Source organism: Salvelinus fontinalis, chromosome 39 (assembly GCF_029448725.1).
Source record: "Salvelinus fontinalis isolate EN_2023a chromosome 39, ASM2944872v1, whole genome shotgun sequence".
NCBI lineage: Eukaryota > Metazoa > Chordata > Actinopteri > Salmoniformes > Salmonidae > Salvelinus > Salvelinus fontinalis.
In genome coordinates this window covers 7,607,632-7,723,058 of record NC_074703.1, presented here as the reverse complement: position 1 = coordinate 7,723,058, position 115,427 = coordinate 7,607,632, and the positions used below count along the sequence as shown (strand labels likewise).

Below are 115,427 nucleotides of genomic sequence, written 5' to 3'. Positions count from 1 at the left end.
GTAGCGATGCTTCGTGGGCAACCGTTGTTGATGTGTGCAGAAGGTCCCTGGTTCGCGCCCGTGTCGGGGCGAGGGGACGATGTAAAGTTATACTGTTACATTGATGCTGTTGACCCGGATCACTGGTTGCTGCGGAAAAGGAGGAGGTTGAAAGGGGGGTGAGTGTAACGGATGTGAAATGGCTAGCTAGTTAGCGGGTGCGCGCTAGTAGCATTTCAATCAGTTACTTCACTTGCTCTGAGACATTAAGTAGGGTTTCCCCTTGCTCTGCAAGGGCCGCGGCTTTTGTGGAGCGATGGGTAACGACGCTTCATGGGTGACTGTTGATGTGTGCAGAGGGTCCCTGGTTCGCGCCCGTGTCGGGGCGAGGGGACGACGTAAAGTTACTACTGTTACATTACAATCGGACGAAGAATGTAACTAGAAGAAACATTCCTTGCTGTTAGATTACAGAAGAACTAGTGACCTGACAAATCAGCTGCCTGTCTAGTCCTGTAACCTCTCTGCTACAGTGGCTGGGTGCACGGAGGAGAGGTGGCTTCAAAACCATCTTGCACCCCTGTTTAATGCATACTTTAAAAATTATATGAGAGCTAAATATATAAAAGATTTCTTTAAAGTGTTTTATTTTTTTTAAGTTGAAATGTTACAGTCCCCACTACAACAACAAAAAATCATGTAGAATTCCATTCATTCCTATCCTATGGAGGACTGCTCCTTCTGGGGAGGGCCAATATGACTGACCTGTGGCTTCAACGCCTCTCAGTGGCCAATTCACATAATTTGCAGTCCAGGGTTTAAATACATCACTGGTGAGTACTTGCGTTTCTAAGCAACGCCTTTCTCCTGAAACAGGCTATGAGGAAATAATGGTAGCTACAGATACAGCAAGTTATGTTTCTTATCTATTAATATGAATTAACAATTATTTAGGTATTGTAAGAAATTGTAATAGAGACTGGACACTAGTAATAACTACATTTCAACATAAGCCATATTTTATACAAAATACACATACTCCTCATTTCTCTTGGACATATGCTGGACTTATTAAGACACCAACTACAGACACACATAATTCCCCTCCCCCATGATAACCACAGACACACAACTCAAGGTTGGAGCTCAAGACAAAGAACTACCTCAGGAACCAATGGAACGTTGACACCAGGCCTGTTCAGGACTACCCAAGACCCAGATCGACCAATCGGAAGGCCAGACTTCCAGATCTACCTACTTTGCTTGTTGTCTATATAAAACTGTACCACTGCTTAAACTAGCTCTCTTTTCCGGACGGTTCCATAAGAATCAGAAAGAAAGAGCCTTGCTGCAAGATTTTACTAAGATATCTTTACATGTGATTAAACGGCCTTATTATAAAATTATCCACCTCGTCCTATTGTCTCCTCTTGTTCTCCTGTCAACAGTAAAGGAGAACAAAAGGAGACAATAGGACGAGGTGGATAATTTTATAATAGTTTAGTTAGTTAGTTTAGTTTAGTTAATAGAGACTAGTTTCCAGTCTCTATTACAATTTCTTACAGTATTCTCCAAATTATGACAAATTCAAGTAGTATTTTCGTTTAATTTTATATCGTTTTTAGAGCTCACTTGTCAAAGTTCCAACTTCCATTGCTTGCTGGCTAGCTAATGTTAGCTAGTTAGTTTGTACAGAGCCTTGCTGTAAAGATTGTGCAAATACCGTTCAAGGTGGAAGCTACCCACTGGGTAAAAACTGGTTGAATAAACGTTTCCACATATTTTTATTTAATTTTTATGTGATGCCGTTGAATTAACCTAAATCCAATGACTTGGTTACATGTTTTGTTGATTTCACGTTCCATTCACGTTAGTTGACAACTCAACCAAATGTAAATCAAAACCAGACGTTGAACTGACGTCTGTGCCCATGTGGGTAGCTAGATATTTAGTTCACAAAGTTACCATGAATAAAAAATGACAGCCTGTGAATGTGAATCATAACAGGCAGCGGGTACAGAAATTCATGTAGCTACAGTATGTGTATGACCCAAGAGAGGTCTGAACCTCTGTCACCCAGGTGACCATGCATGCCCAAAAGTGCCATGTCATATCCTGATACTAGAGTTGCTCGTTCAAGCTCTGTAGACCAGTGTATACCAAGGCTTCTTTGCTGTCTATGTCAAACAGTGAGGGGATGAGCGGTGGCAAAATGAAAGTGGTGGGCCGCCTCTCCCGAGCGGCGGAGGCCAAACGACGGGTGACAGAGGGCCAGGACATGCTGACCTCCATGACCCAGATGGTGGCCTGCACCCAGGACATCCAGCAGAGATGGATACTGAATCGGGGTAGTTTGACAAAGTGTTTTTTCTGGAAATGCTTTGTTTGTTTTTAGCCTTTGAGTCTGAGGAGATTTTCCTAGAGACACGATATCTTAAAGGGGTACATAAATAGGGAATATTAGAAGTTTTAAATTCTGAGTTTTAATTAAAAACATGGGAATCCTATAGAAAAAGGGAATGTTTTGGAAACCTGGGATAAAACATGTAGAAAAGGTGATGGTTTTTCTTTAATTTGTCTAATAGAGTAAGAAACACTTCTTTGAAGGGGTAGAATGATTTATGACCTCTATCGTAGCTTTCATTTGTGGTCTGATCAGCCTCATGGGAAAGCTATTTGGATGGAGAATTTAAGGTCATTTGCAATACTGATTTCAAGGTAACTTGTGAAATGGATAAGGAAAGTTATGTGTTAAAAATGGGGGAGGATATGGTCCTTTGCGGGTCAGACAGGACATATTTTAAGCAAATAGGGCAGGAAAATAGATTGAGATGGAAAAATAGTGATTTTATAAGCAATCACTATTTTTAAGTGATTATAAGCACACAAAAAAAATGTATTATGAAAATAAATATGTTGCCGTTTTTAGGGATGGTAAATTACTGTAGATAATGGATCCCACACTATGCAACATATATAAAATTATTAATGAGACTGATTTAAGATTAGTATTGTTAGATAAAATTCAGTGGAGTCCCGAAGGAGAGATTTCATTAGTACAGAATACATATGCTATGTTTAGCATTCGTTTTGGCTTTTTTCAATCATTAGAACATTTCTATTTAAATAAGTAGAAAGTTGACAGAGATATATGGCATCTATGTTGATCCAGAATCATTGAGGGTACTTGGCATGATTAACTATTGTCGAGCATGGGTACCATACTTTTCCTTGCATACAGAACAACTTAGTGAGTTGATTTATGGTAAAGCTATGGCAGCAAAAGATAAGATCAAGTGGACAGAGGAAGCTGAGAAACAGTTTGTAGACATAAAAAAGTTATTGACATCTAGCTCTGTTCTAGGGTTTCCCCCGATATGATGGTCCCTTCACCCAGACAGGAGACTGTAGGGAGGGGTTCAGGGGGGGGGGGGGGGGGGGGCTCAAATGCCACTGGTTATGCAATAGTGACTCTTACTGAGGCGTTGGAAGCTGGAGCATTACCAAAAAATTTCTCTGCTCAACAAGCTGAAATTGTTGCCCTTACCAGGGCTTGTGAATTGGGGAAGGGTAAATGCATTACGATACATACTGATAGTGCTTATGCTTTTAACACCGTCCATATATTTGCAGCTCGGTGGAGAAACAGGGGTATGATCACTACGGCAGGTAAACCCATTACACATGCGCAGCTAATTTTGAATTTGCTAGAAACAGTCTTATTCCCTGAGGAGAATAGACGGGAAGCAGCCCCGTTGGGAAGGCCCATACCAGGTTCTGTTAAACCACCGCCTTTGCCATTAGAATAGCTGAGAGAGTCACTTGGGTCCACGTTACCCACTGCAAGAAGGTATGTACGCATATAAGCACTGCTGATCACACATAGAGTTAGGAGAAGAACCGAGAACCAACAGGGTCCGGGGGTTACCTCCTTAAACAAAGATTTCCTATCCCGACCGTTCATCACTGTGTGTGCTCCTAGAAGTGTGAGTATGGGGTGGTACCAAGCAGACCGACTAAGGGCAGGAGAGGGTTGGCGGTTTTTGGGAAGAGTAGGGACTCTGAGCTGCATCCTAGTATTTGAAACCTTTCTGATACATCCAGATCCACCACCTGCTGGTACTAATTATATGACGCCATTGTCATGGATAAGAAGTAAAAGATAAACTATATAATTCACTGATGAGTAACTAACAAAATAAGGAGCCAAAGAAGATCAAGATGTAGGATTTAGGGTAAACATGAAACAATTCCCTAGGAAAGCAAATAACTGTACAGGGATTGGGTTGGCCAGATTGAAGTACTCGGCCAACCCACCTCGGTTCACTTTAACTCCTGATGAGTGCCAGTGTTAGAGATACAAGAATGGCACCGAGAACTTAGATGATTTGAATGGCTGAAAGGTAATCTTTAATGTGACGGACTTAGGTTTAGAAGTACAGGAGACAATTCTTAACCTCACAGCACCTATAACTGATGTAGGGTGGGCTCGTACCAGCAAAGGACGCATACGACAGAAACTACCAAAAAGGGTGGTCCGGAAATTGCTCCCTGGGGTTATTGGTCGAACCAGTTCGAGTTAGTCATCAGAGGCCAGTTATAGGAGGCTAAATTAGGCACAGGAGGAGTTTTGACCAGGATGGGAGTCTAGATGGATGCTATTGGCATCCTCAGGGAAGTTACAGATTAATACAAAGCTATGAATCAAATAGGTGAAGATTTAACCACTACATTATATTGGTGGTTGACAATAAATAAGAATGTGAATTGGATTAATGACATCTATTATAAGCAACAGCGATTCGTGAATGAGACTGGGGATGCAGTAAAAGGGGTTCTCTGATCAATTATCCACCACCTCCCTCATGGCCTGGTAAAATAGACTGACTCTCGATATGTACATTTGCGGAAAAGGGCGGGGTATGTAGAATGATTGGGGTTCATTGCTGCACGTTTATTTTTTAAATAACACAGCTCTAGATGGATCAGTGACCAAGGCCCTGGCAGAGAACTCTGGGGTGGATAATTCTCTTACAAATTGGTTTGCCAGTATGTTTGGGAAATGGAAAATTGTCATAATCACTGTGTTGTGGGCCACTTTCACCTGCATGAGTGTTTTGGTTCCGTGTGAATGATGTTTGATTCCGGGTGTGAAAGGTCTCATTTCCAGGACTCTGGAGAAATCGATGACCCAACAGATGATGAGATACGGACCGATTCCGAGATCTGACCAGTGGAATGATGAATACATGCACCCAGACCTAGTAGATGGACACGGCTCCTGCACATACAAAGAGCCTATGTTGGATGAAACCATTTTTAATGTTTAGGTTCCTTCTTGTTTTATGTTTCGACTGTTTTTGATGAAGAATGCAGACTTCCAGGCCTAGGGGAAGACTCTGTGTCTTTTAATTACGAGGAACCAATGTTAGATGAGACTGTTTTCAATGTTTAGTTAAAGGCTGTTCATTTTATGAAGATTTTGATGAAAATCCTAAAATGGAAGAGTTATAATTGGATTTAGTCAGAGAACAGTCATTGATGAGGAATCGAATGTAAATACATGTATTGTTTTGGAATATTCTTGTATAATATTCATGTTTACATATAGTGTTTGATATGTCAGGATTTAGTCATTAAGAGTGGATTGTTAAAATATTTTATCAAGGTTTAAGATAAATGATTAAATAATTCTACCCAGAAACTTAACCATTAGGATAAGAGGTTATGTAGCATGGACACAGGGTAATTAAAAATGATAACCATTGGGGAAGAAAGGAATGTATGTGTGTGCCGAAAGAAAGCAAAGAAACTCCTTAACCTATGTTTGAACCGATCCAGCTATAACTCTGTGGATCATTAACCTATGTTTGAACCGATCCAGCTATAACTCTGTGGATCATTAACCTATGTTTGAACCGATCCAGCTATAACTCTGTGGAGATAAAATAAGACAGGGAGAGCCCCTCCAGGTTTTCCGTATCTGGGGGGGACTGGAACTGTCAGCTGAGTGGTAATAAACTGTGGTGAGACTTCAGGGGATAATCCAAATAAAGTGTTTATGTATGTGCGTAGTTTAAGAGAAGGTATAAAAGGAACGTTTTTGTATATGTACGTCAGAGCTCTCACCAATAAAATTGTATCTGACTATTGTGAGATGGGAATTATGTCTGTTTCATTTAAACCAGAGCTTTACAATCTCTGGGGTTCAGACCTAAAAAGATAATTGCAATTTATGAACATTAATTACTACATTAATTAACAATTAGTACTAAACCTGTTTCATAGCCTATTGTTTATAGACTCATAGGTAACCTATTGTCTGTTGGGTTTTTTACAGAGGAGGAAGAGAGCCCAGATGAAGAAATAACTAGCCCTAAACAGGTGTGTGTGTGTATGCATGTCTTAGTGCAGTACTATAAATGTAGTGTAAATGGATACTATAAATGTACAGTACAGATTGCAAAATAGTTGGGAAGAGATTTTTTTATGTACCGATTCAATGGTACAGGGTGTATGAGTTGATATATAAAACGACGCCAGATTCAAGACTTTATGCTTTTCAGCTTTAATTATTATATAGAATTCTTGCAACCAACAAAATTTTGTATATTTGGGGCATAAAATCATCGAAGCTCTGCAGATTTTGTTGTGAGGATACAGAATGAATAGACCATTTATTTTGGTATTGCCCTCAGGTAGCCTGTTTCTGGTTTCAGGTTCAGGAATGGCTGAAAATGCATAATATTGATCTAAAATTGACACTAGAAATTGTATTGTTAGGAGATCTGGAGAGACCAGGTCAGTCAATTACTAATATACTAATACTCTTAGCAAAAGTATTTATCTTCAACTTGCAATCTGTGGATTCTATTCGATTAGATAGATTGAAATTGTACATTAAGCATCACAGCATAGCTGAAAGATACATGTTGGGTAGAAATCCAAAGAGGGTGGCCAACAGAGATAGGTGGGTTGGGCTGAGGGAAGCTGAGGGTTGGGATGTGGAGTTGGAGACAAGTGGGAGTGGAGTTGCTGGGCAGAAGATAGAATGATGTATAAAAAATAAAGTCAAAATAAAACATAATAAAAGTACATTTGAATGACACTGAGGGGCAGTGTTTTTACAACTAATGCCGGTTTGCCTGGGGCTGACGCCGTGCAGGTGTTTGTACACATGCATATACACACACTCTCATTCAAATACACACATACACGGACACACACATATGTAAAATAGTGCCAGACAAGCACTCAAACATATACAGTTGGCCTTGCTGTTATGATTTTATTTGTCCTTTGTTTTTTTTGCATTTTTTTCTTCTCATAAGTTAATTTTCTTGGTTGTTGGTGCATTGGGGGGGTTCTTGGGGGTGGGGAATGGAATTCATTTTCTTTTTTATTATTTTCTTTTCTATTTTTTTGGGGGGGGGTGACTGTGGGAGGGGTCTCGAATGGTTGAGGGACAGCTATGGGGAACTGTGGAGGGACCTTGGAGGGTTCGCATCCCCGTTTTTTGGGGGGGCCTTGTGGGAGATCTGTCGACGTGCCCTTGAGCAGGGCGTTGACCCTGGATGCTTCTGTGTGTCGCTCTGAATGGGAGTCTGTTGGATGACTGGTATGATGTAGTTTTTGAGCGGCTTCACTGCAAGTATATTGTATGTTTTGGATATTCAATAATAAAAAATAAAATAATGTACTGTAAATGGATACTATACAGAAATGTACCATAAATGGATATACAGCCATTGTAATACAGTCAGGTTTGTGTGTCATATAGACTGGGAGCCTTCGATCTGGGTAGTTCCCATCAACTTTCCTTCCTTGTCCCATTCCATAATCTCTCCTTCCTTGTCCCATTCCATCATCTCTCCTTGTCCCATTCCATCATCTCTCCTTCATTGTCCCATTCCATCATCTCTCCCTCCTTGTCCCATTCCATCATCTCTCCTTCCTTGTCCCATTCCATCATCTCTCCTCCCTTGTCCCATTCCATCATCTCTCATTGTCCCATTCCATCATCTCTCCTTCATTGTCCCATTCCATCATCTCTCATTGTCACATTCCATCATCTCTCCTTCATTGTCCCATTCCATCATCTCTCCTCCCTTGTCCCATTCCATCATCTCTCCCCCCTTGTCCCATTCCATCATCTCTCCTACCTTGTCCCATTCCATCATCTCTACTTCCTTGTCCCATTCCATCATCTCTCATTGTCCCATTCCATCATCTCTCCTTCATTGTCCCATTCCATCATCTCTCCTTGTCCAATTCCATCATCTCTCCTTCCTTGTCCCATTCCATCATCTCTCCTTGTCCCATTCCATCATCTCTCATTGTCCCATTCCATCATCTCTCCTTCATTGTCCCATTCCATCATCTCTCCTTGTCCAATTCCATCATCTCTCCTTCCTTGTCCCATTCCATCATCTCTCCTTGTCCCATTCCATCATCTCTCATTGTCACATTCCATCATCTCTCCTCCCTTGTCCCATTCCATCATCTCTCCTATCTTGTCCCATTCCATCATCTCTACTCCCTTGTCCCATTCCATCATCTCTCCTCCCTTGTCCCATTCCATCATCTCTCCTACCTTGTCCCAATCCATCAGCTCTCCTTCCTTGTCCCATTCCATCATCTCTCCTTCCTTGTCCCATTCCATCATCTCTCCTTCCTTGTCCCATTCCATCATCTCTCCTTCATTGTCCCATTCCATCATCTCTCCTACCTTGTCCCATTCCATCATCTCGCCTCCCTTGTCCCATTCCATCATCTCTCCTCCCTTGTTCCATTCCATCATCTCTCCTCCCTTGTCCCATTCCATCATCTCTCCTACCTTGTCCCAATCCATCAGCTCTCCTTCCTTGTCCCATTCCATCATCTCTCCTTCCTTGTCCCATTCCATCATCTCTCCTTCCTTGTCCCATTCCATCATCTCTCCTACCTTGTCCCATTCCATCATCTCTCCTCCCTTGTTCCATTCCATCATCTCTCCTCCCTTGTCCCATTCCATCATATCTCCTACCTTGTCCCAATCCATCAGCTCTCCTTCCTTGTCCCATTCCATCATCTCTCCTTCCTTGTCCCATTCCATCATCTCTCCTTCATTGTCCCATTCCATCATCTCTCCTACCTTGTCCCATTCCATCAGCTCTCCTTCCTTGTCCCATTCCATCATCTCTCCTCCCTTGTCCCATTCCATCAGCTCTCCTTCCTTGTCCCATTCCATCATCTCTCCTCCTTGTCCCATTCCATCATCTCTCCTTCCTTGTCCCATTCCATCATCTCTCATTGTCACATTCCATCATCTCTCCTTCCTTGTCCCATTCCATCATCTCTCCTCCCTTGTCCCATTCCATCAGCTCTCCTTCCTTGTCCCATTCCATCATCTCTCCTTCCTTGTCCCATTCCATCATCTCTCCTTCCTTGTCCCATTCCATCATCTCTCATTGTCACATTCCATCATCTCTCCTTCATTGTCCCATTCCATCATCTCTCCTTCCTTGTCCCATTCCATCATCTCTCATTGTCACATTCCATCATCTCTCCTTCATTGTCCCATTCCATAATCTCCCCCCCTCCTTGTCCCATTCCATCATCTCTCATTGTCACATTCCATCATCTCTCCTTCATTGTCCCATTCCATCATCTCTCCTTCCTTGTCCCATTCCATCATCTCTCCTTCATTGTCCCATTCCATCATCTTGTAATGGAAGATTACAAGGTTTCCCTTGTAAAGGAGGTAGTCTGACCTCAATGGGACTTCATGGATAAATAAAGATTAAATCAAGAATTCAAAAACAACGTTTAAAATAGTGGTCAATTCACCAATTCATACATGGTAAATTGCTTCAATTGAAATTAGTTGAATTGACCCAACCTTAGTACTCCATGTCTGTAAGAAGGCCCAATTCCAAATTAAACCCTATCCCCTACCCTTACAGTTTTGGAATGGGAAGGAAAGGTATTACTTAGCAACATGGTAACCTCTCCACATAGTGGAAATATTTCCCATATTTCTAATACCCCCATTCCTTCAGATCTGCGCAGAGGCTCGTAACAGTTTGGGGCTGATTGGGCCCTGTTCCAAATCAAACTCTAGCTCCTACCCCTAGGGAATTTATGTAGACTTGAATTTAATAGGCCTTAGCAATATGCATACAATTTCCCCCAAAACTGTTTTGTCTACTTACTGTCCTCTCTCCCTGTCAGAAGGCCTATAAGAGGACAGTGAGTGTGGGGAGCAAAGAGGCCAGTCGAGGGGGGGTGATGGGAGAGGGGGACCAGGTCCAGAGCAGGCTGGAGAGGATCTGGACACTCCTCTGCCTGCCCGACACCTACAGACTGGACATGGCCATCAAGTACAGCTCCCACGCACACAGGGATCAGCTGGAGGAGGTGTGCACAGTACACAGACACACACGCATACGATAAAAAATATATACAAGTTAATGCACACTTACTGTACGAGTATCATGCCACCATCTATAGCAGGGCTGTCTCATTCTGGTCCTGGAGGGCCTAAACACTTCTGGTTTTTGTTTCTACCTCATAGTTAATTGCACTCACCTGGTGTCCCAGGTCTGAATTAGTCCCTGATTAGAAGGAGAGAATGAAAACTTCTCCTTCTCCTTTCCCCCTTCTGATGACCAGGTGGCGAATCGCATCTCTGCATGTCTGGCAGACATATCAGTGTGGATGACGGATCACCACCTCAAGCTGAACCTCGGCAAGACGGAGCTGCTCTTCCTCCCGGGGAAGGACTGTCCGTTCCATGATCTCGCCATCACGGTTGACAACTCCATTGTGTCCTCCTCCCAGAGCGCTAAGAACCTTGGCGTGATCCTGGACAACACCCTGTCGTTCTCCACCAACATCAAGGCGGTGGCCCGTTCCTGTAGGTTCATGCTCTACAACATCCGCAGAGTACGACCCTGCCTCACACAGGAAGCGGCGCAGGTCCTAATCCAGGCACTTGTCATCTCCCGTCTGGATTACTGCAACTCGCTGTTGGCTGGGCTCCCTGCCTGTGCCATTAAACCCCTACAACTCATCCAGAACGCCGCAGCCCGGCTGGTGTTCAACCTTCCCAAGTTCTCTCACGTCACCCCGCTCCTCCGCTCTCTCCACTGGCTTCCAGTTGAAGCTCGCATCCGCTACAAGACCATGGTGCTTGCCTACGGAGCTGTGAGGGGAACGGCACCTCAGTACCTTCAGGCTCTGATCAGGCCCTACACCCAAACAAGGGCACTGCGTTCATCCACCTCTGGCCTGCTCGCCTCCCTACCACTGAGGAAGTACAGTTCCCGCTCAGCCCAGTCAAAACTGTTCGCTGCTCTGGCACCCCAATGGTGGAACAAACTCCCTCACGACGCCAGGACAGCGGAGTCAATCACCACCTTCCGGAGACACCTGAAACCCCACCTCTTCAAGGAATACCTAGGATAAAGCAATCCTTCTGCCCCCCCCCCCCCCCCCCCCCCCCCCCCTTAAAAGATCTAGATGCACTATTGTAAAGTGGCTGTTCCACTGGATGTCATAAGGTGAATGCACCAATTTGTAAGTCGCTCTGGATAAGAGCGTCTGCTAAATGACTTAAATGTAATGTTAAATGTAAAACCAGATGTTTTTGGGCCCTCCAGGACCGACATTGGACAGCCCCGATAGAGGTTAGTAGAGAAGGTAGCATGATACTTGATGCTGTGCTCCTATTTTCTCACCATATCACCATAGACACAGAGCTCACCATAACACCATAGACACAGAGCTCACCATAACACCATAGACACAGAGCTCACCATAACACCATAGACACAGAGCTCACCATATCACCATAGACACAGAGCTCACCATAACACCATAGACACAGAGCTCACCATAACACCATAGACACAGAGCTCACCATAACACCATAGACACAGAGCTCACCATAACACCATAGACACAGAGCTCACCATAACACCATAGACACAGAGCTCACCATAACACCATAGACACAGAGCTCACCATAACACCATAGACACAGAGCTCACCATAACACCATAGACACAGAGCTCACCATAACACCATAGACACAGAGCTCACCATATCACCATAGACACCGAGCTCACCATAACACCATAGACACAGAGCTCACCATAACACCATAGACACAGAGCTCACCATAACACCATAGACACAGAGCTCACCATATCACCATAGACACAGAGCTCACCATATCACCATAGAGATATAGCTCACCATATCACCATAGAGACAGAGCTCACCATATCACCATAGACACAGAGCTCACCATATCACCATAGACACAGAGCTCACCATAACACCATAGACACAGAGCTCACCATATCACCATAGACATATAGCTCACCATATCACCATAGACATATAGCTCACCATATCACCATAGACACAGAGCTCACCATATCACCATAGAGACAGAGCTCACCATATCACCATAGAGATATAGCTCACCATAACACCATAGACACAGAGCTCACCATATCACCATAGAGACAGAGCTCACCATAACACCATAGACACAGAGCTCACCATAACACCATAGACACAGAGCTCACCATATCACCATAGACATATAGCTCACCATATCACCATAGACATATAGCTCACCATATCACCATAGACACAGAGCTCACCATATCACTATAGAGACAGAGCTCACCATATCACCATAGAGATATAGCTCACCATAACACCATAGACACAGAGCTCACCATATCACCATAGAGACAGAGCTCACCATAACACCATAGACACAGAGCTCACCATAACACCATAGACACAGAGCTCACCATATCACCATAGACACAGAGGTCACCATAACACCATAGACACAGAGCCCACCATATCACCATAGAGACAGAGCTCACCATATCACCATAGACATATAGCTCACCATATCACCATAGAGACAGAGCTCACCATGTCACCATAGAGACAGAGCTCACCATATCACCAGAGACACAGAGATCACCATATCACCATAGATACAGAGCTCACCATATCACCATAGAGACAGAGCTCACCATATCAACATATACACAGAGCTCACCATATCACCAGAGACACAGAGGTCACCATATCACCATAGATACAGAGCTCACCATATCACCATAGAGACAGAGCTCACCATATCAACATATACACAGAGCTCACCATATACTACCAAAATGTCTTCCATACCTTGAACAGAATTGTGTGTGTGTGTGTGTGTGTGTGTGTGTGTGTGTGTGTGTGTGTGTGTGTGTGTGTGTGTGTGTGTGTGTGTGTGTGTGTGTGTGTGTGTGTGTGTGTGTGTGTGTGTGTGTGTGTGTGTATTCGTTTCCTCCCAGGCCACAGCAGCATGGGAGCGTGCTACCCGTCTCATCCAGCAGAGGGAGTCTCTGCTGGCTCGTCTGAAGCTGTTTGAGAGGGACGCTTCTGACCCCAACCGCTTCTTCCTGCAAGGTACTGCATAATATATATCTGCTCTGGGGTTAAGTTTCCCCTCGGTGCAAATATTTTCCCACGAGCCCGTCCTCCCCAATTAAGGTGACACCAACCTCCTGTGCTCCTTACAATATTATAACATATTGCTTTAACAGCATATTGTATTGGATGATATATTGTAAGTTGCTAAATATATCATATTATTATTGTTATAAATAAAAGGCAGTTGATTAAATATCTAATGCCAGAGTACACCCTACTGGACAAAAAAATGTAAGCACCTGGTATTCTCAGGCAGTCTCCCAGCCAAGTACCAACTAGGCCCAACCCTGCATAGCTTCCGAGAGACTAGTATGGTCGTAAGTGAAGGAACATATCTTCATACACTTTACAAAGTGAATGTCTTTCGCTCTATATTTGTCTCTTTCTTTCATTCTATCTTTCTATTCCTTCCTTCCTCTTTCTTTCTTTTCTTTCTATTTATTCTTCCTGCCCCTCTCTCTCTTTCTCACTCTCTCTCACTCATTTTTGTCTTTCTCAGGCTACCAGGGCACCTCTCTAGCCAGGTTGGATGAGTCCAAGCACCGGAGCAAACTCAACTCCCAGATCTGTTCTCTGGAGAAGGTGTTGTCTAAGATTCTCCACCACATTACAGACAGCTTCCACCACTGTCACCTACAAGGTGAGTCAGGCCAATGGTCCATACATCAGGGGTCTATTAATTAGTGTACAGCGTAGCAAAATGTTTTGCAACGGAAAATGAAAACCTGTGTTTCTTATTAGACAAATTGAGCAAAGTCCCTCCTCGTTTTTGCTTGTTTGCTTCCGTTGACTTCATAGTGAAAGTGACCCACTGGTGTCACTGTGCTCTCTGACATACAGCACATGCAGTATGCTATGGGGGATAGAGAGAGACAGAGAGAAAGCAGAGTTTTTAGATTGGTGATTTACCCCCATTGAAAGAGCCTTGCCGTTCCCTCACCTTCTCTATTTCTCTCTCCCTCACTTGCTCTGTTTCTTCCTCTTGCCGTGTCCAAAATCGGTCCTGTCTTGCCTACTACTTACTAAAGCTGTATAATGTGTAATAGTCGTATATTCTATCTAGAACATACCAGTTAGAAAAAATGTATGCAATAAGCTACAAATATTGACATACTAGGCTCATACATACTGAGAAAACGCTATGGAGAGCTCTGCGCCATCCCCCTTATCTGATTATCCCCAATAACCAGAACTTGTCAACTCATCATCAAGTCCTTCATTGGTTTAATCAGGTGTTTTAGTATTGGGCTAGAACAAAAGCCCCAAAACTCTGGTGCAGCCAGACATATCTAAGCAGTTTCCTCACAGCTGTGTTTTCAACTGTCACTCTCTCCAGGGGAGGCCGTACAGGGAGAAGATGCGCTGGGACCGCATCGAGATGCTCTGGCTGCAGCAGGAGCGCCAGGTCCAGGCTCTGGAGAGGGTGGTGGAGGGGAGGGGCTCTCTTCTCACCAGACTGCCCCCCCTCAACCCCAACCTTCGGCTGTACCCAGGCACCCACCCCACCCCCAAGGACACACCCCGACCCTCAGCCAGAGACCCCACCCTCACACACACAGCCGCTCCAACCCAACCCAGCCGAGCTCAGTGTATCCAGTATAAGTTTGAACGTTGTAAGCAAATTAATAAATGCTTGGAAAATTGTTTGAATGCACTGCTTGGAAGGAAATATTATATTTGATCATTTGTATGTATTCATATTATGTATAATCCATTATCACTTGTCAAGTAAATGTATGAACGTGATTGGATAATATATATGCACTACTAGTAGGTTCATCTGACATTGACGACATTTGATATGGTGAATATTTTGTCATTAATCATTTACATTATGAGTGTGGCAGAAACATGCAACTCTAAGTGCCATGGCAAAAGGAACGCTGTTTGCACCTTGAGTCTATTTAGGGCCACTGGTAAGTGTGTTATCAGTTTTACCAAGTGCAATACCAAAGATACTGAGCTAGCACTGCAGGCCTACAAGTTTACAATGAACAACAAGCTGTCACGTATCACCAGGCAGCATGCTCCCATCTGCCTCGTTACAGTCAAGCATGCATTATCTCACCCTCACGTGTGAGCGAAACGCCACCGCATTGGTCATTTCAGATCGGGTGAAGTTGTTTTTGTTATAATTCAGGAAGAACCCTACTCATTTCAAAAATAGGTTGGGATTTTTGTCAGAATTACATTATTTTCAAAGGAAATTATTATAATCCTGAGCACTATCGAGTGTGGATAGCGAGCTCCTGTGTCGAGTAAATAGATACATGTGAGTAGTTGTATTTCATTTGTTTAATTTCCTTACAACTTGGGTAAGTCTTATTACGAGTGAAGTATGTGCCACCTTCAGTTAAAAAGTGTTGTTCCTATCTGTTGTTTTTATAAACATTATAAAATGTTTGTCTGCTTGTGGAAATAATAAACGTATAAATATCGTTTGTTATGCATACTATATAGCCTACTACAGACAGCTGCTGTGTAGTTTTGGGAATGTCGGCTAGCTACACTGTGCTGTGTCCCACAGCTGTCAAATTAGACAGTAACGTTATAGTTAACTACCAAGTGCACAGTTAGCTAGGTATACGCCAGTCTGCTACATATATAACTTGTAACCTGACTGACTGACAAAAGCCTACAATCAATGTTCACTCTAAAGAGGAAATTTGGTAACTTCCCGACGTCATCGCAATAGCTGGCAAGTCTTTCGCTCACAGTCGACTGCATTTACTGCACTTTTACAGCAATTTCAAAACTGCAATCTTTTTTTGTAAGGGCAGCATTTTCAAGTATTTTATGGCACTGTAGTATTACAAGGATCTTCATCATACTGTGTATCTACCTATCAGAGCTCTTATCAGTTTCCAGTCTTATTTTAGGTGGGGCACAGGAGTCACACTAAGAGGCAGCAGTGCTAGTAGTAGTACTGTCCTAGCTCTGGTCCAGGGTGTTACATGCAGCTTGAGCCTCCTTCAACGTATTATTGTTCAAGAAGGCTCAAGGCACACATAGCACCCTGGACCAGAGCTATTGCTGCCCATACTACATCTATCCATGCAACTTCCTTTCCCTGCAGTTCCCATCACCTGCCAATCAATCATCATTCCAGTCCAGCCACCCCAACTGTGTGGTCGGACCAGGTCTGGCCCGTTGGCATGGCGATGATGGAGGAAGGGGCACGGAGCTGCCTGCTTCAGTCACGCTCTAGTCTGGAGCAGGACATCAGGGCTTCCTACCTGATGGATCACATGATCAGTGACGGCGTGCTGACGGGGGACGAGGAGGACAGGATCAGGAGCAAGGTGGGGTGAGGAGGTTGGGGGAGTACAGTAGCACCCTTTTCATACACTTTCCTATGTCCATAGTGGTAAGTGTGTAGTGATGATTAAGTGTATAAAAGTGTTGGTTGTGGGCCAGATTCCAAACAAACTTTCACACTACTGAGCCAACCGAGGGCACTGCGCTGGGAAAACTTATAAGTGGTTGGGTGCCTGATTCCAAATAAACACCCTCATAAGCGACAGGGAGGAAGAAAGAGAGGAAGGGGGAGAGAGAGGTAAAGTCAAGAGAGATTGCAGGGCTTTTTAAACACTTAACACTACGGACATCTGAAAGAACTGCATCGGTGTAAGAAAAGCAATAAAGTGGTTTCAAAATTCACATTGTCTCCATTGATTAGCCCACCAGGAGAGAGCAGGCGGCGGCCCTGCTGGAGCTGCTCCTGAGGAAGGATAACCAGGCCTACATCTCCTTCTACAACGCCCTGGTCCGCGAGAGCTACGGGGACCTGGCCAGCCTGCTCCACAACAGCCTGCCCCTGGTCTCCCCTGAGGCTGAGAAGAGCTTCTCAGACGGGGGCACCCGCTATGGTGAGCTGCCCCCCAGGCTGGAGGATGGAGAATACCAGGAGACTAGGGCAGTCTGAGATGTGCCCTCCTTTTCTGATACAGGGAAATAATATGCAGGGGAGCTCTATGTACAGTTTAAGTCTGAAGTTTACATACACCTTAGCCAAATACATTTAAACTCAGTTTTTCACAACTCCTGACATTTAATCCTAGTACAAATACCCTGTCTTAAGTCAGTTAGGATCACCACTTTATTTTAAGAATGTGAAATGTCAGAATAATAGTAGAGAATTATTTTATTTCAGCTTTTATTTCTTTCATCACATTCCCAGTGGGTCAGAAGTTTACATACACTCAATTAGTATTTGGTAGTATTGCCTTTAAATAGTTTAACTTTGGTCAAACATTTTGGGTAGCCTTCCACAAGCTTCCCACAATAAGTTGGGTGAATTTTGGCCCATTCCTCCTGACAGAGCTGGTGTAACTGAATCAGGTTTGTAGGCCTCCTTGCTCGCACATGCTTTTTCAGTTCTGCCCACACATTTTCTATAGGACTGAGGTCAGGGCTTTGCGATGGCCACTCCAATAGCTTGACTTTGTTGTCCTTAAGCCATTTTGCTACAACTTTGGAAGTATGCTTGGGGTCATTGTCCATTTGGAAGACCCATTTGTGACCAAGCTTCAACTTCCTGACTGATGTCTTGAAATGTTGCTTCAATATATCCGCATAATTTTCCATCCTTATGATGCCATCTATTTTGTGAAGTGCACCAGTCCCTCCTGCAGCAAAGCACCCCCACCCCCGTGCTTCACGGTTGGGATGGTGTTCTTCGGCTTGCAAGCATCCCCATTTTCCCTCCAAACATAACGATGGTCATTATGGCCAAACAGTTCTATTTTTGTTTCATCAGACCAGAGGACATTTCTCCAAAAAGTACAATCTTTGTCCCCATTTGCAGTTGCAAACCGTAGTCTGGCTTTTTTATGGCTGTTTTGGAGCAGTGGCTTCTTCCTTGCTGAGTGGCCTTTCAGATTATGTCGATATAGGACTCGTTTTACTGTGGGTATAGATACTTTTGTACCTGTTTCCTCCTGCATCTTCACAAGGTCCTTTGCTGTTGTTTTGGGATTGATTTGCACTTTTCGCACCAAAGTACGTTCATCTCTACGAGACAGCACGCGTCTCCTTCCTGAGCGGTATGACGGCTGCATGGTCCCATGTTGTTTATACCTGCGTACTATTGTTTGTACAGAGGAACGTGGTACCTTCAGGCGTTTGGAAATTGCTCCCAAGGATGAACCAGACTTGTGGAGGTCTACAAAAAATTGTTTTTGAGGTCTTGGCTGATTTCTTTTGATTTTCCCATGATGTCAAGCAAAGAGGCACTGAGTTTGAAGGTAGGCCTTGAAATACATCCACAGGTGCACCTCCAATTGACTCAAATTATGTCAATTAGCCTATCAGAAGCTTCTAAAGCCATGACATAATTTTCTGGAATTTTCCAAGCTTTTTAAAGGCACAGTCAACTTAGTGTATGTAAAATTCTGACCCACTGGAATTGTGAATTATAAGTGAAATAATCTGTAAACAATTGTTGGAAAAATTACTTGTGTCATGCACAAAGTAGATGTCCTAACCGACTTGCCAAAACTATAGTTTGTTAATAAGAAATGTGTGGAGTGGTTGAATAACGAGTTTTAATGACTCCAACCTAAGTGTATGTAAACTTCCGACTTCAACTGTATGTGTGTGTGTGTGTGTGTGTGTGTGTGTGTGTGTGTGTGTGTGTGTGTGTGTTAGCTCACCTCTCTGTCTCTCTGCTATGTTTGACCCCTCTGTTTATTCCATTGGCAACATACTGCATTTATATTCAGATTACCTAGGATAGGATAAAGCAATCCTTCTGCCCCCCCCCCCCTCCCCCCCCTTAAAAGATTTAGATGCACTATTGTAAAGTGGCTGTTCCACTGGATATCATAAGGTGAATGCACCAATTTGTAAGTCGCTCTGGATAAGAGCGTCTGCTAAATGACTTAAATGTAAATGTATATATAATGCCGTCTTTGCTGTTTTTACCCTGTTCCAGTCCAGGCGGTGCTGAGTGAGGGCGGCGTGCCCCAGAGACCCGTAGTGTTTGTGAGCCGGCCAGCCCTGGTGAACCGGGTCAGGGAGAAGCTCTACCACTTGCAGAAGGAGCCCGGCTGGGTCACTGTGTTCGGCATGGCCGGCTCCGGCAAGTCTGTCTTGGCTGCGGAGGCAGTCCGAGACCACGCACTCATCACAGGTAGGTGGCTCCGGGGTGAAGTTTTCCCTAGGTACAGATCTAGGATCAGCTTCCTCCCCCAATCCTAACCAAGCCCAATAATGGGTAAAATGTCAAACTGACCCAAGATGCATTTCAGGAGAGGGGTAACACATCTAGAGTAGGCTCTTTTTCTCTCTATCTGCATTCATTTTCTGTTTTCTGTCTGTTTGTTATCGCATTGGTCTAACTGTTCTGTGTCTTTGTCTGTCTGTCTGTGTCTCTCTCTGTCTGTCTCCATCTTTCTCTCTGTTTTCTCTGTTCGTTATCGCATTGGTCTCCTGACTGCACTCTCTCTCTCTCCATCTGTCTCTCTCTCTCCCTGTCTTTCTCTCTCTCTGACACACAAACACTCACTCACACTGGTCCTTCTGACACCCTCCCCCCCAGAGTGTTTTCCAGGAGGAGTCCACTGGCTGTCCATAGGCCAGCTGGACCGGTCTGACCTGCTGGTTAGGATCCAGTCACTGTGTTTCCGCCTGGAGCAGCAGAGCCAGGAGAAAGACCCCTCATCCTCCCTCCACCGGCCTCCTGGCTCTCTGGAGGAGGCCAAGGAGCGACTACGCTTCCTCATGCTCCGTCGTTACCCCAGGTCAGTCCCCCAGGGTTGAAGTGTATTGATGTGGACTGGTAGCCAACTTTTCAAGTTGGTCCATTCCTTCTAAATGGTGGCTGTTAATGATGAGTAGAACGTTCAGTTGGACCTCAGAAGTTTCAGCTCTGGAGTGATTTATTGTATGCTGTTAATTCCATTCCAATTCATGTCAATTGAATTAGATTTGTGTTTGTGTGTCCAGGTCGTTGCTGATACTGGATGACATCTGGGACAACTCGGTGCTCAAGGCCTTTGACATCCAGTGTCGAGTACTGCTCACCACCCGAGACAGAAGCCTAGCCGACTGTGTCAGCGGTGTGTATGAGTAATAGCACTGATATTAATATTAATATTACTACTGATAATGATGACTTCATTTATAGAACACTTCTCAAACATTACGCTCAATGCACCTGCTCAAACTGTGCGTGTGTGTGTGTGTGTGTGTGTGTGTGCACTCGTGTGTGTGTGTGCGTGTGTGTCCAGGTTCTAAGTCTGAGGTGGCAGTGGAGAGTGGTCTGGAGGAGGATCAGGCCTTGGAGATCCTCGCCCTGTATGTCAACGGGAAACCCCAGAGACTCCCAGAACAGGCCCGCAGCATTGTCAGAGAGTGCAAAGGTACGCACACACACACACACACACATGGAACTACAGTGTCAACAGAAATTGTATTGAACGAAATGAAAATTTCTTTTAGGTTTACAATAAAATGTCAATTTATTTCACATATTCAAGAGAAATACAGTATTACATTATCTTATGAAGGATTTGGGAAGCATTATGTAGTGACCAAAAACATTGATAGAAATAATGAACAGATTAAATAGAGAACAAGCTAATTAAACATCAAATTAAACAGCAACATGGCATTCTGTAATAGTATGGATAATATAGTAATTATACAACGGGTGGGTCTAATCCTGAATGCTGATTGGTTAAAACCACATTCCAGCTGGTGTCTATTCCACAAGTTACCACCGTTTAAAGTGACTATGCATAGATAATAAACAATGGGGGGGGGGACAATATAAATAGTCCGGGTGGCCATTTGATTAATTGTTCAGCAGTCTTACGGCTTGGGGGTAGAAGCTGTTAAGGAGGCTTTTGGTGCTAGGCTTGGCCCTCCAGTACGACTTGCCGTGCGGTAACAGAGATGATAGTCTATGACTTGGTTGACGAGTCTTTGACACATTTTTGGGCTTTCCTCTGACACTGCCTAGTATATAGGTCCTGGATGACAGGAAGCTTGGCCCCAGTGATGTACTGGGCCGTATGCACTACCCTCTGTAGCGCCTTACGATCAGATGCCGAGCAGTTGTCATACCAGGCGGTGACGCAACCGGTCAGGATGCTCTCGATGGTGCAGCTGTAAAACTCTTTCAGTATCTGGGGACCCATGCCAAATCTTTTCAGTCTCCTGAGGGGGAAAAGGTGTTGTCATGCCCTCTTCACAACTGTCTTGGTGTGTTCGGACTATGATAGTTCGTTGGTGATGTGGACACCAAGGAACTTGAAACTCGACCCGCTCCACTTCAGCCCGTTGATGTTAATGGGGGCCTGTTCGGCCTGCCTTTTCCTGTAGTCCACGATCAGCTTCTTTGTCTTGCTCACATTGAGGGAGAGGTTGTTGTCCAGGCACCACACTGCCAGGTCTCTGACTTCCTTCTTATATGCTGTCTCATTGTTGTCGGTAATCAGGCCTACCACTGTTGTCGTCAGCAAACTTAATGATGGTGTTGGAGTCGTGTTTGGCCACGCAGTCGTGGGTGAACAGGGAGTACAGGAGGGGACTAAGCACGCACCCCTGAGGGGCCCCAGTATTGAGGATCAGCATGGCAGACATGTTGTTACCTACCCTCACCACCTGGGGGCGGCCCGTCAGGAGGTCCAGGATCCAGTTGCAGAGGGAGGTGTTTTGTCCCAGAGTCCTTAGCTTAGTGATGCGCTTTGTGGGTGCTGTGGTTTTGATCGCTGAGCTGTAGTCAATGAACAGCATTCTCACATAGGTGTTCCTTTTGTTCAGGTGGGAAAGGGCAGTGTGGAGTGCAATAGAGATGGCATCATCTGTGGATCTGTTGGGGCGGTATGCAAATTGGAGTGGGTCTAGGGTATCCAGGATGATGCTGTTGATGTGAGCCATAACCAGCCTTTCAAAGCACTTTATGGCTACAGACGTGAGTGCCTCGGGGCGGTAATCATTTGGGAAGGTTACCTTTGCTTCCTTGGGCACAGGGACTATGGTGGTCTGCTTGAAACATGTAGGTATTATAGACTCGGTCAGGGAGAGGTTGAAAATGACAGTGAAGACAATCAGCTGGCATCACTTTTATGGATATATACAAAGAAATGTAAATTGAAAAAAGGTCAAAGGAAACGGGGCTAGTTTGCAGTCTTTCCAACTTCAGTTTTTAGTGATTGTGTTAGTTGTGTTGTTGGCTCCTCTGTCCTGACAAGAGAGAGAATTTTCTAGGCCAGTAGAAATCGTGCATCATTAGCTCATTGTTATGGATGTATCCAAGTAAATGTCACTAGGAAACAGCTTAAACAAATGCAGCTACTGTTGTTATTCTGGCTACACTGTTTGACGTGACTGTAAGTTAGCCGTAGTTGGCTAGCTAGCAAGCAAGGGATAAGAACGTTGCCAGCCAGTATGGCTATGGAACATTCAGAATGAACGACTGGGTCGTTCGATAGAACCGATAGAACGAACAGACAACCAGCCGGCTTGGGTAGCAACCCTGGAAAGATGAAATAGTATGAATAAGGTAATCAAAATAAAGTTTTTAATGAAAATATGTAAATCGTTATTTGAATTTGTTGGTAACCCATTGTATAAAAGTGATAATGCCCTCGAAGCCAGTGTTTGGAGGATTTAATGGCACAGTTTGCTGGCTCTTGACATCGTCTCAGACCTAACAACACCCATGCCAACATATCCTCCAAACACCGGCTTCTCGGGCATTATCACTTAATTGTGATATTTAATAATGGTTCATGATAAATGAGTACAATGTGAGATGAGAAGGGAATCATTAATTATAGCTGGCACGGGGCAACCGATCCACACACTAACTCCATGTGCTTCTATTCAAAGCTCTTCCTTCTTTTTTCGGCCCCCTTTTTTCTCTCTTTCTGTCATGCTTTCTTCTCTTCCTTGTGGAAGACCTTTCCATCTGGCTGCTCTTTCCATCTCAGTTTGAAGTTTTCAATTATCCCATTGGCCTTCATTTTCTCCCTTATCTGAGGAACAGAACCAGGATTTATGCCCTGAACACCTAATCTTACGGAATATTTATGAATTAATACATTGTAGGATTAACCAATTTGCATTACACATTTAATTATGGCAGCTATATGCTTCCATATGTAGGTACCTGCACTCTTACGGTTTGAAGGGTTTATCATTACTTGGAGAACTCTCTTAACGTAAGGAGCAGTGGACTGTACTTGTTCACAGCGAGTTGGTCATTATGAATAAGAATTGATTCTTAACCCTTTACACTCATGGGAAATTGACCTTTATGGTTAGGGCTAAGTTGAAATGTTTCCAAAAGAAGAAATATGAATAGCATGGTAGAAATTGAAAGGGAACAATTAGGAGATTGTGGGAAAATTATTTGATCAAAGTTGAGGACAAAACAGTTCACCTGATACAAGACTGAATCCAAACATTGCACTGTTGATTTTATGTGCATTTTACATTTACTGTACTTTTCACTTCATTTGTTATTAGCGAAATCTGGAAATACTCTGGATCCATCCAGTAGAATGATAAGAATATTCCTGGGAAATGTGGGGTAGGTGCAACATAAGACAAAACAATTACAAGGGTTTGAGTGAGAGGACTAACTGGTGTCTCCAAGTGGCCACACACCTCTCCAAAGTGTGCACAGTTCTTAAGTCATTCCAATGCACTTTTATGACTCAAAGAAGAGTGTTCAAATATAAAGTGCTTTTTTTTTTAGCTCCTAGCGGTGCTGTTGAGGAACTAGAGCAAGCAAATGTGTAGTTGTTTTGTTTGGAACACAACCCTGCATCCCACCTTCACACAATTACTGTTGTTTACTGTTGTTTTACTGACGGCCCATTTTAAATCGCAATCTGGGTCAGGTGGGAATAAAATCTGCCTCTTTGAACCTGTAAATTATCCAAATGTTCTGCCCCTGAACAAGGCAGTTAACCCACTGTTCCTAGGCCGTCATTGAAAATAAGAATTTGTTCTTAACTGACTTGCCTAGTTAAATAAAATAAAAAAAGTGTAAAGGGTTAACTGGCATGCATGGTTAAATGAAGGTAAAAATCTATAAATGAAGAGGGTGAGACTCACCTGCTGTAAAATGGCCTCCCTCACCGTAGCATCATTCAGGTCCATGTTTGGGTCTGGGGTCATCCTCACTCTCACTACCTGTATCTTCTTGACTGTTGGGGGTCTTGGGTCTAACACATACACAGATATAACCCTTCTCAGCAGGGAATGAATTGGAAATTCAAACACCAATTGAAATAATTCATAATTCTATAATAGTGGGCAATTCTATAATGTAGCCTTTTTATGGTAATTTAGCTTTGGGGACCTGAATGTTGAAAGACACATTGTCAAGGTAGTCAAATTAAACTCCACAAAATGCAAAACCCATGACGCAGGGTGGCTGGTTATATACACAGTTAAGATGAACAGTCACCATTACATACAAGAATGTTACATATTTAAATCTGTGTGGACAGTTATTCCAAATCAATAGCCCATTTAACGAGATGAGTTCGATGGCACAATAAGAGATCTTAACTTACTACCGTAGCAAACAAAGGGACATTCCATATGACATTCTATGTCTATCCATTGGCCTGAGATACTGCGATTCCAAGCAGCGCAGGACTTGTTCAGTTCTCTGTCGACCCAGTATCTGAATGAGGAGTTACTCTGGTCCGACCATTCCCAGGTGTCTTTGAACAGGCCGATCCAAACGTTGCTACTCCCGGCCACGTTACAGATCTCTTTGTTCTCAGTCTGGTTCCTCACGCTAGCCAGGTCTGTGTGGTTCTTTCTGCAGTAGAGCTGAGCCTCCCTCCAGGTCATTAGCTGTTGAACCATTAGGAAACGACCAGCTGGAGATTTAGTCCCTATGGGGACAAATGCAACCAGCAGAGTTTGGATCAGAGTTTGGATCAGTGCCATTTGAACTGTTGTCAATTCATAAACCTTTGGAAATCATAAGCTTGGAATTGACAAATAATTTGAAAGACAAACGTTGCGACCTTGATAACCCCACAGTAATCTGTTACTTGGTGAAATTGTATGTGCTGCTGGTGTCCTCTGGTGTTACTAGGTTAGTGTGTTTTTATCTAGATTACATGTAGTATGTCACTCACCGTCGTAGCACACTGGAAAGTGTTGAGTAGTGCAAAAATAGTCGTGCCATTTTCCAGAATTCTCCATGACACCACAATCTTCATTCAAATTTCCTGGCTCGTGTTGGTCCCAAAATTCACTAAACTGAGTCTGTCCCTTACTATAGTAGTCTATGTCTGCCAGAGACCACTGCCACCTGAAATTCTGTCCCTTCTTCAGTCCTATCCACACTGCTCCATCATAATCGCTGTCTATAGTTAAGTGGTTCAGTCTGTTCATATCCTCCATGTTGCTTACGGTGGCCAGGTCCGTGTACTTCTCTCTGCAGTACCTCTGTGCTTCAGTCCAGTTTTTAGGGTCCGTTACATAGTGATACTGACAGGAGGATAGTGTGAAGAGCCCTGTGAAGAGGTTCATTGTCATCTCAAGTAACTGCCTCAAGGGCTGCAACATCAATAATATCTACCCTTCTACCCAGAGGCTGCAACATCAATAATATCTATCCTTCTACCCAGAGGCTGCAACATCAATAATATCTATCCTTCTACCCAGAGGCTGCAACATCAATAATATCTATCCTTCTACCCAGAGGCTGCAACATCAATAATATCTACCCTTCTACCCAGAGGCTGCAACATCAATAATATCTACCCTTCTACCCAGAGGCTGCAACATCAATAATATCTACCTTTCTACCCAGAGGCTGCAACATCAATAGTCAATTTGATCATCTAAAAGTTCAGAGCAGAAAAAATCATAGTATTACTATTTCTTAATACTAATGTTCACATTTTAACTCTATCTAAAAGTATTGCACTTTAGCAGATTCTTCTTCTCAAGAGCTTGATGGTTCATTGATTCTTTGTGATAGTGTTGGGTTGGAACACAAATGTGCTGGCTGCAGATATGCAATTGTAAATACATTGTAATAAAATATATATTTTAAATATCATAATAAAGACACTGACCTGAGAAAAACACAATCAGCACTTTCTTCTCCATGACAAAAGATTCATAAAAAAGAAACCACAGTTGTACTGTGGATCCTCTGCATTCAGCTGCACCTTTCTCTGTAGGGCAGGCGCTATTTCAGAACAATGTGTTTCACAATACACAGTACACCTATTCATGTCTTTTTATAGCTTGCTTTGTATAGTGGTTATGTTCAGTTATCTCTTACCCGCAGGACATCAGTCAAATGAGTATGAGACAGTTAGCCTGTTTTTGTTTGAGTCAAAAAACTGATAGTCAAATTAGTCTGAGCATAGACTTCGGAGAAAAGGAGCCCTTAATGCCTGCTGAAAGTTCTGTTAACCTTCAACGACTTGTAGAATTCCATACTATATCATGAAATTAAATTTCAATTAGTGAAATTTGAAATTCAATACATTAAATTATGACATGTAACAGAAATGGAATTTGTATTTATTAGTTTTGATACATCTCAACTATTAAAAAAATATATATAAAACTCTTGGCACAATCAACCAGCCTACCTAAACCTCTCCTCTACCCTCCTCTCTTCCCCAGGCTCCCCCTTGGTGGTGTCCCTAATCGGGGCCCTGCTGCGGGAGTTCCCGGACCGCTGGGCCTACTACCTGCACACGCTCCAGCAGAAGAAGTTCAAGCGTATCCGTAAGTCGTCTTCGTATGACTACGATGCCCTTGACCAGGCCATGGCTGCCAGCATCCAGGTCCTGTCTGAGGAACACAGGGAGCTGTACATTGACCTCACCGTGCTGGAGAAGGACGTCAAAGTACCTGCCAAGGTCAGACTGGCCGGGGGGGATTATGGTTAGGCTTGGGTAGGTAAGGTTAGATTTGGCTAGGTTTGGTTAGGTCAGGTTAGGCTAAACTAAGCTAGGCTACAGTAGGTTAGGGTAAGGCTATCCGCCACCTTCAGCCAAAAAGTATTCACAACCCATGGAGACATTGTGAGCTGTCCTTGTGGAAAGAAGGAGGGAATAAGATAATAAGAGATAAGAAAAGACAAGGAAGCAGGTCATTGTCTCTAAATCGAAGCCTGTTCTTCCATCAAAGGAGGCTGCTGAGGGGAGGACGGCTCATAATAATGTCTTGAATAGCGTTCCAGCCATTACTATGAGCCAGTCCTCCCCAATTAAGGTGCCACCACCAACCTGTGTCCTCCATGTTCCTCTGCCTGCAGGTTCTGTCGGTTCTGTGGGATCTAGAACCGGAGGAGGTGGAGGACGTTCTCCAGGACTTTGTGAACAAGTCCCTACTGTTCCGTGACTGTCACCACCGGCCCTACCTCTACTACCTCCACGACCTCCAGCTGGACTTCCTGGCTGAGATGAACCGCTCTGGTCTAGAGGTGGGTCTCATACACTCCAGCCAGTGGAGGCTGCTGAGAGGAGGACGACTCATAATAATGTCCGGTAGGGAGTGAATGGAATGGTATCAAACACTCCATTCGAGCCATTATTATGAGCAGTCCTCCCCTCAGCAGCCTCCACTGACTCCAACATACACCCCTCTATCTTCATTTACATAGGGTTGTTATGTATGCTGGTGGCCATTTTGAAATGTATCTAAAGTTTGATGTTTGTTAACTTTTGTCAAATGTGTTGGAATTAATTCATTTTCTGAAATCCAATATAAGGAAAACACTGTCTTCTAGAGACTCAATGTACATAGAACTTGGAAAACTAGACAGTCGCTTATAGAATGAATCAGTTAGACTCATGTCTTCTATGCCCTGCATTATTGGGACATCAATCTACTATAATTAAGCAATAAGGTCCGAGGGGTTTGTGGTGTATGGCCATTATACCACGGCTGAGGGCTGTGTTCAGGCACTCCGTGTTGCGTCGGGCTTAAGAACAGCCCTTCTCCGTGGTATATTGGCCATATCACAAACCCCTGAGGAGCCTTATTGCTATTATAAACTGGTTACCAATGTAATTAAGCAGTTAAAATAAATGTTTTGTCATATCTGTGCTATATGGTCTTGTTATACCACGGCTGTCAGCCAATCGAAATTCAGGGGGTTAAAACCACCCAGTTTATAATATGGTATGTTTTTGAATAAGTGTGTGTGTTCCAGAGCCTCCACACCAAGGTGGTGCGTCAGTACCAGCAGCGCTACAGCCAGGGTCCCCCCACCTCAGGAGATGAAGAGTGCCTCTACTGGTTCAGATTCCTCACCTACCACATGGCCAAGGCCAACCTCACACAGGTACGCACGCGCGCACATACAACCCACACATCTAAATCAAATCAACATTTTTGGGTCGCGTACGCAGTTTAGCAGATGTTATAGCGGGTGCAGGGAAATGCTTGTGTTACTAGCTCCTAAGAGGTACACAAATAATCTAAACTAAATCTAATTAACAACCCAAATAACACTTTCAGAGCTTGTTTGAGCTTGTGTGAGTTTGAGCTTGTGTGAGTTTGAGCTTCTTTGAGCTTGTGTGAGAGGGAGCTGGTGTGAGCTGGTGTGTGTTTTGTGAGCGAGTCTCTCTTTGCGTCTTGCTACAGGAGATGGTGTGATGGCTGTTCAACAGTCTGATGGAGATAAAAGCACCACTCCGTATGATGGAGGCCTTCGCCAGACAAGCACAAGTCGCTAACGTCTTTTTCTCTCTCTCTCTTTCTTCTATCTCCATCTCTTTCTCTCTCCCTGTATATTTCTCTCTTTTTCTGTTACCCTTACACCCCTTCCTTCTCTCCTCTCCTCCCCCTTTCTCCCTTTAGGAGTTGTGCTCTCTGATGTTCTCTCTGGACTGGGTCAGAACTAAAGCTCAGATTATGGGACCGGCTCATCTCATCAATGACTATGTGGAGTACGGCGCCATACTGGACAAAGAGGTCAGGATTTGATCAACACCAAGTTCACTGAGGAACTTAAAATGTACCCTGTTTTATCCTCATTTGATATGGTTTTCAGATCTTGCGGTTGGTATCAATTCCTCGTAAGTCAATGGTGGCCTAGTGGTTAAGAGCATTGGGCCTGTAACCAAAACGTCGCTGGTTTGAATTCCTGGGCCGACTAGGTGAAAAATGTGTCCTTGTGCCCTTGAGCAAGGCACTTAACCCTAATTTCTCCTGTAAGTCTCTCTGGATAAGAGCGTCTGCTAAACGACTACAATGTAGAAATGTCAATGCAAGAAACAGTTACTCATTTCATGCCTGTGAATACAATTGTTGTGTTCCAATCTCTCCTTTCTCCCGCAGTATGTACTTGTTCAATTCCCCTCATAGTATTGAAACACCCTGTTTGTCACATCCTCGCTGTGAGTCTCTCTTTATGGTCCCCCCAGAACAGCGAGGTGCGGAGCCACTTCCAGGAGTTCCTGTCTCTGAACGGCCACCAGTTGGAGCAGCGTCCGTTCCCTGACGTAGTGCAGCTGGCCCTGTCCCAGCCAGACTCATCTGAGGTGTACCGCCAGGCCCTGCTGCAGGCGCAGGAGAGGGCCACCAGAGGGGGACTCTTCCTTGACTGGGTGTCAGTAGTAGGCCCATACACACTGCTCATGTGCTTATAAGCGTACTCACTACTTAATCTGTGTACAGTATTGACCCCTACCTCTTACTCCCTAGCCCTTATGCATTCCATTCCCCTGTCAACCATACCCTAACCATAGAGTTGGTTTTGTGTCGCAAATACCACAAAGCCTGTTTTAGCGTAGTGTCAGTGGCACTGCCCATGCTAAAACAGAAGCCATTGTAAATGCAAAGACGTGCCCTCTATCCAACTCTATGGCCCTCTAAGTTCGTGTCTCATTCCCTGATGTTCAACTTCCTCTGACATCCCCTCATGCTCACATTCTCGAAGTCATTTATGGTTGTGGTTTGTTCCAGGAACAAAAGTAGCCTGAAGAGCCTGTCTCGTCTGGTGGTCCAGCCCCACCAGGGATCCATCTACTCTGCCTGCTTCTCCCATGACGGCACCAATATCGCCTCCTGTGGCTCCAGCAAGACACTGCGAGTAAGACACACACATTCTTTTGAAATAAATCTTCACCAACTGTATCTCCCACACATCCCTGTTTGTGTGAGTGGGTGTCCTCTATAAACTCTGCCCTGTGTGCTTCTCCAGGTGTTTAAGAGCACCTCTGGGGAGAAGCTGCTGGAGATCCAGGCCCACGACGATGAGGTGCTCTGCTGCGCCTTCTCCCCGGATGACCGTCTCCTAGCAACCTGCTCCAGTGATAGGAAGGTCAAGGTATGGTGTGGAACCCTCCCCTCTGCCATTCAAACTTTGGACAGACTTCAGACAGACTTGCCTGACAACCCGACTTCGACAGACGGAAGTCGTTTGTGTGTTGTGTAAAAGGTTTGGAAAGCAAATAAAAGAGAGTTGTATATCTGTGTAACTACAGTATCTGTGTTGTGTGCCAGGTTTGGAACGTGGAGCGTGGGACTCTGATGAGGGTGTTTGAGGACGAACACGAGGAGCAGGTCAACCGCTGCCAGTTCACCAACACACGCCGACGCCTCCTACTGGCCACCTGCTCCAACGACAAGTTCATGAACACCAAGGTGAGCCTGTGTTGTGTGTGCCTGTTTCTGTTGTGCGATTTTAAAACCATGAAGTAGGCCACATTTTTTGCACTCTGGCTATAAGATATATATATATATAGATATATATATATATATATATAGGGAGGGAGAGATATATCTATCTATATCTCCCACTCTCTCTCTCTCTAGCTGTGGAACATCAATAAACCCTCCTCCCAGAACACCATGTTTGGTCATTTGGAGCCTGTCAATCACTGCTGTTTCTCCCCTGATGACGCCTACCTCTCCACCTCTTCCAGCGACGGAACCCTGAAGGTGGGTGGGGCATAGTCACCGCCTATGGCTTTGTGTGTTTATATTAGCAAATATAGATAAAGGTTTTTCATTTAGGTGTAGACTACTAGTATGTATTTAACAACATTAATTGTACATACCTGTGTGTGTGTATGTGTTTCTGTGCACATATGTGTGCGTGCCTACCTGTGTGTGTGCTTGCGTGTGCGTTTCAGCTGTGGGAGGTGTCCTCGGCCAATGAGTGGAAGTCCATAGACGTGGCGGACATGTTCCCGGAGCAGAGCGAGCAGACTGAGGTCATAGTGAAGTGCAGCACCTGGTCAGCAGACGGCAGGACCATCATCTGTGCTGCCAGGAACGCAGTCTTTGTGAGTGTTGAAGAGCCAGCCCTCCCCTGCTGAGTGAGTAAGCCTCTGCTCTGCTCCGTCAGGCGGGCATGGGGCCGTGGCGTGGGCACAGGGACTGAGAGGTGGTCCCCTGGCGGAGCTCCATGACTCGGACCAGATTTGTTTAGCATGTTGCGATTCATCAGAGTAGGAGCTGGCAGAATGTTGAATGGACTTCGGTAACTGGGGGACATGAGCTAATGCTCATGCTATGGCTAATACTACACTGAATAAAAATAGAAACACAACATGCAACAATTTCAATGATTTTACTGAGTTAGTTACGGTTGATAAAAGGAAATTGTTCAATCGTTCCTAATCTATGGATGTCACATGACTGGGAATATGCAGATCTGTTGGTCACAGATACCTTTAAAAAAAGTAGGGCCGTAGATTAGAAAACCAGTCAGGGCCTCCCGGGTGGTGCAGTGGTCTAGGGCACTGGTTTAGGGAGGGTTATCCTTGTCTCATCGTGCTCCAGCGACTCCTGTGGCGGGCCCGGGCGCAGTGCGCGCTAACCAAGGGGGCCAGGTGCACGGTGTATCCTCCGACACATTGGTGCGGCTGGCTTCCGGGTTGGAGGAGCGCTGTGTTAAGAAGCAGTGCGGCTTGGTTGGGTTGTGCTTCGGAGGACGCATGGCTTTCGACCTTCGTCTCTACCGAGCCCGTACGGGAGTTGTAGCGATGAGACAAGATAGTAATTACTAGCGATTGCCCTCAGAACAGCGTCATTTCGTTGGGGCATCGACTCTACAAAGCGTTCCACAGGGATGCTGGCCCATGCTGACTCCAATGCTTCCCACAGTTGTGTCAAGTTGGCTAGATGTCCTTTGGGTGGTGGACCATTCTTGATAAAACTGTGATAAACCCAGCAGCGTTGTAGTTTTTGACACAAACCAGTGCGCCTGGCACCTACTACCATACCCCGATCAAAGGCACTTAAATCTTTTGTCTTACTCATTCACCCTCTGAATGGCACACACACACAATCCATTTTTCAATTGTCTCAAAGCTTAAAAATTCTTCTTTACCCTGTCTCCTCCCCTTCATCTACACTGATTGAAGTGGATTTAACAAGTGACATCTAAGGTTTTTACCTGGATTCACCTGGTCAGTCTGTCATGGAAAGAGCAGGTGTTCATAATGTTTTGTACACTGTGTCGACGCACTGCATAGCATATCTGTCAAATTCTGTCAATATATTTGTGTTCAGCGGTATGTTCTTGTCTAGCAACTGCTCCTAGAGCAATCTGTCCGTGAAGCAATGAGAATGGCCTGGACAACTTGTCTTTCATGTTTTGGTATTTGGGCCTGTCTGCCCGTCAGAGGGTAGACGCGTGTGTTCTGACTGAGAATGAAGCCGTCCCACTCCTGGGAAATGTAAAGGTCTCTGTGTGTCCGTGTCTGTTCTCTCCACTCCAGGAGTCGGAGTGGAGTTGAATGTCGGAGTGGAGTTGAATGTCGGAGTGGAGTTGAATGTCAGAGTGGAGTTGAATGTCAGAGTTGTCAGTTTGTAGGCTAGTATTGATAGAAGAATAGATAGCTTGATGAACTTTAAAAATAATTACGGCACGTAGTAACAGCAGTTGGAACTCTTTTGTTTTCCACCTCAATCTCTCTTTTCTCTCCGTCTCTTTCCCTTTCTTTTCTTCGGTCTGCTTTTCCCTTCACAATCCCACGTTTTGCCAAGTTGGAAGATATGGAAATCATCATCGATGTTTGAGATGCAGGTTGACATGTATTGTCATGAGTCTAGCCCTGGAGGCAGAACTGAGTGCTTTCTGCTAGATGGGACAGCTGCAAAGTCAGAAAAAATATTGAAAACAAAACCTGCAGTTGAGACTTCACTTAGCAGCTTATCAGGCTATTACATTTACATTTTAGTCATTTAGCAGACGCTCTTATCCAGAGCGACTTACAGTAGAGTGCATACATTTTTATTACATTTTACATACTGAGACAAGGATATCCCTACCGGCCAAACCCTCCCTAACCCGGACGACGCTATGCCAATTGTGCGTTGCCCCACGGACCTCCCGGTTGCGGCCGGCTGCGACAGAGCCTGGGCGCGAACCCAGCCCAGCCTGGGCGCGAACCCAGAGACTCTGGTGGCGCAGCTAGCACTGCGATGCAGTGCCCTAGACCACTGCGCCACCCGGGAGGCCAGTGGCGTGCCAGTGGCGCAGTATATAATATTACCATATTGCTTCCATCTAATCCCACCCCGTCATGTCCTTTACAGTTCACATTACATTTGAGTCATTTAGCAAACACTCCAGAGCAACTTACAATTAGATCTCTACATGGTCTGACCTAACAACCTATGAGCCCTCCAAGGGGCCACCAAGAAGTGTCTAGAAAGTTCTAACTAACTTATGCATGGAAGCCATTTTGTGCCCCACATATTGGCAGTTGCACTAGAGAGCGATCACCAGCTATAACTATGGTGTAGTGACAGATCCCTCCTGCTGTTCCCAGGTGTTTGATGTAGAGACGGCGGCCATGTTGTTGGAGATCCGGACCAGTCGTCTGAGCACGGTGCAGTACTGTCACGCCTGTCCCAGCAGCAACCTGGTGGCCATCGCACTGTCACACTATGCTGTGGAGGTACACACACACACACAGCCTGTTGACTGTTACACTGTGCCATGTAGGTACACACACACACACACACACACACACACACACACACACACACACACACACACACACACACACACACACACACACACACACAGAGACACACACAGCCTGTTGACTATTACACTGTGCCATGTCGGTACACACATGGTGGTTATAGCCCTATCAAACTACTTTACCATCATACGGCAGGATATGACATCATACGTCTCTTCCCTCCAGCTGTGGGACATTGAGACCAGTAAGAAGATGGCTGACTGTAGTGGTCATCTGAGCTGGGTCCATAGAGTCCAGTTCTCCCCTGACGGATCTCTACTGCTCTCCTGTTCTGATGACCAGACCGTCAGGGTAAGTGTGTGTGCGTCTGCCGTCTGTTTGTCAATAATTTGTCCAATCTGTCTTCATCAGTTAACCCTTTTCGTGACATATTGTACTTAACCATTTAACATTTTAATGGCATAAAAAATGTAATGCCGTGATGTGTGTGTGTCAGGTGTGGGAGACTAATAAAGTCCACACCTCCTCAGCTGTCTGTCTGAAGAGGGACTCTGACGTGCTCTTTAACAACGGTGACATTACCGTGGTCGCCGCCGACAACCGCAACAGACTGCAGGTGAGAGGACTAGGCTGGACTCGCGCGCGCACACAATGATGTCTTACAGATGTGACAGGTGTTAACCCAGCAGGCTGACGTGTGTGTGTGTGTGTGTGTGTCAGGTGAGGGATGGGAGGACCGGAGCGGTGATGTTCCAGTCAGAGGACCAGGAGTCTCGTATCCGCTGCACTGCTATCTGCTCACAGACCTCAGCCGTGGGGCTGGGACGAGAGGATGGGACGATACAGGTACGCTCACATATACACACACCTACACACACTTTTTTACCCTCACACACATACCAGAAAGCAAAAATCTTCAAGGACACAAAAGTAGGAAAATGCTTACGTATAATTTATGCTTAACTTGACAAAAGTGCAGGTGCTATGAGGGAAAAGTGCCAGGAATGTAAAAGGCTTTTTGGCTGGAGAAGACTGTATCACTGCCAAACTTGATAAAGACCAACTGAGCTGTAGGAAAGGCAGGTAGAGACATTTTTGCAGGTTTAAGCTGTACACAATGTTACACCAAAACTAAGTTTGACAGTTTTACCACTGGTGCTGTTCTAGTACCATTGTGACTACTGTGGTCTGCCTATGCTTGGAAGAGTTCGATGTGGTGTGTAAAAATCATGTTCACCTTGCTGGCGGAGGTGTTTCTCACGTCTCCAGCCAAAAAGACTCAGGGATGTCCATGGAAGTGGTGTCACACACCCTCTGTCCCCTGGCAGGTGTGTAGAACTCTGTACTCCAGTTGGGGCCGCTCCTCAGGAACCTCTAATTAATGAAGGGGGCCTGGGCTCTAACCAACACAGGGGTTAATGGATTATAATAACTCAGGCCTCTTCACACAGGCACACACACACCTGGGTGTCTGTCTACTCTTCTCAGTCAAGACAGTCAAGAGGGGGATGAGGACAGAGGGATGATAATGGTTGAATTGAGTGGATCTGAAAGACACTGCAGGGTTGTGTAATATCAGTTAGTTAATATGTGAAAAGTGGGCATACCATGGAAATGTTGGTTTCACTGTGAGTATACTTGTGTTGGTCTTCACACCTGTTCCATTACATCTAATTCCTCTCATTTACACCAGGGGGAGCTGCTGTTTGTTTCATTCCAGGACCGCTGCTGCAGTTGTCTGCCCCCCCCCCCCCCCCCGCTCTCTCTCGCACTCTTTCTCTCCCTCTTTCTCTCTCTCCCTCTAACTCTTGCTCTCTCTCTCTCTCTCCCTCTAACTCTTGCTCTCTCTCTCCCTCTAACTCTTGCTCTCTTTCTCTCTCGCTCTCTCTCTTGCTCTCTCTCTCTCGCTCTCTCTCTTGCTCTCTCTCTCTCGCCCTCTCTTGCTCTCTCTCTCTCTCTCTCGCCCTCTCTTGCTCTCTCTCTCTCTCGCCCTCTCTTGCTCTCTCTCTCTCCCTCCCTCTCTCTTGCTCTCTCTCTCTCTCCCTCCCTCTAACTCTTGCTCGCTCTCGCTCTCGCTCTCTCTCTCTCTAGCTCTTGCGCACTCTCTCGCAATCTCTCTCTCTCTCTCTCCCTCTAGCGCTCTCACTCCCTCTAGCGCGCTCTCTCTCCCTCTAGCTCTCGCACACTTTCTCTCTCGCTCTCTCGCGCCCTCTCTCTCTCGCGCCCTCTCTCTCTCGCGCCCTCTCTCTCTCGCGCCCTCTCTCTCTCGCGCCCTCTCTCTCTCGCGCCCTCTCTCTCTCGCGCCCTCTCTCTCTCGCGCCCTCTCTCTCTCGCGCCCTCTCTCTCTCGCGCCCTCTCTCTCTCGCGCCCTCTCTCTCTCGCGCCCTCTCTCTCTCGCGCCCTCTCTCTCTCGCGCCCTCTCTCTCTCGCGCCCTCTCTCTCTCGCGCCCTCTCTCTCGCCCTCTCTCTCGCCCTCTCTCTCGCCCTCTCTCTCGCCCTCTCTCTCGCCCTCTCTCTCGCACTCTCTCTCTCCCTCTAGCTCTCGCGCTCTCTCTCCCTCTAGCTCTCGCGCTCTCTCTCCCTCTAGCTCTCGCGCTCTCTCTCCCTCTAGCTCTCGCGCTCTCTCTCCCTCTAGCTCTCGCGCTCTCTCTCCCTCTAGCTCTCGCGCTCTCTCTCCCTCTAGCTCTCGCGCTCTCTCTCCCTCTAGCTCTCGCGCTCTCTCTCCCTCTAGCTCTCGCGCTCTCTCTCCCTCTAGCTCTCGCACTCTCGCGCTCTCTCTCGCACTCTCGCACTCTCGCGCACTCTCGCGCACTCTCGCGCACTCTCGCGCACTCTCGCGCTCTCTCTCGCGCTCTCTCTCGCGCTCTCTCTCGCGCTCTCTCTCGCGCTCTCTCTCGCGCTCTCTCTCGCGCTCTCTCTCGCGCTCTCTCTCGCGCTCTCTCTCGCGCTCTCTCTCGCGCTCTCTCTCGCGCTCTCTCTCGCGCTCTCTCTCGCGCTCTCTCTCGCGCTCTCTCTCGCGCTCTCTCTCGCGCTCTCTCTCGCACTCTCTCTCGCACTCTCGCTCGCACTCTCGCTCGCACTCTCGCTCGCACTCTTTCTCTCCCTCTTTCTCTCTCGCACTCTCGCTCGCACTCTTTCTCTCCCTCTTTCTCTCTCGCACTCTCTCTCGCACTCTCTCTCTCTCTCTCTCTCTCTCTCCCTCTAACTCTTGCTCTCTCTCTCTCTCCCTCTAACTCTTGCTCTCTTTCTCTCTCGCTCTCTCTCTTGCTCTCTCTCTCTCGCCCTCTCTTGCTCTCTCTCTCTCTCTCGCCCTCTCTTGCTCTCTCTCTCTCCCTCCCTCTCTCTTGCTCTCTCTCTCTCTCCCTCCCTCTAACTCTTGCTCGCTCTCGCTCTCGCTCTCTCTCTCTCTAGCTCTTGCGCACTCTCTCGCAATCTCTCTCCCTCTAGCGCTCTCTCTCCCTCTAGCTCTCGCACACTTTCTCTCTCGCTCTCTCGCTCTCGCTCTCTCGCTCTCGCTCTCTCGCGCCCTCTCTCTCTCGCGCCCTCTCTCTCTCGCGCCCTCTCTCTCTCGCGCCCTCTCTCTCTCGCGCCCTCTCTCTCTCGCGCCCTCTCTCTCTCGCGCCCTCTCTCTCTCGCGCCCTCTCTCTCTCGCGCCCTCTCTCTCTCGCGCCCTCTCTCTCTCGCGCCCTCTCTCTCTCTCGCCCTCTCTCTCGCCCTCTCTCTCGCCCTCTCTCTCGCCCTCTCTCTCGCCCTCTCTCTCGCCCTCTCTCTCGCCCTCTCTCTCGCCCTCTCTCTCGCCCTCTCTCTCTCGCCCGCTCTCTCTCCCTCTAGCTCTCGCGCTCTCTCTCCCTCTAGCTCTCGCGCTCTCTCTCCCTCTAGCTCTCGCGCTCTCTCTCCCTCTAGCTCTCGCGCTCTCTCTCCCTCTAGCTCTCGCGCTCTCTCTCCCTCTAGCTCTCGCGCTCTCTCTCCCTCTAGCTCTCGCGCTCTCTCTCCCTCTAGCTCTCGCGCTCTCTCTCCCTCTAGCTCTCGCGCTCTCTCTCCCTCTAGCTCTCGCGCTCTCTCTCCCTCTAGCTCTCGCGCTCTCTCTCCCTCTAGCTCTCGCGCTCTCTCTCCCTCTAGCTCTCGCGCTCTCTCTCGCACTCTCGCGCTCTCTCTCGCACTCTCGCGCTCTCTCTCGCACTCTCTCTCCCTCTCTCGCGCTCTCTCTCGCACTCTCTCTCCCTCTCTTTCCCTCTCTCGCACTCTCTCTCGCACTCTCTCGCGCTCTCTCGCGCTCTCTCGCGCTCTCTCGCGCTCTCTCGCGCTCTCTCGCGCTCTCTCGCGCTCTCTCGCGCTCTCTCGCGCTCTCTCGCGCTCTCTCGCGCTCTCTCGCGCTCTCTCGCGCTCTCTCGCGCTCTCTCGCGCTCTCTCGCGCTCTCTCGCGCTCTCTCGCGCTCTAGCTCTCGCGCGCTCTCTCGCGCGCTCTCTCTCGCCCTCTCTCTTCCCCTCTCGCCCTCTCTCTTCCCCTCTCGCCCTCTCGCTTCCCCTCTCGCCCTCTCGCTTCCCCTCTCGCCCTCTCGCTTCCCCTCTCGCCCTCTCGCTTCCCCTCTCGCCCTCTCGCTTCCCCTCTCGCCCTCTCGCTTCCCCTCTCGCCCTCTCTCTTCCCCTCTCGCCCTCTCTCTTCCCCTCTCGCCCTCTCTCTTCCCCTCTCGCCCTCTCTCTTCCCCTCTCGCCCTCTCTCTTCCCCTCTCGCCCTCTCTCTTCCCCTCTCGCCCTCTCTCTTCCCCTCTCGCCCTCTCTCTTCCCCTCTCGCCCTCTCTCTTCCCCTCTCGCCCTCTCTCTTCCCCTCTCGCCCTCTCTCTTCCCCTCTCGCCCTCTCTCTTCCCCTCTCGCCCTCTCTCTTCCCCTCTCGCCCTCTCTCTTCCCCTCTCGCCCTCTCTCTTCCCCTCTCGCCCTCTCTCTTCCCCTCTCGCCCTCTCTCTTCCCCTCTCGCCCTCTCTCTTCCCCTCTCGCCCTCTCTCTTCCCCTCTCGCCCTCTCTCTTCCCCTCTCGCCCTCTCTCTTCCCCTCTCGCCCTCTCTCTTCCCCTCTCGCCCTCTCTCTTCCCCTCTCGCCCTCTCTCTTGCCCTCTCTCTCGCCCTCTCTCTTGCCCTCTCTCTCGCCCTCTCTCTTGCCCTCTCTCTCGCCCTCTCTCTTGCCCTCTCTCTCGCCCTCTCTCTTGCCCTCTCTCTCGCCCTCTCTCGCCCTCTCTCGCCCTCTCTCGCCCTCTCTCGCCCTCTCTCGCCCTCTCTCGCCCTCTCTCGCCCTCTCTCTTCCTCTCTCGCCCTCTCTCTTCCCCTCTCGCCCTCTCTCTTCCCCTCTCGCCCTCTCTCTTCCCCTCTCGCCCTCTCTCTTCCCCTCTCGCCCTCTCTCTTCCCCTCTCGCCCTCTCTCTTCCCCTCTCGCCCTCTCTCTTCCCCTCTCGCCCTCTCTCTTCCCCTCTCGCCCTCTCTCTTCCCCTCTCGCCCTCTCTCTTCCCCTCTCGCCCTCTCTCTTCCCCTCTCGCCCTCTCTCTTCCCCTCTCGCCCTCTCTCTTCCCCTCTCGCCCTCTCTCTTCCCCTCTCGCCCTCTCTCTTCCCCTCTCGCCCTCTCTCTTCCCCTCTCGCCCTCTCTCTTCCCCTCTCGCCCTCTCTCTTGCCCTCTCGCCCTCTCTTGCCCTCTCTTGCCCTCTCTTGCCCTCTCTCGCCCTCTCTCGCCCTCTCTCGCCCCCTCTCGCCCTCTCTCTTCCCCTCTCGCCCTCTCTCTTCCCCTCTCGCCCTCTCTCTTCCCCTCTCTTCCCCTCTCGCCCTCTCTCTTCCCCTCTCGCCCTCTCTCTTCCCCTCTCGCCCTCTCTCTTCCCCTCTCGCCCTCTCTCTTCCCCTCTCGCCCTCTCTCTTCCCCTCTCGCCCTCTCTCTTCCCCTCTCGCCCTCTCTCTTCCCCTCTCGCCCTCTCTCTCGCCCTCTCTCTTCCCCTCTCGCCCTCTCTCTTCCCCTCTCGCCCTCTCTCTTCCCCTCTCGCCCTCTCTCTTCCCCTCTCGCCCTCTCTCTTCCCCTCTCGCCCTCTCTCTTCCCCTCTCGCCCTCTCTCTTCCCCTCTCGCCCTCTCTCTTCCCCTCTCGCCCTCTCTCTTCCCCTCTCGCCCTCTCTCTTCCCCTCTCGCCCTCTCTCTTCCCCTCTCGCCCTCTCTCTTCCCCTCTCGCCCTCTCTCTTCCCCTCTCGCCCTCTCTCTTCCCCTCTCGCCCTCTCTCTTCCCCTCTCGCCCTCTCTCTTCCCCTCTCGCCCTCTCTCTTGCCCTCTCTTGCCCTCTCTTGCCCTCTCTCGCCCTCTCTCGCCCTCTCTCGCCCCCTCTCGCCCTCTCTCTTCCCCTCTCGCCCTCTCTCGCCCTCTCTCTTCCCCTCTCTTCCCCTCTCGCCCTCTCTCTTGCCCTCTCTCTTCCCCTCTCGCCCTCTCTCTTCCCCTCTCGCCCTCTCTCTTCCCCTCTCGCCCTCTCTCTTCCCCTCTCGCCCTCTCTCTTCCCCTCTCGCCCTCTCTCTTCCCCTCTCGCCCTCTCTCTTCCCCTCTCGCCCTCTCTCTTCCCCTCTCGCCCTCTCTCTTCCCCTCTCGCCCTCTCTCTTCCCCTCTCGCCCTCTCTCTTCCCCTCTCGCCCTCTCTCTTCCCCTCTCGCCCTCTCTCTTCCCCTCTCGCCCTCTCTCTTCCCCTCTCGCCCTCTCTCTTCCCCTCTCGCCCTCTCTCTTCCCCTCTCGCCCTCTCTCTTCCCCTCTCGCCCTCTCTCTTGCCCTCTCTCGCCCTCTCTTGCCCTCTCTCGCCCTCTCTCTTCCCCTCTCGCCCTCTCTCTTCCCCTCTCGCCCTCTCTCTTCCCCTCTCTTCCCCTCTCTTCCCCTCTCTTCCCCTCTCTTCCCCTCTCGCCCTCTCTCGCCCTCTCTCGCCCTCTCTCGCCCTCTCTCGCCCTCTCTCGCCCTCTCTCGCCCTCTCTCGCCCTCTCTCGCCCTCTCTCGCCCTCTCTCGCCCTCTCTCGCCCTCTCTCGCCCTCTCTCTTCCCCTCTCGCCCTCTCTCTTCCCCTCTCGCCCTCTCTCTTCCCCTCTCGCCCTCTCTCTTCCCCTCTCGCCCTCTCTCTTCCCCTCTCTTGCCCTCTCTCTTCCCCTCTCTTCCCCTCTCGCCCTCTCTCTTCCCCTCTCGCCCTCTCTCTTCCCCTCTCGCCCTCTCTCTTCCCCTCTCGCCCTCTCTCTTCCCCTCTCGCCCTCTCTCTTCCCCTCTCGCCCTCTCTCTTGCCCTCTCGCCCTCTCTCTTGCCCTCTCTCGCCCTCTCTCGCCCTCTCTCGCCCTCTCTCGCCCTCTCTCGCCCTCTCTCGCCCTCTCTCTTCCCCTCTCGCCCTCTCTCTTCCCCTCTCGCCCTCTCTCTTCCCCTCTCGCCCTCTCTCTTCCCCTCTCGCCCTCTCTCTTCCCCTCTCGCCCTCTCTCTTCCCCTCTCGCCCTCTCTCTTCCCCTCTCGCCCTCTCTCTTCCCCTCTCGCCCTCTCTCTTCCCCTCTCGCCCTCTCTCTTCCCCTCTCGCCCTCTCTCTTCCCCTCTCGCCCTCTCTCTTCCCCTCTCGCCCTCTCTCTTCCCCTCTCGCCCTCTCTCTTCCCCTCTCGCCCTCTCTCTTCCCCTCTCGCCCTCTCTCTTCCCCTCTCGCCCTCTCTCTTCCCCTCTCGCCCTCTCTCTTCCCCTCTCGCCCTCTCTCTTCCCCTCTCGCCCTCTCTCGCCCTCTCTCGCCCTCTCTCTTGCCCTCTCTCGCCCTCTCTCGCCCTCTCTCGCCCTCTCTCGCCCTCTCTCGCCCTCTCTCGCCCTCTCTCGCCCTCTCTCGCACTCTCTCGCCCTCTCTCGCCCTCTCTCGCACTCTCTCGCACTCTCTCTCCCTCTAGCTCTCGCGCTCTCTCTCCCTCTAGCTCTCGCGCTCCCTCTAGCTCTTCCTCTCCCTCTCGCTCTGTCTCTGTCTCTCTGTGTCTCTCTGCCTGCTCTTTCTTTCTCTCCACATCAGAGCCACTGTGCTATTAGAGCAGAGAGGTAAAAATGGACCAGAACTCTAATGAACTCACAAAGCAATGCCCTCGTTGTCATTGACTCAGTTTGACGCATGCCTCACATTCTAGTCTTCTTTCTGGGCCGTAATTGCCACTTTGATTGGCTCGGTTCTCTCCTCTGTTGAAATGACATGCTGTTTTTCTATTAAGAAGGAAAAGAAGAGAGGGTGAGCTGGAGAAAGAGAGGGACAGGAGTGTTGAAGAGAGTGACTGTGTGTGTTCTACCCCAGGCAGGAGGGATGACAGTTAGGCAGGTACTGAGGACCATTGGATGGAGGACTCTACAGCGGCTGACCCCTCACAGGAGCTTGTTGCTAGGGCTAGAAACAGACAGTGTGCAGGTATAGTAGCGTGATATGGCATCTGTGACATCTAGGCAGACTAAAGCAAAGTATTTATAATATTATTTGAATCCAGGTCGAAGCACACAGTGGAGGCTGCTGAGGGGAGGACGGCTCATAATAATGGCTGGAATGGAGTGAATGGAATTGTATCGAACACGTGGTTTCTATGTGATTGATACCAGTCCAGCCATTACTATGAGCCATCCTCCGCTTCGGCCTGGATTCAAATAATATTATAAATACTTTGCTTAAGTCTGCCTAGATGGTCAGGGTGTGCACTGTTGGGACTATTCCATTTATCCATTTGCACCAGGCTCAATCAAGGCTCAATCAATCAAATACTTAAATAGTATTTTAAGGTGTGTGTGTGGTCCTTGACCTTTTTAAAGGGATTGTGATCAGTGTCAGGGTGAGGGATAGCTCCGGTACTGTGCAGTGATCTATTGTTCAAATGGAGTTTAAGGTGCACATCACAGCATATCTTTCTGTATGCAGTATGACACTAGGGAGGCAGTGGATGTAAACAGATCAGGGATCTGTACATGTTAACCCGCTCATCGTAAGGTGCTCCGATGATCACTGCTCTCAGATCAGATCTGTGCTGCTTTCGTTGATCTGTTTATTCCTAAGCGTCATAAGCCAAACTAGTATTCCTAACGCTAACATGTTTTACTCAACCTTTCCCCCATATCGCCTGGGCACCCTCCCTGCTGCCTCATTCCCAAACCTTGAGGTGAGCTGGCAACCTTTTGAAACCCGTTTCCCAGTAGCATCGCAGAGCGTCCTCTGGTTGGCATGCCCTTCGGCTAGCCTTCTCACTCGTTTGTTTGAAGTAGGGTTTTATATGAGAGGTTTAAATATTTTAGTACAAGGTGAATCCTAGATTGAGATTTCACCTTGTCTGTGAGTGTCTGTGTGTGCATGCTTGCGTGCATGTGTAGTCATTTTTCGTCTAAAGTTATGAGCTTGTGTGTTTCTTTGCCTTTTGGATTATTGGTTTACACTACAGATATCATACCAGGAGGGTTAATTGGGTTGAATTATTTTGTGATAATATTAATAGACTTCAAGTATGTTTAATAACTTAAGTTTGCAATAATTTCCAATAGTTCAATGTCAACAGAATTCAGCCTTAAAATTCTAGTCCAACTACTCAGTCAAGTTAGCAAAGATGGAGCAGGAAGTTTCTAAGACAGTTGGACTTCTAGGACCTCAATGTACTCTAGGTTGTCAGAGTTTCCGTTATCTCCCTTTTATAAGATTAAAGTAGTTTTGTAACTTGAAGGCAGTTCTTTGGGCATCAGAGCTGCTTTTTCTCCTGCTGTGACAGTGTTCTGTCGAACCCTCACACAAAGCAGTCAGGGCAGATCTATTCTCCGAATGGGCTGATCAATCGCACGCAGAGCCCGGTAATATTTTACAAAATTCCTTTTTTATGAGCTTATCACTGTCAACCCAAATGCATTACTTTGGTTTCCTTTTTTGTTCTATATATTTTTATTTTGCTCTTTTACTAGTTTTGGTCTAGGCTTACCCATAGACAGTCAGAAGGTTATCAATTTATCCTCCCAGCTTTCCCCTCTAATTATCTCTGTGTTCCCTCCTCTTTCTGTCTCCTGTTTTCCATCTCACTTGAGCAGTTGCTTGTTTCTACACATTTGGGAGCAAAATATAGTGTGTGACTATCTTATAAAAAAAAATCTAAGTTTACTATTCTGTTAGTCAACACCTCTCCAACTTCTTGGGATGTGTGTCAACTCATGATTTTAATAGATTTGTTTTTGCTCTTTTGACACAGTAATAAAGGATTGAAATGGAATCATCTGTCTCTCTCCCTTCTCCTTCCTCCCTCTCTCTCCCCAGGTGTTGGAGGTGCCGTCGGGGACCTCTCTAGCCACTCTTCAGGGTCACACCAGGACAGTTCTCCACTGCCAGTTCACCCCGGAGGGACACACACTCATCACCTCCTCTGAGGACACCACCATACGGGTGGGGCCCTTCTCTTTCTTCCTCATCCTTCTTTCTTTTCTTCTTCTTCTCTTCTTCTTCTCTTCTTTGATTTGTAATTTCCCTCCCTGTGCGTGTGCATCTGTGCACATGTGTGTGATGTTTTCGGACTGTTCTGCTCTGTCACCCCTAACAGCTCTCCTCTACTGTTCCACCTCACTGAACATATCCTCTCATCTCCTCTGTTTCTCTCATCTCCTCTCCTCTGTTTTTAGGACAGCCTGTCCACTACTAGACCTATCTGCCTATCAGAAGTACACACACTATCCAGAGCACCACCTTGCTGCAAATCAGAACAGCACAGCCTCACTTTGTATTCATCTTACTCTGTATTCTCCTGTTTAGTCCCTTACTGGCCATGGACCGTCTCCTGTTTAGTCCCTTACTGTCCATGGACCGTCTCCTGTTTAGTCCCTTACTGTCCATGGACCGTCTCCTGTTTAGTCCCTTACTGGCCATGGACCGTCTCCTGTTTAGTCCCTTACTGGCCATGGACCGTCTCCTGTTTAGTCCCTTACTGGCCATGGACCGTCTCCTGTTTAGTCCCTTACTGGCCATGGACCGTCTCCTGTTTAGTCCCTTACTGGCCATGGACCGTCTCCTGTTTAGTCCCTTACTGTCCATGGGCCGTCTCCTGTTTAGTCCCTTACTGTCCATGGACCGTCTCCTGTTTAGTCCCTTACTGTCCATGGACCGTCTCCTGTTTAGTCCCTTACTGTCCATGGACCGTCTCCTGTTTAGTCCCTTACTGGCCATGGACCGTCGTCTCCTGTTTAGTCCCTTACTGGCCATGGACCGTCGTCTCCTGTTTAGTCCCTTACTGGCCATGGACCGTCGTCTCCTGTTTAGTCCCTTACTGGCCATGGACCGTCGTCTCCTGTTTAGTCCCTTACTGGCCATGGACCGTCTCCTGTTTAGTCCCTTACTGTCCATGGGCCTGTCGTCTCCTGTTTAGTCCCTTACTGTCCATGGACCGTCTCCTGTTTAGTCCCTTACTGTCCATGGGCCGTCTCCTGTTTAGTCCCTTACTGTCCATGGGCCGTCTCCTGTTTAGTCCCTTACTGTCCATGGGCCGTCTCCTGTTTAGTCCCTTACTGTCCATGGACCGTCGTCTCCTGTTTAGTCCCTTACTGTCCATGGACCGTCGTCTCCTGTTTAGTCCCTTACTGTCCATGGACCGTCGTCTCCTGTTTAGTCCCTTACTGTCCATGGGCCGTCTCCTGTTTAGTCCCTTACTGTCCATGGGCCGTCTCCTGTTTAGTCCCTTACTGTCCATGGGCCGTCTCCTGTTTAGTCCCTTACTGTCCATGGGCCGTCTCCTGTTTAGTCCCTTACTGTCCATGGACCGTCGTCTCCTGTTTAGTCCCTTACTGTCCATGGGCCGTCTCCTGTTTAGTCCCTTACTGTCCATGGGCCGTCTCCTGTTTAGTCCCTTACTGTCCATGGGCCGTCTCCTGTTTAGTCCCTTACTGTCCATGGACCGTCGTCTCCTGTTTAGTCCCTTACTGTCCATGGACCGTCGTCTCCTGTTTAGTCCCTTACTGTCCATGGGCCGTCTCCTGTTTAGTCCCTTACTGTTCATGGGCCGTCTCCTGTTTAGTCCCTTACTGTCCATGGACCGTCTCCTGTTTAGTCCCTTACTGGCCATGGGCCGTCTCCTGTTTATATGAATAATGTTTGAGTAGCTTCGCTGAAAAGGGGGTATTTGTTGGATAGATTCACTTTGAGGAAATGTTGACCTACAGGGAATGTGAATAGATCTATACAGTAAACATAGCTGTTACTCTGACCACTGACTTCTGGAGTGGTGAGGGGGGTGAATGGTACATTCACAAACCCAACATTGGTAAGAGTTTGATGTCAATTATTGTCTGAGATATTTGCATAGAGGCCAATATTCTGCGCAGTGCCCATTCCCTCCTAGCAGCTGCATACTCCCACTCTGGGCACAGATCCAGGATCAGCTTACCCTCAATTACTCTGATTGTGCTAAATCCCTGGTTGAGGTGCAACTTTTACCCACTCCAGTACCAGAAGGTGATCGCTCTCTCTTGCGCTCTCTCGCTGTCTCTCTCTCTCTCCCCCCTGTAGGTGTGGAGGTGGAGGACAGGCGAGTGTGTGGTTCTGGAGGGCCACAAGGAGCAGGTCAGATGCTTCTCTCTGCTCACCACCTCACCCTCCTCAGAGACACATCTCCTCAGCTGGTCCTTTGACGGCACCATCAAGGTAATACAAGCACACACATGCAGTACCAGACAGACAGTAAGACTTAGAAACACACACACATGCAGTACCAGACAGACGGTAAGACTTAAACACACACGCATGCAGTACCAGACAGACAGTAAGACTTAGAAACACACACGCATGCAGTACCAGACAGTAAGACTTAGAAACACACACACATGCAGTACCAGACAGGCAGTAAGACTTAGAAACACACACGCATGCAGTACCAGACAGGCAGTAAGACTTAGAAACACACACGCATGCAGTACCAGACAGACAGTAAGACTTAGAAATACACACGCATGCAGTACCAGACAGACAGTAAGACTTAGAAACACACACGCATGCAGTACCAGACAGACAGTAAGACTTAGAAACACACACGCATGCAGTACCAGACAGCCAGTAAGACTTAGAAATACACACGCATGCAGTACCAGACAGTAAGACTTAAACACACATGCAGTACCAGACAGACAGTAAGACTTAGAAATACACACGCATGCAGTACCAGACAGACAGTAAGACTTAGAAACACACACGCATGCAGTACCAGACAGACAGTAAGACTTAGAAACACACACGCATGCAGTACCAGACAGACAGTAAGACTTAGAAACACACACGCATGCAGTACCAGACAGACAGTAAGACTTAGAAACACACACGCATGCAGTACCAGACAGGCAGTAAGACTTAGAAACACACACGCATGCAGTACCAGACAGACAGTAAGACTTAGAAACACACACGCATGCAGTACCAGACAGGCAGTAAGACTTAAACACACATGCAGTACCAGACAGGCAGTAAGACTTAAACACACACGCATGCAGTACCAGACAGACAGTAAGACTTAGAAACACACACGCATGCAGTACCAGACAGACAGTAAGACTTAGAAACACACACGCATGCAGTACCAGACAGGCAGTAAGACTTAAACACACATGCAGTACCAGACAGACAGTAAGACTTAGAAACACACACGCATGCAGTACCAGACAGACAGTAAGACTTAAACACACATGCAGTACCAGACAGACAGTAAGACTTAGAAACACACACGCATGCAGTACCAGACAGGCAGTAAGACTTAGAAACACACACGCATGCAGTACCAGACAGACAGTAAGACTTAAACACACATGCAGTACCAGACAGGCAGTAAGACTTAGAAACACACACGCATGCAGTACCAGACAGGCAGTAAGACTTAAACACACACGTATGCAGTACCAGACAGGCAGTAAGACTTAGAAACACACACGCATGCAGTACCAGACAGACAGTAAGACTTAAACACACACGCATGCAGTACCAGACAGGCAGTAAGACTTAGAAATACACACGCATGCAGTACCAGACAGACAGTAAGACTTAGAAACACACACGCATGCAGTACCAGACAGACAGTAAGACTTAAACACACACGCATGCAGTACCAGACAGACAGTAAGACTTAAACACACACGCATGCAGTACCAGACAGACAGTAAGACTAACGCTTCGAACACACCAGCTGCGTCATTGCATCACTGCTGCATAACATTTTGCGCAACTAGGCAACTATACTGATGCAGGTACCTTTTGCAAATGGTCGCATGCGGTTGGACACATGGAGGAGAGAATCATTTTCGCACTATCCTCAAAACCGTGTCTTTTTGACACAACTGCTGACAGCTACAGGGACATAAACACAAAAATGCTGCTTGGAGACAAGTGTCCACGATAGTAGGATTGCCAGGTCAGTTTAGTAGTGAGCTTGTGCTAGATGTGGCTAGTTAGCGTTAGCTAGCTAGCTAACCTAGCTTGCTAACCTAGCCAATGAGGTGTATGTGAAAGAAATAGTCAAATAAATTATGCTAGTTACTACCCCTAATAACTTTACCAAATGTTCATGTTTGAAAGAGTGTGAATGCTAGATAAATAGTAATGGAAATGGTAGATACTACTGTACCCCTGATAATTTGGTCAAATTACCGTGTGTCGAATAAATAATATACTTGGCAAATAAATAAATAAATGTAAAGAAATTATGCAATCAAACTGTTTTTATGTAATCCCAATTTTTTACTGAATGTGTGCAACAACAAAAAAATCTACATTCATATTTTGCTACTTTCTGTCAAGTCCACTCATACAATTTGATGCATACGTTCGATTTATCGAACGTATGCACCACACAGAACGCACTGCAACTGCCTCTGCAACGCAATGCTGCAAGGCAAATGCAGCGTTCCATTGGAAATGAATGTACTTCTGGTGTATCGAAACGCAATGACGCAGTCGGTGTGTTCAAAGCGTTAGAAACACACACGCATGCAGTACCAGACAGACAGTAAGACTTAGAAACACACACGCATGCAGTACCAGACAGACAGTAAGACTTAGAAATACACACGCATGCAGTACCAGACAGGCAGTAAGACTTAGAAACACACACACATGCAGTACCAGACAGACAGTAAGACTTAAACACACATGCATGCAGTACCAGACAGGCAGTAAGACTTAAATACACATGCATGCAGTACCAGACAGGCAGTAAGACTTAGAAATACACACGCATGCAGTACCAGACAGGCAGTAAGACTTAGAAACACACACACATGCAGTACCAGACAGACAGTAAGACTTAAACACACACACATGCAGTACCAGACAGGCAGTAAGACTTAGAAATACACACGCATGCAGTACCAGACAGGCAGTAAGACTTAGAAACACACACGCATGCAGTACCAGACAGGCAGTAAGACTTAAACACACACGCATGCAGTACCAGACAGGCAGTAAGACTTAGAAACACACACGCATGCAGTACCAGACAGGCAGTAAGACTTAAACACACACGCATGCAGTACCAGACAGGCAGTAAGACTTAGAAACACACACGCATGCAGTACCAGACAGACAGTAAGACTTAGAAACACACACGCATGCAGTACCAGACAGACAGTAAGACTTAGAAACACACACGCATGCAGTACCAGACAGACAGTAAGACTTAGAAATACACACGCATGCAGTACCAGACAGGCAGTAAGACTTAGAAACACACACACATGCAGTACCAGACAGGCAGTAAGACTTAAACACACATGCATGCAGTACCAGACAGGCAGTAAGACTTAAATACACATGCATGCAGTACCAGACAGGCAGTAAGACTTAGAAATACACACGCATGCAGTACCAGACAGGCAGTAAGACTTAGAAACACACACGCATGCAGTACCAGACAGGCAGTAAGACTTAAACACACACGCATGCAGTACCAGACAGGCAGTAAGACTTAGAAACACACACGCATGCAGTACCAGACAGGCAGTAAGACTTAGAAACACACACGCATGCAGTACCAGACAGGCAGTAAGACTTAGAAACACACACGCATGCAGTACCAGACAGTAAGACTTAAACACACACGCATGCAGTACCAGACAGACAGTAAGACTTAGAAACACACACGCATGCAGTACCAGACAGACAGTAAGACTTAGAAACACACACGCATGCAGTACCAGACAGGCAGTAAGACTTAAACACACACGCATGCAGTACCAGACAGTCAGTAAGACTTAAACACACACGCATGCAGTACCAGACAGGCAGTAAGACTTAGAAACACACACGCATGCAGTACCAGACAGGCAGTAAGACTTAGAAACACACACGCATGCAGTACCAGACAGACAGTAAGACTTAGAAACACACACGCATGCAGTACCAGACAGACAGTAAGACTTAGAAACACACACGCATGCAGTACCAGACAGGCAGTAAGACTTAAACACACATGCAGTACCAGACAGGCAGTAAGACTTAGAAACACACACGCATGCAGTACCAGACAGACAGTAAGACTTAGAAACACACACACATGCAGTACCAGACAGACAGTAAGACTTAGAAACACACACGCATGCAGTACCAGACAGACAGTAAGACTTAGAAACACACACGTATGCAGTACCAGACAGACAGTAAGACTTAAACACACACGCATGCAGTACCAGACAGGCAGTAAGACTTAGAAACACACACGCATGCAGTACCAGACAGACAGTAAGACTTAGAAACACACACGCATGCAGTACCAGACAGGCAGTAAGACTTAGAAACACACACGCATGCAGTACCAGACAGGCAGTAAGACTTAGAAACACACACGCATGCAGTACCAGACAGGCAGTAAGACTTAGAAACACACACGCATGCAGTACCAGACAGGCAGTAAGACTTAGAAACACACACGCATGCAGTACCAGACAGGCAGTAAGACTTAGAAACACACACGCATGCAGTACCAGACAGACAGTAAGACTTAGAAACACACACGCATGCAGTACCAGACAGTAAGACTTAGAAACACACACGCATGCAGTACCAGACAGACAGTAAGACTTAGAAATACACACGCATGCAGTACCAGACAGGCAGTAAGACTTAGAAACACACACACATGCAGTACCAGACAGGCAGTAAGACTTAAACACACATGCATGCAGTACCAGACAGGCAGTAAGACTTAAATACACATGCATGCAGTACCAGACAGGCAGTAAGACTTAGAAATACACACGCATGCAGTACCAGACAGGCAGTAAGACTTAGAAACACACACGCATGCAGTACCAGACAGGCAGTAAGACTTAAACACACACGCATGCAGTACCAGACAGGCAGTAAGACTTAGAAACACACACGCATGCAGTACCAGACAGGCAGTAAGACTTAGAAACACACACGCATGCAGTACCAGACAGGCAGTAAGACTTAGAAACACACACGCATGCAGTACCAGACAGTAAGACTTAAACACACACGCATGCAGTACCAGACAGACAGTAAGACTTAGAAACACACACGCATGCAGTACCAGACAGACAGTAAGACTTAGAAACACACACGCATGCAGTACCAGACAGGCAGTAAGACTTAAACACACACGCATGCAGTACCAGACAGTCAGTAAGACTTAAACACACACGCATGCAGTACCAGACAGGCAGTAAGACTTAGAAACACACACGCATGCAGTACCAGACAGGCAGTAAGACTTAGAAACACACACGCATGCAGTACCAGACAGACAGTAAGACTTAGAAACACACACGCATGCAGTACCAGACAGACAGTAAGACTTAGAAACACACACGCATGCAGTACCAGACAGGCAGTAAGACTTAAACACACATGCAGTACCAGACAGGCAGTAAGACTTAGAAACACACACGCATGCAGTACCAGACAGACAGTAAGACTTAGAAACACACACACATGCAGTACCAGACAGACAGTAAGACTTAGAAACACACACGCATGCAGTACCAGACAGACAGTAAGACTTAGAAACACACACGTATGCAGTACCAGACAGACAGTAAGACTTAAACACACACGCATGCAGTACCAGACAGGCAGTAAGACTTAGAAACACACACGCATGCAGTACCAGACAGACAGTAAGACTTAGAAACACACACGCATGCAGTACCAGACAGGCAGTAAGACTTAGAAACACACACGCATGCAGTACCAGACAGGCAGTAAGACTTAGAAACACACACGCATGCAGTACCAGACAGGCAGTAAGACTTAGAAACACACACGCATGCAGTACCAGACAGGCAGTAAGACTTAGAAACACACACGCATGCAGTACCAGACAGGCAGTAAGACTTAGAAACACACACGCATGCAGTACCAGACAGACAGTAAGACTTAGAAACACACACGCATGCAGTACCAGACAGTAAGACTTAGAAACACACACACATGCAGTACCAGACAGGCAGTAAGACTTAGAAACACACACGCATGCAGTACCAGACAGGCAGTAAGACTTAGAAACACACACGCATGCAGTACCAGACAGACAGTAAGACTTAGAAATACACACGCATGCAGTACCAGACAGACAGTAAGACTTAGAAACACACACGCATGCAGTACCAGACAGACAGTAAGACTTAGAAACACACACGCATGCAGTACCAGACAGGCAGTAAGACTTAGAAATACACACGCATGCAGTACCAGACAGTAAGACTTAAACACACATGCAGTACCAGACAGACAGTAAGACTTAGAAACACACACGCATGCAGTACCAGACAGACAGTAAGACTTAGAAACACACACGCATGCAGTACCAGACAGACAGTAAGACTTAGAAACACACACGCATGCAGTACCAGACAGGCAGTAAGACTTAGAAACACACACGCATGCAGTACCAGACAGACAGTAAGACTTAGAAACACACACGCATGCAGTACCAGACAGACAGTAAGACTTAGAAACACACACGCATGCAGTACCAGACAGACAGTAAGACTTAGAAACACACACGCATGCAGTACCAGACAGACAGTAAGACTTAGAAATACACACGCATGCAGTACCAGACAGGCAGTAAGACTTAGAAACACACACACATGCAGTACCAGACAGACAGTAAGACTTAAACACACATGCATGCAGTACCAGACAGGCAGTAAGACTTAAATACACATGCATGCAGTACCAGACAGGCAGTAAGACTTAGAAATACACACGCATGCAGTACCAGACAGGCAGTAAGACTTAGAAACACACACACGTGCAGTACCAGACAGACAGTAAGACTTAAACACACACACATGCAGTACCAGACAGGCAGTAAGACTTAGAAATACACACGCATGCAGTACCAGACAGGCAGTAAGACTTAGAAACACACACGCATGCAGTACCAGACAGGCAGTAAGACTTAAACACACACGCATGCAGTACCAGACAGGCAGTAAGACTTAGAAACACACACGCATGCAGTACCAGACAGGCAGTAAGACTTAAACACACACGCATGCAGTACCAGACAGGCAGTAAGACTTAGAAACACACACGCATGCAGTACCAGACAGGCAGTAAGACTTAGAAACACACACGCATGCAGTACCAGACAGTAAGACTTAAACACACACGCATGCAGTACCAGACAGACAGTAAGACTTAGAAACACACACGCATGCAGTACCAGACAGACAGTAAGACTTAGAAACACACACGCATGCAGTACCAGACAGTCAGTAAAACTTAAACACACACGCATGCAGTACCAGACAGGCAGTAAGACTTAGAAACACACACGCATGCAGTACCAGACAGGCAGTAAGACTTAGAAACACACACGCATGCAGTACCAGACAGACAGTAAGACTTAGAAACACACACGCATGCAGTACCAGACAGACAGTAAGACTTAGAAACACACACGCATGCAGTACCAGACAGGCAGTAAGACTTAAACACACATGCAGTACCAGACAGGCAGTAAGACTTAGAAACACACACGCATGCAGTACCAGACAGACAGTAAGACTTAGAAACACACACGCATGCAGTACCAGACAGACAGTAAGACTTAGAAACACACACACATGCAGTACCAGACAGACAGTAAGACTTAGAAACACACACGCATGCAGTACCAGACAGACAGTAAGACTTAGAAACACACACGTATGCAGTACCAGACAGACAGTAAGACTTAAACACACATGCAGTACCAGACAGACAGTAAGACTTAGAAATACACACGCATGCAGTACCAGACAGACAGTAAGACTTAGAAACACACACGCATGCAGTACCAGACAGACAGTAAGACTTAGAAACACACACGCATGCAGTACCAGACAGGCAGTAAGACTTAGAAATACACACGCATGCAGTACCAGACAGTAAGACTTAAACACACATGCAGTACCAGACAGACAGTAAGACTTAGAAACACACACGCATGCAGTACCAGACAGACAGTAAGACTTAGAAACACACACGCATGCAGTACCAGACAGACAGTAAGACTTAAACACACATGCAGTACCAGACAGACAGTAAGACTTAGAAACACACACGCATGCAGTACCAGACAGACAGTAAGACTTAGAAACACACACGCATGCAGTACCAGACAGACAGTAAGACTTAGAAACACACACGCATGCAGTACCAGACAGACAGTAAGACTTAGAAACACACACGCATGCAGTACCAGACAGGCAGTAAGACTTAGAAACACACACGCATGCAGTACCAGACAGACAGTAAGACTTAGAAACACACACGCATGCAGTACCAGACAGGCAGTAAGACTTAAACACACATGCAGTACCAGACAGGCAGTAAGACTTAGAAACACACACGCATGCAGTACCAGACAGACAGTAAGACTTAGAAACACACACGCATGCAGTACCAGACAGACAGTAAGACTTAGAAACACACACGCATGCAGTACCAGACAGACAGTAAGACTTAAACACACATGCAGTACCAGACAGACAGTAAGACTTAGAAACACACACGCATGCAGTACCAGACAGGCAGTAAGACTTAGAAACACACACGCATGCAGTACCAGACAGGCAGTAAGACTTAAACACACATGCAGTACCAGACAGGCAGTAAGACTTAGAAACACACACGCATGCAGTACCAGACAGGCAGTAAGACTTAAACACACACGTATGCAGTACCAGACAGGCAGTAAGACTTAGAAACACACACGCATGCAGTACCAGACAGACAGTAAGACTTAAACACACACGCATGCAGTACCAGACAGACAGTAAGACTTAAACACACACGCATGCAGTACCAGACAGACAGTAAGACTAACGCTTCGAACACACCAGCTGCGTCATTGCATCACTGCTGCATAACATTTTGCGCAACTAGGCAACTATACTGATGCAGGTACCTTTTGCAAATGGTCGCATGCGGTTGGACACATGGAGGAGAGAATCATTTTCGCACTATCCTCAAAACCGTGTCTTTTTGACACAACTGCTGACAGCTACAGGGACATAAACACAAAAATGCTGCTTGGAGACAAGTGTCCACGATAGTAGGATTGCCAGGTCAGTTTAGTAGTGAGCTTGTGCTAGATGTGGCTAGTTAGCGTTAGCTAGCTAGCTAACCTAGCTTGCTAACCTAGCCAATGAGGTGTATGTGAAAGAAATAGTCAAATAAATTATGCTAGTTACTACCCCTAATAACTTTACCAAATGTTCATGTTTGAAAGAGTGTGAATGCTAGATAAATAGTAATGGAAATGGTAGATACTACTGTACCCCTGATAATTTGGTCAAATTACCGTGTGTCGAATAAATAATATACTTGGCAAATAAATAAATAAATGTAAAGAAATTATGCAATCAAACTGTTTTTATGTAATCCCAATTTTTTACTGAATGTGTGCAACAACAAAAAAATCTACATTCATATTTTGCTACTTTCTGTCAAGTCCACTCATACAATTTGATGCATACGTTCGATTTATCGAACGTATGCACCACACAGAACGCACTGCAACTGCCTCTGCAACGCAATGCTGCAAGGCAAATGCAGCGTTCCATTGGAAATGAATGTACTTCTGGTGTATCGAAACGCAATGACGCAGTCGGTGTGTTCAAAGCGTTAGAAACACACACGCATGCAGTACCAGACAGACAGTAAGACTTAGAAACACACACGCATGCAGTACCAGACAGTAAGACTTAAACACACACGCATGCAGTACCAGACAGACAGTAAGACTTAGAAACACACACGCATGCAGTACCAGACAGACAGTAAGACTTAGAAACACACACGCATGCAGTACCAGACAGGCAGTAAGACTTAAACACACACGCATGCAGTACCAGACAGTCAGTAAGACTTAAACACACACGCATGCAGTACCAGACAGTCAGTAAGACTTAGAAACACACACGCATGCAGTACCAGACAGACAGTAAGACTTAGAAACACACACGCATGCAGTACCAGACAGACAGTAAGACTTAGAAACACACACGCATGCAGTACCAGACAGGCAGTAAGACTTAAACACACATGCAGTACCAGACAGGCAGTAAGACTTAGAAACACACACGCATGCAGTACCAGACAGACAGTAAGACTTAGAAACACACACACATGCAGTACCAGACAGACAGTAAGACTTAGAAACACACACGCATGCAGTACCAGACAGACAGTAAGACTTAGAAACACACACGTATGCAGTACCAGACAGACAGTAAGACTTAAACACACACGCATGCAGTACCAGACAGGCAGTAAGACTTAGAAACACACACGCATGCAGTACCAGACAGACAGTAAGACTTAGAAACACACACGCATGCAGTACCAGACAGGCAGTAAGACTTAGAAACACACACGCATGCAGTACCAGACAGGCAGTAAGACTTAGAAACACACACGCATGCAGTACCAGACAGGCAGTAAGACTTAGAAACACACACGCATGCAGTACCAGACAGGCAGTAAGACTTAGAAACACACACGCATGCAGTACCAGACAGACAGTAAGACTTAAACACACACGCATGCAGTACCAGACAGTAAGACTTAGAAACACACACACATGCAGTACCAGACAGGCAGTAAGACTTAGAAACACACACGCATGCAGTACCAGACAGGCAGTAAGACTTAGAAACACACACGCATGCAGTACCAGACAGACAGTAAGACTTAGAAATACACACGCATGCAGTACCAGACAGACAGTAAGACTTAGAAACACACACGCATGCAGTACCAGACAGACAGTAAGACTTAGAAACACACACGCATGCAGTACCAGACAGGCAGTAAGACTTAGAAATACACACGCATGCAGTACCAGACAGTAAGACTTAAACACACATGCAGTACCAGACAGACAGTAAGACTTAGAAACACACACGCATGCAGTACCAGACAGACAGTAAGACTTAGAAACACACACGCATGCAGTACCAGACAGACAGTAAGACTTAGAAACACACACGCATGCAGTACCAGACAGACAGTAAGACTTAAACACACATGCAGTACCAGACAGACAGTAAGACTTAGAAATACACACGCATGCAGTACCAGACAGGCAGTAAGACTTAGAAACACACACGCATGCAGTACCAGACAGACAGTAAGACTTAAACACACATGCATGCAGTACCAGACAGGCAGTAAGACTTAAATACACATGCATGCAGTACCAGACAGGCAGTAAGACTTAAACACACACGCATGCAGTACCAGACAGACAGTAAGACTTAGAAACACACACGCATGCAGTACCAGACAGACAGTAAGACTTAGAAACACACACGCATGCAGTACCAGACAGACAGTAAGACTTAGAAATACACACGCATGCAGTACCAGACAGGCAGTAAGACTTAGAAACACACACACATGCAGTACCAGACAGACAGTAAGACTTAAACACACATGCATGCAGTACCAGACAGGCAGTAAGACTTAAATACACATGCATGCAGTACCAGACAGGCAGTAAGACTTAGAAATACACACGCATGCAGTACCAGACAGGCAGTAAGACTTAGAAACACACACACATGCAGTACCAGACAGACAGTAAGACTTAAACACACACACATGCAGTACCAGACAGGCAGTAAGACTTAGAAATACACACGCATGCAGTACCAGACAGGCAGTAAGACTTAGAAACACACACGCATGCAGTACCAGACAGGCAGTAAGACTTAAACACACACGCATGCAGTACCAGACAGGCAGTAAGACTTAGAAACACACACGCATGCAGTACCAGACAGGCAGTAAGACTTAAACACACACGCATGCAGTACCAGACAGGCAGTAAGACTTAGAAACACACACGCATGCAGTACCAGACAGACAGTAAGACTTAGAAACACACACGCATGCAGTACCAGACAGACAGTAAGACTTAGAAATACACACGCATGCAGTACCAGACAGGCAGTAAGACTTAGAAACACACACACATGCAGTACCAGACAGGCAGTAAGACTTAAATACACATGCATGCAGTACCAGACAGGCAGTAAGACTTAGAAATACACACGCATGCAGTACCAGACAGGCAGTAAGACTTAGAAACACACACACATGCAGTACCAGACAGACAGTAAGACTTAAACACACACACATGCAGTACCAGACAGACAGTAAGACTTAGAAACACACACGCATGCAGTACCAGACAGACAGTAAGACTTAGAAACACACACGCATGCAGTACCAGACAGACAGTAAGACTTAGAAACACACACGCATGCAGTACCAGACAGACAGTAAGACTTAGAAACACACACGCATGCAGTACCAGACAGACAGTAAGACTTAGAAACACACACGCATGCAGTACCAGACAGACAGTAAGACTTAGAAACACACACGCATGCAGTACCAGACAGACAGTAAGACTTAAACACACATGCAGTACCAGACAGACAGTAAGACTTAGAAATACACACGCATGCAGTACCAGACAGGCAGTAAGACTTAGAAACACACACGCATGCAGTACCAGACAGACAGTAAGACTTAAACACACATGCATGCAGTACCAGACAGGCAGTAAGACTTAAATACACATGCATGCAGTACCAGACAGGCAGTAAGACTTAAACACACACGCATGCAGTACCAGACAGACAGTAAGACTTAGAAACACACACGCATGCAGTACCAGACAGACAGTAAGACTTAGAAACACACACGCATGCAGTACCAGACAGACAGTAAGACTTAGAAATACACACGCATGCAGTACCAGACAGGCAGTAAGACTTAGAAACACACACACATGCAGTACCAGACAGACAGTAAGACTTAAACACACATGCATGCAGTACCAGACAGGCAGTAAGACTTAAATACACATGCATGCAGTACCAGACAGGCAGTAAGACTTAAACACACACGCATGCAGTACCAGACAGACAGTAAGACTTAAACACACACGCATGCAGTACCAGACAGGCAGTAAGACTTAGAAACACACACGCATGCAGTACCAGACAGGCAGTAAGACTTAGAAACACACACGCATGCAGTACCAGACAGTAAGACTTAAACACACACGCATGCAGTACCAGACAGACAGTAAGACTTAGAAACACACACGCATGCAGTACCAGACAGACAGTAAGACTTAGAAACACACACGCATGCAGTACCAGACAGGCAGTAAGACTTAAACACACACGCATGCAGTACCAGACAGTCAGTAAGACTTAAACACACACGCATGCAGTACCAGACAGTCAGTAAGACTTAAACACACACGCATGCAGTACCAGACAGGCAGTAAGACTTAGAAACACACACGCATGCAGTACCAGACAGACAGTAAGACTTAGAAACACACACGCATGCAGTACCAGACAGACAGTAAGACTTAGAAACACACACGCATGCAGTACCAGACAGACAGTAAGACTTAGAAACACACACACATGCAGTACCAGACAGACAGTAAGACTTAAACACACATGCATGCAGTACCAGACAGGCAGTAAGACTTAAATACACATGCATGCAGTACCAGACAGGCAGTAAGACTTAGAAATACACACGCATGCAGTACCAGACAGGCAGTAAGACTTAGAAACACACACACATGCAGTACCAGACAGACAGTAAGACTTAAACACACACACATGCAGTACCAGACAGGCAGTAAGACTTAGAAATACACACGCATGCAGTACCAGACAGGCAGTAAGACTTAGAAACACATACGCATGCAGTACCAGACAGGCAGTAAGACTTAAACACACACGCATGCAGTACCAGACAGGCAGTAAGACTTAGAAACACACACGCATGCAGTACCAGACAGGCAGTAAGACTTAAACACACACGCATGCAGTACCAGACAGGCAGTAAGACTTAGAAACACACACGCATGCAGTACCAGACAGGCAGTAAGACTTAGAAACACACACGCATGCAGTACCAGACAGTAAGACTTAAACACACACGCATGCAGTACCAGACAGACAGTAAGACTTAGAAACACACACGCATGCAGTACCAGACAGACAGTAAGACTTAGAAACACACACGCATGCAGTACCAGACAGGCAGTAAGACTTAAACACACACGCATGCAGTACCAGACAGTCAGTAAGACTTAAACACACACGCATGCAGTACCAGACAGGCAGTAAGACTTAGAAACACACACGCATGCAGTACCAGACAGGCAGTAAGACTTAGAAACACACACGCATGCAGTACCAGACAGACAGTAAGACTTAGAAACACACACGCATGCAGTACCAGACAGACAGTAAGACTTAGAAACACACACGCATGCAGTACCAGACAGGCAGTAAGACTTAAACACACATGCAGTACCAGACAGGCAGTAAGACTTAGAAACACACACGCATGCAGTACCAGACAGACAGTAAGACTTAGAAACACACACGCATGCAGTACCAGACAGACAGTAAGACTTAGAAACACACACGCATGCAGTACCAGACAGACAGTAAGACTTAGAAACACACACGCATGCAGTACCAGACAGACAGTAAGACTTAGAAACACACACGTATGCAGTACCAGACAGACAGTAAGACTTAAACACACACGCATGCAGTACCAGACAGGCAGTAAGACTTAGAAACACACACGCATGCAGTACCAGACAGACAGTAAGACTTAGAAACACACACGCATGCAGTACCAGACAGGCAGTAAGACTTAGAAACACACACGCATGCAGTACCAGACAGGCAGTAAGACTTAGAAACACACACGCATGCAGTACCAGACAGGCAGTAAGACTTAGAAACACACACGCATGCAGTACCAGACAGGCAGTAAGAATTAGAAACACACACGCATGCAGTACCAGACAGACAGTAAGACTTAGAAACACACACGCATGCAGTACCAGACAGGCAGTAAGACTTAGAAATACACACGCATGCAGTACCAGACAGGCAGTAAGACTTAGAAATACACACGCATGCAGTACCAGACAGGCAGTAAGACTTAGAAATACACACGCATGCAGTACCAGACAGGCAGTAAGACTTAAACACACACGCATGCAGTACCAGACAGTCAGTAAGACTTAAATACACACGCATGCAGTACCAGACAGGCAGTAAGACTTAGAAACACACACGCATGCAGTACCAGACAGGCAGTAAGACTTAGAAACACACACGCATGCAGTACCAGACAGACAGTAAGACTTAGAAACACACACGCATGCAGTACCAGACAGACAGTAAGACTTAGAAACACACACGCATGCAGTACCAGACAGGCAGTAAGACTTAAACACGCATGCAGTACCAGACAGGCAGTAAGACTTAAACACACACGCATGCAGTACCAGACAGACAGTAAGACTTAGAAACACACACGCATGCAGTACCAGACAGGCAGTAAGACTTAGAAACACACACGCATGCAGTACCAGACAGGCAGTAAGACTTAGAAACACACACGTATGCAGTACCAGACAGGCAGTAAGACTTAAACACACACGCATGCAGTACCAGACAGGCAGTAAGACTTAAACACACACATGCAGTACCAGACAGGCAGTAAGACTTAAACACACACGCATGCAGTACCAGACAGACAGTAAGACTTAGAAACACACACGCATGCAGTACCAGACAGACAGTAAGACTTAGAAATACACACGCATGCAGTACCAGACAGGCAGTAAGACTTAAACACACATGCATGCAGTACCAGACAGGCAGTAAGACTTAAACACACACGCATGCAGTACCAGACAGACAGTAAGACTTAGAAATACACACGCATGCAGTACCAGACAGGCAGTAAGACTTAAACACACACGCATGCAGTACCAGACAGACAGTAAGACTTAAACACACATGCAGTACCAGACAGACAGTAAGACTTAGAAACACACACACATGCAGTACCAGACAGACAGTAAGACTTAGAAACACACACGCATGCAGTACCAGACAGACAGTAAGACTTAGAAATACACACGCATGCAGTACCAGACAGACAGTAAGACTTAGAAACACACACGCATGCAGTACCAGACAGGCAGTAAGACTTAGAAACACACACGCATGCAGTACCAGACAGACAGTAAGACTTAGAAACACACACGCATGCAGTACCAGACAGGCAGTAAGACTTAGAAACACACACGCATGCAGTACCAGACAGGCAGTAAGACTTAGAAATACACACGCATGCATACAAAACCTGTTAAAAGCAACAAGTTACGATCAGTGTGCACGTGAACTGAAGGATATTTACTAGAGGGAGGTGATACAGAAAGCGTCTCCCCCTCTCGCTCCCTCCCCCCAGGTGTGGGACATGTCTAGTGGTGAACGGCTGAAGGACCTAGTGTGTCACCAGGGGGCGGTGCTAGCCTGTGACGTGTCGCCTGACGGACAGCTCTTCGCCACCACCTCCGCTGACAAGACTGCCAAGGTAACACACAGACACGTGTCATCAGTATGTGACAGTACCTAGCCTAAATTCTTAGATCTGTGTGAGACAGACATGTTGTCTATATCATGATCCTTTCAGAACCGTGTGTATAGTGTACATTATTATGCGGTCAACTAAAGATCATTGGTAGCTTGAGGTGAACGTGAAGCAGATGGTTACTGCGGTCACTAACTTAGCCAGCGGTCAAGCCGCCCACACGCCTCCCTGCCCCTCCAGGGGTCAAGCCGCCCACACGCCTCCCTGCCCCTCCAGGGGTCAAGCCGGCCCACACGCCTCCCTGCCCCTCCAGGGGTCAAGCCGGCCCACTCTCCTCCCTGCCCCTCCAGGGGTCAAGCCGGCCCACTCTCCTCCCTGCCCCTCCAGGGGTCAAGCCGGCCCACACGCCTCCCTGCCCCTCCAGGGGTCAAGCCGGCCCACTCTCCTCCCTGCCCCTCCAGGGGTCAAGCCGGCCCACACGCCTCCCTGCCCCTCCAGGGGTCAAGCCGGCCACTCTCCTCCCTGCCCCTCCAGGGGTCAAGCCGGCCCACACGCCTCCCTGCCCATCCAGGGGTCAAGCCGGCCCACACGCCTCCCTGCCCCTCCAGGGGTCAAGCCGGCCCACACGCCTCCGTGCCCCTCCAGGGGTCAAGCCGGCCCACACGCCTCCCTGCCCCTCCAGGGGTCAAGCCGGCCCACACGCCTCCCTGCCCCTCCAGGGGTCAAGCCGGCCCACACGCCTCCCTGCCCCTCCAGGGGTCAAGCCGGCCCACACGCCTCCCTGCCCCTCCAGGGGTCAAGCCGGCCCACACGCCTCCCTGCCCCTCCAGGGGTCAAGTCGGCCCACACGCCTCCCTGCCCCTCCAGGGGTCAAGTCGGCCCACACGCCTCCCTGCCCCTCCAGGGGTCAAGCCGCCCACTCTCCTCCCTGCCCCTCCAGGGGTCAAGCCGGCCCACTCTCCTCCCTGCCCCTCCAGGGGTCAAGCCGGCCCACACGCCTCCGTGCCCCTCCAGGGGTCAAGCCGGCCCACTCTCCTCCCTGCCCCTCCAGGGGTCAAGCCGGCCCACTCTCCTCCCTGCCCCTCCAGGGGTCAAGCCGGCCCACACGCCTCCGTGCCCCTCCAGGGGTCAAGCCGGCCCACTCTCCTCCCTGCCCCTCCAGGGGTCAAGCCGGCCCACTCTCCTCCCTGCCCCTCCAGGGGTCAAGCCGGCCCACACGTTTTTGCCCTCGATCGTCCTTCCTCGTTCTCTCCATCAGTTTGTATTGTTCCCTCTTTCTTCTATTTTCTATCCTTGTTTCCCCCTCCTTCTTCTGTCAGTTGCAGGATCATTGAGTTGGTCACTCACTGTGGAAATGGCTATTAGGTCAGCATCCAAATTGGCATTGGAGGTGTGTGTGTGTTGTAATGGTTCAGAGCTGGTGTTCCCATTAACCACACTGTTTATTACTGTTCACTAGACCAGCATGCTTTCATTAGTGCTTTGGACCTAGACACTCTGGTAATGATGTGGAATAGTAGTCTGAAGGGTTGGCCGTGGTTCCGCCATCCACAAACACATACACGCAGGTGCGCGCTCTCTCACACACACATACAGTGCCTTGCAAAAGTATTCACCCCCCCTTGCCGTTTTTCCTATTTTGTTGCATTACAACCTGTCATTTAAATAGATTTTTATTTGAATTTCATGTAATTGACACACACAAAATAGTCCAAATTGGTAAAGTGAAATTAAAAAAATTTAATTAAAAAAAGAAGGAAAAGTGGTGCGTTCATATGTGTTCACTCCTTTACTATGAACCCCTAAATAAGATCTGGTGCAACCAATTACCTCCAGAAGTCACATCATTAGTTAGATTGGACACAGGTGGACTTTATTTAAGTGTCACATGATCTTAGTGTATATATACACCTGTTCTGAAAGGCCCCAGAGCCTGCAAAACCACTAAGCAAGGGGCACCACCAAGCAAGCGGCGCTATGAAGACCAAGGAGCTCTCCTAACAGATCAGGGACAAAGTTGTGGAGGAGTACAGATCAGGGTTGGGTTATAAAAAAATATCCGAAACTTTGAACGTCCCACAGAGCACCATTTTTAAATCCATTATAACATTTTTTTTAAAGAAAATGGCACCACAACAAACCTGCCAAGAGACGGCCACCCACCAACTACTCACGAACCAGGTAAGGAGGGCATTAATCAGAGAGGCAACAAAGAGACCAAAGATAACCCTGAATGAGCTGCAAAGCTCCACAGCGGAGATTGGAATATTTGTCCATAGGACCACTTTAAGCCGTACACCACAGAGCTGGGCTTTACGGAAGAGTGGCCAGAAAAAAATAAGCAAACATGTTTGGTGTTCGCCAAAAGGCATGTGGGAGACTCCCCAAACATATGGAATAAGGTACTCTGGTCAGATGAGACAAAAATCAAGCTTTTTGGCCATCCAAGAAAAATGCTATGTCTGGCGCAAACCCAACACCTCCCATCACCCCGAGAACACCATCCCCACAGTGAAGCATGGTGGTGTTTGCATCATGCTGTGGGGATATTTTTCATCGGCAAGGACTGGGAAACAGGGAAATTCTTGAGGAAAACCTGTTTGTCTTCCAGAGATTTGAGACTGGGATGGAGGTTCACCTTGCAGCAGGACAATGACCCTAAGCATACTGCTAAAGAAACACTTGAGTGGCTTAAGGGGAAACATTTAAATGTCTTGGAAAGGCCTAGTCAAAGCCCAGACCTCAATCCAATTGAGAATCTGTGGTATGACTTAAGGATTGCTGTACACCAGCGGAACCCATCCAACTTGAAGGAGCTGGAGCAGTTTTGCCTAGAAGAATGGGCAACAATGCCAATCGCTAGATGTGCCAAGCTTATAGAGACACCCCAAGAGACTTGCATCTGTAATTGCTGCAAAAAGTGGCTCTACAAAGTATTGACTTTGGGAGGGTGAATAGTTATGCACGCTAAAGTTTTCAGGTTTTTTGTCTTGTTTTTTTCACAATAAAAAATATTTTGCATCTTCAAAGTGGTAGGCATATTGTGTAAATCAATGATACAACCCCCCCAAAATCAATTTTAATTCCAAGGTGTAAGGAAACAAAATAGGAAAAATGCAAGCCACTGTATGCACACATACACCCACTGTCTTTTTCTGTCTGCTATCATAGGTTAAAGCCGAACCTTGAGTCTGATCGTCTTTGTCAGATAGAATAAGACTGAAGGTTTTTGTTCCACTCATCTGTCTCTCTCTCTCTTTCTCTCTCCTCTGTTCCTTTCTCTCTCCCTTCCTCCCTCTGTCTTATGACCTTCAGATGACTACGAGACGTGCCAAATTAACTTTTTAATCATCTACCATGTGATGTTCTCTCCAAGCATGTGAGAGTGAGAGTGAGACGGACAGACAGAAAGACAGAGACAATTTAATAAGAACATTGTTTTCTTGTAATAAACAGCGTATTCTTTATTATGTTAGTTTTACTCTGTTTATTTAGAACCTAACGGACAGCTAGGAAAAGCTCAAACCAAGTTTATTCACCCAATGGGTCAGACAGCTGAACAGACAAAGACATGTTCCCACCAGCACAAGTGTGTGTGTGTATATATATATATATATATATGTATATATATGTATATATATATATATATATATATATATATATATATATCTATATATATCTATATATATCCTCCCTTTCTCTAAATATGACATATTTAATGGTAGGCAGGAAGGTAAGTGATGTGGGTAATAAACTGTTCCTTCTCCCTAAATGTGACCTGACCTCGGGCCGATTCCTCACTAATCCACAGCTCTCCGCCCTTATCAGTGACCACAACCATGTGATTGCCTTCCTCTTACTCAGTAACAGTCCAAGCCCCTGGCTCATATCCAACCTTAATTGACCCCACCATATACATTCCTCCTACAGATAACCATTCACTTCTGGTAAACATTCACTTTTTGAAAATAAAATGTTGTTTCAAGTATCGCCCTTTCTTAAACAAGCCATACAAAGCTGGTTACAATTTCAGTTTTATCCTCCAGAAAAGATAAAACAAATGTTATATAAAATAACAATATACTGATTAATAAAAAAAAACATTCTTTATGGATAATTATTTTTTTAATGGTATTATATTTATGAATGATATTATGACTAGAAATGGAGGAGTTATGTCACATATGCAGCTATCGAAAATATATGGGAATATCTGCTCAATCCTAATTTACAACCAACTGATTGCAGCACTACCACAATGGAGGAGGCAAGTGGAAAAGGGAGAAGGTAGGGAACTTGTTTGCTTGCCATATATTAAAGATACAAATTGGCTGAAAGGAATTGGCGTAAATAGAAAAATATACCCGTATTCATTTGAGGACAAAAATGTTGACAGCTGTGCCACACAGATTGCAAAATAAATGGGAAGAGATTTTTGAGGTACCGATTCCATGGCACATGGTTTATGAACTGGTACAAAAAACTACACTTGATTCAACACTTCGAGTTTTTCAATTTAAATGATTATATAAATTCTTGCCACCGACAGAATGCTATATATATGGGGCATACAACAATCTCAGCTCTGTAGATTTTGCTGCAAAGAGACAATCACTAGATCATTTATTCTGGTATTTCACCTATGTAGCTTGTTTCTGGTCACAGGTTCAGGAATGGTTAAAAAATCACAACATTAACCTTGCAAATCAGTCATCAGTCAGTCATTAAATAATAAAGTACTAGTAGGAAAAGTTTTTATCTTTAGCGCACAATCTGTGGATACTTTACGATTTATAAAGGTAAAAAATGATTATGTTTTTATGTCAAACATCACAGTACAATTGAAAAATATCTGGTAGATGGAAACCAAACGAGGGTGGTCTATGGTGATAGGTGGGATGGGCTGAGAGTGGCTGCGGGGTGGGATTGGTAATAATACATTGTTTGGTAATGTATTATTGTTATGTGACTGCTTTATATAAAAGTACCACGTATGTAAAATGTATGTATATGTAGCAGAAAAGCTGTAAAAAAATTAATAATATTTGTCCTCCGAAGAGGGGCGGTGGTGGATGGGTTAATAAAATGTAAAAATAGCATTATGGTATGGGCAGTATCATCTATCAAAGAAGCAGCCAGAAGGCTTTAATTGATGCCAGGCTCCATTTATCAGTGAGCGCTTGTTCCGTTCTTTAAGTTGAGTGGTCTACCAGACTAGCAGCATAGAGAAACAATAGACAGATAGGCCTTCAGGGGAAAAAGGACATTTATTCAATTGAATTAACCAAGGCACTCTGCATATAGAAGTGGCCTAACCAAAATTGCTATGGCATGTTCAAAAGAGCATATTTGAAAATGTTTTATTTTACTTTCGACAAACTTTTGTGACCTCCTGTTTCTCCTCTCATTGGCCCTCAGGTGTGGAGCAGTGCATCGTGGGAGTGCGTGCGCCTGTTGAACGGCCACCAGGACTGTGTCCGCAGCTGCCGCTTCTCTTGGGACGGCCGGCGCCTAGCAACCGGCGACGACAACGGAGAGATACGGGTGGGTAGGGATAGATGGATGGAAGGGGGAGTGTGTGAGTAAAGGGGAGGAAGGAGGGGTAGGTGAAGGAGTGAGCACATGAGTGAAGGAAGGAGCAATACAAAAATCGAGAGAAGTGCTGCACCTCTAAAGAGACTGAGAGGAGGATGTGGAGCAGGTCGGCAGGGGGGATGAAGAGGAAGGAAAGAAGGCGGAGGAGGGGAGGAAGTAGAAGACAGTCAGATTGAATCCCTAAGGCTCTGGCATCTGCATAGATCCTAGAGAAAGAGAAGGAGGGAGAAGGGATGATGGAAATGAAGGGAGAGAGGGAAAGTGGGGTAAGAGAAGAAATGAGTGTGTGCAAGAGGGGATGACGGAAAATAAGAACAATTAAAGAGAAGAACAAGGAGAGTGAAATATAGGGACAGACTAGGGACTGAAGAAATGAGAGCGTGACAGAGGGACCTGTCTGTTCCTCTACAATCACATTGTTCCTCTACCAGCTGCTATCCCTGACTGACTGTCTGACTAGTACATTTGGACTACACTCCAAAGTTTGTGAGTACACTTCAAAGTTTTCGAACCTGAAAAGTGATCTAATGTTGAGATGAGGCCACATCTCATGCCACTTCCCAGGTTCGAAAACAACTCACAAACTATTATTTTGAACTGTGAACTGTCAGTGAACTGTCACTTTAAAATCATGTCATGACATGTCAATCATCCAGGGTTGTGTTCATTGGGCACCAAACAGAAGGAAACTGACTTAATCCACAAGATTGAATTACACTACATAGAGTGGAATATATGCCCCTCTTGTTTCTATGGAAACACTTGAGTCATTCTCAGTGAATCATGCAAGGTGTTAAATATAGCATGTTCTGTGTCCTATATAGACAGGACAGTATGGCTCATGGTTGTTAGTTGCATAACTCCAGGATTAAAATGGAGGGTTGTTTTACGTCTCTATGGTGCTTTATTAATCAGTGAAAGTAGTCATTGACTGAAAGGTAAAGTTGAAAAGCACAAGATACTGTAGCATTCAAGGACTGTATTATTGCACACCTAACTGTAGACTACTGGATGTCTATAAGGTTGGTAGTCACTAGATGGCCATGTTAGAAAGTACTAAAGTAGCCCGAACAGTATGTGAGATATTTGTTGTTATTTTAGTTTGTAGTTCTGGTTGGAGTTAGATATTTTCTGTCCGTCTACTCAAAAGGTTCCTAAGATACCAGGTTGATATTAAGTCCATAGCTGTCATTCACCCCACCATTTATAACTACTAGGTGTCATTCACCCCACCATTTATAACTACTAGGTGTCATTCACCCCACCATTTATAACTACTAGGTGTCATTCACCCCACCATTTATAACTACTAGGTGTCATTCACCCCACCATTTATAACTACTAGGTGTCATTCACCCCACCATTTATAACTACTAGGTCTCACACACCCCAACATTTATAACTACTAGGTGTCACTCACCCCAACATTTATAACTACTAGGTGTCACTCACCCCAACATTTATAGCTACTAGGTGTCATTCACCCCAACATTTATAGCTACTAGGTGTCACTCACCCCAACATTTATAACTACTAGGTGTCACTCACCCCAACATTTATAACTACTAGGTGTCACTCACCCCAACATTTATAGCTACTAGGTGTCATTCACCCCAACGTTTATAACTACTAGGTGTCATTCACCCCAACGTTTATAGCTACTAGGTGTCACTCACCCCAACATTTATAGCTACTAGGTGTCATTCACCCCAACGTTTATAACTACTAGGTGTCATTCACCCCAACGTTTATAACTACTAGGTGTCACTCACCCCAACATTTATAGCTACTAGGTGTCATTCACCCCAACATTTATAGCTACTAGGTGTCATTCACCCCAACATTTATAGCTACTAGGTGTCATTCACCCCAACATTTATAGCTACTAGGTGTCACTCACCCCAACATTTATAGCTACTAGGTGTCATTCACCCCAACATTTATAGCTACTAGGTGTCATTCACCCCAACATTTATAGCTACTAGGTGTCATTCACCCCAACAGTTATAGCTACTAGGTGTCATTCACCCCAACATTTATAACTACTAGGTCTCACACACCCCAACATTTATAGCTACTAGGTGTCATTCACCCCAACATTTATAGCTACTAGGTGTCATTCACCCCAACATTTATAACTACTAGGTCTCACACACCCCAACATTTATAGCTACTAGGTGTCATTCACCCCAACATTTATAGCTACTAGGTGTCATTCACCCCAACATTTATAGCTACTAGGTGTCATTCACCCCAACATTTATAACTACTAGGTCTCACACACCCCAACATTTATAGCTACTAGGTGTCATTCACCCCAACGTTTATAACTACTAGGTGTCATTCACCCCAACGTTTATAACTACTAGGTGTCACTCACCCCAACATTTATAGCTACTAGGTGTCATTCACCCCAACATTTATAGCTACTAGGTGTCATTCACCCCAACATTTATAGCTACTAGGTGTCATTCACCCCAACATTTATAGCTACTAGGTGTCACTCACCCCAACATTTATAGCTACTAGGTGTCATTCACCCCAACATTTATAGCTACTAGGTGTCATTCACCCCAACATTTATAGCTACTAGGTGTCATTCACCCCAACATTTATAGCTACTAGGTGTCATTCACCCCAACATTTATAGCTACTAGGTGTCATTCACCCCAACGTTTATAACTACTAGGTGTCATTCACCCCAACGTTTATAGCTACTAGGTGTCACTCACCCCAACATTTATAGCTACTAGGTGTCATTCACCCCAACATTTATAGCTACTAGGTGTCACTCACCCCAACATTTATAGCTACTAGGTGTCATTCACCCCAACATTTATAGCTACTAGGTGTCATTCACCCCAACATTTATAGCTACTAGGTGTCACTCACCCCAACATTTATAGCTACTAGGTGTCATTCACCCCAACATTTATAGCTACTAGGTGTCACTCACCCCAACATTTATAGCTACTAGGTGTCATTCACCCCAACATTTATAGCTACTAGGTGTCACTCACCCCAACATTTATAGCTACTAGGTGTCATTCACCCCAACATTTATAGCTACTAGGTGTCATTCACCCCAACATTTATAGCTACTAGGTGTCATTCACCCCAACATTTATAGCTACTAGGTGTCATTCACCCCAACATTTATAGCTACTAGGTGTCATTCACCCCAACGTTTATAACTACTAGGTGTCACTCACCCCAACGTTTATAGCTACTAGGTGTCACACACCCCAACATTTATAACTACTAGGTGTCACACCCCCCAACATTTATAACTACTAGGTCTCACTCACCCCAACATTTATAACTACTAGGTCTCACACCCCAACATTTATAACTACTAGGTGTCACACCCCCCAACATTTATAACTACTAGGTGTCACACCCCCCAACATTTATAACTACTAGGTCTCACTCACCCCAACATTTATAACTACTAGGTCTCACACCCCAACATTTATAACTACTAGGTCTCACACCCCAACATTTATAACTACTAGGTGTCACACCCCAACATTTATAACTACTAGGTGTCACACCCCAACATTTATAACTACTAGGTCTCACACACCCCAACATTTATAACTACTAGGTCTCACACACCCCAACATTTATAACTACTAGGTCTCACACACCCCAACATTTATAACTACTAGGTCTCACACACCCCAACATTTATAACTACTAGGTGTCACTCACCCCAACATTTATAACTACTAGGTGTCATTCATTTCTCAAATTTTTCATTTGTTTGTCTCATGTGTGTGTCGTGTCTCAGCTGTGGAACGTGAAGGATGGTACTCTGCTAAAGATCTGTTCCCGTGACAACAAGGACGCCATGGACTCTCTGCATGGAGGCTGGGTGACCGACCTGCACTTCTCCCCAGACAACACTGTGCTTGTGTCTACAGGAGGATACATTAAGGTAGGAAACACACACACACACACGGAGAGACACGCACACGTTTACGGAGACACACACACAAACATGTAAAGACAAATAGACGCGCGTACACACACACACACACACACACTAATGGGGAACAAACAGAGGTTTAAAGCACTATCGACCAGAGCCCTTGTCCCCCGGGGATTACATCATCACTGCCTGGTTAAAAAGACAATCAGAGCCCGGCTGAGGCTGACCCCCAGGTGATCCCTCCTCCTGTAAAACTGGAGGTAATCAGAGAGGAGTAGCAGACACACACTCCGCAATCCAATCAAGTTGGGAGGAGGATGAGATGTGAAATCTCACTCACACTCTCACTGTGACTATTGTTTTGGGAGTACTATAAACCTACTGTGGTGTAAGAAAGCTTGGGGGCATTACATTTAGCATACGTGGGTGGGCGTGGATGGGCGGGCGGGCGGGCGTGAGAGGAGCGAGAGGGAGTTTCGTGCCTGAGTGATTTCAGGAAAATTCAACAGCAGCATTCCTTATCTCACTTGTCTCCTCCGCTCTGAATTCCAAAAGCCTCTAGTAAATGTATTAATCATATTAAACCAGTGATTTTAATGTTCATTGGATCAATGTGATGGATCTTTTTCTTCTAATGTCTCTGAACACAAAAACTCTCATGCGTGGCTCTTTTTATGTGATATTCAAGTGTCTGTTTGAATCAAACTGGTTGCCACGTATCCAAGAAACACAAAATAAATTGACTGCATCTTCATTTCAAACTTCTTTCTCTCAAAGTTGTTAGCTAGCCTTTTTGTTTGTTGTCTTCATTGGGAAGATTCTAGTTTCTATTGATGAGCCCCAGGTCATTAAGCCCATTGTGATCAGTCAATATGTTGTGCATAGTGTTAATGAGTCAACTCCATGGATACTGATGGAGAACCTAACTAACTACTAATTCCATCATTACCTCCTGATGACACTCGCTCTTATCCAGAGTGGTAGAAGGACATAATACCTCTTCATCACTCTATCACTTCCTCTTTCCACACTTCCTCTCTTTCTCATGAGGCGCGTTGACTTGATGGATCTGAGCATGTGTGGATGTAACGAGCAGTGATTGATTATTATGCCTGTCTGCGCTGAAGAGGAGAATCCCTTGTAATGAGCGTTGATTGATTTATCGTGGGTGAGAGGTGAGCTGTCAGTCATAATAATTGCCGTGGCAGCTGTGTATTCATAGTTAAACGATGGCTAATTTAGCCTGGGGAGCCGTGGGGACAGAATAAATAAAACGGACTAATTGCATCTGTATGTATTAACAGTGGGCCTTATTCAATCCAACCTGTATCCAGATTTCAGCAAGGAAATTATTACAAAATATACAGCACTGGAACAAAATAAGAGACCACTGCAAAATGATCCGTTTCTCTGGTTTTACTATTTATAGAGATGTATTTGGGTAAAATTAACATTTTTGTTTTATTCTATAAACTACTGACAACATTTCTCCCAAATTCCAAATAAAAATATTGTCATTTAGAGCATTTATTTGCAGAAAATGACAACTGGTCAAAATCACAAAAAAGATGCAGTGTTGTCAGACCTCGAATAATGCAAAGAAAATGAGTTCATATTCATTTTTAAGCAACACAATACTAATGTTTTAATTAGGAAGAATTCATAAATACATTTTTGCTGGAATGACCCTGATTTTCAATCACAGCTTTCATGCGTGTTGGCATGCTCTCCACCAGTCTTTCACATTGATGTTGGGTGACTTTATGGCGCAACAATTCAAGCAGCTCGGCTTTGTTTGATGGCTTGTCCATCTTCCTCTTGATCCCGTTCCAGAGGTTTTCAATGGGGTTCAGGTCTGGAGATTGGGCTGGCCATGACAGGGTCTTGATCTAGTGGTCCTCCATCTACACCTTGATTGACCTGGCTGTGTGGCATGGAGCATTGTCCTGCTGGAAAAAACATTCCTCAGAGTTGGGGAACATTGTCAGAGCAGAAGGAAGCAAGTTTTCTTCCAGGACAACCTTGTACTTGACTTGATTCATGTGTCCTTCACAAAGACAAATCTGCCCGATTCCATCCTTACTGAAGCACCCCCAGATCATCACCGATCCTCCACAAAATTGCACAGTGGGTGTGAGACCTGGTGAGGCCTACAAGCCACAGTGTCTCGCACCCACTGTGAAAATGTGTCTTTGTGAAGGATGCATGAATCAAGCCACGTACAAAACTTGCTTCCTTCTGCTCTGACAATTTTGGGTTTTGATTGATTTAAGGCCTAGTTTGTAATGTAGCCTTGTCTGCCTGAAGAACACCATGTCTTTCCAAATGTTGATTTTGTATCACGCTGTATGAAAACTAACTTGAGGAAGCAGCCAACAGTGAGCAGAACTTATCATTACAGACGTGTGTGTTCAGTAGAAGTGGTGCTGATGGGATCAGTAGTGCTGTGATGTTGATTCAATAAAGCTAGTCTCCCTGATGTCTGTCAACCCCTATCTGTCTCCTCCTTATGGCTTCCTGGAGTAACTTCCCACCACAACACTATCTCTGTCTTGCTATATTTAATGGAGATTATCGATCTCTCGCTCTCTCTTTCTCTCTCTCTATTCTCCTCTCTCTCCATCTCTGGTCCCTTTCCATGGCCTATCATTATTTACCCTTTTTTATTCTGTCTGTCTCTCTGTGTCTCTGTCTATCTCTGTCTGGTCCATATGACAGGTATTATCAGGTAGTGTAATTAAAGCAGCATGGTGTGTGACCCTCTGGGAACTGTTCCAATGCTTCCTTAAGCCTCTGAGACACCAGGATAGGATGTCACGTGTGTGTGTGTGTGTGTGTGTTTCAGGGAGTGATCAGGTGTTTTGGGGCAGCTCTCTGAGTGAGGGTGTAATATCACACTGACCCCATCACTCCTCTGTTCTCTGCCCGGTAATACCTCACACAGCCTGTCTTACACCTGGGAGACAGCCCCCCACGCACAGCTATACATCACACAGTCTGGCACACACACGCACATGGAGACACGCACACACACACACACGCGCAGACACAGGTATGCACATAGGTACACTCAGAGAATCAGCGGGACCTCACAGATTCAGCATGAGTTGCTGTGAGACAATCTGTCATAGTGCCATGATCCAAGTAGAGGTAGGATGTGTGAAGAGGCTCATCCTGACACACACACACCTACAGACACACACACACACACACACACAGCAGGAGACCCCGAGTAATTCACACAGCGTGCGTATACTTACAGAAGCGTCATATCTTCCTCTCCCCTACACCTCCACTGTTGCTAAGTCAACACTAGTCCTTAGGATTGAGGAGACACAGGATACATCCCAAATGGCACCCTATTCCCCTATTTAGTGCACTACTTTTGATCAGGGCCCAACTCACTCTGGTCTACAGTAGTGCACTGTATAGGGGAAAGTGCACCATTTGGTATGCATCCACAGACCAATATACAGTACCAGCCAAAAGTTAGAACACACCTACTCATTCCAGAGTTTTTCTTTATTTTGACTATTTTCTACATTTGTAGATTAACTAGTGAAGACATCAAAACTATGAAATAACACATGGAATCATGTAGTTGGTGTTAAACAAATCAAAATATATTTTATAGCCACTTTGCACACTCTTGGCATTCTCTCAACCAGCTTCACCTGGAATGGTTTCCAACAGTCTTGAAGGAGTTCCCACGTATGCTGAGTACTTGCTGGCTGCTTTTACTTCACTCTGCGGTCCAACTCATCCCAAACCATCTCATTTGGGTTGTGGTCGGGTGATTTGTAGAGGCCAGGTCATCTGATGCAGCACTCCATCACTCTCCAAGAATCACTCTCCACCTGGAGGTGTGTTGGGTCATTGTCCTGTTGAAAAAAAAAAGATAGTTCCACTAAGTGTAAACCAGATGGGATGGCGTATCGCTGCAGAATGTTGTGGTAGCCATGCTGGTTAAGTGTGTCTTGAAATCTAAATAAATCACTGACAGTGTCCCCAGCAAAGCACCATCACACCACTTCCTCCATGCTTCACGGTGGGAACCACACATCTGGAGATCATCCGTTAACCTACTCTGCGTCTCACAAAGACACTGCGATTGGAACCAAAGATCGCAAATTTGGACTCATTAGACTAAAGGACAGTTTTCCACCGGTCTAATGTACATTGCTCACTTTCTTGGCCCAAGCAAGTCTCTTCTTCTTATTGTTGTCCTTTTTAGTAGTTGTTTCTTAGCAGTAATTCAACCATGAAGGCCTTATTCACAAAGTCTCCTCTGAACAGTTGATGTTGAGATGTCTCTGTTACTTGAACTCTGTGACGCATTTATTTGGGCTGCAATTTCTGAGGCTGGTAACTCTAATGAACTTATCCTCTGCAGCAGAGTACTCTGGGTCTTCCTTTCCTGTGGCGGTCCCAGTTTCATCATAGCGCTTGATGGTTTTTGCGACTGCACTTGAGGGAACTTTCAAAGTTCTTGACATTTTTCCGCATTGACTGATCTTCATGTCTTAAAGTAATCATGGACTGTCTTTTCTCTTTGCTTATTTGAGCTGTTCTTGCCATTATATGGACTTGGTATTTTACCAAATACAGTTGAAGTCGGAAGTTTACATACACTTTTATGTTGGAGTCATTAAAACTCGTTTTTCAACCACTCCACACATTTCTTGTGAACAAACTATAGTTTTGGCAAGTCGGTTAGGACATAAACTTTGTGCATGACAAGTAATTTTTCTAACAGTTGTTTACAGACAAATTATTTCACTTTATAATTCACTGTATCACAATTCCAGTGTGTCAGAAGTTTACATATACTAAGTTGACTGTGCCTTTAAACAGCTTGGAAAATTCCATAAAATGATGTCATGGCTTTAGAAGCTTCTGATAGGCTAATTGACATAATTTGAGTCAATTGGAGGTGTACCTGTGGATGTATTACAAGGCCTACCTTCAAACTCAGTGCCTCTTTGCTTGACATCATTGGAAAATCAAAAGAAATCAGCCAAGACCTCAGAAAAAAATTGTAGACCTCCACAAGTCTGGTTCATCTTTGGGAGATATTTCCAAACCCCTGAAGGTACCACGTTCATCTGTACAAACAAAAGTACGCAAGTATAAACACCATAAGACCACGCAGCCGTCATACCACTCAGGAAGGAGACGCGTTCTGTCTCCTAGAGATGAACGTACTTTGGTGCGAAAAGTGCAAATCAATCCCAGAACAACAGCAAATGACCTTGTGAAGATGCAGGAGGAAACCGGTACAAAAGTATCTATATCCATAGTAAAACTAGTCTTATATCGACATATAACCTGAAAGGCCGCTCAGCAAGGAAGAAGCCACTGCTCAAAAACTGCCATTAAAAATCCAGACTATGGTTTGCAACTGCACATGGGGACAAAATCTTACTTTTTGGAGAAATGTCCTCTGGTCTGATGAAACAAAAATAGAACTGTTTGGCCATAATGACCATTGTTATGTTTGGAAGATAAATGGGGAAGCTTGCAAGCCGAAGAACACCATCCCAACCGCGAAGCACGGGGTGGCAGCATCACGTTGTGGGGGTGCTTTGCTGCAGGAGGGACTGGTGCACTTCACAAAATAGATGGCATCATGAAGATGGAAAATTATGTGGATATATTGAAGCAACATTTCAAGACATCAGTCAGGAAGTTGAAGCTTGGTCGCAAGTGGGTCTTCCAAATGGACAATGACCCCAAGCATACTTCCAAAGTTATGGCTTAAGGACAACAACGTCAAGGTATTGGCGTGGCCATCACAAAGCCCTGACCTCAATCCTATAAGCTTTTGGGCAGAACTGAGAAAGCGTGTGCGAGCAAGGAGGCCTACAAACCTGATTCAGTTACACCAGCTCTGTCAGGAGGAATGGGCCAAAATTCACCCAACTTATTGTGGGAAGCTTGTGGAAGGCTACCCAAAACGTTTGACCCATGTTAAACTATTTAAAGGCAATGCTACCAAATACTAATTGAATGTATGTAAACTTCTGACCCACTGGGAATGTGATGAAATAAATAAAAGCTGAAATAAATCATTCTCTACTATTATTCTGACATTTCACATTCCTAAAATAAAGTGGTGATCCTAAGACTGAATTTTTACTAGGATTAAATGTCAGGAATTGTGAAACTTTTAAACTCAGTTTATTTGGCTAAGGTGTATGTAAACTTCCGACTTCAACTATTGGACTTTCTTCTGTATACCACCCCTACCTTGTCACAATACAACTGATTAGCTCAAACACATTAAGAATGAAAGAAATTCCACAAGCTTTTAACAAGGCACACCTATTAATTGAAATGTATTCCAGGTGAAATCCTCTCAACCTCATGAAACTGGTTGAGAGGATGACAAGCGTGTGCAAAGCTGTCATCAAGGCAAAGGGTGGCTACTTTGAAGAATCTCAAATATAAAATATATTTTGATTTAACACTTTTTTTGGCTACTACATGATTCCATATTTGTTATTTCATAGTTTTGTTTTCTTCGCTATTATTCTTCAATGTAGAAAGTAGTACAAATAAAGAAGAACTCTGGAATGAGTGGGTGTGTCCAAACTTTTGACAGGTACTGTAGGTGCAATCACCTATCTTGATAACCACACAGTATTTTTAATTTATCATTATATTACTTTATGATGCTTTCCAAAACAATATTATACAGCACTATATGACTCAACATAGTGCTCTATATTAGTACATTACGGTTCTATAAAAGACTAATGCAAGGGATAGAATGTTGAGTTTTCTCCATATTCCAAAATACCATGCTTTGGCAAAAGTATTCAGACCCTTTGGATTTATTCACATTTTATTGTGTTGCAAAGTGTGATTGAAATGGATTACATTTTTTTTTAAATTGTCAACAATCTAAACAAAATTCTATTTCAAAGTGGAATAATTTTTTCAATACTTTTTTAAAGATGAATAAAAAAGAAAAAAAATATATTAGTTGCTTAAGTATTCAGCTTCCTGATTCCATACATGTTAGAAACACCTATGTCAACAGAACATGTATGTGGGTATACACTGTATGTTCTGCTCTCTCAATATACCCACATACACTGAGTGTACAAAACATTAGGAGCACCTTCTTTAGAACAGCCTCATTTCGTCAGGGCATGGACTCCACAAAGTGTCAAGCGTTCCACAGGGATGCTGGCCCATGCTTACTCCAATGCTTCCCACAGTTGTGTCAAGTTGGCTGGATGTCATTTGGGTGGTGGACCATTGTTGATACACACGGGAAACTGTTGAGTGTGAAAAACCCAGCAGCGTTGTAGTTTTTGACACAAACCAGTGCGCCTGGCACCTACTACCATACCCCGATCAAAGTCACTTAAATCTTTTGTCTTGCCCATTCACCCTCTGAATGGCACACACAATATGTCTCAATTGTCTCAAGGCTTAAAAAGTCCTACTTCAACCTGTCTCCTCCCCTTCATCTACACTGATTCTGAAGTGGATTTAACAAGTGACATCAATAAGGGATCATAGCTTTCACTTGGATTCATCTGGTCAGTCTATGAAAGGAAAGAGCAGGTTTTTGTAACGTGTTGTACACTGTGTACGTGTACTTTCTCTCAACAGACCCACATATAGCGTGCCTTCACAAAGTATTCACACCCCTTGACTTTTTCCACATTTTGCTGTGTTACAGCCTGAATATAAAATAGATAAAATGTAGATGTTTTGTCAGTGGCCTGCCTACACACACAATAATACCCCATAATGTCAAATTGGAATTTTTTTTTTTTTTTTTTTTTTTTTTACAGATTTATTAAAAATGAAACACTGAAATGTAGTGAGACAAAAGTATTCAACCTCTTTCTTATAGAAAGCCTAAATAAGTTCAGGAGTAAAAATGTGCTTAACAAGTCACATAATAAGTTGCATGGACTCACTCAGTGTGCAATAATAGTGTTTAACATATATTTCTTTAACAACTACCTCATCTCTGTACCCCACACATACAATTATCTGTAAGGTTGAGCAGTGAATTTCAAATACAGATTCAACCACAAAGACCAGGGAGATTTTTGAAGGGCACCCATTGGTAGATGGGTAAAAAGAAAATAGCAGACATTGAATATCTCTTGGTGAAGTGATTAATTATGCTTTGGATGGTGTATCAGTACACCCAGTCACTACAAAGATACAGACGTCCTTCCTAATCCCACTCAGGGATTTCACCATGAGGCCAATGGTGACTTTAAAACCGTTACAGAGTTTAATGGCTGTGATAGGAGAACTGAGGATGGATCAACAACATTGTAATTACTCCACAATACTAACATAATTGACAGAGTAAAAAGGAAGCCTGTGCAGAATAACATATATTCAAATACGTGCATCCTATTCGCAAGAAGGCACTTAAGTCACACTGTAAAAAATGTGGCAAAGCAATTAATTCACTTTTAGTCCTGAATACATAGTGTTGTTTGGAGAAAACACTGAGTACCACCACTGGTGATTTTAGCAAGTTAATGGCACCATAACGGTAACAACGAAAAAAAAAAAAAAGAAAAAAACTTGCAATTTCAACTAGAATTACTGAACTTTTTTGTTGAAAAATAATATTTGAATGGGAAGAGTCACTGGCAAACATGGTTACAGACCCAACAACATTATATATAGTATCCATCCTCATGGTTACAGACCCAACAACATTATATAGTATCCCCTCCTCATGGTTACAGACCCAACAACATTATATAGTATCCCCTCCTCATGGTTACAGACCCAACAACATTATATAGTATCCCCTCCTAATGGTTACAGACCCAACAACATTATATAGTATCCCCTCCTCATGGTTACAGACCCAACAACATTATATAGTATCCCCTCCTCATGGTTACAGACCCAACAACATTATATAGTATCCCCTCCTCATGGTTACAGACCCAACAACATTATATAGTATCTCCTCCTCATGGTTACAGACCCAACAACATTATATAGTATCTCCTCCTCATGGTTACAGACCCAACAACATTATATAGTATCCCCTCCTCATGGTTACAGACCCAACAACATTATATAGTATCCCTTCCTCATGGTTACAGACCCAACAACATTATATAGTATCCCCTCTTCATGGTTACAGACCCAACAACATTATATAGTATCCTTTCCTCATGGTTACAGACCCAACAACATTATATAGTATCCCTCCTCATGGTTACAGACCCAACAACATTATATAGTATCCCCTCCTCATGGTTACAGACCCAACAACATTATATAGTATCTCCTCCTCATGGTTACAGACCCAACAACATTATATAGTATCTCCTCCTCATGGTTACAGACCCAACAACATTATATAGTATCCCCTCCTCATGGTTACAGACCCAACAACATTATATAGTATCCCTTCCTCATGGTTACAGACCCAACAACATTATATAGTATCCCCTCTTCATGGTTACAGACCCAACAACATTATATATAGTATCCCCTCCTCAAGGTTACAGACCCAACAACATTATATAGTATCTCCTCCTCATGGTTACAGACCCAACAACATTATATAGTATCCCCTCCTAATGGTTACAGACCAAACAACATTATATAGTATCTCCTCCTCATGGTTACAGACCCAACAACATTATATAGTATCTCCTCCTCATGGTTACAGACCCAACAACATTATATAGTATCCCCTCCTCATGGTTACAGACCCAACAACATTATATAGTATCCCCTCCTCATGGTTACAGACCCAACAACATTATATAGTATCTCCTCCTCATGGTTACAGACCCAACAACATTATATAGTATCTCCTCCTCATGGTTACAGACCCAACAACATTATATAGTATCCCCTCCTCATGGTTACAGACCCAACAACATTATATAGTATCCCTTCCTCATGGTTACAGACCCAACAACATTATATAGTATCCCCTCTTCATGGTTACAGACCCAACAACATTATATAGTATCCTTTCCTCATGGTTACAGACCCAACAACATTATATAGTATCCCTCCTCATGGTTACAGACCCAACAACATTATATAGTATCCCCTCCTCATGGTTACAGACCCAACAACATTATATAGTATCTCCTCCTCATGGTTACAGACCCAACAACATTATATAGTATCTCCTCCTCATGGTTACAGACCCAACAACATTATATAGTATCCCCTCCTCATGGTTACAGACCCAACAACATTATATAGTATCCCTTCCTCATGGTTACAGACCCAACAACATTATATAGTATCCCCTCTTCATGGTTACAGACCCAACAACATTATATATAGTATCCCCTCCTCAAGGTTACAGACCCAACAACATTATATAGTATCTCCTCCTCATGGTTACAGACCCAACAACATTATATAGTATCCCCTCCTAATGGTTACAGACCAAACAACATTATATAGTATCTCCTCCTCATGGTTACAGACCCAACAACATTATATAGTATCTCCTCCTCATGGTTACAGACCCAACAACATTATATAGTATCCCCTCCTCATGGTTACAGACCCAACAACATTATATAGTATCCCCTCCTCATGGTTACAGACCCAACAACATTATATAGTATCTCCTCCTCATGGTTACAGACCCAACAACATTATATAGTATCTCCTCCTCATGGTTACAGACCCAACAACATTATATAGTATCCCCTCCTCATGGTTACAGACCCAACAACATTATATAGTATCCCTTCCTCATGGTTACAGACCCAACAACATTATATAGTATCCCCTCTTCATGGTTACAGACCCAACAACATTATATAGTATCCCCTCTTCATGGTTACAGACCCAACAACATTATATAGTATCCCCTCCTCATGGTTACAGACCCAACAACATTATATATAGTATCCCCTCCTCAAGGTTACAGACCCAACAACATTATATAGTATCTCCTCCTCATGGTTACAGACCCAACAACATTATATAGTATCCCCTCCTAATGGTTACAGACCCAACAACATTATATAGTATCCACTCCTCGTGGTTACAGACCCAACAACATTATATAGTATCCCCTCTTCGTGGTTACAGACCCAACAACATTATATAGTATCCCCTCTTCATGGTTACAGACCCAACAACATTATATAGTATCTCCTCCTCATGGTTACAGACCCAATAACATTATATAGTATCTCCTCCTCATGGTTACAGACCCAACAACATTATATAGTATCCCCTCCTCATGGTTACAGACCCAACAACATTATATAGTATCCCCTCCTCATGGTTACAGACCCAACAACATTATATAGTATCCCTCCTCATGGTTACAGACCCAACAACATTATATTGTATCCCTCCTCATGGTTACAGACCCAACAACATTATATATAGTATCCCCTCCTCATGGTTACAGACCCAACAACATTATATAGTATCCCCTCCTCATGGTTACAGACCCAACAACATTATATAGTATCCCCTCCTAATGGTTACAGACCCAACAACATTATATAGTATCCCCTCCTCATGGTTACAGACCCAACAACATTATATAGTATCCCCTCCTCATGGTTACAGACCCAACAACATTATATAGTATCCCCTCCTCATGGTTACAGACCCAACAACATTATATAGTATCTCCTCCTCATGGTTACAGACCCAACAACATTATATAGTATCTCCTCCTCATGGTTACAGACCCAACAACATTATATAGTATCCCCTCCTCATGGTTACAGACCCAACAACATTATATAGTATCCCTTCCTCATGGTTACAGACCCAACAACATTATATAGTATCCCCTCTTCATGGTTACAGACCCAACAACATTATATAGTATCCTTTCCTCATGGTTACAGACCCAACAACATTATATAGTATCCCTCCTCATGGTTACAGACCCAACAACATTATATAGTATCCCCTCCTCATGGTTACAGACCCAACAACATTATATAGTATCTCCTCCTCATGGTTACAGACCCAACAACATTATATAGTATCTCCTCCTCATGGTTACAGACCCAACAACATTATATAGTATCCCCTCCTCATGGTTACAGACCCAACAACATTATATATAGTATCCCCTCCTCAAGGTTACAGACCCAACAACATTATATAGTATCTCCTCCTCATGGTTACAGACCCAACAACATTATATAGTATCCCCTCCTAATGGTTACAGACCCAACAACATTATATAGTATCCACTCCTCGTGGTTACAGACCCAACAACATTATATAGTATCCCCTCTTCGTGGTTACAGACCCAACAACATTATATAGTATCCCCTCTTCATGGTTACAGACCCAACAACATTATATAGTATCTCCTCCTCATGGTTACAGACCCAATAACATTATATAGTATCTCCTCCTCATGGTTACAGACCCAACAACATTATATAGTATCCCCTCCTCATGGTTACAGACCCAACAACATTATATAGTATCCCCTCCTCATGGTTACAGACCCAACAACATTATATAGTATCCCTCCTCATGGTTACAGACCCAACAACATTATATTGTATCCCTCCTCATGGTTACAGACCCAACAACATTATATATAGTATCCCCTCCTCATGGTTACAGACCCAACAACATTATATAGTATCCCCTCCTCATGGTTACAGACCCAACAACATTATATATAGTATCCCCTCCTCAAGGTTACAGACCCAACAACATTATATAGTATCTCCTCCTCATGGTTACAGACCCAACAACATTATATAGTATCCCCTCCTAATGGTTACAGACCCAACAACATTATATAGTATCCACTCCTCGTGGTTACAGACCCAACAACATTATATAGTATCCCCTCTTCGTGGTTACAGACCCAACAACATTATATAGTATCCCCTCTTCATGGTTACAGACCCAACAACATTATATAGTATCTCCTCCTCATGGTTACAGACCCAATAACATTATATAGTATCTCCTCCTCATGGTTACAGACCCAACAACATTATATAGTATCCCCTCCTCATGGTTACAGACCCAACAACATTATATAGTATCCCCTCCTCATGGTTACAGACCCAACAACATTATATAGTATCCCTCCTCATGGTTACAGACCCAACAACATTATATTGTATCCCTCCTCATGGTTACAGACCCAACAACATTATATAGTATCCCCTCCTCATGGTTACAGACCCAACAACATTATATAGTATCCCCTCCTCATGGTTACAGACCCAACAACATTATATAGTATCCCCTCCTCATGGTTACAGACCCAACAACATTATATAGTATCCCCTCCTCATGGTTACAGACCCAATAACATTATATAGTATCCCTCCTCATGGTTACAGACTCAACAACATTATATAGTATCCCGTCCTCATGGTTACAGACCCAACAACATTATATAGTATCTCCTCCTCATGGTTACAGACTCAACAACATTATATTGTATCTCCTCCTCATGGTTACAGACTCAACAACATTATATAGTATCCCGTCCTCATGGTTACAGACCCAATAACATTATATAGTATCTCCTCCTCATGGTTACAGACCCAATAACATTATATAGTATCCCTCCTCATGGTTACAGAACCAACAACATTATATAGTATCCCTCCTCATGGTTACAGACCCAACAACATTATATAGTATCCCCTCCTCATGGTTACAGACCCAACAACATTATATAGTATCCCCTCCTCATGGTTACAGACCCAACAACATTATATAGTATCTCCTCCTCATGGTTACAGACCCAATAACATTATATAGTATCCCTCCTCATGGTTACAGACTCAACAACATTATATAGTATCCCGTCCTCATGGTTACAGACCCAACAACATTATATAGTATCCCCTCATGGTTACAGACCCAACAACATTATATAGTATCCCCTCCTCATGGTTACAGACCCAACAACATTATATAGTATCCCCTCCTAATGGTTACAGACCCAACAACATTATATAGTATCCCCTCCTCGTGGTTACAGACCCAACAACATTATATAGTATCCCCTCCTCGTGGTTACAGACCCAACAACATTATATAGTATCCCCTCCTCGTGGTTACAGACCCAACAACATTATATAGTATCCCCTCCTCGTGGTTACAGACCCAACAACATTATATAGTATCCCCTCCTCATGGTTACAGACCCAACAACATTATATAGTATCCCCTCCTCATGGTTACAGACCCAATAACATTATATAGTATCTCCTCCTCATGGGTACAGACCCAACAACATTATATAGTATCCCCTCCTCATGGTTACAGACCCAACAACATTATATAGTATCCCCTCCTCATGGTTACAGACCCAACAACATTATATAGTATCCCCTCCTCATGGTTACAGACCCAACAACATTATATAGTATCCCCTCCTCATGGTTACAGACCCAACAACATTATATAGTATCCCCTCCTCATGGTTACAGACCCAACAACATTATATAGTATCCCCTCCTCATGGTTACAGACCCAACAACATTATATAGTATCCCCTCCTCATGGTTACAGACCCAACAACATTATATAGTATCCCCTCCTCATGGTTACAGACCCAACAACATTATATAGTATCCCCTCCTCATGGTTACAGACCCAACAACATTATATAGTATCCCCTCCTCATGGTTACAGACCCAATAACATTATATAGTATCTCCTCCTCATGGTTACAGACCCAACAACATTATATAGTATCCCCTCCTCATGGTTACAGACCCAACAACATTATATAGTATCCCCTCCTCATGGTTACAGACCCAACAACATTATATAGTATCTCCTCCTCATGGTTACAGACCCAACAACATTATATAGTATCCCCTCCTCATGGTTACAGACCCAACAACATTATTTAGTATCCCCTCCTCATGGTTACAGACCCAACAACATTATATAGTATCCCCTCCTCATGGTTACAGACCCAACAACATTATATAGTATCCCCTCCTCATGGTTACAGACTCAACAACATTATATAGTATCCCCTCCTCATGGTTACAGACCCAACAACATTATATATAGTATCCCCTCCTCATGGTTACAGACTCAACAACATTATATAGTATCCCCTCCTAATGGTTACAGACCCAACAACATTATATAGTATCCCCTCCTCATGGTAACAGACTCAACAACATTATATAGTATCCCCTCCTCATGGTTACAGACCCAACAACATTATATATAGTATCCCCTCATGGTTACAGACCCAACAACATTATAAAGTATCCCCTCCTCATGGTTACAGACCCAACAACATTATATAGTATCCCCTCCTCATGGTTACAGACCCAACAACATTATATAGTATCCCCTCCTCATGGTTACAGACCCAACAACATTATATAGTATCTCCTCCTCATGGTTACAGACCCAACAATATTATATAGTATCCCCTCCTCATGGTTACAGACCCAACAACATTATATAGTATTCCCTCATGGTTACAGACCCAACAACATTATATAGTATCCCCTCCTCATGGTTACAGACCCAACAACATTATATAGTATCTCCTCCTCATGTTTACAGACCCAATAACATTATATAGTATCCCCTCCTCATGGTTACAGACCCAACAACATTATATAGTATCTCCTCCTCATGGTTACAGACCCAACAACATTATATAGTATCTCCTCCTCATGGTTACAGACCCAACAACATTATATAGTATCCCTCCTCATGGTTACAGACCCAACAACATTATATAGTATCCCCTCCTCATGGTTACAGACCCAACAACATTATATAGTATCTCCTCCTCATGGTTACAGACCCAACAACATTATATAGTATCTCCTCCTCATGGTTACAGACCCAACAACATTATATAGTATCCCCTCCTCATGGTTACAGACCCAACAACATTATATAGTATCCCCTCCTCATGGTTACAGACCCAACAACATTATATAGTATCCCCTCCTCATGGTTACAGACCCAACAACATTATATAGTATCCCGTCCTCATGGTTACAGACCCAACAACATTATATAGTATCTCCTCCTCATGGTTACAGACCCAATAACATTATATAGTATCCCTCCTCATGGTTACAGACTCAACAACATTATATAGTATCCCTCCTCATGGTTACAGACTCAACAACATTATATAGTATCCCGTCCTCATGGTTACAGACCCAACAAGATTATATAGTATCCCCTCCTCATGGTTACAGACCCAACAACATTATATAGTATCCCTCCTCATGGTTACAGACCCAACAACATTATATAGTATCTCCTCCTCATGGTTACAGACCCAACTACATTATATAGTATCTCCTCCTCATGGTTACAGACTCAACAACATTATATAGTATCTCCTTCTCATGGTTACAGACCCAACAACATTATATAGTATCCCCTCCTCATGGTTACAGACTCAACAACATTATATAGTATCCCCTCCTAATGGTTACAGACCCAACAACATTATATAGTATCCCCTCCTCATGGTTACAGACCCAACAACATTATATAGTATCCCCTCCTCATGGTTACAGACTCAACAACATTATATAGTATCCCCTCCTCATGGTTACAGACCCAACAACATTATATATAGTATCCCCTCCTCATGGTTACAGACTCAACAACATTATATAGTATCCTTTCCTCATGGTTACAGACCCAACAACATTATATAGTATCCCCTCCTCATGGTTACAGACTCAACAACATTATATAGTATCCCCTCCTCATGGTTACAGACCCAACAACATTATATATAGTATCCCCTCCTCATGGTTACAGACTCAACAACATTATATAGTATCCCCTCCTCATGGTTACAGACCCAACAACAATATATAGTATCCCCTCCTCATGGTTACAGACTCAACAACATTATATAGTATCCCCTCCTCATGGTTACAGACCCAACAACATTATATATAGTATCCCCTCCTCATGGTTACAGACCCAACAACATTATATAGTATCCCCTCCTCATGGTTACAGACCCAACAACATTATATAGTATCCCCTCCTAATGGTTACAGACCCAACAACATTATATAGTATCCCTTCCTCATGGTTACAGACCCAACAACATTATATAGTATCCCCTCCTCATGGTTACAGACCCAACAACATTATATAGTATCCCCTCCTCATGGTTACAGACTCAACAACATTATATAGTATCCCCTCATGGTTACAGACCCAACAACATTATATAGTATCCCCTCATGGTTACAGACCCAACAACATTATATAGTATCTCCTCCTCATGGTAACAGACCCAACAACATTATATAGTATCCCCTCCTCATGGTTACAGACCCAACAACATTATATAGTATCCCCTCATGGTTACAGACCCAACAACATTATATAGTATCCCCTCCTCATGGTTACAGACCCAACAACATTATATAGTATCTCCTCCTCATGGTTACAGACCCAACAACATTATATAGTATCCCGTCCTCATGGTTACAGACCCTCCTCATGGTTACAGACCCAACAACATTATATAGTATCCCCTCCTCATGGTTACAGACCCAACAATATTATATAGTATCCCCTCCTAATGGTTACAGACCCAACAACATTATATAGTATCCCCTCCTCATGGTTACAGACCCAACAACATTATATAGTATCCCCTCCTCATGGTTACAGACCCAACAACATTATATAGTATCCCCTCCTCGTGGTTACAGACCCAACAACATTATATAGTATCCCTCCTCATGGTTACAGACCCAACAACATTATATAGTATCCCTCCTCATGGTTACAGACCTAACAACATTATATAGTATCCCCTCCTCATGGTTACAGACCCAACAACATTATATAGTATCCCCTCCTCATGGTTACAGACCCAACAACATTATATAGTATCCCCTCCTCATGGTTACAGACCCAACAACATTATATAGTATCCCCTCCTAATGGTTACAGACCCAACAACATTATATAGTATCCCCTCCTCATGGTTACAGACCCAACAACATTATATAGTATCCCCTCCTCATGGTTACAGACCCAACAACATTATATAGTATCCCCTCCTCATGGTTACAGACCCAACAACATTATATAGTATCCCTCCTCATGGTTACAGACCCAACAACATTATATAGTATCCCTCCTCATGGTTACAGACCCAACAACATTATATAGTATCCCTCCTCATGGTTACAGACCCAACAACATTATATAGTATCCCTCCTCATGGTTACAGACCCAACAACATTATATAGTATCCCCTCATGGTTACAGACCCAACAACATTATATAGTATCTCCTCCTCATGGTTACAGACGCAACAACATTATATAGTCTCCTCCTCATGGTTACAGACCCAACAACATTATATAGTATCCCTTCATGGTTCCAGACCCAACAACATTATATAGTATCCCCTCCTCATGGTTACAGACCCAACAACATTATATAGTATCCCCTCCTCATGGTTACAGACCCAACAACATTATATAGTATCCCCTCATGGTTACAGACCCAACAACATCATATAGTATCCCCTCCTAATGGTTACAGACCCACCAACATTATATAGTATCCCCTCCTAATGGTTACAGACCCAACAACATTATATAGTATCCCCTCCTAATGGTTACAGACCCAACAACATTATATAGTATCCCCTCCTCATGGTTACAGACCCAACAACATTATATAGTATCCCCTCCTCATGGTTACAGACCCAACAACATTATATAGTATCCCCTCCTCATGGTTACAGAACCAACAACATTATATAGTATCCCCTCCTCATGGTTACAGACCCAACAACATTATATAGTATCCCCTCCTCATGGTTACAGACCCAACAACATTATATAGTATCCCCTCCTAATGGTTACAGACCCAACAACATTATATAGTATCCCCTCCTAATGGTTACAGACCCAACAACATTATATAGTATCCCCTCCTAATGGTTACAGACCCAACAACATTATATAGTATCCCCTCCTCATGGTTACAGACCCAACAACATTATATAGTATCCCCTCCTCATGGTTACAGACCCAACAACATTATATAGTATCCCCTCCTCATGGTTACAGACCCAACAACATTATATAGTATCCCCTCCTCATGGTTACAGACCCAACAACATTATATAGTATCCCCTCCTCATGGTTACAGACCCAACAACATTATATAGTATCCCCTCCTCATGGTTACAGACCCAACAACATTATATAGTATCCCCTCCTGATGGTTACAGACCCAACAACATTATATAGTATCCCCTCCTCATGGTTACAGACCCAACAACATTATATAGTATCCCCTCCTCATGGTTACAGACCCAACATCATTATATAGTATCCCTCCTCATGGTTACAGACCCAACAACATTATATAGTATCCCCTCCTCATGGTTACAGACCCAACAACATTATAGTATCCCCTCCTCATGGTTACAGACCCAACAACATTATATAGTATCCCCTCCTCATGGTTACAGACCCAACAACATTATATAGTATCCCTTCCTCATGGTTACAGACCCAACAACATTATATAGTATCCCCTCCTCATGGTTACAGACCCAACAACATTATATAGTATCCCCTCCTCATGGTTACAGACCCAACAACATTATATAGTATCCCCTCCTCATGGTTACAGACCCAACAACATTATATAGTATCCCCTCCTCATGGTTACAGACCCAACACCATTATATAGTATCCCTTCCTCATGGTTACAGACCCAACACCATTATATAGTATCCCTTCCTCATGGTTACAGACCCAACAACATTATATAGTAACCCCTCCTCATGGTTACAGACCCAACAACATTATATAGTATCCCTTCCTCGTGGTTACAGACCCAACAACATTATATACTATCCCCTCCTCGTGGTTACAGACCCAACAACATTATATAGTATCCCCTCCTCATGGTTACAGACCCAATAACATTATATAGTATCCCCTCCTCATGGTTACAGACCCAACACCATTATATAGTATCCCTTCCTCATGGTTACAGACCCAACACCATTATATAGTATCCCTTCCTCATGGTTACAGACCCAACAACATTATATAGTAACCCCTCCTCATGGTTACAGACCCAACAACATTATATAGTATCCCTTCCTCGTGGTTACAGACCCAACAACATTATATACTATCCCCTCCTCGTGGTTACAGACCCAACAACATTATATAGTATCCCCTCCTCATGGTTACAGACACAACAACATTATATATAGTATCCCTTCCTCATGGTTACAGACCCAACAACATTATATAGTATCCCTTCCTCATGGTTACAGACCCAACAACATTATATAGTATCCCTCCTCATGGTTACAGACCCAACAACATTATATAGTATCCCTCCTCATGGTTACAGACCCAACAACCTTATATAGTATCTCCTCCTCATGGTTACAGACCCAACAACATTATATAGTATCCCCTCCTCATGGTTACAGACCCAACAACATTATATATAGTATCCCCTCCTAATGGTTACAGACCCAACAACATTATATAGTATCCCTCCTCATGGTTACAGACCCAACAACATTATATAGTATCCCTCCTCATGGTTACAGACCCAACAACATTATATAGTATCCCTCCTCATGGTTACAGACCCAACAACCTTATATAGTATCCCTCCTCATGGTTACAGACCCAACAACCTTATATAGTATCCCTTCCTCGTGAATAAAAGCACATGAGCTAATATATGCAGCATCATACATTTTTGGACCGTTGTTGTGCTTACTTGAACAGGAAGGTGGCGTGGTGGTGCTTCTTGTGGGCAAATTTTATCATAAAAGGTGCTTTCAAGATAACTGGGAACTCTTTAAAAAATAAAAAACCAAGGTTGAATCATGATGTCTGTGATCTTCAGGTCGGAACGCTAGAAAGAGGCCCGAGTTCCCTATGTGGAATTCTGTTGGATGACCGTTCAAAATGTCATTTCCAAGTTGGAGCTAGTTTTTTTCCCAGAGTTCCCAGTTGTCTTAAACACGGAAGAAGTCATGCTGGATGGACAGCATGGCTAATGTATTCAACCTTTTCTGGCCCATGGGGTTGCGAATGAATGTTATCTTTTTAAGCTTGGAAAAGAGACCATTTCAGACAGATGATTTAAATCCTTAAACCCAGACTTGGACCACACACGCTCTCCACCGAATAGCAGGCAGGCGAAGCAATATGGTGATTGCTTTGCAACACTTGCAGTTAGCTACTGATTCCTTCCAAACCACTCATTGTAGAATTTGCTATTTTTGTTTTTTAAAGAATAATGGGCAAATGTTGCGCAATCCAGGTGTGGAAAGCTCTTAGAGACTTACGCAGAAAGACTCCCAGCTGTAATTGCTGCCAAAGGTGCTTCTACAAAGTATTGACTCAGGTGTGAATACTTATGTAAATTAGATGTCTGTATTTAATTTTCAATACATTTGCTAACATTTCTTAAAACATGTTCTCACTTTGTCATTATGGGTTATTGTGTGTACATGGGTGATAATTATTATTTTTTATCAATTTTGAATTCCGGCTGTAACACAACAAAATGTGGAATAAGTTAACAGGTTTGACTCCTTTCTGAAGGCACTGTATGTTTTGTCAATATACCCACATTTATCAAACATATTCCCAGATCTCATACCATCCTTATTTAACCTTCATTCATTTCCCTAGGTACTTTCATATGAATCATGCACCGACACACACGTGTACAGACACACACACACATACGTCTCCAAATACAGACACACACACATACGTAGACACACACACAGTACTGTAGATGGATGTGAGGAGTTTAGATGACGACAGTTGCCTGTCGGTAGTGTTGTCAGACCTCACTACTCTTCTCTAGGTGATTGAAGACCAAGAGAAGACATCCAACCTTATCTCACCTTTTCACACTCGCTGTTGTTGCTCTCCATCTCTCTGTTCCCCATAGGACGTCTCTCACACTCTCCTACTAATGGTATCTCTCCTCTCTCGCTCTGTCTCTTTCTCTCTCTCTTTTACTTGCTCACTTTGTGTGTCTCTCTCTCTGTCTGTTTCTCCCTCTCCCTTTCTCTCAGGTGTTAATTCTGTTTCTTTCCCTTTTCATCTCCCCATTGGAACCCTTCTCTCAATCTCTCTCTCCTTCCATCATAAGCTGCTGAACAGGGGTAAGAATTGGGTAAAATATGAGAGCTTTCTGCTTCTCTCTCCTTTATTCCTTTCTCTCCCTTCTCTCTGTCTCTGTGTGTGTGTGTTATGGTGGTTAAATGTGTGCTAACAAGACCCAGGTGGCCAATGAGGAGAGTGAGAGGAGTCAAGGTTAATATGACCTTCCCCTGGAGAGGTGGAAAGGGGAGAAAAGAAAGGGTACATTCGTGAGGGAGAGAATCATAAGAGAATGAAGGGTGGGAGTTAGAGAGAGATGGAGGTCAATTGTGTGATCTGTGTCCCCCATAAAGCTAAATAATCCATCTGTAAATATCTTGTTGCTGAAACCCTGTTAATAATGTTTAATAGTCAGTCAGCTAACAATATTGGACGAGAAATGTATATTATGCTGATTGAACCATTCAAGTCTCCCGATTTTAACGTCACAAACACCTAGTTTAGTAATAAAAAGGCTCTCCGTTGCCTTCCCATGACAACGGTGCATTTTCTAATGCTTGTAGATACCGCAGTCTTACACCACAATCTATGTCGGTAAATAGATTGGATGAAGTCATCCGATAAGACATGGTGGAGCGAGTCCGTAGGAGAGAACCTTGTCAGTGTAGATCTGTTGTTCCTCCCCAGCCATAACACCACGTACTGATAGTTCCCAACAGAGGAGCTGCAGGAGAGCCACACTCCACGCAGAGCAGAGACATGCCTCTAAAAATACACACGCACTACCTGTCACATCACATACTTTAAATCACAGTTCTGTGCTATGTGGTGGCTTTGTGTGTATGTGGGTGTTTTTTGTGATTTTGTTGTTTGAGGTTTTGTTTTTAGGCTTGTGTTTTTGTATAAATTAAATGTGTATTTCGGATAGAATTACGATCAGACACCACACAGTTATTATATTTGTGTGTTCATATTTTTCTGATTCCAAGATCAAAAGATACATCTCGGTCTTTGAAAGAGCCAGCTATTGTCAACGTTCACTTGAATAAGGACCTCCCAAACTGCTCATTGGCTACTCTCTGCTCCAGCTTCTCCAACTTAATGTGTGTTTGCGTGTACACACACACACACACACACACACACACACACACATATATACACACTGCTCAAAAAAATAAAGGGAACACTTAAACAACAAAATGTAACTCCAAGTCAATCACACTTCTGTGAAATCAAACTGTCCACTTAGGAAGCAACACTGATTGACAATAAATTTCACATGCTGTTGTGCAAATGGAATAGACAAAAGGTGGAAATTATAGGCAATTAGCAAGACACCCCCAAGAAAGGAGTGATTCTGCAGGTGGTGACCACAGACCACTTCTCAGTTCCTATGCTTCCTGGCTGATGTTTTGGTCACTTTTGAATGCTGGCGGTGCTCTCACTCTAGTGGTAGCATGAGACGGAGTCTACAACCCACACAAGTGGCTCAGGTAGTGCAGCTCATCCAGGATGGCACATCAATGCGAGCTGTGGCAAGAAGGTTTGCTGTGTCTGTCAGCGTAGTATCCTCAGCGTAGTGTCCAGAGCATGGAGGCGCTACCAGGAGACAGGCCAGTACATCAGGAGACGTGGAGGAGGCCGTAGGAGGGCAACAACCCAGCAGCAGGACCGCTACCTCCGCCTTTGAGCAGGAGGAGCACTGCCAGAGCCCTGCAAAATGACCTCCAGCAGGCCACAAATGTGCATGTGTCTGCTCAAACGGTCAGAAACAGACTCCATGAGGGTGGTATGAGGGCCCGACGTCCACAGGTGGGGGTTGTGCTTACAGCCCAACACCGTGCAGGACGTTTGGCATTTGCCAGAGAACACCAATATTGGCAAATTCGCCACTGGCGCCCTGTGCTCTTCACAGATGAAAGCACGTTCACACTGAGCACATGTGACAGAGTCTGGAGATGCTGTGGAGAACGTTCTGCTGCCTGCAACATCCTCCAGCATGACCGGTTTGGCGCTGGGTCAGTCATGGTGTGGGGTGGCATTTCTTTGTGGGGCCGCACAGCCCTCCATGTGCTCGCCAGAGGTAGCCTGACTGCCATTAGGTACCGAGATGAGATCCTCAGAGCCCTTGTGAGACCATATGCTGACAGATGCACATTTGTGGCCTGCTGGAGGTCATTTTGCAAGATTCTGGCAGTGCTCCTCCTGCTCAAAGGCGGAGGTAGCGGTCCTGCTGCTGGGTTGTTGCCCTCCTACGGCCTCCTCCACGTCTCCTGATGTACTGGCCTGTCTCCTGGTAGCGCCTCCATGCTCTGGACACTACGCTGACAGACACAGCAAACCTTCTTGCCACAGCTCGCATTGATGTGCCATCCTGGATGAGCTGCACTACCTGAGCCACTTGTGTGGGTTGTAGACTCCGTCTCATGCTACCACTAGAGTGAAAGCACCGCCAGCATTCAAAAGTGACCAAAACATCAGCCAGGAAGCATAGGAACTGAGAAGTTGTCTGTGGTCACCACCTGCAGAATCACTCCTTTTTTGGGGGTGTCTTGCTAATTGCCTATAATTTCCACCTTTTGTCTATTCCATTTGCACAACAGCATGTGAAATTTATTGTCAATCAGTGTTGCTTTCTAATTGGACAGTTTGATTTCACAGAAGTGTGATTGACTTGGAGTTACATTGTGTTGTTTAAGTGTTCCCTTTATTTTTTTGAGCAGTGTGTGTGTGTATATATATATATATATATATTCTAATGTATAAAGCATGATATGTCAGGTACAAAATGACTGGTAGTTTAGGAGTGCAGACAGTCGGTCTCTAACAGACAGACAGAAAGATCTTTCATCAAGCAGCGATGAAACCGTGGGGTTTGGTAAAAGCAAAATACTAATTTCTGTCTCAGTTGAACTAATAAAGTATTCTTATTCTTCTTCAGCTAGAGCCGTGATCTAGCCTTGTTCAGCCTTTGCTACGTCCCAAAAGGTACCCTATTCCGTTTATAGTACACTACTTTTGACCAGAGCCCTATCCAAGCAGTGCACTATAAAGGGAATAGGGTGCCATTTGGTTGGCAGCCCTGAGTTTGGCCTAGCTACAGTATATCTCTTCTCAGGCTCATGGCGTAAACACGACAATGTAGTGAAATATTTATCCCCCCCAAAGCCTGTTGTTCCCATGCTCCTCTCATTAAACCTGGGTTAATTGTCTTTGGCTGTGGGAGAGAGAGGGGACATGTTATACCTTACACCCCGGGACGAGATGGTGGAGAGAGAGGCAAGATGTGGGAGAGAGTTAGGGAAGAGAGGGAAAGGGCTAATTAGGGAAGAGAGGGAAAGGGCTTTAGGGAAGAGAGGGAAAGGGCTAGAAGAGAGGGAAAGGTAGAGGGTTAATTAACGTTAGGGAAGAGAGGGAAAGGGCTAACCCTTTCCCTCTTTTCCCTAACGTTAACCCTCTACCTTTCCCTCTCTTCCCTAACCCTTTCTTCCCTAACCCTCTCCCTCTCTTCCCTAATTAGCCCTTTCCCTCTCTTCCCTAACGTTAACCCTCTACCTTTCCCTCTCTTCCCTAACCCTTTCTTCCCTAACCCTTTCCAGTTCTTCCCTAACCCTTTCCCTCTCTTCCCTAACCCTTTCTTCCCTAACCCTTTCCCTCTCTTCCCTAATTAGCCCTTTCCCTCTCTTCCCTAACGTTAACCCTCTACCTTTCCCTCTCTTCCCTAACCCTTTCTTCCCTAACCCTTTCCCATTCTTCCCTAACCCTTTCCCTCTCTTCCCTAACCCTTTCTTCCCTAACCCTTTCTTCCCTAACCCTTTCTTCCTTAAAGAATTAACTGTGCATCAATATTTCAATGGGTGGAGCCTTTGTTGAATAATGCAGCCATTGTGTCAGACAGCTTTTCCCTCTCTCCGCTTGGTCCTGGGTGCTGACACACACACACACTGGCATGGACATACATACACTGTGTACAAAACATTAAGAACATGCTCTTTCCATGACAGACTGACCAGGTGATTCCAGGTAAAAGCTTATTGATGCCACTTGTTAAATCAACTTCAATCAGTGTAGATGAAAGGGAGGAGACGGGTTAAATAATGATTTTTAAGTCTTGAGATAATTGAGACATGGATTGTGTATGTGCCACTCAGAGGGTGAATATTTAAGTGCCTTTGGCACCTACTCCCATAACCCGTTCAGATGCACCAGTTTGAGTCAAGAACTGCAACTCTGCTGGGTTTTTCACGCTCAACAGTTTCCCGTGTGTGACAAGAATGGTCCACTACCCAACTTGACACAACTGTGGGAAGCATTAGTCAACATGGGTCAGCATCCCTATGGAACTCTTTCGACACCTTGTAGAGTCCATGCCCCGATGAAATTAGGCTTTTCTGAGGGCAACATTGAGGGAGGTGGTATATTTTGTACATCAGTGTACAGTTGTAATATAGGCCTACAGTGTACTGGTATTCACCTAGTTCACACACAGTTCTCTCACCTTTTATTTGATCATCTCTCTCCCTCCATCTCCTTTCCTGTCGCTACCTTGTCCCAGAGCCTGTAGGAGTTGAAAAAGAGCAAGGGATCTGTACGCATTATCCCTGGGCACTTTGTCTGAGTGTGCTCGCTTAAGAGAGATTGCTCACACACATATAAACACCTGCCTCTCCATCTCTCTCCCTCTTTCCCTATTTCTCTCTCTCTCCTCCCATCCAACTCTCTCTCTCTCTCTCACACACATACCCACTCTGTGTTGTGACTGGGCCTGGCAGGCTGTGTTTCTATCATGTAAGTCTGAGTTTTTCCCTGGGCAGCTTCAATAGACAGACCTGCTCAGCTCTGAAAAAGCTGCAAGCACCTGTCACAGACAGTTTATTCCAGTGGACTGGGTTATTTCTACACATACTGACACACAAACATACTCTCAGTATACAAGCCTGCATATTAACATACTGACACACACACATACTCTCAGTATACAAGCCTGCATATTAACATACTGACACACAAACATACTCTCAGTATACAAGCCTGCATATTAACATACTGACACACACACATACTCTCAGTATACAAGCCTGCATATTAACATACTGACACACAAACATACTCTCAGTATACAAGCCTGCATATTAACATACTGACACACACACATACTCTCAGTATACAAGCCTGCATATTAACATACTGACACACACACATACTCTCAGTATACAAGCCTGCATATTAACATACTGACACACACACATACTCTCAGTATACAAGCCTGCATATTAACATACTGACACACAAACATACTCTCAGTATACAAGCCTGCATATTAACATACTGACACACAAACATACTCTCAGTATACAAGCCTGCATATTAACATAGACACACAAACATACTCTCAGTATACAAGCCTGCATATTAACATACTGACACACAAACATACTCTCAGTATACAAGCCTGCATATTAACATACTGACACACACACATACTCTCAGTATACAAGCCTGCATATTAACATACTGACACACAAACATACTCTCAGTATACAAGCCTGCATATTAACATACTGACACACACACATACTCTCAGTATACAAGCAGGCATATTAACATACTGACACACAAACATACTCTCAGTATACAAGCCTGCATATTAACATACTGACACACAAACATACTCTCAGTATACAAGCCTGCATATTAACATACTGACACACAAACATACTCTCAGTATACAAGCCTGCATATTAACATGCTGACACACAAACATACTCTCAGTATACAAGCCTGCATATTAACATACTGACACACAAACATACTCTCAGTATACAAGCCTGCATATTAACATACTGACACACAAACATACTCTCAGTATACAAGCCTGCATATTAACATGCACTCTAGCATAAGCTAATACTCACTAGACACACACAGTACATATACTAACACATTTAGTCAGTGTGTGTATGTGTGTGTTAGACTGGTTGTTAATCTATATTAATATAGCCATTCAGATATCATCATCATCAGTGTTAATTTTAGAAGACTTGGCAGGAGGGGGCAGCAAGCTGTGCTGTTGGATTGGAAAGTTTTCTAACTCATGAGAACTCAAGATGGCACAAACACACACACACATACAAGTTACAAACACACACAAGTACAAACACATGCACACAAACACAGCTTACAGTACACATATGCGCGCACACACACACACACCAGGACATTGCATCTTTCTGCTTCGCTAACACCATCATAAATCAATGGCAGCACAGTAATAGTGTTCATATCAGCAGCACCATCTGTTCTACAGAGGACACACACATTCCATCATGACTTGTACTGCAGTATTCTCTTGGTGGTCATTAGACCTTTGTCAAATAAGGCCCCTCTTGTAGTGTGTGTTTCTGTGTGTACCTATAGTACAGTGACTCTGTCCCTGTCATGTTCGTTCCCTCCCTTGCCCCTGTCTTCCCCTGCATCACCCCATATGTACACACTGTCCCCAACACACAGAAAAATACTGCAACAAACATCTTACATGTAAAATTGCACGACTAAGATCTCTTCGTCAAAATTAATGACAGATTTCTTGGAATAATTCAGACTATTTTGAGGAAGTATATCCTGGCTACGGCATGTCAAAATGGACAAACATGACTTTCTGCTTTTTCCTCCTTTATCACGCATAGGTCTTTCAAGGCAGTATGCGAGCACACTCGTTCGGTTCAGCTAGCCGTGTTCAGCTAGCCGTGTTCAGCTAGCCATGTTCAGCTAGCCGTGTTCAGCTAGGCATCAGCTGAACTGAAGCATGCTGACCCCTTCAGCAGGAACCACATGCTCTCTTTTCTCTCTCTCTCTCTCTCTGGGGTTAGAGTTTGGAGGATGTGGAGTGAAGTCCTCTCCTCTGTCATTCTCGTTCTCTTTATTCGGTCTCTTCTCATCCCTTGCTGGTGGTCTGTCTTTATGCTCATCCCTTGCTGGTTGTCTTTTGATCAAAGGATATTTACAAGAGATTGAGTTTGAGAGACTAGGAGTTTTGTGCGCACATGAGTGTGTGTGGGGGGAGCTGTTTTTCTTTCCTCTGAGACTTAATCACACTTCCCTCTCTCCTCTCAGTATGGGGTACCACCTCCATCACGCGAAGCTGTCAAATAGGAAGAATAGTACTTTATTTTTTATATCCATCCGTTACTACAGAAACCTTCTCTGTTGTCAACAGGCAGGCCACGCACACAGACACACCACTCCAAGTGCAGCACTACCTAGAGTTATCTATGGTTAAGAGCATTGCTGAAAGCAGTAACTATCTATATCCTTGGGTCCATATCTGTGTTGCCCAGTCTGGGATTAGAATCAGCAGTCTTACAGCTACAATACAGGGTTTATTTATTATTAACTCGCCTCACTGGCTATCTCTCCTCTCTCCAAATATTTATATGGAAATGGAGGGTGTGTGAAAAAGGAGAGGGGAGAGAATAAAATGAGAGATGGAGAGAAAGAGATACATTTAGAGAGAGAGAGAGAAATCTTAGTGGTGTTAAATATTAAAGACCTTTGTCTTGTTGTGTTGCATGGTTATGTAACAGCTGTGTGTGTGAGTGACACAGGGATCTGAAAGGGAATCACCTACCGGACCTTCTCCATCTATCCTGCCCTCCTTCTCTCCTTCCCTCCATCTCTCCCTCTCTTCTCCACAGAAGCATACCTCATTAAGTCAAAACAGACATCCTGTTCCTCCTATTTGTTTTAATGAGACCCTCCATTCATCAGTCTTCATAGATCTAGAATAGTCAGCTTGAGGTCCTATGGAGCTCAGTCACCCCACTTCACTGCAGCCCGCTCCATACGCTGCACACACAGTGGTGGTATTCCACAGACCGTGGCCTAAACCCCTGCAGAGGTTTGTAGTGTACAGACCGAGCCATTACACAGCATGGGCCTCACACTCATAGACTAGAGATAGGGAGGTACAGTGGCAGACAGTCAGTCAGACACACAAATATTAATGAATGATACAAACTCCTCAAACACACAAAAGGGGTCTCATTTGCAAGCTGTACTTGCAGGGGAATGGAAAATGAGACACCTTTTGTGTGTTTGAGGAGTTTGTATCATTCATTAATATTTCTGTGTCTGTGGTGTGTGTGTGTGCGTGCGTGCGTACATGTGTCTGCGTGTGAGAATGTATGTGTGTACTTGAGTACGATGGTACAAGGATACTACTACTAATTCTGCAACAGTTGACACTGCACACACTCTCGGAGACAGACTTGTCCTGGTTTTTCCTCAGACCCACAATAACAGCTAGGTCTTATTCTGACTTGGCTGGTTTTGTCACGATCGTCGTAATAACATTCAGACTAAAGCGCAGCGTGAAATCGGTTCGACATTTTATTAGAAGTGAACCGCACAAAAAACAATAAAGAGCAAACGACACGTGAAGCTATGGAGTGCTCACAGGCAACTACACATAAACAAGATCCCACAAAACACAGTGGGGAAATGGCTGCCTAAATATGATCCCCAATCAGAGACAACGATAAACAGCTGTCTCTGATTGGGAACCATACTAGGCCAACAGAAATCAAACAACCTAGATTACACACCCTAGTCACACCCCGACCTAACCAAAATAGAGAATATAAAGCCTCTCTATGGTCAGGGCGTGACAGGTTTTTTTCTCAGACCCACAATAACAGCTGGGTCTTAGTCTGACTTGGCCTGGTTTTTCCTCAGACCCACAATAACAGCTGGGTCTTAGTCAGACTTGGCCTGGTTTTTCCTCAGACCCACAATAACAGCTGGGTCTTAGTCAGACTTGGCCTAGTTTTTCCTCAGACCCACAATAACAGCTGGGTCTTAGTCAGACTTGGCCTAGTTTTTCCTAAGACCCACAATAACAGCTGGGTCTTAGTCAGACTTGGCCTGGTTTTTCCTCAGACCCACAATAACAGCTGGGTCTTAGTCAGACTTGGCCTGGTTTTTCCTCAGACCCACAATAACAGCTGGGTCTTAGTCAGACTTGGCTGTTTTTTCCTCAGACCCACAATAACAGCTGGGTCTTAGTCAGACTTGGCCTGGTTTTTCCTCAGACCCACAATAACAGCTGGGTCTTAGTCAGACTTGGCCTGGTTTTTCCTCAGACCCACAATAACAGCTGGGTCTTAGTCAGACTTGGCCTGGTTTTTCCTCAGACCCACAATAACAGCTGGGTCTTAGTCAGACTTGGCCTGGTTTGTCCTCAGACCCACAATAACAGCTGGGTGTTAGAAGCTGCTAGGTCTCTCCGCAGGGAGATAAGTGGTGTGATGACATTGTCTGTTTTCATTGGCTTGATAAAAGAGCGAATATGAATATTATTCTGGGAAATGTGGAAGATTGGCATGTCTTCGTTTGAGACCCCTCCCGCGCGCACACTGGATATGATTGACTTGGTGTCTTTGATAGTGGATTCCTGAGAGGTGGAACTTCAATGAAAAAATTACAGCTTAGCAGGTCGCATTGAACAGAATGGGATAGCAAAACTGTGTGTGGGTGTGTGTGTGTGTGTGTGTGTGTGTGTGTGTGTGTGTGTGTGTGTGTGTGTGTGTGTGTGTGTGTGGGTGGCTGACAAGACCAAACTGCATCACTGATCTATTTATCAGAAGGGCTCTTACAGGATACTGTACATCAGTGGTAGGGGCTTAGAGACACACTTCAACTGATAACTAACTCTGTCTGTCTTTCTCACCCTCTCTCATTATCTCACTCTCCCTCTCTTGCCCCTGCTCTCTCTCTCGCTCTCCCTCATAGTGGTGGAACGTGGAGAAAGGAGAGGCCCTCCAGACCTTCTACCCGACAGGAGCCAATCTGAAAAGGATCCATGTGTCACCTGACTTCTCCACCTTCGTCACCATCGACAATATCGGAATCCTCTACATCCTGAAGAAGGTGGAATGAGAGGGAGGCATAGCTCATTAGTCTAAAGTGGTTTCCTTATAGCGCATTAGTCTAAAGGGGGCGTAGCTCAATAATGGAAATAGTTCTCGTCTCCTCTCCTTGCATTGATCTGAAAGAGCCAGACAGGTGAGAGCCAATGTCCGTTAGTCATCTGCCATGTTGCTTTAGCCTGCGTTCTCAGATCAGAGTAGGTGAAGAACAGGAGATCTGCTAAAGGGAAAAATCCATGATTTCTACTGCTCCGCCTTCTTCAGCATGCCATAACAGTCACAACAAAATGTATATCCTGACAAAATGAACTATTAGGCTTTTCTTATTGTATCGGGACCATTGAAAAAATGCATTTGATTCTTACTGCACTGAGGTAAATTGCATGCAATATGGAGAGATTTTTCCTTTGCTCTTTTTAACTAGGAAATCTATATTATAATGAAATGCACCAACATTATCTGTTGTGATTCTACAGTGATGTTGTCAAACACAGTGAATTGGTTTTGTATTTCTAAGTGCCCGATGAGTCTGGCTTTGTAGATGTCGTGGCACTCTGCAAATGGTCATGATTGTGTTCTGTCGTCTTAAACAAAGTAGATGTATTTTTCCCTGTGAATTTCGGACGGCAGGGAGCCTAGCGATTTAAGAGCGTTGGGCCAGTAACCTAAAGGTTGCTGGTTCGAATCTGAGCCGACTGGGGGAAAATCTTTCTATGCCCTTCAGCAACGCACCTAACCCTAATTGTCTCGTAAGTCGCTCTGGATAAGAGTGTCTGTTGACTAAAATGTACAAATGTAACGGTCTAAACCTGTGTATTTGGACTAACTAAAGCCTTAAAGATGGAGTCCGCAGTATGGGGAAGCCTACCCACCACTTTTTTTGTTGTTGTCCGGGCTGAGGAACGTCACACGGCATGGTAAAACTAATAGCAGGACATATTGTGCTCTTCTATCGCGCTGATGTCTGAGGAGGAAACTGTTGGTTGTTTGCAGTAACTTCTTTGTTGTTGTAATATCACAGACGGACCTGGCAGTTTCACCATTAAGGATTCCAGCTTGAATGTGTTAAGGGCACATATATACTAAGGAAAATGTGGGAAAGGAAAGGTCCAAATGATAGGGAACCAGCTCAGTCTCAAGTCAGATTTAGACGTTCATCCATGTTTCTCAAACGTCACATTTCAAAGTGTTTAAGGTTAAGTCCAGGCATTAACTCCATATTCTTAAGGCTGATTTGTTAAGGTAAGGGATAAGGTTTGGGTTAGGCTTAACTTTCTATTGCTGTATTCGAAATTGCAACCTCAGAGGGAGATGCTTCCGCCCATCCGCCATCCCTGTCTACAACGCCCTAGCAAAACCCAAACCTTATTGAAGGTAACAGCGCTCACTGTTGCCCCCTAGTGGCTGGTTTCCACGTCATTTCCCAACATCTTCAGACTTGGATGGACGTCGAATACTGACTTGTATTACGGGTGACCTGGCTGGTTTGCAATGTTATCAACAAATCAGGTTACTGCCATAAATGCATAAAAAATGTGTATTAGTTCAGCCCACTTTCTAGAGCCAATGAGTAATTCAAACCTTGACCAAAGGCATTTGTCAGAATAGCATCTGTCGACTATGTTTACTATCAAGTTCAATACTGTTCAGGACATTTTCTACACTAATTGTATCAATAGAGCCTGTTTTTTTTTGTACAAGTCCTTTTTTTATTGTAAATATCTTGCTTTCATCCATTTTGTTTTCTTATTACTACTGAGCCACGCTCTAGTGAGCTGTGTAGGAAGGCACTATGATTTTTCTCTTGTGGTCTGTATCAAGGACATGGCCTTGTTCCAATACTTTGACAATGCATCCTTCCTTCCATCATTGCTTGACTTCATCTCTGATCTGATGCTATTGAATAGCTGACCGATTGCTTCCACTTCATGGCTGACAATCCAGAGTCATTTAAAATCTGTGATTATTGAAGGGAAGGCTGTGATTTCAAAGTATTCAATCTGGGCCTTGTTTTTGATGTCAGAACATGTGCTCTTACCTATTGGTGCTTTGAACTCAGTGTGCAAGTAAATCATCAGAGGAGGTCTCTCCCTGTCAATCAAATCTGTGAAGTCTTGAGGTGATCTCAGGACATGAATACTGTTATGGTAAAGTGCTTGTGTGTGGTCTGTAATGTATAATACCTTAGAGAATAAAACATTCTATGACAGCAGGTGGCTTACATACTCCTCTTAATGTATCATTAAATCATTTGATGTTCACTGTCCAGAGCATAGTGTAGTATTTGATCTACACTGATCAAAAAAACGCAACATGTAAAGTGTTGGTCGCATGTTTCATGAGCTGAAATAAAACATTCCTGAAATTTTCCATACGCACAAAAAGCTTATTTCTTTAACAAATTTGTTTACATACTTTTTTGTGAGCATTTCTCCTTTGCTGAGATGATCCTGACAGCTGTGGCATATCAATAAGCTGATTAAACAGCATAATCATTATGTATAAGGCCATTCTAAAATGTACAGTTTTGTCACACAACACAATGCCACAGATGTCTCAAGTTTTGAGGGAGAGAGCAATTGGCGTACTGACTACAGGAATGTCCACCATAGCTGTTGCCAGAGAATTGGATGTTCATTTCTCTACCATAAGCCGCCTCCAACATTGTTTTAGAGAATTTGGAAGTACGTCCATCCGGCATCACAACCACAGACCATGTGTAACCACGCCAGCCCACGACCTCCACATCTGACTTTTTCACCTGCGGGATCATCTGAGATCAGCCACCCGGACAGCTGATGAAACTGTGGGTTTGCACAATTGAATAATTTCTGCACAAACTGTCAGAAACCGTCTCAAGAAAGCTCATCTGTGTGCTCATCGTTCTCACCAGGGTCTTGACCTGACTGAAGTTCGGTGTCGTAACTGACTTCAGTGGGCAAAGGCTCACCTTCGATGGTCACTGGCACACTGGAGAAGTGTGCTCTTCACGGATGAACAGTTTCCACTGTACCGGCCAGATGGCAGCATGTATGGCGTTGTGTGGCCGAGCGGTTTGCTGATGTCAACATTGTGAACAGAGTGCTCCATGGTAGTGGTGGGGTTATGGTATGGGCAGGCATAAGCTACGGATAACGAACACAATTGCGTTTTATCGATGGCAATTTGAATGCACAAAGAGACCGTAACGAGATCCTGAGGCCCATTGTCGTGCCATTCATCTGCCGCCATCACCTCATGTTTCAGTATGATAATGCACGGCACCACATCGCAAGGATCTGTACACAATTACTGGAAGCTGAAAATGTCCCAGTTCTTCCATACTCACCAGACATGTCACCCATGATCCATTTTTGGGATGCTCTGGATCAACGTGTACGACAGCGTGTTCCAGTTCCCGCCAATATCCAGCAACTTTGCACAGCCATTGAAGAGGAGTGGGACAACATTCCACAGGCCACAATCAACAGCCTGATCAACTCTATGTGAAGGAGATGTTGTGCTGCATGAGGCAAATGGTGGTCACAGCAGATACTGACTGGTTTCTGATCCACGCCCCTACTTTTTTTTTTGAAGGTATCTGTGACCAACATATGCATATCTGTATTCCCAGTCATGTGAAAACCATAGATTAGGGTCTAATTAATTTATTTCAATTGACTGATTTCATTACATAAACTGTAAAATCTTTGAAATTGTTGCATGTTGATGTTTGTGTTTAATGGATAAGAGAAGTTAGATCTGAAGCAGTTTGAACGAAAAAAGCAAAAGCAAAAAAAAAAAACTACGATGATGATGTGTAGACTAGACATATAAAGTGTGTGTCAGCGTGACAGAGAGGAGATGCTGCTGACTGTAGAGGCTGCATGGCTGTCAGTGTTAGCTCCTCCAGGGAGGGAGTGCTGGGTTAGCTAGCTGCTGACACAACGTTGGTCACGCTCCGTCTGCTCCTGACACATCCTTCTGACAGACCGCTGATGGGGCCGACAAGCCCAACATACCACGCTGCCTGTCTCCTTATCTCACTCTGCCTGTCTCCTTATACCACGCTGCCTGTCTCCTTACACCGCGCTGCCCGTCTCCTTATCCCACGCTGCCCGTCTCCTTACACCGTGCTGCCCGTCTCCTTATCCCACGCTGCCCGTCTCCTTATCCCACGCTGCCCGTCTCCTTACACCGTGCTGCCCGTCTCCTTATCCCACGCTGCCCGTCTCCTTATCCCACGCTGCCCGTCTCCTTACACCGTGCTGCCCGTCTCCTTATACCACGCTGCCTGTCTCCTTATCCCACGCTGCCCGTCTCCTTATACCACGCTACCTGTCTCCTTATCCCACGCTGCCCGTCTCCTTACACCGTGCTGCCCGTCTCCTTATACCACGCTGCCCGTCTCCTTATACTACGCTACCTGTCTCCTTATACCACGATGCTTGTCTCCTTATACCACGCTGCCTGTCTCCTTATCCCACGCTGCCTGTCTCCTTATCCCACGCTGCCTGTCTCCTTATCCCACGCTGCCTGTCTCCTTATCCCACGCTACCTGTCTCCTTATACCACGATGCTTGTCTCCTTATACCACGCTGCCTGTCTCCTTATCCCACGCTGCCTGTCTCCTTATCCCACGCTGCCTGTCTCCTTATCCCACGCTGCCTGTCTCCTTATCCCACGCTACCTGTCTCCTTATACCACGCTACCTGTCTCCTTATACCACGCTGCCTGTCTCCTTATACCACGCTGCCTGTCTCCTTATCCCACGCTGCCTGTCTCCTTATCCCACGCTGCCTGTCTCCTTATCCCACGCTGCCTGTCTCCTTATCCCACGCTACCTGTCTTCTTATACCACGATGCTTGTCTCCTTATACCACGCTGCCTGTCTCCTTATCCCACGCTGCCTGTCTCCTTATCCCACGCTGCCTGTCTCCTTATCCCACGCTGCCTGTCTCCTTATCCCACGCTACCTGTCTCCTTATACCACGCTACCTGTCTCCTTATACCACGCTGCCTGTCTCCTTATACCACGCTGCCTGTCTCCTTATACCACGCTGCCTGTCTCAAAATACTTCCTTCCTCTCTCTCTCTGTATCCCTCTGAGTGTCAAAGCTCAACCTGTAAAGGCTGTGGATCTGGGAATGATTGATGGTTGATGGATACTGATGGTTGAAACCTAGAACCACTGAATTCATATTTCGTCTGGATTGAACAACCAAAGCCCACTTTCAATTGGTTTGTTTGGACATTGTTAAAATGGAGAGGGTCTCATGAGAGTTTGTACCACCTTGTGGAGGTGTGTGTGTGTGTGTGTGTGTGTGTGTGTGTGTGTGTGTGTGTGTGTGTGTGTGTGTGTGTGTGTGTGTGTGTGTGTGTGTGTGTGTGTGTGTGTGTGTGTGTGTGTGTGTGTGTGTGTGTGTTAGATCTACTTCTGTGTCTGTATTAAAATCCCTTCGTCCTGGGACCAGTGTGAAGTTCTCCAGTCTTTGTCAGTATCCTCAGTAAAAAGTATTTTCACTCATTTTAATGAATCATTGTCTCTGGTTGAGTTAATTAAAACCAGCTGAAAGGCTTTGCATTCGCTCACAGAAGGAAACTGACGCTAGGTCTTTAAGGGCTAAGAGACTTGACAAAGGTCTTACTCATTAGGCACCAAAGCAAGAAGCCATACTGAAACAGGGAGGGACTATCTGAACTTCAATAGAAACGCTCATTTTCATTTTCCGTTGCAAAACGTTTTGCTACGATGTGCTATATTGAATGCGATCCAGAGCTATACGTCCCATCTCAAACATAGGTCATTCATTTTTCTGGTTTACTGGCCTAGTTAGCTTAGTTAGCGTTCACAATGATGGATCTAGGTCTTGGCTAATGCGCCAGGCACATTTCTAGACCTCCCTAGTTCCAGTGTAAAAGTGGAAGGCCCCAACTGGAGACTTGTTTTCCCAGAAGCCTTTGGGAGGGCTGGGCTGGAAGATTTCATTCAAGACATGTGAACCCCCTGGGTTCTGTCTGCGCAATACTTTAATTATGATGGATCTAGGTCTTGGCTAATGCATCAGGCACATTCTTAGACCTCCCTAGTTGTTTTCCCAGAAACCTTTGGGAGGGCAGTCTTCTGTCTCCTCTCTGCTGCCTGCTGTCTCCCGTTTCCTCTCTGCTACCTGCTGTCTCCTGTTTCCTCTCTGCTGCCTGCTGTCTCCTGTCTCCTCTGTGTTGTCTCCTGTCTCCTCTGTGCTCTCTGCTGTCTGCTGTCTCCTCTCTGCAGTCTGCTGTCTCCTGTTTCCTCTCTGCTGCCTGCTGTCTGCTGTCTCCTCTCTGCTGCCTGCTGTCTCCTGTCTCCTCTGTGCTCTCTGCTGTCTGCTGTCTCCTCTCTGCTGCCTGCTGTCTCCTGTCTCCTCTGCTGCCTGCTGTCTCCTGTCTCCTCTGCTGCCTGCTGTCTCCTGTCTCCTCTGCTGCCTGTTGTCTCCTGTTTCCTCTCTGCTGCCTGCTGTCTCCTGTCTCCTCTGTGTTGTCTCCTGTCTCCTCTGTGCTCTCTGCTGTCTCCTGTCTCCTCTCTGCTGCCTGCTGTCTCCTGTCTCCTCTGCTGCCTGCTGTCTCCTGTCTCCTCTGCTGCCTGCTGTCTCCTGTCTCCTCTCTGCTGCCTGCTGTCTCCTGTCTCCTCTGCTGCCTGCTGTCTCCTGTCTCCTCTGCTGCCTGCTGTCTCTTGTCTCCTCTGTGCTCTCTGCTGCCTGCTGTCTCCTGTCTCCTCTGCTGCCTGCTGTCTCTTGTCTCCTCTGCTGCCTGCTGTCTCCTGTCTCCTCTCTGCTGCCCGCTGTCTCCTGTCTCCTCTGCTGCCTGCTGTCTCCTGTCTCCTCTGTGCTCTCTGCGGTCTGCTGTCTCCTCTCTGCGGTCTGTTGTCTCCTGTTTCCTCTCTGCTGCCTGCTGTCTCCTGTCTCCTCTGTGTTGTCTCCTGTCTCCTCTGTGCTCTCTGCTGTCTCCTGTCTCCTCTCTGCGGTCTGCTGTCTCCTCTCTGCGGTCTGTTGTCTCCTGTTTCCTCTCTGCTGCCTGCTGTCTCCTGTCTCCTCTGTGTTGTCTCCTGTCTCCTCTGTGTTGTCTCCTCTGTGTTGTCTCCTGTCTCCTCTGCTGCCTGCTGTCTCCTGTTTCCTCTCTGCTACCTGCTGTCTCCCGTTTCCTCTCTGCTACCTGCTGTCTCCTGTTTCCTCTCTGCTGCCTACTGTCTCCTGTCTCCTCTGTGTTGTCTCCTGTCTCCTCTGTGCTCTCTGCTGTCTCCTGTCACCTCTCTGCGGTCTGCTGTCTCCTCTCTGCGGTCTGTTGTCTCCTGTTTCCTCTCTGCTGCCTGCTGTCTCCTGTCTCCTCTGTGTTGTCTCCTGTCTCCTCTGTGTTGTCTCCTGTCTCCTCTGCTGCCTGCTGTCTCCTGTTTCCTCTCTGCTACCTGCTGTCTCCCGTTTCCTCTCTGCTACCTGCTGTCTCCTGTTTCCTCTCTGCTGCCTACTGTCTCCTGTCTCCTCTGTGTTGTCTCCTGTCTCCTCTGTGCTCTCTGCTGTCTCCTGTCTCCTCTCTGCGGTCTGCTGTCTCCTCTCTGCGGTCTGTTGTCTCCTGTTTCCTCTCTGCTGCCTGCTGTCTCCTGTCTCCTCTGTGTTGTCTCCTGTCTCCTCTGTGTTGTCTCCTGTCTCCTCTGTGTTGTCTCCTGTCTCCTCTGCTGCCTGCTGTCTCCTGTCTCCTCTCTGCGGTCTGTTGTCTCCTCTCTGTTGTCTCCTGTCTCCTCTGTGTTGTCTCCTGTCTCCTCTGCTGCCTGCTGTCTCCTGTCTCCTCTCTGCGGTCTCCTGTCTCCTCTACTGTCTCCTGTCTCCTCTGTGCTGTCTCCTGTCTCCTCTGTGCTGTCTCCTGTCTCCTCTGCTGCCTGCTGTCTCCTGTCTCCTCTGCTGCCTGCTGTCTCCTGTCTCCTCTGTGTTGTCTCCTGTTTCCTCTGCTGCCTGCTGTCTCCTGTCTCCTCTGTGCTCTCTGTGGTCTCCTGTTTCCTCTGCTGCCTGCTGTCTCCTGTCTCCTCTGTGCTCTCTGCGGTCTGCTGTCTCCTCTCTGCGGTCTGCTGTCTCCTCTACTGTCTCCTGTCTCCTCTGTAGTGTCTCCTGTCTCCTCTGTGCTGTTTCCTGTTTCCTCTGTGCTGCCTGCTGTCTCCTGTCTCCTCTGTGCTGTCTCCTGTCTCCTCTCTGCTGCCTGCTATCTCCTTTACTGTCTCCTGTCTCCTGTCTCCTCTCTGCGGTCTGCTGTCTCCTCTACTGTCTCCTGTCTCCTCTGTGCTGTCTCCTGTCTCCTCTGTGCTGTCTCCTCTCTGCTGCCTGCTATCTCCTTTACTATCTCCTGTCTCCTATGTGCTGTCTCCTGTCTCCTCTCTGCTGTCTCCTCTCCTGTCTCCTCTCTGCTGCCTGCTATCTCCTTTACTGTCTCCTGTCTCCTCTGTGCTGTCTCCTGTCTCCTCTCTGCTGCCTGCTGTCTCCTCTACTGTCTCCTGTCTCCTCTCTGCTGCCTGCTGTCTCCTCTACTGTCTCCTGTCTCCTCTGTGCGGTCTCCTGCCTCCTCTATGCTGCCTGCTGTCTCCTCTACTGTCTCCTGTCTCCTCTCTGCTGCCTGCTGTCTCCTCTACTGTCTCCTGTATCCTCTATGCTGCCTGCTGTCTCCTCTACTGTCTCCTGTCTCCTCTCTGCTGCCTGCTATCTCCTCTACTGTCTCCTGTCTCCTCTCTGCTGCCTGCTGTCTCCTGTCTCCTCTGTGCTGTCTCCTGTCTCCTCTCTGCTGCCTGCTATCTCCTTTACTGTCTCCTGTCTCCTCTCTGCTGCCTGCTGTCTCCTCTACTGTCTCCTCTCTGCGGTCTCCTGTCTCCTCTATGCTGCCTACTGTCTCCTATCTGCGGTCTCCTGTCTCCTCTCTGCTGCCTGCTGGCTCCTCTATTGTCTCCTGTCTCCTCTCTGCTGTCTGCTGTCTCCTCTACTGTCTCCTGTCTCCTCTCTGCTGCCTGCTGTCTCCTCTACTGTCTCCTGTCTCCTCTCTGCTGCCTGCTGTCTCCTGTCTCCTCTGTGCTGCCTCCTGTCTCCTCTCTGCTGCCTGCTATCTCCTTTACTGTCTCCTGTCTCCTCTCTGCTGCCTGCTGTCTCCTCTACTGTCTCCTCTCTGCGGTCTCCTGTCTCCTCTATGCTGCCTACTGTCTCCTATCTGCGGTCTCCTGTCTCCTCTCTGCTGCCTGCTGGCTCCTCTATTGTCTCCTGTCTGCTGTCTGTCTGCTCAATACTTTAATTGTATTTTCTGTTTTCTTTTCTTTCTTCCCATTATCTTCCCCTTGTGTTTTATATTTTATATATATTATATATTATATTATATTTTTATATTTTTCAGCCACACACACACACACACACACACATACACATACACATACACATACATACACACGCACACACACAGAGGGTGCTGGGGGGACGGTGAACTGTAGGTCATGCAATATTGATTGGTTCCTCCACCATTGAGACCTCTGGCCAAGCAGGGCAGCTGTCTGTCATACTTATCATGCATAGGGAGTGTGAGTGAGTGCATCTATATACTGTATGTGTTGTGAAAAACAATGCTGGCGTCAGTTTGTGTGTGTAACAGTGACGTGTATATGGCCCCGGGGTTGTAGATCTCACTGTCTGGCACTGTGGCTGTGTTACCTGACTTACACTCCCCCCTCCACTGACCCTGCCAGGAAAGTGGTTCCTGCCACATTGGAGCACAGTCGCCACATTAACCCTCTCCCACCTGCTGACCACTGCTTCCTGTCAGACCTCTGAGCCCCTGCGCGTCCCCTTTCTCCCTCCCCTGACCTTGGTTGAGCATTGGTTCCTGTCAGCTGTCCACGCTGCTGCCCTTCGCCTTTATTTCTCCCCCATGTCGAGCGAGGCATCGGGCTCCAGTCCAGACCGCGATCGCATGGGTCAAGTTCCATTCCACTCCCTACCCCCTTCCCTTAGCCACCTAACCATTCACTCTGTGCCGATCTGAAGTAACCGGATAGGTGTATGTAATAAAGGGATATTATAGCCTAAATATAGTTAAGTTGATCTTGCTATCACATCCTACACAGTCCATTCAGATCTGTACACTTCGAAGGGGGTAGGAGACAAGGGAAGGTTGGTAGATGCTCCAGTCACTCGTGCCTCACCTGGTTGTAGCTAACCCAGCATGATGTCAGAGGCAATAACACACAAAGTGGACCTACAGATCAGGGTTATAGAGGGGGGCGGGGCAAGCTGATATGTCTGCCCCCTCCACCAATCTGGTTGTAGTGGAGTGGGTTCTAACTGGCTGTGGAGGAAAGGGACCCCTAGCCCCCAGCCTTTACCCCCTAAATATGTGAACACAATGCCACGGATTGGCCAGTGCACACACCTGCCTGACCAGGTCTCAATCAATTGGTGATTGATCACTTATCTTGCAGCTTTCACATGGGTGAAAGGACACCACAAAAAACCTAGTCATAGACTGTTCTCTCTGCTACCGCACGGCAAACGGTACCGGCATGCCAAGTCTAGGTCCATGAGGCTTCTTAACAGCTTCTAATC

At 45.5% G+C, this 115,427-nt stretch overlaps 1 protein-coding gene across 5 annotated transcripts; it reads left to right on the top strand.

Annotated features, from left to right (window-relative positions):
* Positions 1-15,562: 15,562 nt before the first annotated feature.
* On the top strand, positions 15,563-107,220 carry LOC129838828 (apoptotic protease-activating factor 1-like). Of its 5 annotated transcripts, XM_055906044.1 has the most exons (28): positions 15,565-15,742; positions 16,547-16,772; positions 17,150-17,339; positions 19,406-19,603; positions 20,012-20,213; positions 20,419-20,531; positions 20,703-20,834; positions 27,097-27,335; positions 27,734-27,901; positions 28,634-28,765; positions 29,284-29,397; positions 29,850-30,034; positions 30,391-30,517; positions 30,629-30,754; positions 30,931-31,071; positions 31,243-31,368; positions 31,563-31,715; positions 34,212-34,340; positions 34,596-34,721; positions 34,867-34,986; positions 35,091-35,216; positions 42,653-42,763; positions 44,630-44,755; positions 46,865-46,999; positions 63,179-63,304; positions 68,720-68,845; positions 72,690-72,836; positions 104,714-107,220. In XM_055906044.1, the coding sequence occupies exons 2-28, from the start codon at positions 16,626-16,628 to the stop codon at positions 104,858-104,860; spliced, it is 3,912 nt and encodes a 1,303-aa protein (XP_055762019.1). In that variant the 5' UTR covers positions 15,565-15,742; positions 16,547-16,625; the 3' UTR covers positions 104,861-107,220. The 5 variants fall into 5 exon arrangements, 3 of the variants coding, with proteins under 3 accessions (XP_055762018.1, XP_055762019.1, XP_055762017.1); XM_055906042.1 differs by lacking the exon at positions 42,653-42,763 and having other exon boundaries at positions 15,566-15,742; XR_008756907.1 differs by lacking the exons at positions 42,653-42,763; positions 72,690-72,836; positions 104,714-107,220 and adding an exon at positions 64,621-64,691 and having other exon boundaries at positions 68,720-68,808.
* Positions 107,221-115,427: the final 8,207 nt, after the last annotated feature.

What these genes read in the sequence shown, in the direction of transcription:
- LOC129838828 (XM_055906044.1), top strand. Translation starts at nt 16,626, where the DNA reads ATGGCGATGATGGAGGAAGGGGCACGGAGCTGCCTGCTTCAGTCACGC. An exon ending in CCAGCGACGGAACCCTGAAG is followed by an intron (nt 31,369 to 31,562) that starts GTGGGTGGGGCA and finishes TGTGCGTTTCAG; the next exon opens with CTGTGGGAGGTGTCCTCGGC. An exon ending in CTGAGGACACCACCATACGG is followed by an intron (nt 44,756 to 46,864) that starts GTGGGGCCCTTC and finishes TCCCCCCTGTAG; the next exon opens with GTGTGGAGGTGGAGGACAGG.